General features: G+C 43.7%; 2 protein-coding genes and 1 long non-coding RNA gene across 8 annotated transcripts; 2 read left to right on the forward strand and 1 right to left on the reverse strand.

The window, feature by feature from the left end:
- The first annotated feature begins 1943 nt into the window (after positions 1 to 1943).
- Ndufv2 (NADH:ubiquinone oxidoreductase core subunit V2) lies at positions 1944 to 23719 on the forward strand. Its single transcript, XM_040752921.1, has 8 exons — positions 1944 to 2092; positions 13721 to 13786; positions 15196 to 15258; positions 15339 to 15455; positions 17286 to 17454; positions 19597 to 19706; positions 22076 to 22152; positions 23569 to 23719. The coding sequence occupies exons 1-8, from the start codon at positions 2042 to 2044 to the stop codon at positions 23660 to 23662; spliced, it is 747 nt and encodes a 248-aa protein (XP_040608855.1). The 5' UTR covers positions 1944 to 2041; the 3' UTR covers positions 23663 to 23719.
- LOC121142715 lies at positions 16401 to 25840 on the reverse strand. Its single transcript, XR_005879756.1, has 2 exons — positions 25257 to 25840; positions 16401 to 16649 (listed from the first exon to the last, which is right to left on the reverse strand). It is a non-coding gene; the product is annotated as an uncharacterized LOC121142715 (long non-coding RNA).
- Positions 25841 to 25995: 155 nt separating this feature from the next.
- On the forward strand, positions 25996 to 117124 carry Ankrd12 (ankyrin repeat domain 12). 6 transcript variants are annotated; one of them, XM_040752915.1, is made up of 13 exons: positions 25996 to 26126; positions 45002 to 45139; positions 46813 to 46960; positions 49601 to 49669; positions 54620 to 54766; positions 56579 to 56779; positions 60820 to 60962; positions 66180 to 66327; positions 96343 to 100997; positions 104761 to 104859; positions 108416 to 108559; positions 111169 to 111264; positions 112702 to 117124. In XM_040752915.1, the coding sequence occupies exons 2-13, from the start codon at positions 45053 to 45055 to the stop codon at positions 112885 to 112887; spliced, it is 6123 nt and encodes a 2040-aa protein (XP_040608849.1). In that variant the 5' UTR covers positions 25996 to 26126; positions 45002 to 45052; the 3' UTR covers positions 112888 to 117124. The 6 variants fall into 6 exon arrangements, with proteins under 6 accessions (XP_040608849.1, XP_040608848.1, XP_040608852.1 ...); XM_040752914.1 differs by lacking the exon at positions 25996 to 26126 and adding an exon at positions 26137 to 26270; XM_040752916.1 differs by lacking the exon at positions 25996 to 26126 and adding an exon at positions 38769 to 39282.
- Positions 117125 to 125823: the final 8699 nt, after the last annotated feature.

Consider the following 125823-nt stretch of genomic DNA (forward strand, 5'->3'; position numbering starts at 1 on the left):
ATACTGTGTTGTCAAAATTCCAGAAACTATTCCCGATTTTATTCCAGCAGAAGGACAGGGATGGGCTCAGGAGACACACGAGAAAACAGTGTGGGGAAGAGGCAAGGATCGGCTGAGAGCGTCAAGAGGTGAGGTGGGCCCCTGTAGCCGGAGCACTCTGGGGCGGGCCCCTGTAGCCGGAGCACTCTGGGGCGGGCCCCTGTAGCCGGAGCACTCTGGGGTGGGCACCTGTAGCCGGAGCACTCTGGGGTGGGCACTTGTAACTGGAGCACTCTGGGGCGGGCGCCTGTAGCCCGAGCACTCTGGGGCGGGCGCCTGTAGCCGGAGCACTCTGGGGCGGGCGCCTGTAGCCGGAGCACTCTGGGGTTGAGGGGGCTCACACAGACCCTGTCTAGTGTCTATAGCTGGAAGCAGCATGGTGTGTGTTACAGCTGCTACTGAGCAGACACAGGAGCTTCCAGAGATGATGAAACAAACATCAAGAAGGCAGTGGTTTCTGCCCTCCACTGGTTTCATTACGAAAATGTCTAAACATACAAAAGCACAAAGAATACTTGTTCAATCCGACTGGCCATGCAGCCTCAGCGCTCATCATGTCTCCCTCCCACCTGCTAGCACTCTGAAGTCAATGCCAGCTGGCCTGTCACTTTATACTCTAGGCAAAGGCTCGGGAACCAAGGCATCTGATGTCTCAATTCACTGTGCGGCAGCCCTTTGTCCTAAACCCTTGCATTTGCATGGCCCGTCTTTCTTTGGACTGCCACTTTCTAAATAATGACACAGAGACATTTTTTAAAAAAGATTACTTTTATATGCATTCGTGCAAAGGTGTTGGATCCCCTAGAACTAGAGTAACAGACAGTTGTGAGCTGCCATGTAGGTGCTGGGAATTGAACCTGGGTCCTCTAGAAGATCAATCAGTGCTCTTAACTGCTGAGCCATCTCTCCAGCCCAAGGCTTTATTAATTAATTAATAAATCCCCAAAGTGTATAAAGTAGGTCAAACTTTAGCTTAGGCTTGTTCCCGACTAGCTCTGAAAAACCTAAATGAACCCTTTTATATTAATCTCCACTCTGCTACGTAGCTCGGTATTTCTCCTCAGTACCATAATGACTTCCTCTATGTCTGACTCCGAATCCTCCCACCTGATTCTTTTCCTGTCTCTCCCCGGAAGTCCCACCTATCCTCTACTGCCTAGCTATTGGCCATCCAGCTCTTTATTAAACCAACCAGCACTGGGGAGGCAGAGGCAGGCGGATCTCTGTGAGTTCCAGGACAGCCTCCAAAATAATACAGAGAAACTCTGTCTCAGAAAAAAAGAAAACTTGCTTCCTGCTGTCTGGGGGTGACGACCTCTTGAGGGGGGCTGGGAAAGCTGGAATAACGGCCAGGGCCTGGGAGAGCCAGCTGTGGTCTAGTCTCTGCGACGGGATCGTGCAGAGTTAACCACGCCCTTGGCTGGAGCGGTCTGCGGCGGGACCGTTTCAGCGGGCCACTCTGAAGTTGCCCGGGATGCAGGTTCTCGAGGACGCCGCAGCTGAGCCATCCGGTGAGGCTGGATAACATGGGCCGCTGCGATTACAGGCAACACCCCTTAAAGGGCCAGGCCACCCCAGCCGACCAGACCGGCCTGACGGCGAGGCTGAGGCTGCTGGGAAGCCGCTTCCCCCAGCTTCCTCAGGCCCTGTGCCGGGACGCGCGCCCCGCTAAGGCCTCGAACTCCTCTCCACGCCGCCACTCCGCTTCCCCGGCCGCCAGGGGCCTTTAAGGGACCGGACTCTTCCGGCCCCGCCCCCCCGCCCCTGTCCCGGCAGCTCCCGCGCGCCCCCCCCACCGCTTCCGGAGTCGAGGGAGGCTCCCGGCATCCGGGTCGCGCAGGCCCGGGTTCGTGAGCGCGCGCGCGCGAGCGTGCCGTGCGTCCCGGGCTCGGGGGCGCGCGCGCCGGGGTCGGCCGCCACCCCCCGCCTCCCCCTCCCCCGTCTCGTTCGTCCGGAGTCAGCCTAGAGCGGCCGCCGCGATCGGAGCGCCGCGCGGCCAGCCATGTTCTCCTTGGCGCTGCGAGCCCGGGCGGCCGGCCTGACGGCGCAGTGGGTAAGAGGCTCGGGGTGACCCCGGGGCGCTGTCGCCGCCCGGGATGTGTCCGCGGCGGGCGGCGGGCGGCGGGCGGCGGGCGGCGGGCGGACCCCTCCGGGCAGCGAGAGTCCCCCTGGCGTTAGGCGAGGCCGGGGAGGCGGGCGGTCATCGCTTGCACCGAGTCCGGCCCCGCGTGCGCCCGCTGCTTCCGGGACGCCTGCCGCGAGTTAGAAGCCGGCTGGGGAGAAGCTTGACGGGCCCCGGGGGAGGCCGGCCCGGTAGAGGTGACCCGGGTTCCCTCCATCACGGGGCGTGCTCGGCAGAGAGCCGTACCCGCCGACTCCCGCGAGCCGCGGGCGCCTCTCCCAGGCAGGCAGGGCAGCTGAGGAAAACCCTAGACTCCGGGGCCCGCCGGGTGACGGCTGAGCGAGGAGGGCGCTCGCCTCCTGCCGTGAGCACCGCAGCGGGGGCGCCCAGAGCCGCTCCGCCCAAGCTGCCTGCGCTTTGACCTTCACAGGCCCGGCCTGTGTCCCCGAGAGCTCAGGTTCACGGTGAGCCGGCGTGGCAGGCTGCTGCCAACGGGCTACGCGACAGCTGCCGCGTAGAAAGCGGCTTTCTTTGGTTGCTTGGGTTTTATTTCCTTAGCAGTTGAAACCAAAGTTAAGTCGCTTCTCAGTAATTATAGACGAGCGTAGAGTCCGCCCAGGGCTTTAGAGTTAGACCTGCCTTTTTGAAGGGCAGCGAGGTCACCGGTGACCTTTTGTAGTTAATGCGACCTAGAGCACTTCGCCTGTTTGCTTCCGCAGCTCTGAAACGGGAATGTCCCCATTTGCAGTTTTGAGTCTGTCAGTAATCATTTGTGGTCTCACTGTGGGCAGTGTACAGTGTGGATTGGATTGTAGTGTTGTTTTGTGTTTTGTTTTGGTTTTTTTTGTCGTTTTTGTTGTTCTCGAGACAGTTTCTCTGTGTAGGTCTGGCTGTCCTGGAGCCCGCTCTGTAGATCAGGCTGGCCTCAAACCCAGAGATCTGGAGCGCTGGAATTAAAGGCATGAGCCAGCACCCCCCCCCCCCTTGAAAAGTAGGTCTCACAGGCAGCCCTGGCTGGCCTGGAGCCTGCTAGGTGTCCTATGCTGGCTTTGAACTTTTGGTGGTCCTCCTGCCTCTTCTCCTGAGTGCTGAGATTACAGATGTGAGCCCACGTCCTGCTGGAGTACGATAATGACCAAAGTGGTGTTCGGTGGCTCTTTCCCCGTGGGTTGAATGTCTGCATTTTACATCTTATTTTTGGGGTTGTGCAGTGTTTTCGTCAGTAAAATCAGAAACAGAACTCCTGTTCTTGTGGGGTTATTTCGTGAAAGAACATCAATAGGCACACATGAATATGGTTGCTCACATCTGCAATTCCAGCACTCAGAGGCCCGAGGATCAGAGTCTCGGTTATCTTGAGCTACGTAGTAAGTTCAGGGTTGGCCTGAGCTGTGTAAATTCCTGTCTGTAAAATCCAGGTCCTAGAACAGCAGAAGATGATCGTGGTTGAATAATACAGCAAGGAGTCAGTGAAAGGTTTGCAGTGGGGTAAGGGCTCTGCTTTCCGGGGATGACTATAGGATGAGAGCAGACTAGGTCCCACTGAGTCACACGGGTAAGAGGGGCTTCTGCTGACCATGAAAATGAGGAGGAGGAGGCAGCCCTCTGCTGAGAAGTACCATAGAGAGCTTTTGTTCCTTTCCTCTGTGAGGCAAAGGGCAGCAAGAGCTTATTTATACATTGAGAAGCAGGGTTTTTTGTTTTGTTTTGTTTTTGTTTCTGTAGCCCTAACTGGCCTAGAAACTCAGGCCAGGTTGGCCTCAAACTCTCAATACCCACCTGCCTCTGCCTCTCGAGTGCTGGGATTAAAGGCGGCATAGGCCACAACACCTGGCCTGAAAAGCAGTTGGAACAATGAAAAAAAAAGGACCTGTAATAAATTGAAAGTAATACGTTTCTGCAATTGAAAAAAATAGTACACAGTACAGTTTCAATACGTGTATTATGGAATCATCGTAAGAAAAATGGGGTATTGGGAGCATTAAATAAAATAGCCTTAGGAAATATGAATTTCTTACATTATCATTTTCATATCTGTTTCTTCAGACCACGTAATACACACATAAGTGTGTGTGTGGGGGAGGATGAGTGTAAGTGTGGGGGAGGCATACTGTGTGTGGGGGAGGCATACTGTGTGTGTGGGGGAGGCATACTGTGTGTGTGGGAGGCATACTGTGTGTGGGGGGGAGGGGGAGTGTGGGAGGCATACTGTGTGTGTGGGGGGAGGATGAGTGTGAGTGTGTGGGAGGCATACTGTGTGTGGGGGGAGGCATACTGTGTGAGTGTGTGGGAGGCATACTGTGTGGGGGGGGAGGCATACTGTGTGTGGGGGGGAGGCATACTGTGTGTGTGGGAGGCATACTGTGCACGGGAGTGGGAGAGCCCGTGCCTACACATTCAAGGGGAAGATCTCAGTTGTCCAGTGCTGTTTCTCTTTGTTTTACTGCCTTGATTCAGAGTCTCTCGCTGAAACAGGCTCTTTGGCCGTGTTGTCTGATTGTAGAGCTCTTGGGATCCTGTGTTTCTGCTCAGCAGTGCTAGGTTTACAAGCACATGCACTCATGTCCATTTTTATGTGAGTTCTGGGGGATTCAACTCAGGTCCTCATTTTGGGCAGGAAATAGTTTTGTCCACTAAGCCATCTGCCCATTCCTAACTTTAATATATTTTAACAAAATTTGGGAGGATCTGTTCATGGTTTTGTAACTTTTTCCTTTCTATAATTTCCAGACATCGTTTTGGATGGGGTGGGGAGAGGGTCTACATAACCCAGGCTAGCGTCAAGCTTTCTGTGTAGCCAGTGATGGCTTTGAACTCCTCATTCTCTTGCCTTCACCGTCCAGGTGCTGGGATTACAGGTCTGTGTTATGCCCATTTTCTGTTTGCTTTTCTTTTTAAAGATAAAAACCTCTGAATTGTGTGTGTGTGTGTGTAAGATAAAAACCTCTGAATTGTGTGTGTGTGTGTGTGTGTGTGTGTGTGTGTGTGTGTGTGTGTGTTTGAACTGGTACAGGCTCTGACCTCTTTGGAGCCGAAGGCATAGGTGGTTGTGAGCCATCCTGCATGGTACTCAGGGCCTCTACAAAAACAGATGCCCCTGCCTGCTAGCCTTCTCTCTAGTTCTTGTTTGGGTTGTAAGGCAGGGTCTCACTGTACTCCAAGCTGCTATGGAATTTACTAATTAGCCGGGACTGACCTCATGCTCCCAGGTACTGTTTTTTTGTTTGTTTTGTTTTTTGTTTTTTTGAGACACGGTTTCTCTTTATTGCTTTGGAGGCTGTCCTGGAACTCACTGTGTAGACCAGGCTGACCTGGAACTCACAGAGATCCGCCTGCCTCTGCCTCCCGAGTGCCAGGATTAAAGGTGTGTGCCACCAAGGCCCAGCTTTTTTTTTTTTTATCCTCCCAGGTACTTAACACATTTAAATCAGCTTATTAGTATGCATTTCTGTACTGTCATTGTTTTCTTTTAATTTATTTGTGTGCATGTTTGTATGTGTGTGGACATGCCATGTTGGATGTGGAGGTCAGAGGGACAGTCATTCTGTGACCACCTGCATCCCAGGGATCAAGGCTTGGCCTTTGCTGGTTTCGTAATCGTGCTGGCTCTGCTATGCTAGATAGCCTTGCATTAGTGGATGTTGTACACCTTGTGTGACCAGGCCCCTTTACTTTCACAGAGAGTGGGACATCAGAATGAACTTACCAAAAATCAAAATAGGAGTAAGGTCTAATTAAGAAAATTCTTTTCGCCTCCAAAACAATACAGAGAAACCCTGTCTTGAAAAATGAAAAAAAAAATCATAAAAAAACAAAATTCTGGGCTGGAGAGATGGCTCAGAGTTAAGAGCAGCTGCTCTTCCAGAGGTCCTGAGTTTAATTCCTAGCAACCACATGGTGGATCACAGCCATCTGTAATGAGATCTGGTGTCCTCTTCTGGCATGCAGACATACATGGAGGCAAGATGTTGTGTTCATAATAAACAAATCTTTTTTTTAAAAAAAGAAAATTCTTGAGAGGAACTCTTGAGCACACATATTTTCTTTGCTCTATTTTTAGGTTATGCGTCTGTGGATAGGTATTTGCAAGTGAGCCAGTTGCCTGCTGAGATCAGAAATGGGCATTGGGTTCCTGAGCTTGAGCTATGCACAGTCGTGAGTTGCCTGGTGTGGGTGCTGGGAGTCATATTCCCCTCTGGAAGAGAACCTCTGAGCCATCTCTCTAGCCTCCTCCCATTACATTTTCCTAGAAAGTAGCTGTTCTGTTAGTTTCCGTGTGTGTGTGTGTGTGTGTGTGTGTGTGTGTGTGTGTGTGTGTGTGTGTGTTTCGAGCCCCGCCGTGCAGATGAACATGAACACAGAAGTTAGTGCTGGCTGTGACTCAGGCTCCGCATGGGCTTCTGTTTTCGCTTGGTGATGCCCAGTTTCCTGTAGTGCTGACACTGTTCAAATCAGTACAGTCCCAAGCTACTGCTTTCAGTTTTGAGGTGCTGTCACCCCCACACCTTCCCCCAGCGAATAATTTTGAATTGTATCCTAGCCATTGTGAATGCGTAAGTTACATAGAGATTGTAATTTACTTCCTTAAGGAATGTCCTCCTTCCTTGTCCTGAGTGTAGACCAGATACTGGTTTTATTCTTTAGCTGGGCTGCTTAGAGTCTCATTACACAGGGCTCAACCGAAGAGCTGTCTGTACAGAACACGACTCTTCTCCGTTTTGGCACTTCCTTTCCTGGGATTTCCCACTTTTCCATGCCTGAGGTTATCAGGTCCTTTGGTGGGTCAAGCCATTTAAGACTGCTTGCCCACCCTTAGAGTTTCAGCTGCCTAGCACAGGGCAGATTAGGGTTACCTTCAGGCTAAAAGGAAAGGACCAAAATGGTGGTGTCTACCTGGTTTTTTTGGATGGTTGTTTCTTAGTATCTTCACCAAATCTTTTTTCTTGTGAATTTATAGTTACTCCTTGGTGGTTTGGCTTAACAGTATCCCTCTCTCCCCCACCTCCAATCTCTCTCAACAGGTTTCTCTGTGTAGCTTTGGAGCCTGTCCTGGAACTCTGTAGACCAGGCTGGCCTTGAACTCACAGAGATCCACCTGCCTCTGCCTCCCTCCCAAGTGCTAGGATTTAAGGCTTTAGGATATTGTCTACAAAGACTAATGCTAACTGCTTGTGATGGTCTGTACCTGTAACCCTGGCACTTGGGAGGCTGAGGTTGGAGCATAGAGAGTTTAGGCCAGTCTGAGCTATAGTGAGACTCAGTCTCACGACAGCAAAATAAAAGACTAATGTTGAGTTACCATGACTCTTGTTATACCCTTGTTTAATTGAGGTAACACATAAGGGTACATATTTGTAGAAGTACTTGACAGATGTACAAATTATTTCTGGTAGAGAAGCAACTGGCATCAAACTCCAGAATTATGTAATTATAATTATGAATGAAAAAAATTTATCAGTAAAATCATACATCACATATTTTGGGGGATTAGGAAATGTTGGTTATGTATAGTCAAAGTTTTGGCCATGATTTACAGCTCAGAAAGGGTATCTTGTTGATGATATCAACATCAGCTTAATGTGCTATAATAGTATATTAAATATTAGAATACTTACAGGTGCACAATACCCCATTGGAAATTGTTTTAGTTATTTTTGCATGGCTGATCAAAAAAGAGACAGGGCCTCATATATAGCTCTGGCTAGCCTGGGACTTACTCTGTAGACCAAACGGGCCTCAAACTCACTGAGATCTACCTCCCAAGTCTGGAATTAAAGGCATGTGCCACCATGCCCTGCTTGGCCTAGAATGCTTTTTTTTTTTTTAAGATCTATTTATTATGCACCAGATTTCATTACAGGTGGTTGTGAGCCACTATGTGGTTGCTGGGGATTGAACTCAGGACCTCTGGAAGGCTAGCCAGTGCTCTTAACCTCTGAGCCATCTCTCTAGCCCCTTGGCCTGGCCTAGAATTCTTTTTTGTTGTTGTTGTTTGTTTTTTGTTTTTTGTTTTTCGAGACAGGGTTTCTCTGTAGCTTTGGAGGCTGTCCTGGAACTCACTTTGTAGACCAGGCTGGCCTCGAACTCACAGAGATCCGCCTGCCTCTGCCTCCCGAGTGCTGGGATTAAAGGCGTGTGCCACCAACGCCCGGCTTGGCCTAGAATTCTTTATCCTTCTGTCACACCTGACTTTGTGTGGTGCAGGGGATGGAACCCAGAGCCTTGTGCATATTAGGCGAGCACTCTGCAGCTGAGCTGCACCCCAGCCCTCTCCACTTCCCGTGTGTGTCTACTGTGGACATTGGCTTTAGGAGGGGCTTTCTGTTTTCTTGCTTGAGCTAGTATACTGGAGTGTTTGTGATCAAAGCTTGGGCCCTGGAAACCATAACAAGCTACTGTCTTCAGTGTGCCAGTTCAACAGTGAAAAGCAGAGAAAGGAGCTGTGTTCAAGTGTGACCACACTGGGAAGAGAACAGGTAAGGGGGTCTGGTGACACCCTACCCCTGAAGTCCCTTTCAGGGTATTGGTCTGAGGTATGAGTTAAATAGGGCATGAGGTATGTATAACTAAGTAGTCTTTATCTAAATGTGATCCTGCCTGTTATTGACACATCTCTTGTCCAGGCTCCAGGTCTGTCCTGCAAGGACCTGTGACAAGTTGTTAGAACTACAAGTCCCTTCCTCTCGGTAGCACCAAGACTTCACTCTCCCTCTCTCCCAGCATGAGATTCCAGGGGAAACTAATTCTTTGAGGGTCCATTGTTTTATTGGACTGATAGCAAAGGGGAGAGCACAACACATGTGTCCCTAAGAAAGCGTCTCTCCTGCCAGGACAGTTACACTGCAGCCATGAGGCTGTCAATGACAAGTTAGCAGGTGTTAAATACTCAAATCAGCCCTCACACATTGTTTGTAGGGTAAAGATGCTAAGGATTTTAAAAGGCATTTAAAGAATCTGCACGGAGCCTGAAGAGAAAGTCAGTGCAAGTATAAGGAGCCACCGAATGATGGAGCCCCGGGGTAGCAATCTGGAGTTGCTGAGAGGAGTTGGACAGAGGTGTGTCTATCTCTTGGGGTAGCCGGAGAGTCTGACCTAACACGGAATGATAAACTCACTTAAAATAGGAGGCTTTGTGCTGCCCTGTAATTTGACCACATGGTTCTTGAGTGATCTCTAGATGTCAGCATCCAATGTTGTGCTGCAATGCCAAAACATTGCATCTGGTAGATGGATGGCTTGTGTGTATGAAAGAGGCATCAAAGGCTGTCTTAAAGTGTCTCCAGCAGAACAGTTGGAGAGCTGGGACTAGTGTACCCAGGAGGGACTTGTGGAAAATGATGGCTGGCTTCACTGTGCTCTCCTTTTTTTTTCCACTTGATTTATCTATTTATTTTATATCCGGGACGCAGCCTCCCCCTATCTTCCCCTCCTCTTCCATCCATCTCCAGGAAAGGACAGACAGGTCTTCCATGAGTATCAATAGACATGGCATATCAAGTTGCAGTAAGACTAAGCAACCTCCCATGTATTGAGCTGGGCAAGGTGCCCCAGTATGAGGAGTAGAGTCCCAAAAGGCAGTAAGAGTCAGAGAGTCTCTTCCCACTGTTGTCAGTCCCGTGCAGGCTCCCCGGTTGTCAGTTCAGTCTCTGTGAGCATTTTGAACCCAGGTTATTGATTGTGGGAGCCCTCCTGTGGTGTCCTTCACACCCCTCCCCCTCCTCTTCCTCAGCAGGATTCCTGACCTCCACTTAACATTTGACTGTGGGTCTCTGCATCTGCCTCTACCAGTTGCTGGATGACACCTCTCTGGTGACAACTGGGCCAGGCACCAATCTGGTCACAGAAGAAGGCCAGTTTAGGCTACGTATCCACTATTGCTAGGAGTCAAAGCTGGGGTCCTCCCTGTAGACTCCTGGGAGATTCCCCTGCATCAGGTTTCTACCTGACCTGAAGTGCCCCCCAAGTCTCTCGCACTTTCTCCCTCCGTGCTCCCCCCAACCTGATGGCTCATGTTCCCATCCCCACCTGCCCTCAGTCCACTCACAGAATCTCTTCTATTTCCCCTTCCAGGGAGATCTGCCCCCCCCCCCCCCATGAACCCTTCTTGTTACCTAGTCTCTCTGCGTCTGTGGATTGTTGTGCCGTTCTTTCTGTGTCTTGAATGAAAGGTTGTTCATGGCCTGGTGCGTCGGAAAAGCTCAGGAGTGTAATACATTATTAGCATGGATAGATTAGGAACATAAAGTTTCTCATGGGAATACTAGTGTTCCTCCTACCTTTCCCATTTCCTTTAAGTAAAAGGGAAATTTATATGTTAACTTCAACAGAGAGAAATAGATGGTTTTAAGCTATATAAAATGTAATTTTATCAGAAAAATTCACAGCCTAATTAAAATATAAAAACAGTTACTTGCAAATGCAAGAAACACTAATCTGTTCTGTTTTGACAATGGCTCTTTGTTACCGTTATAAACAAGAGACAATTATCTGTCATGCTTTAAAAATTTACCTTAAATCTGTCTTTCAGTTACTGTGTCTGCTAAGTAGATGATAATGCTTTAGCATATTAGTTCTTCCCAAATAACGCCACTATCTTAAAACAACCCAGTAAAAAGATAGGAGAGAGAGATCGTGCCTTTAATCCCAGCACTCAGGAGATGCAGGCAGGCAGGCAGGCAGGCAGGTCGGTCTCTGAGTTCAAGGTCAGCCTGGTCCACATAGTGAGTTCCAGGACAACCAGGGCTATGTACAAAGATCTGTGTCAAAATAAACAAACAAAAACCCAACTAAGCTGTAAAAATAGTAAATGAGGGGCTGGGGAGGTAGTTCAGTGGTTAAAAACATTGGCTGCTATTTCAGAGGACAGGAATTACATTCCCAGCACCTACATGGTGTCTCACAACTATCTGTGACTCTAGTTCTAAAGGATCCAATGCTCTCTTTTGTCTTCCACAGACACAAGTCTTGTATATAGCGCACAGACATACATTCAGGCAGAATACCTATACACATGAAATTTAAATAATAAAATACAGCCACACTGAGAGATGGCTCAGCGGATAAGAGCCCTTGCTCTGAGGACCAGTGTTTGGATCCCAGTACACATTGGGATGCTCACAGCTCACTGTAATGTCAGATCCTCTTCTGGTGTTCGTGGGTGCACACAGACAGACAGACAGACAGACAGACAGACAGACAGACACACACAGCCCCCCCCCAACCAGGTCTTAATATATAGGCGTAGTTTCATATCCTATCAACCTTGCTAGTGCTAGGATTATGGGCAGGGCACTATCACCTTGACTACAGTAATGTTCTTTAAAAGTAAATTCCCAGAAGTGTTATTGTGTTAAAAGATGAAATTCTTTGAGGTTTTTCATAAATCATACTAGTTTGCTTCCCTAAAAGGCTTGTATGAGTGTTTGCCTAATGCATTAGCAAGCCCATTTCTCCCATGCTCTCAACAAAATGGAATGTTATCTTAAAAAAAAAACCCAAGCCAAAACCTTTTCCTAATTTAAGCTGGTGATATTTTAAATGGCATGCATTTAATTGCTAGTAAGTTTTTAAGTGCTTGTGATCTTTATTAATTTTCCTCATTGACTTTATGCATTTATAATCTCTCAGTGTTATTCCTATGTCACTAGATGTGTGTAAGACTTAATGTAGTTGTCAGTATAGTCAGTAGATGATGCCAGAAGGAAAAGATACGTGAGGACCAAACTCAGCCCTGGGAGATAGTAACCTTCAAGTGGTAGCTGGTCTAGTGTCGATGAAATGAGCCTGTAAGGCTCAGAATGTGAAAAGAGGGGTTAGGTACTTTCCCTACTTTAAAATGAAGCATTTCTTACATTACTATACAGTAATAGTTTTTTTTTTTTTTTAAGCATTTACTTGAGCAACGTTCGAATTGTTTTATATTTTACTGTGTTCTCAGCTAGAGCAACTGCACTGGCTGTTTTCTACTTTAGTTTCATTTTTGTGTTTTGGAGGGTGTTTGTTTGTTTGGTTTGAGACAGGGTTTCTCTGTGTAGTTATAACTGTCCTGTAACTCACTCTGCAGAACCTGCTGGCCTAGAACCCACTACCTGGCTTATTTCTTTTTTCACAATCTGACTGTGTTGCACTCTTTAAAAAGTATATATTTAAAGCAAGAGAAAAGCATGAAGCAACACCTGTCTATCCACCTGCTGCCTAAGGGGCCGCACCGGAGAGCACAGGCTAAGCAAAGCCCCTCTGTGCTCTGTCTACTTAAAGTTGATGATTTCCGCCACTGTACGTTTCACAGTCAGTTACAGGGTTTTTCTAATTCAAACAAGATGTGCTGTGGAGATGGATTTCATCTGAACTACTACTTTGGTCTCTGACAAAGTGAAGGGTGCTGTCACTTCATGTCACTTCACGCTGTCTTCTCTGGTAGCCAGTTCTGTGCTTGCTGCAATTCCGTGTCCCGCCCTTTGTGCCTCACAGAATTCAGAAATGGTAGGATTTAGAATAATAGTGTAATTGTTTATGATGGGGATGGCAGTGCAGTAGAGGAACAAGAGAACAGAACAGAACAGTCAGATTCGTGCCCAAGCAGTGCACCGCAAGTCTGCACAGCACTAGAAGCAGTGAGTGTTATAATAAAGCTCGTGGGGGACTTTGGGGGGACTCTCCGGCAAGGGACAAACACGCCAGGCAGACAGAGCGTAGTGAGAAGTTTTATTAGAAATGGGAGGGAGGGGAAGGGAAGAGAAAAGAGGTAAAGAGACAGGGAGGACAGAAGAGAGGAGGGAGACAGGAAAAGTCCTGTCTGCCCCAGGGGAACACAGGAAAGAGGGCGAAGTGGGTGGGTGGGGGTCTTTCTTTTAAGAGGCCAGGGCACATATACCTGCTATGCTCAGGTGGGTGAGAGGCGGGGCCAGATTTCCTGGATTACACCAGCAAGAGGCGTGGCTGGAGTTGCAGGAGTTCACCAGGGAGACTAAGGCAAAGAGAAAAAAATTAAAGGCCAACCTGGGCTATTTCGGAGCCCTATCAAGAAAATCTTTAGAAGAGTATAATGTGATCATTGTGCACAGCTGTGACTCAGGTGACCATGTGCATTTACCGTATTTACTATTGGGGCCACGTGCAAACCTTTCATCCCCACTTGGGAGGCAGGGCCGGTGGATCTCTGTAAGGTCAGCCTGGGCTACAGAGCGAGTTCCAGGGCAACAGGAGTGCATAGTGATACTGTGTCTCAAAACAGACCAACTTTACCATCTCATCCATTCAGACAAGGGGAAACACAGCCAGTTAACTGGTATTGCATGCCAGCCAAGAGTGAGCTGAGTGTGAACATGACAGCTGTGTTCAGCTCTTGTTTGAGGTCGGTCACTCTTGCAGGGATCCCATAAGTGGGTTAATAGGGTACCTTTATGCAGCCATTTCCCGGGCCTTCTGAAGGAGACGGGCAAGGACACAGGTGCAGAGCCTCTTAAGATAATCCTCTTGTTTTAAATTGTGACTCTTCAAGTAGTTCATGAAAATGTCTTAAAAATTTTCAGTAAGTGTTCTTAAAATTTTTAACTTTAGGGAAGACATGCAAGAAATTTGCATAAGACAGCTGTGCAGAATGGTGCTGGAGGAGCCTTATTTGTGGTGAGTAATCAAAACCCTTAATGGAAAGACTTGGGGATTTGAGTGAGTCTACTGTATTGTCTTAAATTGTGGGATTTGTTACTACTTGGTGGTAGAATACTTGCTTAGAGTTTGCAGTGTCGAATCCAAAAACTTTGAAGTATTTGTTTTAATTAGATGTGTGTGACTGAGCACAGACATGTGCACCATGTCCATGCAGAGCTGGAGAAGGTCAGAAGTGCTGTTAGATCCCTAGGAACTGGTGTTATAGACAACTAGCTGTGAGCTGCTGCGTGGGTGCTGGGAACCAAGCCTGAGTCCTTTGCAAGACCACTAAGTACTCTTAACCTCTGAGCTGTTTCTCCCATCCAGAAGCACAAAACCTTAATATCTGTGTCTTTGGCAGATATTGACCTTTGTAGGGATTTAAATATAGCTTGTTAAATTCACTATAATTGATGTTTGGTTCCAGCTGACCCTCACAAATAGAAACTAACACCTGGTAACCTAGGAGGCTGTAGGAATAAGAATTTGGGTTATTGTTTGGTAAAGTTACTATGAGCCCTAACCTGTTCATCAGACTCCATGGTCTTAAAAGCCAGTCTGTTGGTTGGCTGGCTGAAGGTAAGGCCGTAACTTGAGAAATTGCTAAAGGGTATTCGAAACTCAAGAGCTTATAGTAGTCAGGACATTACTACATAATAAGTTGGCCTCTGTATTTTTGGTTTCACAGTTTTATCTCTAGGAGGTATCTATAAATGCCTCAACTTTGTTGTACAAGTCTGAAAGCTTTAGATGCTGTGTCTGTTTATCTGATATGAGCAGTTTCAATTCCTAGCAATCGACGGTGGCCTTTTCTGGCCAGCAGGCATGCATGTAGGCAGAACACTGTATACATAATAGATAAATAAACATAAACAAGCAAACAAAAAAATTTTTAAAAATAAAAATTTATATTGATGTGTCTACATGTATATATGTTTGTGTGGTGCAGGTGCCCTTAGATAGCAGAAGAAACCATTGAATACCCTGAAACTAGAGTTTGGAGGAGTTAAAAGTTGCCCGTTGTGACTTCTAGGAATTGAACTCTGGCTCTCTGTATTAGCAGTAAGGGTTTCTAACCTCTAAGCCATCTATCTCCGGCCCATATGTGCAATTTTTTGTTTTAATTACATAAAGCTGCCAATTTGTCTTTGATGTCCCATTCCTAATGAAGCTGGATAACTAAATTTTGGAACTTCTTAATTTTTAAGGATATTTTGAAACTGTTCTAAAAATACATATTTTTAGTCATTCTTGCTACAAAGATAAACTGGTAGAATGATGGAATTAAAATAGAGATAATATGTACAGTAATACATTTTTACATTTCAGGGGAAATATTGATAATTTTGGGAAAAAATTTCTTTTTTTTTCTTTTTTTGGCATAGCATAGAGATACTCCTGAGAATAACCCAGATACTCCATTTGATTTCACACCGGAAAACTATAAGGTATGATTACATAAGCAGTGTGATTGATTTATCAAGTGTTCCATGCCCTCCTGTGTAAAGCAGGCATGTTCCTTTTACAGAGGATAGAGGCAATAGTGAAGAACTACCCAGAAGGACATAAAGCCGCAGCTCTGCTTCCAGTCCTGGATCTGGCCCAGAGGCAGAATGGATGGCTGCCCATATCCGCGATGAACAAGGTACTGAACTCAGTTTTGACTCAGGAAAGAGGAGAAATTGTATAGATGACTTTATATAGAAGTCATCATGGTAATCATTAATATCAGAGTTGAGGAGTTTGAAGCCCTTTAGTCTCTCTCTCAAAGGATGGATAGACAGACAGACAGACAGACAGACCCTCCTTAGTGTGTTTTTGTCAGTTCCCATTCTTACAGGAAAATAGGCGTTAATGTGAAATAGGTGTCCGTCCATCCCGTCATCATCCTGTGTCTGTGTGTCGTTGTCCCCCCTTTTGAGGGAAATGATCTTAATGAAAAAAATCTCAAATATGTATAGTTTAGTACGAAGGTATTTTGAAAATTAATGCAGTGTTTAAACTGTAAAATTACAGGGGGATATCCCTTACCAAATGCAGTCTCTCAATGTGTTTATGTCTTTGGTTCTAGTCTTTAGCAAAAGCCAATCACCTCACTTCAGCCTATTAAAAAGCACTGTAGGATTCATCCTCTCTTCTTCCAAGACAGGGTTTGCCTGACACACCTAGCCCAGACTGGTCACTCTTGTTGTCTTAGTTTGGTCTTTCCAGACAGGGTTTCTCTGTAGTTTTGGAACCTGTCCTGGAACTCACAGAGACCTGCCTGCCTATGCCTCCCCAGTGGTGGGATTAAAGGCATTTACCACCTCTGCCCAGCTTGGCCCAGACTAGCCTTAAACCTTTACTAATCCTCCTGCCGATTTGAAAAGGTGAAGATTAATTGCATTCAAATGGTATCCGGAATAATCTAGATTTCAAGTTTACTTAATATGGTGATTACGTTCGTGTGCCAATAGAGCATTTCATTTACACAGTGCCGTATAACAACAGCTCATCTGTCAGGTATTCTCCTGTAGTTCACTCACTCTTGTCATTTTCTAAACTTTATGTGGCTTAACACAAAAAGGAACAAATGACAAAAAGGCTACCATTCAGAGAATAGGATAGACTTTATCTAATACCCACAAATGCAAATTTTAGATTGTGTTAGTTGTTCTGTTTGCGTCATATATTCCCCTAATAGTGAAGTGCGTTACAAAGCTTTCTTGAACTAAGCACTGTTCTGTCCTTAGTAAACACAGCTGGTTAGTTTTTTCAGAAACCTTGATGTGAGATGGAGCTGTAGTTAGCAGAAGAGCATTGGCCATCAACTCCAAAACCCTGGGCTCAGTCTCAGGCACTAAGAAAGAAAGAAGAAACAAAAATAGTGTGATATATAGGGCTTGTGAAAAGTGTTTTGTGTTTCATCAAATTATACCTTAGTTTTTAAACTCTTTAAAAATATTGAAAGCCCTGAAGTCATGGCTCATGCCCTTAATCCCAGCATTCAGGAGGCAGAGGCAGGAGATTATCTGTGAGTTTAAAGCCAACCTAGTCTACAGAGTGAGTTCCAGGACAGCCAGGGCTGTATAGAGAAACCAAAAGGAAAAAAAAAAAAAAAGAAAGAAACGTGTGTGTGATGTATGCGTGCCATAGCACGTGTGGAGGTCAGAGGACAGTGGTAGAGACAAATAAAATACAGAGTGGGTTCTGTGTGTGTTCAGCTCCGGTTCAGTCTGTGTGAGTTCCAAGGATCAATCAGGTCATCAGGCTTCTGTGGCAGGCAAGGTCTTTTATTTGCTCAGCCATCTTGGCAGCCCATAGCATTTTTTTTTTTGAAAAATGTTTTTAATAATGAGAAGTCTCTTCTAAGTCTTGTAAGCCTACAGAGAAGGATAAAACATTGACAGTGTAAGAGCACTTAGAATATAGTGCGGGTTACATTACCCTTCAGGTAATAAACGCTGTAATCATCTTTAATGTTTTAATATTTTAGGTGGCAGAAGTTTTACAAGTACCTCCCATGAGAGTCTATGAAGTAGCAACTTTTTACACAATGTATAACCGAAAGCCAGTTGGAAAGTACCACATTCAGGTCTGCACTACTACACCTTGTATGCTACGCGACTCTGACAGCATACTGGAAACCCTTCAGAGAAAGCTTGGTATGGGCACTTCATTTCTTTTGTTAACAAGACCAAGGTCAGTTAGGGTGTGATGAGGGTCGTAACCCCAACATTTGGGAGGCAGAGGCGGGCAGATCTACAAAGTGAGTTCCAGGACAGCCAGGGCTACATAGAGAAACCCTGTCTTGAAACACCTCTCCTACCTCCCCATTGTCCCCCCAAAAAACCAACACCAAGATTGTCTAACAGGCTATGGTGGTACATACCTATAATCTCACATTCAGGGTGCCAAGGCAGGAGGATGGTTGAGTTCTAGGTCAGTCTAGGCTATATAGTGAGCTCTGGGTCAGCCTGGGCTGCACATTAAGAACCTAGCTCAATGGCTTCTTCTACACTCCCTGCCACCCAAATATAAGTATCTTTCTGGAGTTGACTTTTTCACTTAAAATTTTCAGCTTCAGTGTTTCTTACTTGGTTTGTACTTTCTTGGTACTTAAAAAAATATTATTTACTTTTAATTCTTTCTACTTTGTGTTCTTCTGATTCTCAGCTTCAAGTCTAGCTTTTAAAATCCATGTTACATTAAGTATGTTTGTAAAGCTTCTAGGAAGATTGTCTCTGGTGTTACATATGTCACAAAACAAAAAGTCCGTGCATGGGCTGGAGAGATGGTGCGGGGTGAGAGCGTGTGCTGCTCTTCTGCAGGAAAATGTTAAGGGGTGCAATTATGGCATACTTACAAAACAACTGGGCACTTCCCATGCAAACTGCCATTGTTGCTTTTTTAACTTTCACCTTTTCTTCTGGACTCACACTGACTGCCGTCCTCAGCACTCCCTTCTTTTCTTCTATTTACTTATTTTGAGTTAGGATCTTACTGCGCTGGCCAAGCTGTTCTTGCTAAAGTCCTCTGACCTCAGTTTCTCAAGGAGCTGGTCTTTGCCGATTGTGGCTTTTTTCCCTCTTTAATACAAGTCCTTGCGTGCCACAGATATATTTGGGCAATGTTGAGGTAATACAAGGCAGACTGCTCAAGCTGACCCCTAAGGCCCACCTCTAAGGCTTAGATTCTGATAACTGCCTGGTACATTAGTTATGGCAGATTTGTATCCTGTAGTATTTAGCACATTATCTGTGCTTACACTGAGTGATGCAACTTTGGGCTTTTGTATGGCACACAGTGTTGGCATCATTTTGCTCTTAGAGTTACTCTAGTGTTTTCAGATGAACACCCCCTTGCATGCTCTGCATGTTGTGCATTAAGATTGAGTGTAAGAAAATTGCTGCGTCACGCCATATTTGCCAGTGTATGCGCACTAGCTTTTTCCTTACCTCCTTAATAATCTTGAATCCTCAGTTTTCTCAATCTTTGCCAATGGAATGGCATGTGTTATTAGCAGTCCAGTTTACTTTTTAAATAACTTTACTTTTTGTTTGTGTAGTGCCCACAGTAGCCAATGGCTTGAGACTGGAGTTACAGGCTGTGCACCACATGTGGGTGCCGGGAACTGAACCCTGGTCCTCTGCCTGTGGGCACTGGGAACTGAACCCTGGTCATCTGTAAGGGCAGCTGGCGCTCAAACTACTCAGGAGTCTCTCCAGCTCCTGTTTACTTCTTTGTTTTGAAGCTTGAGGACAATTTTATTAGTTTAAAAGAAAAACCCCAAAGCAGGCAAGCTGTAAATATCTTCAACTGCCTTGCCTGTAGGACTGAGAGAGAGCTGTGCTGTTGGAGGTAGGCATGGAGGTCAGTCCCCTGCCAGACAAGCAGCTAGGTGGTGAGGGAGTAGTTCAGTCTTAGCCACAGTGTGAATGAAAACCCAATAAGCACTGGTCTCCAGGCTTTTGTTGATATTAAAGGAAAAAGCCTACTTAAGAAAGCTAGGCACGGTGGCTTTTGCCTATAGTCCCAGAACTCTACTGAGTCTGTTGTCTCTAGCTCTATTGAGACAGTATCTTAATATATAGTCCAGGTTGGCCTTGAACCTGAGATCTGTCTCTTACTTTGCAATTGCTGATTTACATGTGTGCATTGTCACGCTTGGCTCTCTTTACAGACATCTAATGCACATACATCAGTATTTTTATACCCCCTATAGCATATTATTGATGTCATTTTTCTTAAACCATATTGCTTTTAAGCTGTGATCTATTTCTTATAGTGATCATTTACATTTTTAGGAATAAAGGTTGGAGAGACGACACCTGACAAGCTTTTCACTCTTATAGAAGTGGAATGTTTGGGGGCCTGTGTAAATGCCCCAATGGTTCAAATCAATGACAACTACTATGTGAGTATTCAGCTTCACTAAGCTAATGTTCTATAATATCCTACTTAAAACATTTCATGTCCACATGTGTTGGTTCTTGAGTTACTTGTTTAGAAGAAACCATTTGCATAAGTATCTGGAAGGTTGTAAAAGAATTACCTTTAAATATTTTGTATTTTTGTCCAACTTGAGAGTTTTAAATTATGATGAATTTAATCATTTAAATACACTAGAAACCAAGATGTAATAGCAGCACTTTAGGGCATTTACTTAGATAATATTGTCTACTAATACTATTATTTGCAAAACAAATTACACATACAAGTAGAGCACCTCAACCCTACTTTCTCTTTCCCAATAGATGCTATACAGTTCTTTCTGTATAATCTGCAGTACTGTCATATTGCTCAAGTTTTTAAATAAGTGAAATGTATAACATACCTCTACTACTGTAAATTTTATTTTATAATTTTATGTGCGTTGCTGTTTTGCCATGGATGTCGGGTCCCCTGGAACTGGAGTTCAGGCAGTTGTGAGCTGCTGTGTGGATGCTGGGAACTGAACCTGGGCTTCAGTGCTTTTAACCACTGAGGCATCTCTGCAGCCCCCTCTACTACTTTATACCTTACAGAGTTTGTGATTATTTATCTTTGACCTGTAAAGTTTTCTGGAGGTGCTGCTCTTTTTTTTTTTTTTTTTTTTTTTTTTTTTTTTGGTTTTTTGAGACAACAGGGTTTCTCTGTGGCTTTGGAGGCTGTCCTGGAACTCACTTTGTAGACCAGGCTGGCCTCAAACTCACAGAGATCCGCCTGCCTCTGCCTCCCGAGTGCTGGGATAAAAGGCACAACAACGCCCAGCTGGAGGTGCTTTTATTATCCAAATATTTGTAGTTTTCTAGTTAGCATTTTGAAATTACTTACTGCTCCAATTATATCATGGTTTGCAATTATGGTATTTTGTTAGTTTATTTTCTTTTTTTGTTTGTTTCCAGACAGGGTTTCTCTATGTAGCCCTGACTGTTCCACATCTCTCTGTGTAGACCAGGCTGGCCTTGACTCAGAGATCCACCTGCCTCTGCCTCCTGAGTGCTGGGCTGAAAGGCATGTACCACCACCATCCAGCTTATGTCTTAGAAATCAGTTTATTTAGATTCCTTGAGGTGTCTGTTGAAGACAGCATTTCAGTAATGGATTTACCTTCTCGCCTGCTTCCAGAGATGCTAATGGTGCCTCCAAAGCGACCACTTTATGCCTTTTACTTTGCCCATTCCGCAGTGCCAATGTTTACAGACTAGACATTTTCTTTGCAGTGTACTTTCTAGCTTATCCGTATATCAAATATACAGGCTTGAATGTTAACTCTGTGTGGTTAGGAAGACTTTTTGTGCTCGTCTGGGGTCTTATCTGTTGCCCTTTTGGTTTATGTATTCCTCAAGTAGGAATTAGACAGACTTTGTATGAAGCATAAATCCTGATATAATAGCTTACAGTTTTGTTTTGTTTTTTTCCAGGTAGTAGTTAGAGCTTTTGATTCAGGTCTCTGCTTATCAGTTACAACTATTGGTGATAATTTTTCTTTGTACTACAATGTTTCTTCCAGGATTAGCATTGTTTTCTGTACTGTGGCACTTTTCTACCTTTTTTTTTTCTTTTTTTGTTTTTGGTTTCTCGAGATAGGGTTTCTCTGTGGCTTTTGGAGGCTGTCCTGGAACTCACTCTGTAGATCAGGCTGGTCGCAAACTCACAGAGATCCACCTGCCTCTGCCTCTCAAGTGCTGGGATAAAAGGCGTGCGCCACCACCGCCCGGCTTCTACTTTGTTTTTTATTATCTTATTGTTGTGAAGAGGCACCATGACCAAGGCAACACCTATAAAAAAGGAAAGCATCTGATTGGGGCAGCTAATGGTTTCAGAGAGTCCAGCGTCATGACAGGAAGCGTGGCAGCTGGCACGGGGCTGGAGTGGTGGAGAGCTGCATCCTGATCCACAGGCGGCAGGGACAGACACCGGGCTTGGGGTGCACTCTTGAAACTGCAAGGCCCACCCCCAGTGACATTCCTCGGAATCCTTTCAAAAAGTACCACTCCCTGGTTACTGAGCATTCAAATAGTTAATAAATACTATTATCAATTCTTATTCAAGCCACCACCTAAGTGATCCTCAAGAACAAATTCATATTGAGTTAGCAGTGAAGGAGCTTGGGAGAGGCAGAGATGGTGGTGAGTGGTAAGGCCAGACCTCAGATTCAGAGCTAGAGCTTTTCATGCGTATTCCTTATGTGTTGGAGTTACTCAGGTGTAGCTGTCTTGGTAAAAATAAATGAATTAATTTTAAGGGTTTACAGATTCTTTTACAGAATAATTGATCAGTGACTTCATTTTTTTTCTCTAGGAGGATCTAACACCCAAGGATATTGAAGAGATTATTGATGAACTCAAAGCTGGGAAAGTTCCAAAACCTGGGCCAAGGTATACCCTTATATTATACATATATTATATAATATATATATATATAATGATTATATAATAAACTGATGGTGTAACTTACACTGAAGTAATCATAAGCTTAATTTTAAGAATCTTACACTCATGTTTACAGGAGTAGACTAGAAATTTGTGTACCAAAAGATGTCATCTGAGCAAGATATACTTTTTCTTAAAAACTCATAAGATAGCTAGGCGGTGATTGAATGCGCCTTTAATCCCAGCGCTCGGAAGGCAGAGGTGGGCAGATTTCTGTGGTTCCAGGCCAGCCTGGTCTACACAGAGAAATCCTGTCTCAAAATACTGAAAAAATAAAAATGTGTAAGATAGCCTTGGGAGATGGTTCAGTGTTGATAATGTTATGTCCTTGTAAGCATAAGGGTGTGTTAGAATCGCAGAACACGTGTGGGAGCTGAGTGGGCTCGGTGGCTGGGCTGTAATCCCAGGGTTGGGAAGAGGGGATGGGATCCCGAGCAGGGTGGCTAGCCACCTGGCTACAACACAAGGTGACAGGTGAGCAGGGGACGTTGGCTCCATGTGTAAGGTAGCACGCAATAGAGGTGACACCTAACATTGACCTTGGGTCCCCAGGTGCACACACATGTGCAAACATGCTTACACAGGTTTGATACACATACATGTGTGGAAAAAATGTTGTAACATTACGTGACCTCCCAGCACATTTACACTGAAGGAGACTCTCGTGTAAATAGAATTGAAAAGTACATGTTGCTAGAGGCTGGTCTGCAGCTAGCTTCCCTCCCCCTTATCCCACCTAAAGATCCATTTTCTCCCAGTCTATGCAGGGTGATTTAAAGTATCTTTAAAATGATGATGTTCATGTGTAATGCATACGTGGACTCAGAGGACAGCGGTGTGGAGTTGCTTCTCTCCTTACACTTGTACAGGAGTTCCAGGGTTTGAACTTGGGTTGACCGCCATGTCACCGACCCCAATACAAGATAGTCTTTATTACTGTTTTTCCCTTAGTACAAATTCACTTGAGTATCTCTTCCAAAAAATAATTGTTACTTTTCTTGAAATAGCTGTCTTGTATCCCCTATCTTTTGTCATATTGAATGTCACAGGATATTAGTTTGGTCTCAAACTAATTATAATACAGCCATGTGCCACATAATGACATTTAATCAGCAACAGACCATAATATTACAATAAAGCTGAGAAGTTCCTTTTATTATTTGTGACAGGGTCTTACTATATACTCCTGGGTGACCTGAAACTCGTTATATAGACCAGGTTAGCTTTGAACTCAGAGCTTTGCCTGCCTCTGCCTCAGAGTGCTGGGATTAAAGGCATGTAACACCACACCTGACGGAATATTTTTAAGAAAGAATGTGTAAATGTTAATCACTAATAGTCATTACTTGCTTTTCTTTTCAGGAGCGGGCGATTCTGTTGTGAGCCAGCTGGCGGGCTCACCTCTTTGACTGAACCACCCAAAGGACCTGGCTTTGGTGTACAAGCAGGCCTTTAGCTTGTGCTCAGCTGTAAAAAACTGTCCCTGGAGAAATAAAATATGAACCTATCTGTATATGCTTTATACTATTTATTCCCGCCTGTCCATCTTGGTAGTAACCTAGCAGCTTGCAGCTGTTGACTGTTACGTCAAAACAACAGACAGCACCTTCCTCTACCTGTGAGGACTCAGTCGTTATAATCAAGTACTCTAATGTCACCCATTTTAAACGGTCAGGTCCTTTCTGTCAGTATTAGGTTATTGTGAAGTAAAAGTTCTGCAAAACTTCAAACACATTTTTCTTTCCCATCTCTAGATGTGGCCAAGTTTTATGTTAACATTTTCTTTTTATAAACCTTATGTTGGTATTTCCTCGAAACATTTTAATATTTATGCATAGTGTCGTTGCTGTGTGGGGTAAGAGGGCTTTCTCTGAAAGCATTTATTTGTGTGCATGTTCTTTGAGACAGGTTCCTATTACTGTAGCCCTGGCTGTGTGTAGACCACTGCCTCCCAAGTTTGAGATTACAGTAAAAGCATTACTTGTAAGAAGAAAAGTTAGAACAACTTGATGTTCTTTGACTATAATATGTTTTTAGAAACAGCCTGTCACTATGTAGAAGGACCTGCCCTGCCCCTGCCTCCTGAGTGCTAGGACTAAAGGTGTGCACCAGCCACCACACCTGGTCATTAGCTTTATATTTTTGTTTGTTCTTTTGAGGCAGGGTTTCACCATCTTCGGCTATATTAACACTGAAAGCATACAAGAATTAACTGATGGAGTTGGTTAGTATGATGGATGAATATGGACAACATGTTTGTATGAATGAAACTATTACATTCAATTCAAAAGTAATACAGTACTTTTGAAAAGTCAAAGAAATAGTTTTAGTCAGATCACTTCAGGATTTGTCAATCAGTGGCCTTACAGGTGCCTCATTAGAGTAATAGGCACTCAGGAGCAGAGGCAGGTTGCATCTCTGGGTTGGATCGAGGCCAGCCTGGTCTATGTAGCCAAGTCCATGTTAGACAGCTGCTTAGCGAGACTGTCAGGGACACACACAGACACACCCCCCAAGACCTTTATTTTATCTTACATGCAGAGCCAGAAGAGGGCACTGGATACCCTGGAACTGAAGTTGCAAATGGTTTCGAGTGGTCATGTGGGTGCTGGGGACAACTAAACCCAGGTGCCCCAAATACCAGACTGCTCTTAACCGCTCAGTGATCTCTGCAGCTCTGCCTAGAAGACAGACTAACTGGGTGTAATTACGATTTAGGTGTTATGTCTTTTAAAAGCTTTTGCCGGAAATACAGCTCTGCATATATACCACTGTAGAGTGCTTGCTTGCCACGCCCACGGCCTGGGGTTCAGTCCCCAGTACACAGAGTTGTCCACGAGAACGGTTCCTAGAGTATTTCTGGACGGCAAAGCAACTTTTTGTTTCTTGTCACCCATGTCCTAAATGTTATATTCCAACAGCAGCCGAGTGCTCTCCTACTGTTCATACTGAATCTTACACGAGAGTTACCCAGTGAAGAAGATCCTAGTTTTTTATGCAGGTTTATGTCCCCGTCAAGTCCACAAGGCATGTCAGGACATTCAGCTTACTCTGTCAGTCTTAGGCTGGTCGGTCATCGAGGTACTAGCGGATACCGACGAGGGAGAGGACGGTTTCCTGGAGCTCTAACTCGGGTGGCTAAGGCACAACGGCTGCAGGCTAACCGCTGCAGATAAAAGCCTTCAGAGGAAGTGTGGGTACAAGCAGCTAGTGAGCCGGCGACACTTCCTCACGCACCCCACGATTCCAGGGTCACGGGTGGACAAGTCGGCTGAAACTTCAAAAAGGTCGCAGGCTCGATCGTGTGGCTAGAACCCGGCGTAACGCCGCAGCCAGTGCTCGTCACGGTGCCACCGGCCGGGAAGCAGCTCCAGGCACACAGGCAGGCAAACACTCGCGCAACACAACGCGGCCACCGCTAGCTAGCAAAGCCCTCCCGGTCTCCGGCTGCTGTGCGAAAACACGCGCGTCTCCTTCGCCGAGCGCCTGCACCGACGCCGCTGGCCGGTCGGGGAGGCCCAGGACTTCCGGCCCCCTCCGCTCGGCTCCGTACGAAGGAACGCAAGCGGCCGCCGCCGCCGCCGCGCGCCCCGCTCCTCCCGGGAGCCAGCGGACGGGCGCGTCGGGGGCGGGGCACGGCGGTCACGCCGCCCGTCCCGTGCCTGCAGGAGTCACGTGGGCGGCGCGGTCACGTGCTCGCGCCGCAGCCAATCGCCGCGAACGCTGTCCGGGAGCAAGGAGGCTGTGGTGAGAGACCGACCAAGACCGGAGATGTTTTCAAGCCCGGCCCCGGCGGCGTCAGGGGCTGTTGCAGCGGCGACGGAGACAGCGGCGGCGGCGGAGACGGCGGAGACAGCGGCGGCGGCCACCCGGAGGCCCTCGCTCCGGGGCTGAACCCTCGAGCGCCCGCCGAGCCTCGGGTCCGTGCGGGCCAGGGGGGCGTGGCGACCGAGGGGAGGAAGGAGGGCGCGGTTTCCAGTCCGCCCCGGGCCGGGCCAGCGGGGCCGGACGCCCGGGAGGAGACCCTCCGCCCCGGGCCGCGTCTCCTCCCTCCCCGGAGTCAGGTAGGGGATGCGCCTCCGCCCGCCCGCCGCGCCCGCCGCGCGCCCCGCTCCGGCCCAGCCCGCGGCGCGCCCGCCCGTGCGTCCGTCCGTCCGTGCGGCCCGTGACAGGCCGTTGGCGGCCGCCCCGCCCGGCATCCTGACGGGCGGCGGCGCAGGTGGGGCTGCGGCCCGGCGACGCTCGCTCGTTCGTTCTTTCGCTCCCTCGCTCGGGTCGGGCGGCGGCCAGCGCGAGCGCCCCGGCCGCGGCTTTTCCCGGAACATGGCGCGGCCGCCGGGAGGGCGCCGCCGGCGCACCGGCACGGACGGACGGACGGACGGACGGCATCGCGGGGGCGCGCCCCGCCGCCGCGCGCTCCCGGTGCCAGGCGCGCCCGGGGCTGCGAGCGCGGATGTCGGCCGGGCCGGGCCGGGCCGGGGCGTAGGAGGCGCGGCGGTCCCGGGAGAGGTGCGTGAAAGCGGAAGAGCTGCGGGCGGCGGCTTCGCGGAGCCGGTTCCGTCTGTCGCGAACGCCGGTGCGACCTGCCGCCCTTGCCGGGCCCTCGGGTCCCGGTGTGTGTGTGTGTGCCAGTTCGGGTTGGAACGAGGCGGGGAGACCCTGAGAGCGAGCACGTTGGAATCTTAGGTCTGGTTTGGAGGAGTAAGGTGGGGATGACGCATCCCTCAGGATCCGGAGCGTTGAACAAACGGTTTGTACAAAGAGGTCACCGGAGCCCAGCTGACAGCTGCTTTAGTAATCTCGGTGAGGACCGTGGAGGATGGCAGCGAGCGGGATTGCACTAAGCTGTGAGCACGTAGGAGACATTTGAAGCCGTGCGTGCGGCTGGAGGGACTGTAATTTCCGCCGGACACCCCAACCCACTCCCCCCCTCTTTGAACCGGGGTGAAGTGTGTTGCAAACCCCGCGGTCCGTGACATCACGCCTGGGGATCGCCGCTCATTCTGTGCTTGAGACGAGCCCGCATTCTCGGTCAGGTGTTTTCTCCTTATTTTAAAAGGGGTCTGTCTGAGTCGATGATAAAGGAAGACGAGCTGTTGGAGTGAAAGCCGCGTCTTTATCCACTGAGAACATAATGCCCAAGTAGGCCGTTAAAAATGTTGGTCGTTTTCAGTTTCATCAGCCTTTACACAAAGGCCTTCCCGGAGGTGAACTCACAGCGGGCGCTGTTGGTGCCAAGTGGTTTAAGAGCGGAGCGCGTTACCCTTAAAGAGCATTTCACTGTAACATTTACAATCTTAATGACATTTGTTTACGGGAGTGGGTGCGGAGGTGACAGCACAGCTTCCTGGAGTTGGCTCCTTCCTCTGCGTGGGTCCCAGAGTCCAAGTCAGGCCCTTGTTTTGGTGGCAGGTACCTTTACAGTCTGAGCCAACTTGACTGCCCACTGTGAACCTTTTGAGAGGGCTTTCATCGGGGTTAAAGGCTTCTCCTGGAGTTTATAGAGGGAGAAAGGCTTGGCTAAAGAATCCTTGATGCTTGACAGACCCACTTGTCAAACCCCCAAGGCTGAACCAAACAGCTCGACTCAGGACAAGGCTTTAGCTGGGTGTGACTAGGTGTTCTGTTTGGAGAAAGGAAACCAGAGGGTTAGGTGTATTTGTAGGAGGGATATCAGAATTAAAAGTTGAAAGCCCTTCTTACAGTTTTTGTGTTTTAAAGTTGTTAACATAGTTTATGGACTAAGCAGAGCTGAAAACGGTGGGAGTCTGGGTAGCATCCTTTTGATGAGGTCTGTTTGAGGAGTTAGGAGAGCAATAGTGAAAGAGCTCAGTGGCTGAAAATGTTTTGTAGCCTTGGTATTGGTTTTTCTTTGTTTGGTTTTTGTTTGTTTTTGTGTGTAGCTTTGGCTGGCCTGGGACTCTGTAGACCAAACTGGTCTTGAATTTACAGAGATGAGCCTGCCTCTGCTTTGTAAACGCTGGGGTTAAGGCCTGCTCTGTTGCCGTTACCGACCGCCATTGGTACTGGTTCTCTGATATCCAGGAAAGACTAATGGCTGAACTTTATGTGGAAACGAGGAGTAAACTGGAGGAGAGGGTTCTACCAAGATTATGGTGTTGCTGGGAGACGTAGCTTGGGTGGTAGAGCACTTGCCTACCGTGTTGTAAACCATGGGCTGAATCCCCAGTGGAACGAACCAGGCTTGATAGTCCACATCTACAGTGTCTGTACGCCCGGCACTCAGGAAGTGGAAGCAGGAGCATCAGTTCAAGGTTGGGTTACAGATGTGGCTGTCGTTAAAGAGTAAACATGAGGCCCAGTTCTCCTTGGGGAAGCAGAGGCACGGAGAGCCCATGAGGGGTCCTGCCTCAAAAAAACACGGTGGAGAGCAATGGGAGATGTTGACCGGTAGCCTCCATACATGCATTTTGCACGTGCATCCGTGTGCATATGCATAAATACCTCCACCACTACCACCAAGAAAAGTTTAGCCTACATGCTGAGTTCTAGGCCAGCCTGAGAGCCATCCTGATGCCCTGCTTTCCCCGTTGTGGACACAGGTTATTGGGAAAAGTGACTGACAGTTTATGAAGTTGGCTGGAGAGAAGCTAGTCAGTTGGGATATTTGAAAAAGGTTTTTTTTTTTTTAAAGTAAGAGGTTTTTCTTTAGCTGATTAGTAGTTAAATTTTTCTTTCTTTTCTTTTTTTTTGAGACAGGTTTGCCTGTGTATCCCTGGCTGCTCTGTAGACCTGGCTGGCTGTGAACTCAGAAGTTGCCTGCCTCTGCCTCCTGAGTGCTGGGATTAAAGGGGTACACACCCCACACCCCACAATTAATTTTTCTTAAAAAATTTTTTTGAGACAGAGTCTGGTTTCCAATTGACAGGTGTAATTCAGAATGTCCTTGAAGGATCCTCTTGAAATGTTATTTTTTAGATATGTAAATTATTTTTGTTTCATGTGCATTGGTGTTTTGCCTGTGTGCACGCGCACGCGCGTGGGCGTGTGTTATCAGAACCCTTGGAACTGTAGTTACAGACAGGTGTGAGCTGCCATGTGGGTGCTGGGAATAGAACCCAGGTCCTCTGGAAGAGCAGTCAGTGCTCTTAACTACTGAGCCACCTCTCCAGCCCCTTAAAGGCTTGTTTTTAATTATGTCTGTGTAGGCATGTACAGGAGTGCAAAGTGTCTACAGCGGACAGAGGGTGCCGGGAACCAAACACAATACCTGTGCCTTCCAAGGAGTTCAGAGTGTAGACTTCTCCCACCAGTTGCAGTTTTCAGGAAGAACAGAGAATGGTTAGCTGGGTGTTGGTGGTGCACTCGGGAGGCAGAGGCAGGCGGATCTCTGTGAGTTCGAGCTAGTTCCAGGACAGCCTCCAAAGCCACAGAGAAACCCTGTCTCGGAAAAGAGAAAGAGAGAGAGAGAGAGAGAGAGAGAGAGAGAGAGAGAGAGAGAGAGAGAGAGAGAGAGAGAGAGAGAGAGAGAGAAACGAGAGAGAGAAACGAGAGAGAGAAACGAGAGAGAGAGAGAACGAGAGAGAGAGAGAGAACGAGAGAGAGAGAGAGAGAGAGAGAGAGAGAGAGAGAGAGAGAGAGAGAGAGAGAGAGAGAACGAGAGAATGGTTAGTAAGATTAGTCACCTCTGTCTGTCCTTATAGGAAGTAGCATCAGTTAGGTAGAACTTCCTTTTTACTTGCAGTAGGTTGCTTCAGAATTGTCTTTCTGATTTGGCTGATTGGGAATATATTGCTAACGTATACCCATGGAGAGTTAGTATTAGAACTATACCTGAATTCATGTTTTCTAATCCACGTCCTTAATTTTGAAATGAAAAAGTAAAAGCTTAGTAAGAAGGTACATAGTTACAGTTATCTGCCGTAGTGATTTGTCTGAAGGTTCCTTGCTGTGAGATGCTAATTTGTCCTTTATTTTGGGGTAGTTATGAAGTAGAAGAAAAAAGACCTTGGGCTGTAACTGAGAAGGGTTAGATTTAAGTTCTTTGCCACTTTTATTTTTCCTGACAAATCATGTAACATTCAGAACCTTGCATTTTTCATCTACCAGAAATAATTTCCTGGGTCTGCAGATTGCCTGCTTGGAATATGTGAGGCCCTGTTCAGTCAGCACTGTCACTGTCAATAATAATGATAATAATAATACAGGAAGCACATTGAACACTGGGAACTTTTATATAGACAGAATGTAGTGATGCTACTTTTAAAGAAAATGTAGTTCTCGAGAGTAACGAGGTGCTTCAGTCCCTAGGTTTTTTTGCTTAGCCCCAGCTTTATTATTCTCTGGACCTGCTATTCTGAGGATTATAATTCCTTGTAGATACATTTTTCCCAATCCCCACTTAGTTCTAATCTTGGTAAAGCGGCTTATGAACACTCCAAATATTGCTTTACACCTCCGATTTCTCCTGGAGAATATAAAGTTGCTTCGTACAGCATTTGAAAACATTCTTGTTATACACTCATGCATGCATAATTTGTTTCCTTAGCAGACAATGGCTTTTTAAAAGCAATAGTGAAAGTACCATAGTAGTGGTGTTAATTTGTCTCTTCCTGGTTTCCAGATATGGCAGTAGCAGGAAGTAAATTTCCTTTATAAACTCGGTTTTGAATAGTTCATGTTTTTTGGTCATCCAGTGATTCTAAAGTACTTAAAAACGCTGTGGTGGCTCATGGCTGTAATCCTAGAGCTTAGGAGGCTGAGGTGGAAGGGTCACCCAGATTCTAAGCCAGCCTAGCCACCACATGACTAGAGGTCAGCCTGGGTTAGAGTGAGACTCTGCACAAATATACAGAATATGCCCTACTTTGAACTTGTTTTCTTTTTTTCTCTTTCTCTCTTTTGAGACAAGGGAGTCTTACATAGCCCTGGCTGACCTGGAATTCACAGTGTAGACCAGGATGGCCTTGAATTCACAGAGATCCATGTCTCTGCCTCTCTGGTGTTGTAATTTTTTTTTTAAATTAAAAGTGCACATTTTCTTCTAGTGTTTTCATTTGATATTGAAAAGCAATAAATTGATGTTACAATATTGCCTACATCATCAGATTATTTTTAATCTCGAACATAAAAAGTATTATTATCCAGGAGATGGTGGCACACACTTCTAATCCCAGCAGGGAGGCCAAGGAAGGGAGATTTCTGAGTTGGAGGCCAGCCTGGTCTACATAGTGAGTTCCAGGATAATCACATTTATTGAGTGTTTTGTGGGAGTCTTTGTTCAGAGTCTTTGTTAAGTGTAATATCTCAGATGATTTTCATAAGCCTACTAAAAAAACATTGTTCTAACTTGGCAAATTAAGCTGACGCTATGCATATTTTTGAGATATTAAGTGCTCACAAGCTAAGTGGTAGCAGTTTCCTTGTGTGTCTTAAGAGTTTCTGTCTGGTGTCTCTCTAGCTGTTTTTGAAGAGCTTTCAGGTAATATTTGTTAAATTTTAGACTTCATGAAAAATGCGTGCGGGCCAGTTGTTCCACCATCTGGGTGGTCAGAAAGGAAAATGAAAATAAGTATTGTATAAAATATTGGAGAAGAAGCAGTAGGGTTTTGCTTTGTTTGTGTGAGATGCATATGTGGCTTGTTCTCCATTCCCCCCCCCTTTCATTTCTGGAGATAGACCCCCGTGGCCTCAGACATGCTGCTCAAGCACTGTACCTTGAGCTGCATCTCCAGCCCAAGTTTAGGAGCTTGTCACCAAGCACGCGGGCTTCAGGTGCATCCTGGCTACCACACTGTGGAAGGGCAGAGCTGAGTCGTGAAAGCTGCCCTCTGCCCTCGTTGTACACACTGGTGCACATGTGCCCCCCAGTAATGTCCAAGAGACCAAGGGAAAGAAAGGGCGCCCCGAACTCAGCACTTTATAAAGGTCTAGAGCCATCAGAGGGAAGTTAGAGTTTGTCCAGTTAGAAAGTACCTTCTAAGAGTAGGTTTTCTATTTTTACTAGTGTGAACTTCTAGAAGCCTGCCAATTTAAAACTGAACTTCAGTCCCTAAAAAGTTTAATTGAAACAGAACTTAAGTACATAAGGTAAATTATGAAGTAAATTATAATGTAGAAGTTGTTTTTTAAAATTCATAGAATATAAAAGTTTTGTCTGGAGCTGCTAGAGAGATTGTCCAGAAGTTAAGAGCACTTCTAATTTTTCCAGAGGACCTGAGTTCAGTTCCCAGCATCCACATCAGGTGAGTTAAAAACCACCTGTAACTTCAGCTCCAGGGCAGCACGCACGCACGCGCGCACGCACACGCGCACACACACACACACACACGCACACACACACACACCACACTCCTTACAGTATTTTCAGTAGTTGGTTAAAATGCATACCCCCACCCCTTAGAGTGTTTTAAGTAGCCATGCCCCATAACAGTTGTCTATTGTACTGAAGTTGGTTAAAAATATGTAGTAGTTTGCCTTTCTGGTTATCAGTATGTATTTGGACTACAGTTGAAATACTTGTCACAAATACTTGCAGTAAATACTTTTTCTAACTATTTTTTTGAAACGAACAAGTGCATGTCATAACTTTTCAGATTATTTGCTCTGTGTGGAAATTTGCCCACATTCTGCCTCCAATCTTCACTGTATTTTACTTCATTTTATTTCTTGGTCGTTTGAGATAGGATCCTGCCATGGTCCATCCAGACTGACGGCTCTTGAACTTGGGGTGATCTGGAACGACAGGATTGTACTGCCATGACTAGCTTCTACCTTCTAGTCGAGAACAAAAACCATGTGATTCTCTTCTCTGCCTAGAGCAGCTAGCTATATTGACTCAGGATAAAAGAGTGTATTAAAAGTTACCATGGTTTGCCGGGAAGTAGACACAGGTGGTTTCAGGTCAGCCTCGTTTACTAGTGAACTCCAGGCTAGCCTAGGACACAGTCTCTTCCCCCCAAACCAAAAAAAGTTACAGTGGTTTGAGTTTACAAGGCACATTTTACATCTAAGTTCTTTGATTTTCACCATCATGTGGGGCAAAAAGATTTGTCAGTTAACGTCATGCAACCATGGATTGAATCTAGGTTAAAATTCCTGGGAATCAGTTTATACTGCTTTGAAATTCGCTTAGGAATAAGAAGTATGGATAAACTTAAAAGAACAGAAAAGAAAGACAAGTATTTTAAATAGCTGAGGTGATCATTATAGGGGTTACTTAACCTTCAGAAGCTATCCCCCATCTTCCAGGATTCATTAAATATGTCACAGATGAAAGAATATGCTGTTGAAGATACAGTTGAATAGAACAAAAATAGCTTTTTATAAAGTTTCTGTTTGTCTTCGTGTTATGAAAGGTAAACAAAAGGTTGCCTGGTAGCATCTCTGCTTACTCATTCTGTCCTTTGTTGTGAAGACGTAAACTCTGTGGCTCCTCGTTCTCCTGGCACGTGTCCTCTTGCTCTACAGACTGCTATTCAAAGTAAACATATACTTATATAGGGATTTACATAGACTTATATTTGTGTTAAAATTATATTACCACTTTCATTCTACTTTTTAAAATGCTTGTTTTTTTTTTAATTTTTATTTGCATGCAGTACCTGTGTGGTGGTCAGAGAACAACTCATGGGATTCAGCCCCTTAGATTCCAGGGGTCTGACTCAGACCAGGCAGCAAGTGCCCGTACCCGCTGGCCCTCACTGTGCTTTCTAAGGCTCTAGTCTGTGTTGTTGCAAAAGGCATTTGACTCTAGCTATATGAATTTGGATATTAGCTAATATATGGGGAAATAATACTTATATTTTTGAATTAGCCCTTCATATCCTTTAGATATTTTTCTCTTCATTCCTTCTAATTCAGATTTTTAGAAGTTACAAGAACGTAACTAAGCAAATAATACTCTTAACATGTATATTACAGTTTTTATATTACCAGGTTAACTTGTGCTACTGTTACAGTAAAAAACTATACTAGGAAGTATGTGAGCTGGTTTTTTTTTTTTTGAGTTATACATTTTCCCCACTCCCCTCCTCCCATCTCTCCTGCTACCCCCTCCTACACTCCATGTTCCCAATTTACCCAGGAGGTCTTGTCTTTTTCCCCTTCCTAGGCGGATCCATGCATGTCTCTCTTAGGGTCCTCTTTGTTACCTAGGTTTTCTGGGGTTGTGGGCTGTGGATCGGTTGGTTGTCCTTTGCTCTATGTCTAATATCCACTTGGGAGTCAGTACATACCATGTTTGTCTTTCTGGGTCTGGGTTTACTCACTCAGGACGGCAGTTTCTAGAGCTGTTCATTTGTCTGCAAATTTCAAGATGTCATTATTTTTTACCCATGAGTAGTTCTCCATTGTGTAAATGAACCATATTTTCCTTATCCATCCTTCGGTTGAGGGGCATCTAGATTGTTTCCAGGTTCTGGCTATTATGAATAATGCTGCTATGAACATAGTTGAGCAAATGTCCTTTGTGGTTCCAGTGTGCATCCTTAGGGTGTATGCCCAAGAGTGGTATTGCTGGGTCTTGAGGTAGACTGATTCCCGGTTTTCTGAGAAACTGCCATACTGATTTCCTAAGTGGCTGTACAAGTTTGCACTCCCACCAGCAATGGAGAAGTGTTCCCTTTACTCCACATCCTGTCCAGCATAAGCTGTCATCAGTGTTTTTGATGTCATTCTTACAGTTGTACAATGGTATCTCAGAGTTGTTTTGATTTGCATTTCCCTGATGACTAAAGGATGTTGAGTATTTCCTTAAGTGTCTTTCTGCCATTTGAGATTCCTCTGTTGAGAGTTCTGTTTAGATCTGTACCCCATTTTTTATTGCATTATTTGGTCTTTTGATGCCAAGTTTTTTGAGTTCTTTGTATATTTTGGAGATATTCCTTTGTCATATGTGGCGTTGGTGAACATCTTTTCCCATTCTGTGGGCTGCTGTTTTGCCCGTTGACTGTATTCTTTTCCTTACAGAAGTTTCTCCGTTTCAGGAGGTCCCATTTATTAATTGCTGATCTCAGTGTCTGTACAACTGCTGTTATGTTTAGGAAGTGGTCTCCTGTGCCCGTGCGTTCAAGGTTATTTTCCACTTTCTCTTCTGTCAGGTTCAGTGTGGTTGGTTTTATGTTGAGGTCTTTGATCCCTTTGGACTTGAGATTTGTGCATGGTGATAGACATAGATCTACCTGCAGTTCTGTGTCAGCCTCCAGCATCTTTTTTTCTTACAAGCCTTTTCCTTTATAGTCATGACTTTTGCAGTCTATTTGAAAGCCCCAGAAGAGGGCCAGGTGGTGGTGGCACACGCCTTTAATCCCAGCACTCAGGAGGTAGAGGCAGGAGGATTTCTGTGAGTTCAAGACCAGCCTGGTCTACAGAGTGAGTTCCAGGACAGCCTCCAAAACAATACAGAGAAACCCTGTCTCAAAACAAAAACAAAACAAAAAAGCCCAGGAGAAACTTCAAACTGGATCACTACATGCTTAGTCATCAGGGTGATGACTCTATAGTGGTTTTTGGTTGGTTGTTGTTGTGTAATTTAGGATAGAATGTTCTTACTGTGTACCCCAGGCTGTCCTGAACTTTACATTTCCTTTCCCCTATTGCTTTTCTTTTTAGATTTATTTATGTATTTATGTACAAGAGTGCTGTCTTCATGCACACCAGAAGAGGGAATCAGATCCCATCACAGATGACCGTGAGCCACCATGTGGTTGCTGGGAATTGAACTCAGGACCTCTGGAAGAGCAGCCAGTGCTGTTGACTGCTGAGCCATCTCTTCAGCCCCCCCCCCCATTGCTTTTATATATACTCATGTCAGAAGGTAGAACCCTTTGAGTATTCAAAGGGACACAGTTTCAGACTTGAATGGCGGTTGCTATGAAACACCAGTTGACTGATGGAGCATCATTGCAGGTGTTCTATAGCTAGTAACTCACAGCTTACATGCAAGAGAAGTAGAATGCTTATTTCACATTGTTGTTACCTTCATTATTGCTGTTATTAGTGAAGACAGGGACTCGTGTAGTCATAGTGGCCTGGAACTTGACGTGTGGACCAGATTAGCCTTGAACACAGAGGTCTACCTGCCTTTGCTTCTTGAGTGCTGGGACTATGGGCATGTGCCACCACACCTGTCTTTTTAGTTTTTAAATGTATTTTGTTTTATGTGCATTGGTGTTGTACCTGCATGTGTATCTGTGTACCCTGTGTGCACCTAGTACCCACAGAGGTCAGAAGAGGGCCTCGAGTGCTCATAACTGCTTAGTCATCTCTCCAGCATCTTTTTTTTTTTTTTTTGTCTTTTTGAGGCATAGTCTCTAGTCCAGGCAGACTTTAAGCCATATGAATATATCCAGGGATGACTTGAACTTAAAAATCTTCTTGCCTATACTCAAGTGTACTGGTTGATTTTTGTAAAACTTCATATTTAGCAGATGGTAGAAAAGCACTTAAAAGAAGTATCTAAAACTGTTAAGAGTCTAGAGATACGTGGAGTTGTGCTGATAGGGCCTGTGAGTTTGGTCTTCCTAAAGGATCAAGGAACACTAACTTACTTAAAATGTTGTTGTTTACTTGTTTACACTTTTAGACAAGGTCTCACTCTGTAGCCTTGGCTGACCCAGAACTCACTGTGTAGGAAAGCCTGGCCTTGTGCATGGGTGTGTATGTATTGATTTTCCATGACAGGGTTTCTCTCTGTAGCTCTGACTGTCCTGAAACTCCTTGAACACCAAACTGGCCATGAACCCAGAGATCCTCCTGCCTGTTTCCTGAGTGCTGGGTCAAAGGTATGTGCCTGGCTCAGTGCTGGTCTTTTATAGGAAAAGCTGATCCTCCCCTTTTTGCTGGGTTTATAAACCTGTGTCACTGCCTAGTTTCAGGTCCCCCACCACACACACACACACACACACACACACATACACACACATTGTCTAGCCATGTAACCCTGGTTGTCCTCGAAACAACACATTTTGTGTCGTTATATATTAAGAAAGGGTTCATCTTAAGAATAAAACCAAGCCAGATATAGTGGAGTATCTCTGGAATCCCAGCATTTAGCAGGATGATATAGGAGAATTGTTTGAGGTCAGCTCTGGATCCTTCTGAGCCACACCCTCATTTCTGCTGTGGTGGTGGTGGTGGTGGTGGTGGTGGTGGTGTGTGTGTGTGTGTGTGTGTGTGTGTGAGAGAGAGAGAGAGAGAGAGAGAGAGAGAGAGAGAGAGAGAGAGAGAGAGAGAGAGAGAGAGAGGAGAGTGTATACAGGCCACTAGTACAGAGGCAAGCAATCTCTGTAAATTCAAGGCCAGCCTGATCTACAGGACAGCCAAGGCTGCACAGAGAAACAGTTTACAAAACAAATGAACATGATCAAGGTGGACTTGGGTGCCTCCTTTGCTTGCTACTGTGAGACAGGTTTTCTCATTGAAACTGAAGTCTCTGCTGCTGGACTGGCTGCAGCGGACTACAGTCCCTCAGCCTTCACTGGTGGGATTGTCAGCACAGACCACTGTTGGAGTCTTTCTGGAATAAGCACTCAGACATTGTTGCGAGTGGACAAGAGGAAATGTCAGCAGTGGACCAAAGCCAGGACCGTTCCTGAAAGGCCAGTTCCCATCCTCACTCTATACTCCAGAACTACCAGGTGGGGTGGGCAGCAAGCCAGAACTTGCAGAGGCCTGTGTGCAGCCAGCAGGCTGTTAGGGCGAGGCCTGACTGAGTCAGCTTTCCTCAGGTCACTGTGTCCCAGCTGGCAAGTGAAGCTGTGCTTGGGAAATAGACAGCACAAGCAGTGCTCTGAGGGAGTAAGCCACTCAGTAAGTCGATAAAGCAGCGTCTTTGACTTGCCTCTTACCATACTCTGCTTCATTTCTTCCTTTCTCTTCACAACACCTCGTGAGTCTGTCGTGAAGAAATGGGCTGGTACTCCTGGCACGTTATCTGTGTTGGGCTCCATTGACGCTCGTTTGCTCCTGTAGCCCTAATCCTTCCTAACAATGGAGTTTTTCTTGTTCCATTCCTGAGTCATTGCATAAAAACAGTATTTAATGCCTTGTGCATGTGCGCCGGGTGTGTGTGTGTTTCATCCTCTGGTTTTGGAGGACTCTTGTTGCCAGTGACTGATTTCGAAGAGTGACTATAGAGAGCTTGCTGTGTTGAGCTTGGTGGTGGATGCCTACTGTAGTGTCATCGGTGCTCGTGGACCTTGTCAGAGCCAGTCCTAACAGCACTGGGGAAAAATAAGTACAGGAGTTCTCAGATTTCTCGACTCTGACGGGTGTAAGCATTGTTGGACCTCCCTTCCTGGGAGCACATCTGCGTTGGGGCCCAAGATTGCCAGTTTGCAGCTGTCTCCCGAGGCAGGAGGAGTGTGTCCCAATAGCAGCTACTGCTCTTTTAGATAGTCTGCTACAACCCTTTTAGTTTTTTGTTTTTTGTTTTTTGTTTTTTTTGTTTTTTGAGACAGAGTCTCTCTGTGTAGCCCTGGCTATCCTGCAATTCTGTAGACCAGGCTGGCTTCCAACTCAGAGATCTGCCTGCCTCTGCCAAGTGCTGGGATTAAAGGCGTGCGCCACCACTTCCCAGCTTTAATTCTTTGTACATTGGACTTTTCCTGTTACCTGAACAGGTGGCCCAGTTAAACATGCCCCTGTTGTGTTGGTTATCCATTGCTACTCCAGTATAAATAACCCGGCTGGCAGGTAGGAGTACCCTGCAGTCCTGACCTGGTTAAGGAGCTCGTGGCTGCCATTTCCTAGAGCCAACAGCATGAGTCATGACTTTGTCACATGCTTTTCTATGGCCCATCTCCATAGTGTTCCTTTTTCCCTTGAAGGCTCATACAGCCTAACTCCGTGTCCCTCTGTGGGGACTTCCTTCCAGGTCCCTTTTGTGGCAGAGTTCACACATGACCAATATTTAAGACTACTACCTTTCCCCATAGTCTTTGTTGTTGGTTTTTTTGGTCCTCTAACAACTTGTCCATAGGCTGTCACTATCTGGGGCCATCTGCAAAGAGAATCACAGTTTGTTTTCCTGTGTAGGCTGTTCCCTCACAGCATGATGAACTTTGTGGGATGATCCCTGGCTGGCTGGTTTCCAAGAAGTGTCACCTGTGGGAGGTAAGGCTGGACCCCTCTGGGGAGCAGTTAGCTGTACAGATGGGTGTCCAGGAATTGGAGTTGCCCTGGACAAGGTTGTTCTCCAGACTAATTTATATGACAGAGCAGTAGCACTCGTCCTCCGTGCACTCGGAGGACATCGGGAGGCAGAGTAGGAACTGCGTCGCTGTCCCCATCCTGAGGTCACTTTGACATGGTCGCTTTCAGAGGCTTGTCTGGGTCTGGGACTCTCACGGTTGGCTCCTGGCTGGGGTCCACAGCAGCCTTGGTGTGGGTTCAGTGTCTTCTACAACTGCGGGTGACGCCTGTAAATTAAAGAGCCGAGGGAGAGGTGAGGATTGGGCATTTTTTGTGCAGTTTCAGCCAGGTCTTTCAAGAACTGCTGGAGGCCGGTGTGTACACACGCTTGGAATTCCCTGGGTCCTCTGGGAGCAGCAGAGGGGGCAGCCAAACCTGACCCTGCAAGGAGGATCGCCGCACGTACAGTGTGTGCAGTGCGCCCTGATCACTGCGGTGGCCGAGTCTCGGCAGTGTGTGGCCAGGGCTGTCGTAAAGGCTCTGTTCATTCTCGCGACTCAGCCTGATGATCAGGGGTGGCACCCTGTGTGCAGCACTCATGCTCACCTTCTGTGCAGGCAGGAGAAGCCTCTGCCCACACTGACAAGTGCGCACCGTAAACAGCAGATATCGGTACCCTCTGCCGGGCTGACGTCAGGAAAGTCCTTGTAGAAGTTCTCTGGGTCAGTGTGGGAACCTCGGGTCCCTCCCTGGAATTGTTCCAGCACCTGAGACGTGCCTTGCCAGCTTGTTGGGTCAGTGTTGCAGACCTCAGAACCACCAAGTACCGATGCAACAGTTCTTACAGGGCAGCCAGTCTAGCCGGGCGGCTTCATGAGCTTTGGACTAGGCTGGGAGCCGTCATCTCCGCATCTGTTTTCCGACATGGGGTAACCAGACAGTCCTCCTGGTTTCTAGCAGCTCTTTCGTCGGTTGGGCTTTTCCTTTCTTCCGGTTTCTGTGTGTGAGCCCCGGAAGCACCTGAGTGTGAGCACGCCTTCTGGAGGGTAACAGAGGGGACTGCGGGGCTGTCTTCACAGAGGCGGCCCCTTTGGCTGTCTGGTTTGTCAGTTGGTTTCCCCATCTCACTGACCTTGACTCTGTGCTGCCACAGCGGGGCCCAGGCAGCTTCTAGGAGCTGCAGGATTTGGTCTGTCTTTAATTTCTCTCCCCCTGAGGTAAGAAGTACCTCCCTTTGTTGATGTGTAGCTGCGTTGAGTTTCTGGATGTGAGGGGCTGTTCCCCATTGTAGGCTACAGTAAAAGGTTCTATGTCTGAACTGGAGCCTGTCTTGTCCTTTAAGTCTGGCAATGAGGAGAAAAGCCTCTTACAATTTCTCTGCAGCAGTGGAGAGGATTTCCCTTCTAACATAGCTACCGTCTTCTTGGATGAGGGGAGGGCCTGGCCTTCCCCTCAGTGCCAGGTCACACACCATTGGAAGGATGGGGTCAGGTGGTCTTGATTCTTTGGCACTATGTGGTGATGTTGGCAGTTGGAGCCAGTAGGGAGGCAGCTCATGGACTCCTCTCCCTGGGGAAGCTGATGGGTGCTTCCTTGGTGTCTTCAGGCTTTACAGTCTTTGTGGAACTGTGCAGGACTCACATCAGGACTGTGCAGACCCCATGAACAGAAGAGTTCCCTAACCAGATTTGGGGGATTTTACATGTACCTAGCCCAGTGGGGTGGAGAGGACCAACTTCTCCCTCAAGTTGATGCTTGCTTACCCAGCAGCCTATGGGGGACTCAAGAGATCTTACCTTAGGACGGACCACATGTGTAACCAACCCCATGCTCAATCACCTCCTGCTCAGGAAGTAAGTGCCCATTCAGGTGAAAAGCCTTAAGAGGAACCACAGGTTGGGTCCTGCCAGAGCCCATAGGCCTGGGCCGTGGGGCCATTGCAAGTATTCACACATTTATTCACCAGTCTTTCATTTTAAATTACTAGTCTGTTTCTCTAGAGACCAGTACCAGTGCCTCAATATCCCCTCGGGGCTCTTCTTTATTCTGTTGTGACCAGGTGCAATACACAGAATTATTTTAGTTTCCTTGTATTTCTTAAGACATTCTTGGTGTCCTAATTTATCATCTTTTTTATAGAAAGTTCTGATGGCTGTAAGGAGAAATGTGTATTATTCAGTGTTTGGATGAATTAATTTATTTAATGACATGTGGAGGAGATCAGAAAACTTAGCCTGTGGGAATCACTTGCTTCCTACCTCCAAACTCAGACTATCAAGCTAAGGATGAAATGTTGTGGAGATGTCTATTAAATCCATTTGGTTTATGATGTAATTTAATCTAAAGATTCCTTTTGTTCATTTTTGCTGGGATGACCTGTTAACTGCTTCAAGTCATGTGTTGAAGTCACCTACTGTTACTGTGCTAGGTTAGTCTGACCTTACTTCTTACAGTATTTGTTTTATGAACTGGGAGTACTTGTGCTTGGTTGCATGTGTGCTTAGAATTGAAGTGCCCTTGTCAATGCAGAAAGTACATCTCTCACCTGAAGAGAAGAAGAGATAGTTTTATTCTGGAGCCTTTTTGACTGACCGTGATCCAGGAATACAGATTTAGGTTTCCCCAAATTCCATGTTCCAACAGGGAAGTGGTTTCATGGAGTTTTATAGTTCAAAAGACTAAAGAAAGTCATGAATCCAGGCAAGTTGGAAATACATCGATAGGAACATCAGAGAGATAGTTACAGCAGGGTGGAGGACACTCTTCTATGAGCCTTGGGTGTTACATGATGACAGTCTTAGCTTTTGGGTTTGTGGATGGTGCAGTCTGTCAGGTTCATGAATTTGAAAGGTTTGTATCTGTCACATAACAGGATGTTAGTTCTGACAGACAGGGAGGCGGGTAAGAAGTGGCTATTCAGGGGGCCAAAGCTAGGCCAAAGTAAGGTAATGAGCCTGTAACATTCTGACCTGTCCGCATCGCTGTAGTTCTGTCAGTCAGCCAGCCAGCCTTTGCAGACACAGCGCCTTCCTCCAGGAGTTTTTGCTGGCGTCCTCAATGGGTTGTTGTCTCACTAGTAATAAGGTGACTTTCTTTCCCCTTGTTACCAGCTCTGGTTTGAAGTGTGTTGTCAGACGCTGGAGTGATAGCCCCTCCTCGTTTTGTAGCTCCTCTTTAATGAGTCATGTTTCTTGGGGGACAATAAGAAAGGTTGCCCTTAACCCTTTCTCCTATGGTCTCTTGACTGGGGATTGACCAGGTCTTTCCTGCCCTGAAATGTAAGGCAAAATTGACCCCCTCCCCCTTTACAAAACAACTAAGAAATGAACCATTGTATTTTGTGTAACTATTGCTAAGTTTGGGTTGGATCATTCATTTTATTGGTTATTAGATTTTTTAAAATTTAAAAATCTTTATTGTGTGTATGTATATCGGTGTATGCATGCCACATGTGGAGGTCGAGAATAACTTGGGAGTCGGTTCTTTCTACCTGTGGGTTAGGCTCGGTGGCAAGCATGTTCACCAGTTGGCTTAGTCAGCAGCCCTGCTTTCTTGTCCAACCTCAGTATTGCCTTTTATTGGGTTATTTGTATGTTTGAACTACTCCATTATAATTATTTAGAGTGCTTTTTATATCTCCTTGTATACTTTTCTGGTTACTCTAGTGATTATGATTTGTATTAAAATCTGTATATATAAATTTTAAATATTTTTGGAATGTATGATTTTCATTATGTCTTTGCTAATTTTTTCTAAGTAAAGGTTTTTTAAGATGATGTGTAAGCTTTTCTGACACACATTCCATCTAACATAACAGTTATGCCCTGAAATTGTTTTTCAAAAAATACTCGTAACTGGGTGGTGGTGGCGGCGGCAGCCTTTAATCCCAAGACTCAGGAGGCAGAGGCAGGTGGATCTCTGTGAGTTGGAAGCCAGCCTGGTCTACAGAGGGAGTTCCAGGACAGCCAGGGCTGTTACACAGAGAAACCCTGTCTGGAAAAACCAGAAAAAAACAAAAACAAAAACTCATGACTCTCTTTTATGTCATTAATAACTTGCCTTGATTTCATCCACAAAAGAGATAATGTGTTGTCTTCATAGTCTCACTAGGTTGATGTCTGTTATTAAGTAGCTTAGTTTTGATTGTCTATTCTTCTGTAACTTGTGATTCTAACTCTAAGCATTACTCACGGCCAGCACTGAGGAAAGTAGTTCATTTTGTGTTACTGCTTCTGTTTACATTGCTGCTCTAGGCAGTTGTGTTAACTGTTTACATGGCTGCTCTAGGCAGTTGAATGGCCCAAGACACACTCTGCCTTTTATGTGTAAGGCCAAAGCACCCATGGAAAGTTTATTTCCTCTTCTGTTAAAGGAAAGATTTGAACTGTGATGATTTTTATAGGTGGATTTTTGTTGTTTTGGTTTGATGACACTTAAAAAATAATTGCACGCACACAGTGTGTGTGTGTGTGTGTCCGTGTCCACATGCATGTAGGGGCCTCACTGACAGTATTTCTTGTTTAAATACTCTTAATTATTTAGTATGCTTTTAATTTCTGTTTATAGTTTATGTGATGATTACTCTAGTGATTGTAATTTACATTGGACTAGGCACTATGTTTTAGTTGGGTTCTATGCAGACCTATTTACTGTGGTTTTGTTAGTTCAGTTCATTTAAGGTATTTTTACCCTTTTCCCCTTTTCAAAACCAAAATGAGTCTTCAAGCACCAACAGGACAATTTGGAGTGTGTGGTAGACTTGACTAATAACTATCAAAGTGTCTGAATTTAGTAGTTCACACAGGCACTAGAATGGCACGTTCCCTTAAGACTTGCGATGCTCACTGGAAATTTATTTGCATGAAGCAGTTGAAAGTAAGCCTGCCAGTCACTGTATTTCTCAGTGTTGTGCTGCTCTTCTTGGCAATGAACCTTAATCTAGCCCACTGCTATGCAGTGAAACTTTCCCATGAGAATATAATTGTATACCTGTACTGAATAATATAGCAGCTAATGTAATTTTGCCTACTTTTTATTCATTTAAAGAGCTACTTGTGGCTAGTAGACCATCAGAGAACAAAAGCAGGTTTAGACTCAGCGTCCTCGTTTGTATGTGAAACTTCCTTAGAAATTTTGTTGCATCTCTCATCTCCAAGCTGTTGTAAGTGTAAGCTCTGAGAAGGTTGAAAGACAGTTGTATGTAAGTGATTGTTAGAGCCAGCATAAGTGTATGAGCACACAGTTTGCTAAAGGTACAAGGTGACTGAGTGCTCAGTGAAGGGAAGACTTTATGCAGGTAGAGTGTAATACAGGGAGTTAGGTGTGCATCTCTGATGACACCTATCATGGTTTGCTTGAGTCTGAGCGGAAGCCTGTTTGAAGTTCCCACCTGGATCTGTGTTAGAATGAGAAACCTTTGCCACTGCTCTCCGTGGCTGCTGTTTGTGGATGTCTAGAAAGCTGGAAACGGTGACTGAGAGGTGGAACTTAAGTCCTTCTCCTTCTTTCCATGGACAAGCTGAACAGACTTCAGCAAGGGAACTTTAATCAAAATTCAAATTGATAAGTGAAAATGTAGGATGTCTTTTCTGGAAACATTATAGAAACAGAAAACTAAGTTGTATTGACTCTGGCACATAAGCATGAAGTGGATCGCATTGTATGCACATAAAATAACACATTGTACACCTGTTCTTTACAGACCCAGGATGAGAAGACTGACAGAAGAAGCAACTAGCTGAAGAGCCGTAAAATGCCCAAACCTGGGCTCCCAAAGCCAGCTCAGAGTGAGAGTTCTGACAGTGACAGCAATATGGTAGAGAGACCATGTGGAAGAAAGGTACCAGACAGCTAAAGACTCTTTACTCTTTGGAATCTGGATAAAAGACTCCCAGTTTGGTATTTTTAGTAATTACAGGTCTCCAGCCTCAGTCACAAACACATTTGCTGTCAAAGGGTCGTGTCAGCCCATATATGCCTATGTAAACGAATCAATCTTTGACCATAGGTTTATTGTCTTGTGTGGTCAAGATATATTCCAGCTTGCTTTTCCTTTTCATTATCCCCTTTTTTGTTTTGTTTTTTTCCCCTCCCTCCATCCCTCCCTCCCTCCCTCCCTCCCTCCCTCCCTTCCTCCCTCCCTCCCTCCCTCCCTCCTCTTTGAGATAGGATCTCTATGTAGAACTGGCTCTGGCCTGGAACTCAGAAATCCACCTGCCAAGTACCAGGATTTAAGGCATATTCCACTAGGTTTCATTGCCCAGTTTTTAGTGATGCCTATTTTCTAGGAACATTATACATTATTCTAGCCTTTAAGGTTTTTATTGATGTAAATTAGAAATAATAGTCTTTTGTAATTTTATTATCCTCTTGACTTACATTTCAGCTCAGTTCTAATGATTATCATTTTCTTTTCCGTCTTTGTCTCTGGTTCTTCTCTCCTCCCCTCCCCTCCCCTCCCTTCCTCTCCCCTCCCCCTCCCCTCCCATTCCTCTTCTTTACATGTTTTTTCATTGTAACACATCTAGATTATATTAAGATATATTATTTTGTTATAGTCAAGATATTTTAGTGTTACTTAAATTTTCTATTGCTATGAAATATCTTGGGAAAATGTTATAATTAATTAAGGTATGGTGGTTCACACCTATAATCTTAGTTCTTGGGAAGGGAAGCTGCAGTAGGAAGGTTGCTGTGAGTTTGAGGCCAGCCTGGCTTACATAGTGAGATCTTGTCTCCAAAAAGTAGTGGGTTGAGGGATGCCTTAATTAGGGTCACTATTGATGACATGAAATATCATGACCAAAGGCAACTTGGGAGGAAAAGAGGCATAATTCACTCACAGTTCTATATAACAGTTCATCAAAAACACTGAGGGCTGGAGCCTGGAGGTAGGAGCTGACGCAGAGGCCATGAAGGGAGCTGCTTACTGGCTTGCCCAGCCTGCTTTCTTATAGAACCCAGGGATAGCGCCACCCACAACGGGCTGGACCCTCCCCCATCAATCACTCATTAAGAAAATGCCCCATGCATCTTATGGAGGCGTTTTCTCCATTGAGGTTCCCTCCTTTCAGATAACTCTAGCTTTTTTAAGTTGATATAAAACTCGTCAGCACAAGGGGCATTTAATTGGTGAAGCTCTGTATTAAGTCATTAAATACATTAACCCATTAAATACATGGCTTATAATATATTTTATATTTTAAAAATTCCTTAATAGAGGATTTAAAAAGTGTAGTGTGTGTGTGTGTGTGTGTGTGTGTGTGTGTGTGTGTGTGTGTGTGTGTGCAGTGCCCATGGAGGTCAGAAGAGGACATTGGGTCCCTGGAAACTGGAGATTCAGACATATGTGAGCTGGGAACTGAACCCAGGTGCTCTGTATAAGAGCAACAAGTGCTCTTGATTTCTGAGCCATCAGCCCAGCCCAAATAATAGAGAATTCAATTTAAAGTTCCATGTTATTTAGCTAATATTGTTATAATTTTATTTGTCTTTGACTTTTTTAAAAAATAGAGTAAAGACAAGATTGCATCTTACAGCAAAACTTCAAAAATTGACCGAAGTGATACGGGCAAGGAGATGAAAGAGAGGCCATCCATGAAACGGAAACTGCCCTTCACCATTAGCCCGTCAAGAAACGAAGAGCGAGGTTCAGACACAGGTACAATAATTTAGTTTCTGGTAACTCACCATATTCGTAACTGACTTCTTTTTGCTTTTCTGTGTACATTCCTCTTGACGCTTTTTGGTTCATAGAGAAATACTAAATATTTTAGATTTATCATGGGAGCAGAAGTGTATCCAAACTATGGTTTCTAATAGATTTATATTTTCTATATTCTTTACTCTGAATGTTTACTGCAACTCTTTTAGCATGTTCAGAACTTAGCTTTGGAGGTTCATTTCACTAATGAAAATTGTCCAGTAAGACAAACATTATTAAGGTTTTGTGTAAATGAGAAAAAGATGTTGGATACAGGAAAGAAGTTAGGCATTTTTGATTCACAAATGAAGTAGAAATATGTAGTAGCTTCCAAATGAGGCTAATGGCTTTATTCATAGTTCTTTTATTTCTCAAAACACTACTCAAAACACTAACACGTCAGGGGCCACCAGATGTCCATAAGGCTGCTAATTACCAAGCCCATGACCTAGATTCAATCCCAGGGACCTGCATAGCAGAGGAGAGAACCAGGTCTCAAAGCTGTCCTTCGACCCCACATATGTAGCCTGGGATGCAGGACGGATGTCCCAGTGCTCTGTTGCTGTGAGAGGCACCATGGACAGCAACTCTCATAAAAGACAGCATTTGATTGGAGCTTTAGAGGTCAGTGCAAGCATGGAAGCATGCGGGCAGACACAGTGCTGGAGAAGTAGCCGAGAATTCTACAGCTGGGCCCTCAGGCAGCAGGAAGAGAGAGACTCTGGGCTTGTAATGGGCTTTTATCACCTCAAAGCCATCCCCGGTGACACACTTCCTCCAACAAGGCCACATCTCCTAATCCTTTCAAATAGTGCCACTCCCTGGTGATCAAATTTGTGAACTGGTGGGGTCATTTTCATTCAGACCACCACAGGGTATGGGTACTCGTGCATGCTTATGTTTGTGTGTGCCCACACACAAATGTGTGTGTGTGTGTGTGTGAGTGTGAGTTTGTGTGAGTGAGCATCTGAGTGTGTGTGTGTGTGTGTATACTTACATGCCCACAAGTACCAGTGCTTGTGGAGGCACAGTATGGCCCCAGCATCTATGGTCCCAAAGTTGTAGAGGGTGTTAAATTTTGTGAATGAAGCCGGCTCTGTCTGCCAGTCTTAGAAATTCGTCTTTCCTTAAGCTGTGGGTATTATTAAAGGACTTACCTTCAAGTGACTCAGACAATGTGGAAAGATAACATGTTTTACAAGATAACGGTGTGTGTGCATGTGTGTGTCAGGAAAGCAGAACAATTTTGGGAGAAGAAAGGAGGAACAAGGATAAAGGAGAAGATGAGCATCATACTTCTTTCATCTACAGAATATACATTTCAATACAGACACGTGTTTCTGTGACATGGAAGTGATAAAGGGGGTCCTAGGGTCACGGAGAAGAAAGAAAGGGAGGGACGGGAAGGGCTGGAGGAAGATGGTGGGGGAAACGAGCAGAGCATGCCTTTGTGTGGGAGGAGAGGAGAGGCAGGCGAGTCTCTCAGTGCAGAGTGAGCTCCAGACATCCAGGACTGCATGTGACACCTTATCTCAAAAATTATTAAACACATAATGAAGCCAAATAGTCTATGGAAGGCATTTAAAGCTCTGCTTATTTTTATGTGAAATGTCAGATAATTTTTATGTAATTCTTATACATGTTCAGTTTAATGTATTTAGTTTTGAAATTTGCATGTTCATTGAAAGTCTTGACATTGAATCAGCTCTACTTGCTTTACATTTGGTTAAAAGTTATTTTACTAATTATCTCCTTTGCTCAAATGAATCTCTCCTTACTAAACTTGAAAGTTTAAAGTTTCCATATATTATATTTTGTGGTCAATTGTTCTCTAGTTTTTTCCCTAACCACTCGATTTGTTATACTTATCTAAACTTGCTAATACTGTTGATAATGATGATTCTGGAAAGATACATAGGTGCCAGTACACCGAGGCTGTGACTATAAGAATAGTAACTTGTGAGTAAATGGCTCATTGTTTAAAGGTAAAAACAGCTCTGGTTGTATCATCAGAGTTCTCAATGGCCGTCAGAAATTGGTAGGCAGGAATCCGTGCTCTTAACCTAGATTGCAGGCTGATGGTTTTGGATGATCTCTGTCTTCAGTAGTAAATGTGGCAGTGACTCCTGGCGCTGGGAATGAGGACCGTCTGCAGACAGTCTGTGGTCTAGGACGATACTCAAGTCCTAGATGTTCTTTTGTTTTGTGAGTAATTCTGGCCCTCATAGAAAATGAGTTTGATTCAACTCAATCAAAGACAAATTCTAAACAGAAAACCAGTGATAAGAACATTGTTTCATATTGGCAGAGTTAAAAAAAACAGCATCAAAAGAGCTATGCTTAAATAAGCAATATCATGGTATTATTGATTACGTTTCTAAACTTTAAGGTGCTCTACCTAGGAAGCTGAAATATTACATGTTGGACAAACCTGTATTTTAAATGTCCTTTGTTCTTCCATAATATTATTGTTGAGATAAAGCCAGTGATAAATCATTGCCTAATTAACTGGTGGTGTTTTTAAAATGTTGCTATGTTGGATTCTGCATTTCCTTTCGTATGCTTTTTTCTTTTCTCCTGTCTCTTTTCATTCTATAGATTCAGACCCAGGACATACAAGTGAGAACTGGGGGGAGAGACTTGTCTCTTCTTACAGGACGTACGCAGGTAATTAGATCATCAGGGTTCCTCTTCAGCCAGTGGCTCTGTCGTGTCTATTTGAGTAGTGTACTATAAGTAACTCTTTTCAAACCAGTTTATAGATATCTTTATTAAACTAAACGAGTTAAATGAATCCAGCAAAATTTTCAGCTTCAGACTCCTTCCTGAGAGAGGGTACCCAAGCTGTTGTAAAGCCTCCCCAAGTGTACTAGTTTTGATAAGCAGTGTTATCATACTTGTTTAGTCATATGATTTCTTTTTTAAAACATATTTAAAGTATTATTCACTGAGTTCTGCAGTGTTTATTGATTTTTGCTTCACAAGTAGATTTTAACCCTAAGTGTGGGTCACCCAGACAAATCCCCAGCATTAACTGTCAGAACTTCTCTCGTTAGTTGTAGTTCCAGTTGTTTGGGATCCATAATTACTCTAAATAAGTAATACAGGAGAAATTCCCTCATTTTAAATTAAAGAAGAGGGCTGGAGAGAGGGCTCTCAGAGGTTAAGAGCACTGCTCCAAAGGTCCTGAGTTCAATTCCCATCAACCACATGGTGGCTCACAACCATCTGCAATGAGATCTGGTACCCTCTTCTGGCCTGCAGGCGTACATGCCGGCAGAACAGTATATACATAAATTAAAAAAAATAAATAAAACTAGTTGTTTGTTTTGGAGATAGGTCTCACTGTGTTGCTTTGGCTAGCCTAGAACTCTTTGTAGACCAAGCTGGCCTCAAACTCACAGAGATATGCCTGCTTCTGCCTCCCAAGTGCTGGGATTATAACGTATGCTCCATCATGCCCAGCAAGACTAGCTGTTTTGGTTGATCTTTTCTTCTTAAAAGTAGGCTGACGTAGCCGGGCGGTGGTGGCTCACGCCTTTAATCCCAGCACTCGGGAGGCAGAGGCAGGCGGATCTCTGTGAGTTCGAGGCTGGGCAGGACTGACAGCCTCCAAAACAATACAGAGAAACCCTGTCTCGTAAAACCAAAAAAAAAAAAAAAGTAGGCTGACGTGACTAAGATGAAAGTCTTGTGTAGTCTCTGAGTATTTCTTTGTAGTTTAGTGTATGATACTTAGCTATAGAAATTGAATATTAACCTTGTGTGTTTCTAATATGCATCTTATTTATCTTATAAATTTGGGGGCCTATCTGGAGGTGCCGAAGAACTAATTTCATCCTTAAAGTTACGCTGCAATCATTGGGTTGATAAGTTCCTGGTGACAGGGTTTCCTGTGGCATTGTGTGCCTTTCTAAAAGGGGACTGCTGAGCACTGAGACAAGCCAGACATGATGGCTTAGACTACGGTCTGCCTGTCATTCACCTGCATTCACACTGCAAATGTGATTGAGTTAATTAATTATGCTCACTGGCCTCCATTGTCTCTCTTGGAAAATACTTCATTGGGAAATGTTTTATCCTCTAATTTTCGAGACAGCAATAGGTTTATGAACCAAGTTTCCCCCAAAAAAGTTTTGTCCTTTCTCTATGCTAACACTGTACACTTACTTGAAAAGTGACAATGTTGAGTGTTCTGTTTATTCTGACAGGAAGAGGGGAAAAAAACACTAGTTTTCTAGAATATGAGAGGGACATCTCTGTCTCTGAAAGTGAATGTTAAAGAAGACACGAGAGAAAGATGGATTTGATGGAAAGACTAATTCAGTTTTTAATTTTATTATTATTAGGTAAATTTCTTAGGTTTTTTTTCCTTAAAAATCTCAAAATAGACTCAGTGGAATTTCAGTTCTGTGGTAGACAGTGCTAAATGATCGTATTTGGTTGTGCCTGTGTTTAAAGTTCTGTCACGTTAGAACAAATGAGTATGTGTTTTAGTTACTGAAACTGGAGTGCTTGGCTGAGACACAGCATGAGTGAAATTCCTGGATTGGTATCCAGCTCTCCCCCAACCCCCACAAGCAAGCACAAAGCCCCGAGAGCTGTCTAGCTCCTTTCAGATAGACACCATTGTTTTCTAGTTTTTGACCAGTCAAATGAGGGATTCATAGGATAGATCCCACATAGTCTTTTTGATGGTTTCAAATTTTACAAACAGGTAAAAACACTGTTGCATGCTTTAGACCCAGGTACTCAGTGGACGAAGTCAAAAAGGTTGCAATTTGGAAATTGCTTAAACCCGACCATATAGTATGGTCCTGTCTCCAAAACAAACAAGTAAAACCACACACACACACACACACACACACACACACACACACACACACACACACACACAAAGAATAAATTTTAAATACAAACTTTGATAGTAGTTTAATACTTAGCAATTTAAAAAAATAATGTAATTGTCTCAATTTAGCTACTTACACCAGTCACTATTTAGTTCACTTTCTTTTCCTAGTTCATGTAAAATGTAAATTCAGTGTGGGGACACCAGACCTTGAGCAGAAATCAGGAAAATGATTATGGTAATTTAGAGTATTGAATGCAACTGTAAAATTTTTGTTAAAATATTTGGAATACATCCGACTTGTCTTCTTCTGACATAATTACATATTTGATCATTTGACAATATGTCTTCTCTGTAACCCAGGTATACACTGTAGAATGCCATCTTTTTGTGTGTGGTGGGGGAGAGACAGGGTCTCACTATGTAGCTCTGACTGATCTAGAACTCTGTAGACCTGGCTGGCCTTTAATTCAGAGAAATCTACTTGTCTCTGCTTCCCTAGTGCTGGGGTTAAAAGCGTGCACCATGTCCAGCTTGGAGTGTCTCTGTTATTTTGTTTTTTTTTTATTATATTAAGATGCCCAGTTTTTCAAGTAGTAAGCAAAGTGTCCAGGTGTGGTGATCCGCACCTGTAATCCCAGCACTCCAGAGGCTCAGGTGGGCAATCACAGGTTTGAGGTCAGCCTAAACTACAAAGCAAGACCCTGTCTCAGAAGCCACAGGAGGTAAGCGCTGGCTGGTGGCTCCTAGGCTTGTTGCCAGTTCTGCTCCTTCCCTTAGAAACACTGTCAACTTGGTGTTACATGTTCCTCTCTTACATACTTTGATTCTAGGAGAAAAATCAATTGGCTATATTTAAAAATTGTTATCAGATGAAAAGCCATCAAAAGCAACAATAATTGTTCCTCCCTAAACATTAGAAAACAAAGATCTGTGGAGATTTAGTAAGACAAAGAGTCTTTATTTCAGGGAAGAAAGTGCTCTCCAAAGACATCTTTAGGATTTATAATAGCTTTAGTGATGGGTTAAATGCTGTGTTAGATTGGATTTATATGAAATCAGTTCATTACCGATGATCATGCAGGAATGATGAAAATGAAAGCTAGAAGACATAGTAACAAAGTTGATTTTCTTTTTTAGTAAGTATGGAAATATTTAGTTTTGTTTGGAAAAATCAGTCATTCAACCTATGGACATGTTAGGGTTCACAGAATGACTGGAATCATCTATGAGCAACACAGTTTAAATTATTCCGACCTCATTTTTCTAGACCATTAATTACAATACCAGTTTTTTCTGATTAACTGGAGATAGCACACTGGACCAATCATTAACTTGTGACTATTGATAATATTAAATTTCAATTGATTTCTTGAAACTTGCTAGATTTACAACTATTTAATTTTTTGCTAATTTCAAATTTTATTAATTTTGCAACTCCTTTTTTTTAGGTACCTCCAAATCTGAATTTTAAATTCCAGAAATAGATATCTAATAGGTAACAACCAGGCATTTGATTCACTTATACCTGGTGCCTGAGTTAATTCAGGTGAATTCCTAAAAGAAAAAGACATGTGTATCTTGCATCTGTACCACCCAGTGCAGCCTGAGCCCATTACACAAAAGTGGACACACTTGCTTCATGGCTGGAGGGTTCCTAAATGGCTACAACTGACCTTCGTGGTTTTGGGATCTCTTTGAGAAGGACTTTGGAAATTTCTGGATCTTTGCAGGATACCTATTAACTCCCAGCCACACAGAATCTTTAGTTTGCTCATATTAGCTTTGATTGGTATCATTCCATGTTCAGCTTTCCAGTCACTGCAGTGACATGATTTGGTGGCTTTTCTTCAGTGATTGTTTTGTGTGTTGAGACATGTCTTAAATGCTTGGCCTTTTGCAAGATTGTACAAGTCATTGCTAGAGTTAGGTTGACAATTGTAAGGCTCATTGGTATGTAGGCTTAGCAGCAGTACTAGATATTGTGTGAAAGAGAAGTTTCAAAGATGTAATAACTTGGGCTTTTTGTCCACAGAGTCAACTGATCACAGATAAAAATACTTAGAAAAAAAACCCTACAGAATGTTTTGTTATTATTCCCTAAACAATCCAGCATAACAACTATTTCATAGCATTTATGTAGTATTTCATGTTATAAGTAATTTAGACATAGTTCAAAAAACATATGGGAGGAGTCACACGGGTTACATACAAACCCTGAACCATTTTATCCGAGAGACTTGAGCACTTGCAGGTTTATTACCCATAGGAAGTCCTAGAAACAATTCTAGAGGTATCAAGGGACAACTCTAATAAGGACTATTTGAATTGTTGTTAAAGATGTTATACTTTAATAGAACAAATGTCAAAATTAAAATGTTCCCAGTAGTAAAATTTCCTAACAGAACAATCAAGAATTGTTTTTATCTAGAGCTTTCAGAAAAATATTGCTTACGTAAGCCTAGCAGGCTTACGTATGCACTAGCATGCACTCATGTCTGTATGCACACATAGATCTACCAAAGAAGCTGTCTTGAGTACTTACGTTTGTTTCAGATTCTTTTTTGTTTTTGTTTTTTTGTTTTGTTTTGTTTTTTGAGACAGGGTTTCTCTGTATTGTTTTGGAGACTGTCCTGGAACTCGCTTGGTAGACCAGGCTGGCCTCGAACTCTCAGAGATCCACCTGCCTCTGCCTCCCAAGTGCTGGGAATAAAGGCGTGCGTCACCAACGTTGTTTCAGATTCTTATATGTTTATTAATCATTACAGAGAAAGAAGGTCCAGAAAAGAAGAAAACCAAAAAAGAAACTGGAAGTAAGAAATCCACCCCTGTTAGCATCCTTTTTGGTTACCCACTCTCTGAACGGAAGCAGATGGCACTTGTAATGCAGATGACAGCGAGGGACAACAGTCCAGGTGATTGACATCTGCAGCCACTGAGTTAATGTCTTCTTAGTTGGCCTAGAGCCAGGGTAACCTTGTCTTTAACATTTTTTGAGTTCCAATGTGTACCAGAAATCTTGTAAGTAGTTGAGAAATGGTGCTGAGTAAGGTAAGAGTCTTACTCTTGACAAGTCTATGTTCTAGAATGACTAACTGAAAAAGTTGTTGGTGAGACACTTTACTTGAAGTCCCAAAATGAACCTTTGCTTTTTCTGTGTCGAAAAGGGTACTGATGCTTTAGAGCTCTGGTTGTGCTGTCTCCTGAGACAGACGAGAAATTACATTCTGAATAGACTGTTCCCTCTTAGAGCAGGTGTTTAATGTTGTATGTTTTCAAAAGTAATTGCTTAAAAACCCTTTTTTTTCACCTAGTGATTCTGAAATTGGTGGGTGAGGGTAGAGGACTTTGTTTTTTGATGTGCAAACTAAATCAAGAATAAAAAGACATGAATCCATTAAGGAAGCATACATATATTTGATATCCATTATCACTTTAAACCTATTTTATGAATTGATAGAAAGGAAAAACATTTCTTACATTGACTTGTTACTAACATATCTGGCTCATTTTTGTTGTTGTTGTGTTGCTGTTGTTTTAGTTTTTGAGACAGGGTTTCTGCGTGTAACAGTTCTGGCTGTCCTGGAACTCACTTTGTAGACCAGACTGGCCTTGAAATCACAGAGATCCACCTGTCTCTGCCTCCTGAGTGCTGGGATCAAAGGTGTGCACCACCATTGTCCAGCCCTCTAATTGATTTTTTTCTTTTGTTTTGTTTTTTGAGACAAAGGTGCACCTCTAGCTGTCCTGGAACTTGCTTTGTAGACCAGACTGCCCTCACTGGTCTTTGCCTACTGAGTACAGGGATTAAGGCCCACTGCCTCACAATTTGTAGATTAAGAAGGTATTCTTCTTCAGCAGCTCTTTCTTCAGCAGCTATTGCATGTCTGTCTTTGTATGTGCATATATATGTATATGTGTATGTGTGTATATATATTCCCAAATATACCCATTGAGTCTACATAGTGTTACTTGTATATATGTTTTCAAAGCCGACCCTTTGGCACTGGACAACCAATCGGAATACTCTTTCCCTGGAGAACCCCCTGTCCTGCTCCTCACGACTCAGTTGCCTGTAGTTCTTTGTGTAGGGCTGAGACCTTGTGTGCTCATCTCCATCCAGTTGGGCGTGTTCCTGGTGACCTTGTTCAGCTCGTAGTTGGTGAGACTTTGTGGGTGTATAGCATCTGATGTTACCAGGAAGCACTGTCTCACAGCAGAGTCCCTGCCTCTCTGACTCTTAGAATCATTCTGTCTCTCCCTCAGTGTTCCCTGAGCCTTAGGTGTGAGTGTGTTTTGTGATTGTGTCCACTGGGACTGCAATCCCCAACTCTTTATTTTGATTGGTTGTGGTTTCCTGTGGTGGTCTCCATCTGTTGCAAAGAGAAGTTTTCTTGATAGGAGTTAGAAACTATAGTTACCTGTAGATATAAGGACAGATGTTTATAGATTGTTATGAGGGTTATGCTGGCTTACTAAATAAGTAGTTGTAGATTCTTCTCCAGTGACCATGGTTTCGCTAGTACTAATTAGTTAGGTAGGTTTCCAGTACCAGGTATGGCTTCCTTCTTGTTAAATGGGTCTGTCTTAAGTCCAGTTAGAGAGCTGCTGGTTACTGCCAAGGTATGTGTGCCTCTACTGCGCCTGCAGAGGTACTGTGCCATGCCGGTGGTTGTTGTGACTCATGGGTGATTGGGAACTTGTCTGAACTGTCTTCTTTCTGACAGACTCCACACCAAGTCATCCCTCACAAGCAACCCCAGCCCAGAAGAGGACGCCCAGTTCTTCATCTCGACAAAAAGATAAAATCAATAAAAGAAATGAGCGTGGTGAAACTCCTTTACACATGGCTGCTATTCGAGGAGACGTGAAGCAAGTCAAAGAATTAATAAGTTTAGGGGCGGATGTGAATGTGAAAGACTTTGCAGGTGAGGCCTCAGAGACACTAGTGTCCAGGGACTAAGATCAGAACACCCTGGCTGCAGTCTTAAAAGTACATTCTATTCAGAACTTGATGTATATACAAAACCTTGATTTCTGTTATGTTTCTTTTTATTATTTATTTAACTTTATTTTATGTACATTGGTATTAAAGTGTCAGATCCCCTGGAACCAGAGTTACAGACAGTAGTCAGCTGCCATGTGGGTGCTGGGAATTGGACCCAGGTCCCCTGGAAGAGCAGCCAGTGCTCTTAACCACTGAGCCATCTCTCCAGCCCCCCTGTGTTACATTTCTGTGTCAACAATTACTCAGATTTTTATGTATACAACTTATATATACTACTGTGTAACTATGTAAATTAGTTTTTATTTTAGGTATATTTGAGCATATGATACTCTAATATGGTTAATTCATACATGATTATTTAAAAAATATTTATTAACTTGAAACACGAACATCATAAGAGAGTGGTAATTATCTTTTTTTTTTTTCTTTCGAGACAGGGTTTCTCTGTGTCTTTGGAGCCTGTCCTGTAACTCACTCTGTAGACCAGGCTGGCCTTGAACTCATAGAGATCCGCCTGCCTGTGCCTCCCGAGTTAATATGTTAAAAGACATATTAACATTATTAGTGTGTTTGGGAAAATGGGACACGTGCCATACCATGTGCGTGGGAATCAAAGGACAGGGGTCCTCTCATTCCACCTTATGTAGGTTCCTCTGGTCTCCAGGCTTTTCCTGGTGAAGCCCCTCGGCTAGCCTCTGTTGGTTGTAATCACCCAGGTAGCATAATTCTTAGCACTCTTAAGAATGTAGGCAGTCAGAGTCTGTGACAATAAAGATTTCTCCTTAACTGCACATCTCTCTCTGCCGTTGGCTGCAGTCAGATGTGATTTCATGTAATATGCTCTTATTTCCTTCCCATACACTTCTCTTCCACAAAATTACTGGCAACTTGGAAAGATACCCTTTCAGTTTATTTTCATGATGATACATAAAAATTAACATTCACATGATTATTCATAGACCTTTTTTTTTGTTTAGTTTTTCTGAGGCAGTTTTCTGAGGCTTTGGAGCCTGTCCTAGAACTCCCTCTGTAGACCAGGCTGTCATCAAACTCACAAAGATCCATCTGTCTCTGCCTCCCAAGTGCTGGGATTAAAGGTGTGCGCTACCACTGCCTAGCTATATGTAGACTTAAAAAAAAAAAACTGAAATCATTCTTTCTGTGTCTGTAATTCTGCAATTTACCTATAATGTTTGGCAGGTATATATGTGTGTGTTTCATTTTTAATAGCTTCCTATTTTATAGAGTAGCCTTTCTGGTTTTTTTGTTTTGTTTTGTTTTGTTTGAGACACGGTCTCTATGTAGCCATGGCTGTTCTTGAATATGCTATGTAGACCAGGATGGCCTCAAACTCACAGAGATACACTTGCTTCTGCCTCCTGGGTTAAAGATGTGCCACCATGCCTGGCTTTTCTTCAGCAATACCATAGTGAACACTCTTTTTTTTTGTTTTGTTTTGTTTTTACGAGACAGGGTTTCTCTGTATTGTTTTGGAGGCTATCGGTCCAGCCCAGTCTCGAACTCACAGAGATCCGCCTACCTCTGCCTCTCGAGTGCTGGGATTAAAGGTGTGCGCCACCACCGCCCTGCAGTGAACACTCTTTTAGAAATGTATTTGTACATAGTCATAAAGTATTTTAGTAAAATTGAAATTACTATATTAAAGGAGATGCATATTATATATTATTTTAAATAATGGCAGCTTATCTACCAAAAGTTGGGTATCTGTCAGTTTATGTTTCCAAGAGTATATGAAAGCCAAGCAAAAGTCAATCCCAGCAATTTGGGAGGCCAAGACAGCTTTGCAAACGTGAGGCTAGTCTGGCTACAAAGAGAATTCAACATCAGACCCTGTCTCAACAACCAAAAAGTATATGAAGCAGTGCTTTTCTTCATGTTTTCACTAGAATTGGATATTATCACACCTATAATTTCAACACTTTGGACGAAGAGGCAGAAGGATCTTTATAGGAGAGGAGACAGGGAGGGGAGAGAGGGAGGGAGGGAGAGAATGAATGGTGAGGAGGGAAGGGGAGAACAGGGCAAGAGACACTGCTCCATTCTAGGGGAATGATCCTTTTTTTTTATCTACCTAAAACATTCTTTTACTGTTTGTCTGAAATTCCCCATTTACAAAATTTATTTTAAAACAATCTGAGACATGTATAAAAATTGAGTAAGGGATAATGTTGAAGCATTTTTTTTTTCTAAACTAAAAACTAGCAGTAAGCCAGTGTCCTAGGATGGGAACTTATAAAAATAAATAACAGGGTTTTTTTTGTTTGTTTATTTTTTTGTTGTTGTTTTTGGTTTTTCGAGACAGGGTTTCTCTGTATTGTTTTGGAGGCTGTCCTGGAACTCGCTTGGTAGATCAGGCTGGTCTCGAACTCACAGAGATCCACCTACTTCTGCCTCCCGAGTGCTGGGATTAAAGGCGTGTGCCGCCAATGCCTGGCTATAAATAACAGTTTATTCAGTCAGTTGATACTGTGTCCTGGCCAGGTATGGTAGTACACACTTGTGACTCCAGGGCTCAGGAAGATCCTAAGAGGACTGAAGCCATAGTATGTTCTAGAAAAACAGTAAAAGGAAATACAGAGCCTGGCAGAGAGGCAGTGGGGACACAGGCCTTTAATCCCATCACCCGGGATGCAGAGGCAGGTGGAGCTCTGTGAGTTTGAGGCCAGCCTGGTCCACAGAGTGAGTTCCAGGACATCCAGGCTACACAGTAAATAATACCATGCATGTGGGTGTGCATGTGCAGGGGGATGCAAGCTTTCTTGTGATACTATCTTTGGACCACCAACCTGCAAATAATGATCTGGAGACACATTATTAATTATGAAAATTTGACCTTAGCTTAGGCTTTTTCCCAACTAGCTTTTATAACTGAATTAATTCATATTTTTAAAATCTACATTCTGCCATGTGTCTTGGTTACCTCTTTTTAGTGCAGCATACATATCCAACTTGCTCCAAGTCTGCTGGTGAAATCACCAGGTTCCTCCTCCCAGTCTCTCTCTGTCTCTCTCTCTCTCTGTGTGTGTCTCTCTCTCTCCCTCTCCCCTCCCCTTCCCTCTCCTCTCTCCCCCCCCTCTTTTCTCTCCTCTCTCTCTCCCCCTCCCTCCCCCCTCTCCTGTCTCTCTCTTCTCTCCTGCCTAGCTGTTAGCCATTTAGCTCTTTATTAAACCATCAGAAGGTGCCTTAGGTGGAGACACAGCTTTACAGTGTAAAACTTTCCACAATAAACATCCATCCTTGTTTATGCATATGAGGGAAGCTGGTAAGAATTACATGAACTATTGGATACTGGAAAGATGGCTCAGAGCACTGACTGCTTTCCAGAGGTCCTGAGTTCAATTGCCAGCAGCCAGCTGGTGTTTCACAACCATCTGTAATGAGATCTGATGCCCTCTTCTGGTGTGCTCACAGACATGCAGGCAGAGCCATTATATACATAGTAAGTAAATTAATCTTAAAAAATTACATGAAATTGTAAAAATTATTATACTTGGGTGATAGGATTACAGTGATGTTTATGTTTTTTAATGCTTCTGATATTTCATTTGTGGAAACGTTTAATCATGAAAGCAAAGTGACAAATGTATTTTTCTTAGAAGTAGTATTATCTAGAAAATATACCAACATAAGACCATATAAAACATAAAGGTTTTAAATGACTCTTAACCAAAGTTACTCATATTTTGCCTCATTTTTCTGGGATTAAAGGCGTGCGTGATTATACTGAATACAGTTAGTATTTTACCAAATAATTTAGTTCCATTAAAACTGATACTCCCCCCAAGTGAACCTCCTTAAAATTGATGGTTGATTTTAGTTTCTTACTCGTTCCCTTTTATTTCTGTATCATGTTTGATTTAGACTCGATATGCTACATATAGATATGAATATGGAAAGTATATATCTTAAACTCTTGTTAAATTCATATCCTAACTTTAGGTTGGACACCTTTACATGAAGCGTGCAATGTTGGATATTATGATGTTGCTAAAATACTGATAGCAGCAGGAGCAGATGTTAACACACAAGGATTAGATGATGACACCCCCCTCCATGACTCTGCCAGCAGTGGGCATAGAGACGTGAGTATGGTGAACCAGTCACTGGTGTGTGCTCACACAGCAGAGGCCACCGGGAAGAGTTGAGCGTGCTTTTTAGTGGTCCAACCGTGAATTGCAATCATTGCTTCATCACTTTATCTTTGTTTTATTTTCTTTTTCCCATTTTCTGATCTCTAATCTGTACTTAATTTATTAGCACTGTTTTTTTCATAAAATAAGCAATGTTCAGCCAGGCATGGCATACACATTTTTAATCCTAGAGCTTAAGGGCAGAGACTGGCAGATCTCTTGGAGTTTGAGATCATCCTGGTCTGCAGAGTGAGTAGACCAGTGAGGGTTACACAGTGAGTCTCAAAAGAACTAACTCCCTGAAAATAAATAAAATATGTTATTTAATTGATATTAAGTTAACCGATTTGTCAGACATTTTATTACAATACTTTCATCTGTCAGATAGATGGAGTATGGTTGGAACACACACACGCATGCACGCACGCACGGCAGAAGTCATAGTGCTGTGTTGCTCATCTTTTTAAAAGTGGTTTTATAATTGACATAGGTTGAATTTGAAGTGAAAAGATGTGTTCCCTTTTGCTTGGTCAGTGTACTGTGCTCCCGCTTAAATAAGTTAGGTCTCTCTTTTTTTTGTTTGTTTGTTTTTTTTTTGTTTTTTTTTTTCGAGACAGGGTTTCTCTGTAGCTTTGGAGGCTGCCCTGGAACTCACTTTGTAGACCAGGCTGGCCTCGAACTCATAGAGATCTGCCTGCCTCTGCCTCCCGAGTGCTGGGATTAAAGGCGTGCGCCACCAACACCCGGCTCGTTAGGTCTCTCTTGTGAGCATCCATTTCCATATTTTAAAATTATAATACTTTTAAAAAGAGGTTTCTTTTATTTTATTATTATTATTTTTTAAAGGTTTATTTATTACAAGTACAAAACCCTGCCTCCATGTACGTCCACACATCAGAAGAGGTCACTCACCAGATCTCATTACAGATGGTTGTGAGCCACCATGTGGTTGCTGGGAATTGAACTCAGGACCTCTGGAAGAGCAGAGCCATCTCTCCAGCCCTGTTTTATTATTTTTTAAAAAAGCATTTTAGCCAGGCCATGGTAGCTCATGCCTTTAATCCCATTGTTTGGAAGGCAGAGACCAGTGGATCTCTGAATTCAAGGCCAGCCTCATCTATAGAGTGAGTCCCAGGATAGCCAGGGCTACACACACAGAAAAAGCCTGTCTCAACACCCCACCCTCCCACCCACCGGAATAACTTTAAAAGACAGGTGTGGGTAGTTTGTCTGTTTGCATGTCTGTACACCATGTGTGTGCAATGCCTGTGAGAGCCAGGAGAGGGCGTTGCAGCCCTTGGAACTGAATGTCAGATGGTTGTTAGATGCCTTGTGGGTGCTGAAGCCCAACCCAGATTCTCTGCCAAAGGGGTTTTAACTGTTGAGTCATCTCTCTATCCTCTAAAAGAGAAGCCAAAATAGTACAATGGAGAAAAGAAAGCATCTTCAACAAATGGTGCTGGCTTAACTGGATGTACACATGTAGAAGATTGCAGATAGATCCATATCTGTCACCATGCACAAAACTCAAGTCTATATGGATCAAAGACCTCAACATAAATCCAGTTATACTGAACCTCATAAAAAAAAAAAAGTGGGAAGTACCCTTAAACACATGGGCACAGGAGACCACTTCCTAAATATAACACCAGTAGCACAGACACCAAGGTCAACAATTAATAAATGGGACCTCCTGAAACTGAGAAGCTTCTGTAAAGCAGAGAACACGGTCAACAAAACAAACCAGCAGCCAACTACACATCTGACAGAGAGCTGAATTCCAAATATATAAAGAACTCAAGAACCTAGTCACCAAAACAACAAATAATTCAATTTAAAATGGAGTACAGATTTAAACAGAGAATTCTCAATATATAAAACCCAAATGGCCGAAAAGACATTTAAGAAAGTCCTCAATATCCTTAGCCATCAGGGAAATGCAAATCAAAATGACTTTGAGATACCATCTTTCACCTGTCAGAATGGCTAACATCAAAAACACTGATGACAGCTTATGCTGGACAGGATGTGGAGTAAAGGGAATACGTCTCCATTGCTGGTGGGAGTGCAAACTTGTACAGCCGCTTTGGAAACTAGTATGGCAGTTTCTCAGAAAACCGGGAATCAGTCTACCTCAAGACCCAGCAATACCACTCTTGGGCATACACCCTAAGGATGCACACTGGAACCACAAAGGACATTTGCTCAACTATGTTCATAGCAGCATTATTCATAATAACCAGAACCTGGAAACAATCTAGATGCCCCTCAACTGAAGGATGGATAAGGAAAATATGGTTCATTTACATAATGAGTATTACTCACCGGGGGGGGGTGAAACAATGAAATCTTGAAATTTGCAGGCAAATGGATGGAAATATAAAAAACCATTCTGAGTGAGGAAACCCAGACCCAGAAAGACAAACATGGTATGCACTCACTCACAAGTGAATATTAGATGTAGAGCAAAGGACAACCACACCGACAGAGAAGCTAGGTAAAAAGGAGGAGTCTACACATGGAGGGCCCCAGGAAGGGAAAGTAGTTAAGATCTCCTGGGTAAACTGGGGGAGGGGTGAGAAGGGATAGGACAAGGGATGAACATGAGGGATCAAGAGCACGATGGGAAAACCACAGACACCTGACCTGAGTTAGTGGGAGCTCGCAGAGTACAGACTGACAGCTGGGGAACGTCCCTCCATGGGACTGAACTAGGCCTTCTGAATGTGGGTGACAGTTATGTGGCCTGATCTGTTGGGGGGGTCCCTGGCAGTGGGACTAGGACTTATCACAGGTGCATGAACTGGCTTTTTGGAACCCATTTTCTATGGTGGGATACCTTGCTCAACCTTGATATGGGGGTGAGGGGCTTGGTCCTGCCTTAACTTGGTATGCCAAGCTTTGCTGGCATCCCAGAGGAAGCCTTACCCCCTCTGAGAAGTGGATGGGGTGGGAAGGGGGGCGGTAGGAGAGGGGAACTGGGGGTGGTATGTAAAATGAAAAATTTTTTCTTTAAATAGGAAAATAATAATAAAAAGATACCTTTTAAAGGGAGAATATTATGAAGAAATAGAAGACATTTTACATGCAGGAAAACTTTGAAATGCTATGGAAACATCAGGGTGGGAAACTCTGAAAGTTCCTTCTGTATTGCTATACTTCATATATACCAAAGTAATTCACAGAAAGAAAAGTACTGTTCAATATTTTCTGTAAGGTATTTTCCTGTTTTTTTCGTTAGAGACATTGTAATGTTGACTGGTAAAATAGCTCAATGGGTAGACACTCGCTACATAAGTGGAATTATACCTTGTGACTAAGATATATTTCTATGACTCTAAGTTTCTAAACATGCTCATAGGTGCACAGTATTTCCAAAAGCTGCCATTTGAGCACATATGCTGTACAAAATATTGTTTGCAGCTCTTCTAGAAGGACTCTGCTGTGTGTAGTTGGAAATTACTTGTCCCACCCGCCAATTCCGAAATAACCTCTCCAAGACTTATATGTACAATTGTTTGGCCAATGGCTCAGGCTTCTTACAGGCTAGCTCTACATATAAATTAACCCATTTGTAATATTCTGTATTTTACCACAGAGGCTCATGGCTTTTATCTCACCTCTTGCTTCCGGTGGCTACATGGCGTCTCCGTACTCTGCCTTCTTTCTCTCCATGTCTTTGGATTTTCTGTCTGGCTCTATTCTGCTTTATTCATCAACAAATAAAAGAACACATATTCGCGGCATACAAAAGGACATCCCCCATCAGCTGTGCTCTGTTCAAAACTAAGAGTTTAAAATATATATACTTATATACTTAATTTCCATGTGTGTGCAGAACCCTGCAAAGACAGACGAGGGTATCCATGTGCAGGCAGCAGGGAGCTTCCATCTGGGTGCTGGGAACTGTATCCAGAGCCATCAGAGCTCTTAACCACTGAGTCATCTTGCCATAACGGTTTAAGAAGTTTTGAGTACTGTTTTCTGCTTGCTCTTCTGTTTGTGCTTAAGAGGGAAGAAAAGAAAAGCTGCTAAACATTCTCATCCCTATATATCTATACCATGTCCTATGAACTAAAGTTTTTCATTCGGTAAAAACCATAATAACTTAAAGAAACATAAAACACCTTCTAGGGAGGGGAAGTTGAAAGAGCAGCTATATGAACAGGTCTAAGTGGTAAGGGTTGAAGGGTGTTGACATAGGTTACCGGTAACCTCATCTGTTTCCTGCCGTTCACAAGTGTATTGTACACATCTTTATGCTGCTTTACTCCTAGTTCAGGGTTAGGTGTCTATTACTTATTTTCGGGGTGGGGTTTTTCTCTGTGTATCCCTGGCTATCCTAGACCTCACTGTTTACCAGGCTGACCTCAGAGATCTGCCTGCCTCCTGATGCTAGGATTACAGGCATATGCCAACACCACCCAACTGTATTTATTTATTTTTCTCAACTTCTCATTTGTTGCCTGTTACATTTTAAGCAAGTTTAAGTTAATGCAACTACTCACTAGAGTGTTTGTATGATGTTTTTTCTATAAAATGTTGCTGTTGGAAATTTTGTGCCATGTTTTTCAAACCCTCTATACTTACATTGATTGCTTCCAAATGATCATAGAAAGCTTTTCAACAGACTCAAGAGTCCTTGTTTGTTTGTTTGTTTGTTTTCAGACAGGGCCTCTCTGTGTACCTCTGACTGTCCTGAACTCTATGTGGACTAGTCTGTGAAACCATCTCTCCAGCTCCCCTACCCCATCATTTAAAGGAGACCGTTTCTTTATAGTAGATGAGGTCATTGTGTGGGGTAAGGTTTAACGAAAGTGGAATTAGTGAATAATTATAATGATTTTGAGTAACTACTGTGTCATGGATGTAGAATAGACAAAGTAACACTCAAATGGGTGTTGTGTTATCAAGAGAATGGCTTGAGAGACTGAGAGATGGCTCAGCAGTTAAGATCACGTACTACTCTTCCAGGTGCCTGGTTCAGTCCCTAACACAGCTCACAACCTGTGTCACGCCAGCCCATCCCAGGTGATCCAGGGCCCTTTTCTGACCTCTTTGGGCACTAGGCAAGCTAGTGGTGCACAGACACTCAGACACATGAAAAAGAGAGGATAATGGTTTGAAATAAATGACAGGACTAAACTTTCCTGCTGTTGGATGTTGCAGATAGTGAAGCTGTTGCTTCGTCATGGTGGGAACCCATTCCAAGCTAACAAGCATGGAGAGCGCCCCGTGGACGTGGCAGAGACAGAGGAGTTGGAGTTGCTGCTAAAAAGAGAGGTGCCTTTGTCTGGCGACGATGAAAGTTACACAGGTTTGTGTCTTTCTTGTTTTGAGACTGGGTTTTACTCTTTAGCCCAGGCCAGCCTCAAACTTGAAATCTTCCTGCCCCATCCTGCTGAGTTCTGAGATTACAGGTTCAGCTGCTGTATATTCAGTTGTGTGATGTGGTGTCCCATAGAACATTCTGCACTGGTGTGTAATCCACAAGATGAGTACCTTAGTGCCAGCTAGTTACCGAGTGCTTATGTAGTGAGTTACCCATTTCTGTTGTAACTGCATAAGCTGCTAGGCTAACTTTTACTCCACCCGGTCTTACTGCACAGCCCCGTCAACACTGCTGCTGTCATTCTCCCCTTCTAACAATGTATAGTTATGTCTTCTTGATATTAAGAAGTCATCTTTATAGTTTGCGCCTTTGTAAATTGGGTGATTGAACCCTAATAAGCAATTTCTTTAAAACATTCATTTATTATTACTAGTTTTTTGTTTTGTCTTTCTGATCAGGGTCTTACTTTGTGTTTCGGCCTGACCTTGAACTCAGAGCTCTGCCCCTCTCTCTCCCTCTCCCTCTTCCTCTCCCTCTCCCTCTCTTCCTCTCTCCCTCTCTGTCTCCTGACTGCTAGGATTAAAGGCATCTACCACCATGCCTGGCTTCAAATATAATTTTTAGAAAAAAAGTGATGCAAAAGATTTGTTTTTGAGCTGGGAATGGGACCCGTGGCCCTGTGCTTGTTAGGGAAGCATTTTACTGCTGAACTAACCCCTGGCTCCTCAAGGGACATGCTAGAAGACACTTGTCGTGCTTACGTTAAAAATGCAGCTCACGACCCCACTCTTAGGCATGTACACAAAAGATGCCCATTCATACAACAAGGATGTCTGTTCCACTATGTTCATAGCAGCATTATTTGTAATAGCCAGAACTTGGAAGCAACCTAGATGCCCCTCAACTGAAGAGTGGATAGAGAAAATGTGGTACATTTACACAATGGAGTACTATTCAGCAGAAAAAAACAATGGAATCCTGAGATTTGCAGGCAAATGGATGACACTAGAAGAAACCATCCTGAGTGAGGTAACACAGTCACAAAAAGAGAAACATGGCATGTACTTTCTCATATACGGATTTTAGACATAGATCTGGGGAGTGCCAGCTTACAATCCCATGGCCAGAGAGTCTGGGAAACAGAACCTTCATTCAGTGGCTGATGGAAGAAGAGGCAGACTCCCATGGCTAAGCACTGAGCTGAACTCAAGAAAGCCAGTAACAGAGAGGGAGGACTGATGACCAAAGGGATTAAGATTGGGCTGGTTTAACCCCCAGAAACAGCTGACCTGACAAGGGTTAGTTCTTGAATCTCAGATTGATGCCTGGGAATCCAGCATGGGACTGATCAAGACCCCCTGAATGTGAGTGTCAGTGAGGAGGCCTAGGTAATCTATTGAGCCTTGGGCAGCAGATCAGTACCCATCCCAAGTATACACATGGACTTTGGACTCCCATCCAACAATGTGAGGTGCACTCTCACCCTGAACTCTTGGGGGGAGGGTCTAGGCCCTGCCCTGGATGAAATGACAGACTATGGACACCCCCATGGAGGGCCTCACCCTCCCTGGGGAAATGAGGGGATAATGGGGGGGTTGGGGGAAGGGCACGGGAGGAGGGGAGGGAAAGGGAGAGGGACCTGGAACTGACTTGTGAAGCAACCTTGTTTTTAATCTAAATTTAAACTTAAAAATAAAAGAAAAAAATGCAACTGTCAGGTCCCAAAGTAGCTCGGTGAAAGAAGCAATTTCCATATCCAATAGATGAGGGTTGGGAAGGAAGGCACCCACTAGATTAAAAAAAAAAATGCAGCTCACGGATATTACAAGAAACATTCTCCTATGGGTTCAAATTGAGCCCCTCAGGGACATGGTAAAAAACACTTGGCATACTTGGAGTAAGTAGACATGTGACTCTTCTATTAAATTTTATATATGGGATTAAATACCAAAGTGTACTTTTCGTCATTTACAAGAAGTAATAGTTTGCAAACAGTTTTTAAGAAGGGATTTTTACCTCTTACTTTTGTGATAGTTAATCATCTTCCGTGTGGAAGGCCGACTGCAAGGGTGTGGCTTCTGAGTGTGGCACTGGTGGCCTTGCACGTAGGTTGTGGTATGTGTGCGGCACTGTCAAGAAGTGCTGCCTCATTGTGGATAGAGTAGTAAAGGAGCCATGGAGTAAAGACCAGCAGTGATCACTGACTACTTACGACCTCTAAATGACTTGTACATGTCATCACTTTATATCAGAGAGGTTGTGCTTACAAAGAAAAGCACAGTCTAAACATCAAACAAATACAAACATTTGTGAAGAATAGTAAGTATAGTAAACTCAAAAAGGGCATGTACAGAGCTGGAGAGATGGCTCAGAGGTTAAGAGCATTGGCTGCTCTTCCTGAGTTCAATTCCCAGCACACACATGGCAGCTCACAACTGTCTGTAATTCCAGTTCCAGGGGACCTGATACCCTCATGAGGACACATATGCAGGCAGAACACGGGTGTACATAAAAATAAATAAATTATTTTAAAAAAGAATTGTAAAACAAGAAAAATGTCTTCTGGTCTGCTTGAATAAATAAACTACAAAGGATATATATTAAAAAGACATCTACTTAAAGTATGCATTAGTCCAAGTCACATATGTACTATATACTACCTGTATATATTCAAGTACATCTATACTACTGTAAAAAAAAATACTGTTTTGGGTGGCGGTCTTTGGAAATGGTGTCTCTGTGGGTAAAGTGCTTGTTACTTGAAGACCTGAGTCTGGATCTCTAGCTCCTACAGAAAATGCCAGGAGAATGTCATAGACTGGCTGTAATCCAGGGCTTGGGAGGCAAAAAGAAGGTATTTGTGAGGTAGACTGCCTAGCTAGACTATCCAGGTTGTCAAGCACACAGTCAGTATACAAGGTGGGGAGTGATGAAGGGAGACATTGAGCAGCAGCCCTGGCACAGACATGCATACACATACATCATCATACACATATGAGACTTAATAGGGCTCAGCAAGTGGGTGAAGGTGCCTGCTGCCACGCCTGCAATCTGAGTTTAATTCCTGCAACCCAGATGGTGAAAAGAGAGAACCAGCTCTGTAAAGTTGTCCTCTGACCTCTCTGACCTCTGTGACCTCTGTCCATGCACTGTAGCGGTCGCATAACCAAATACATAAGATTTCTTTTCCTTTTTTTAAGAGAAGGGCTATAGAGACGACCCAGCCGCTAAAGGCTCACAATCAAAGTGTCGTTCTTCTCCACAGTGCTGGAATGGAACTGAGGACCCAAGGCACACAGGACAGTCTGAGCACACCTCCATCCCGTGCTCACATAGGTGTGACACTGAAGTTCATCACTTCATAGTCACCTGGTAGTCATTTAAATGTTCTCTTTCTCATTGGCAGGATTAGATAATACCACACTTGAAGCCCTTGGTGTGGGGATCCTTACCAACCATAACCTTATGCCTTCTTTGTAAGCTAGCCTCCTACTGTATGTTTTTAAAATTCTCACCCCCCCCCTTTTGGGCAGAATATTCTGTAGCCTGGGCAGACCTCAGACTCACTATGTAGTCAAACTGGCCTTGAATTTGCGCCCCACCTCCCAAGTACCGTGATTGCAGGCATGTGCCACCATGAGCAGGCCCCAGGGCCTGACGAGAGTAAGCACGCACTCCACCAACTGAGAATACATCCTTAGCCCTCAAATTCACAGCATTTTATTATGGAAAATACTCAAATATATTCATTTTCAAGGAATTCTACATTGTAAGTACATATGTATATTTATGACAAGTATTATACATAGTAAAATCCCTCTACCCATTAACTATATTTCCCCATTGGTAACTTGTACTCTGTCTCCCTTTTACATTGTCATATTCTCATCCATCATGTCTTCTAGCCTTGACTGGACCTGGAACTCACTACATAGACCAGACTGACCTCAAACTCAGATATCCTCCTGCCTATGTTCCCAAGTGCTGGCACTAAAGGTGTCACCACTATGTCCAGGGACCTCTTAGGTTTTGACAGTTCGTGATAAGATGCAGACATCCCTAGATACTTGAGCACGCATTTCATTAACTGAAGTTTAATATTTGCTTATGATTTCATATGGTAATAATTGTGTTGGATGATACGTAAGTCTATTGTTGTTTGAGTGTTGAGAAATGCCTAGACCTGCATCATCATGAAGAGGGGGTAAAGAACATGTAGGTAAATACATCAGATAAATAGAGTGATCCCTTGACTGGGTAACCCAGATGAGAATCCTCAAAGTAAGGAGACACTCACAGCGTGTGCTTCCAGATGTTAATGTAGACCCATAGTGTGTGCCTCCAGGTGTGATAAGTGTAGACCCACAGTGTGTGCCTCCAGGTGTGATAAGTGTAGACCCACAGCGTGTGCCTCCAGGTGTGATAAGTGTAGACCCACAGTGTGTGCCTCCAGGTGTGATAAGTGTAGACCCACAGCGTGTGCCTCCAGGTGTGATAAGTGTAGACCCACAGCGTGTGCCTCCAGATGTGATGTGTAGATCATCACCATCTGCACTTGTATTATCATGAAGAATGTTCTGCGTTTTTAAAAATAAAACCAACTTAATGTCATAAAGATTAAAAATTGATAGTGTATGGGGCTAAATAGATGATGGCTCAGTGGTCAAGAGCCCTGGCTGCTCTTGTAAAGAATCCAGGTTCAATTCCCAGCACCCACATGGCAGCTCACAGCAGTCTGTAACTCCAGTTCCAGGGGGATCTAATGCACTATGCTAGCTCCTGAGGGCACTACTGTACCCTGTATCTCTCATACAGACATACTTAAAAATGAAAAAAAGTTATTTTAAAAAGGAATTCACAGTGTTGAGAGAGACCAGCAAGCTAGTTTAGAATGTGAAAAGTGTAATTGAGGCGGTGCGTGCTGCAGACTAGACCCTCTGCTGAAGGAGAAAAGCGAGTGTGAAGACATGGTTAGATCATTAGGCCTTGGATGTGTGTGTGGGCAGGCTATGCGTGTCAGTCAGTCCTGCAGACAGCAGAAGGAATCTGATCCCGAGGAGCTGGAGTTACAGACAGTTGGGAGGTGCCCAGCATGGCTGCCGGAATGCAAACGTTAGTACTCCTCAAAAATAGTAGGTGCATTTAATGGCTAAGCCATTTCTCCCTGGATGTCCTGGAACTCACTCTGTAGACCAGGCTGGCCTCAACCTCACAGATTCTGCCTCCCAAGTGCTGGGTTAAAGGTGTACGCCACCACTTCCAGCTACGTGGATTCTTTTCATTATTTTTTAAATTAGTTTTCAAGAAAGGGTTTCACTCTGTAGCCCTGGCTGTCCTGGAACTCATTCTGCAGACCACAGTGGCCTTGAACTCATAGAGCCACTGCCACCTGGCTAAGATCTATTCTTAAAAATACTGAAGTCAGCCAGGCTGTGGTAGCGCACGCCTTTAGTCCCAGCACTCAGGAGGCACAGGCAGGTGGATCTCTGAGTTCAACGCTAGCCTGGTCTACAAGAGTGAGTTTCAGAACAGCCAAGACTGTACAGAGAAACCTTGTTTCAAAAAAAGAAAAGGAAATACTGAAGTATATACTAATGAAGTATATAATGATAAAGGATTCCAGTGTCTGAAATTACTTTAACCTATCCTTCAAGTATAAAAGTAGATGGATAGATAGCCAAAAAATAGTGTTATGAAGCAGTGGTGTAAAACAATAATAGGCAAATCTGGTTAAAAGATATGTAGTATTCAGTAATTTTGATTTCTTTTGAAATCTGTAATTCTTTCCAAATAAAGTGTAAAATATATGCCAGTGCAGGGTGAAAGCTGGCCCAGTGGTCAAGAGCACACACTGCTCTAGCAGAGGCTCTGAGCTCAGGGCGGCGTCAGGTGGCTCAGAAGACCCGTAGCTCCAGCTCCAGGGAGGACCCGATGCCTCTGGCCTCCACAGTCACCTGCCCCGACTCACACAGACATAGCTATCAGAGTGTCCTTGCTGTGTTAGAAGCCCTAAGAGCAATGAGTACAATAATAGCAAGGGTTCCTAGATTCTATGTGATCTTAAGATATTTTCTACCAGAAAAAAAATTAAGGCTTTCTAAGAGAAAGGTTATTTCCCATCAGAGCATATACATAGATGAGTTTGGAACTTTGTCTCACTTCAGATTTAAGGCGTTCTCAGAGACTAATGCAATCTTGTTAAAAGACCTCAAGAGACTACTTGAAGCAATTCCCCACTGATCAATGATGGCATCATGTCCTATCCAGTGAGGTTTATTGCAAAGTTTGAGAACTCATACATTTAAATCCATGAGTTTATAATAGTTAAATTAATGCATAGTAATCAGAGAATGCTGGAGAACCAGTTCATTTTTTAATTAAGCAAGGAAACAGGAAAATCATTGTTTTGCTTAATCTGTAGGAATCCTAAAACCGGGAAACTTATTTGTGTTAAGAAATGTCTTTAGCTGCGCTGGAGAGATGGCTCAGAGGTTAAGGGCACTGGCTGCTCTTCCAGAGGTCCCGAGTTCAATTTCCAGCAACCACATGGTGGCTCACAACCATCTGTAGTGAGATCTGGCGAGTAGGCATACATGCAGACAGAACAGTATCTACAACATAAATAAAACTTTAAAAAGAGCCGGGCGGTGGTGGCGCACACCTTTAATCCCAGCACTCGGGAGGCAGAGGCAGGCGGATCTCTGTGAGTTCGAGGCCAGGCTGGACCGACAGCCTCCAAAACAATACCAGAGAAACCCTGTCTTGTTAAAAAAAAAAAAAAAAACTTTAAAAAGAAAGCAAATATCTTTAGAAATTAATCCAGGTAAAATACGTGGGGAAATGTGACCATGTTTGTAACCCTGAGTGTTAATCTGTGTAAGCATAGGACATCAGCATTTACTACCATTCAACAAAAAGCAAGAATAGAAATGCCTCGTGTCTCTGAGGAAAGAAGTCTGTCAGAGGAACGGACTTCCCTGTCTTCATTGCTCAGGACCCAGGCACACTCTAAGAGGAACGTGCTGAACTGCAGCAAGAGTTAAAGTAAATAGCACATGTGAGATTCAGCATGTTGAAAAAATAAGTTTTTAGACGTTTATTTATTCATTATATGTAGAGGGCACAGGGCATGTATGCCATGGCATGAATGTGGAGTTCAGAAGGCAGCTTTCAGAAGTCAGTTCTCTTCTAGACGGACTCTAGAGATTCAACTCAAATCATCAGACTTGGTGGGAAGCCCCTTTCCCGGTTGAGCCATTCACCAGCTTGACGTGTGCACGTGCGTATCACATATATATTCTCATTCTTGGGTCAAGGGACGTTATATAGTTATGCACTACGCAATAGGTATTAGACGGTTTTTGAGAAAGTGACAAGCAGTTGCATCAATTCTTTTGCTTTGTTTAGGAAGTAGGACTTTCACTCTTTTTGTTTGTTTGTCGAGACAGGGTTTCTCTGTATTGTTTTGGAGGCTGTCCTGGAACTCCCTCTGTAGACCAGGCTGGCCTCGAACTCACAGAGATCCACCTGCCTCTGCCTCCCAAGTGCTGGGATTAAAGGCATGTGCCACCACCACCCAGCCGGACTCTTGAGTAAGTTTTCCAGTGTTTTCACCTACTTCGCAGACTAGTTAATTACAGGAGGAGAGTGGAGGTAAATAAAGAGAAAATATAACATTAGTGAATGATTGGTATCAATCAGTATTTGAAAGCAGTGATGTTAATGGAGCTAAACTATAGGTAGAATTATAAAGGTGGCAACTTTTATCTCTTTACCCTATAGTGAAAAATGTAACTTTAATATGTAAAGGATATGGACACTGCTCAGTGAGCAGAGACTGATCCTGGGAGGCTGTGTGAAGGCTCTCGCTCATGAATCCAAGGACTGAAACCTGCTAGGGAGCAAACAAGCTTCTTCCCAGAGCTTCAGCCACTCACTGGGAAAGGCTACCATACGTCCTGCTCCTTACACCATGAGCTGCCCCTTGGACTACTTCTGTGTTAGGGTGCCGTGCACTGAGAAAGAAGGTAACCACCCTCCAAGGTCACCTGGAGATACAAGAGAGTAGTCAGCTTATGGGAATGCAATTTTAACCCTACTAAAAAAGAAATGAGAGGAAATCTAAGTTCAGCACCAAAAATGGGTCCTTATAGAAGTTCTGGCACTACACAGACAGTCTTGGCAATGGCGTGTGGTCCCAGCATGCAAGAGGACAGAAAGCTTACTAGAATGCAGGTCCAGCCTGGACCACAGGGCAAGATGGGACTACAAATGAAAGTTTGGGGCTAGGGCTGTGACTTAGTTGGTAAAGTGTTTCTTAGCATGTGTGACACTCAATTTCAGTCTCCAGGAAAACACAGAAAACGCCTCAGAAAATGAAGTACTTGTAGACGCTAACAAGACATGGTAATTCAGTAGATAAGTGAACTAAACAAATTATTATTTTAAAAAATAAAGTAAAACAAGTCATATTTGGTATGGCATAACAAAAAGCACAGAATGATTATAGTAAAGTGAACATAAGTAATAGATCCAGTGAACGTAAAGAACTTGGAAATTAAATTTATAGAAATTTAAAATACTTGGCAAAGATAGACTTACCTGTGAGATTAAAACAAAAAAAGAGCTGCAAGTGTTTAGAAGACTTAGCAGTTGGGTATAGTGGTGCACCCTTTAATTCTGGCACTCAAGGGACAGGCAGGCAGATCTCCCTGAGTTCATGGCCAGCTGGGGCTACATGGTGAGCCCCTGTCTAAAAGAGGGGAGGGGACTTAGAAAGCATAGTGGAACTTACTTTTCTTGCTTAGAAGAATAAACCAACTTACAAGAGTGGTCACCTGACTGAAGGATAGCATGAAAAGGCAGGGGAGTGAATTGTGACTGTGCTTCTGAAATGTATGTCAGCAGCTTAGGAGTACAAGAAAGAAGCCTTAATTTAGAAGTGAACCCTGACATGTGTGGTGAGGTGATGGGGTGGGCTGTGTGTGGTGAGAGTGCTGCAGCCATGTGCTGAATGCAGGTGGCACAGCCAGAGACCAGTGGTTACGACTGAAGCTGAGCAGGGGGAATATCATGGGAAGGTGAAGATCATAGAATTTGCAGCACAAAAACTTTTTAATTTTTACATTTTATTTGTTACTTATGAGAGAGCATGAATATGAGAAAGTGTGTGTGTCCATGACACACATGTGGAGGGCATAGGACAACATGCTAGAGAAGGAGTTGGTCCTCTCCTTCCACCATGTGGGTCCCAGGGGTTAACTCAAGCCGTCAGGCTTGGTGGCGAGTGCCGTTAGTGTTAGCAGCTGAGCCATCTTACTGACCCTCCTCACACAAATACTCTTAAAATACTCAGCCCTGTTTGTTAGTCAGGCACACTCCTGGGGTACCATGGCTATCCAATATTCTTTTTAAAGTATGCAAGTGTCATTAGGAGGTTGGTTTAAAAACTCAAATGTGTTGAAGGTGTGCTATGAGTTGCAACTGCTTGGAAAGATTTTCATGTGTGTTAGGCTGGAAAAGTTAAGATGACTAATTAATTTCATTAAGTGACCAGCATTATTTGGTGTTTGGGTTGATTTGATTTGGTTTGGTTTTGCAGTTCTGGGTATCAAACCCAGACCCTCACACATGGTAGGGAAGTACTTTATCCCTAAACTATATCCCTAGTCATGAGCATTGCTTTTGAGCCTGTGTATATGCTTACATATGTACATAAAACATTTCTGTGTGCAGTATTATAAGGAATCAAAATCTAGAAAGGAATGTTCTAGTGTGCTAATGAAACTAAAGTATAGAGACAGGTGGCAGAAATAAGCCTGGATTGTTTTTTTTCCTTTTAATTCTTACGTGTGTGGGTGTTTTGCCTGCATGTATGTCTGTGCATCACATGTATGTACACTACTTTGGTGCCCAAGGAAGCCAGAGGTAGGGTTGGATTCCCTTGGACTGGGATTACAGATGGTTGTGAGCTATCATGTGGGTTCTGGGAATTGAACACAGGTCCTCTGGAAGAGCACCAGTGCCCTAACTGAGCCATCTCTCCAGAAGCTTTTTTATTTTTAATAGTCTGTTGTCTTTACACCTGCACTCCAAGTATAATATGGACTAACTGCATTTCCTGTAATCTGTTTTTAATAAGATTACAAGTGATTTTCACTGCTAGCTCCTTTAGAAGTATTTTAGTCATTTTCCGTTCAAAGTAGAAGTTGAAAATGCTGACTGACTGTTTACTTTTCTAATGCCCTGATGTCTGGGACATAAATCCCTTTGAGTTGCTATCAGCTTCCTAGACTGCTTTATTCCAAGTTCATTATAGACGGTCATCTTTTTTTCTTTCTCAAATGTTTCACTTACAGATCCTCTTCTCTTTACAGTCTTCTAAATAAATTCAGTAGACATCATCGTTTTTAACTACCACTTACATATTAAAAACTTCCAAATATATCTTTCGATCCTAGACTTTTCCCTTAAACTTGAAAACTTAGTTTAGTTGCCTATGGATGTTTTCACTTGTATTCATTCCCTTAGTGAAACCTCAGAGATGACCACACACAGATGAAACTTACTTTCCCCCTTTTATGCCACTATGGTTTTTCCTTTCTTAATGACATCACTCACCTGCACTTGGAAGTCACCTTAACCACCGTCTCCCTTTTCCTTCCATCTAAGTTACTCTACCACTGTCTCTGAGTGCCTTCTGGTGTTAGGCGTTGTTGAGTAAGTGCTGTAAGTAGAGCTGATTAAGAAAACAGGTAATAATAGTTCCACTGTTTCCAGCCAGTTTTTAAATCCAACCTGTTTGCAGACCTGTCTGTTATATGAAAGCTGCAAGTCCCCTACACACCCTTCCCGCTGCATAGAAAGAAGCAGGGTTTATCAAGTGACATTCACTGTCTTTCATGAGAAAGTAAGAAAATTTTTTGAAAAGTAGAACGTTTTATATGCTATGTTCTATTGTTGCTGTGAACTCTTTAATTTTGTTTCTTCAAGAAACAGTAATTTTAAAAGACAGCTTTTATTAATAAACCTTCCAAAGAACAAAGTGCTGTGACAAATTTTTCAAATAATTAGAGTAGGAAAAATCTTCTAGAACCTTTTTTATTTTTCACTAGTGCTATTTCGTGTGTTCATCAGCTATGTATTGATTTTTCAGAATATTTATTTTCCACATGGTGAATGTGCCTGAATTATTGCTTGATCAAAGTGCTTCAAGGAATGATGCAAAAATTGTCAGTAAGTATCATACAAAGATTTTGGAGTTGCTGAAGACTGGTGAAAATAACCCAAGTTTTATTCTTTAACTTACACGAGGTCCTTGTTAAACTTACCATTATCAATCTTCAACCAATCAAAATCCAGAATGCATTATTTAATGAAGAATTAATTTAACTGCCCATAGATGTTTGTATGTGAAAGTCCCACAGCATCGTTATCCCTCAGAAATGCCATCCCTGTAACAGATCCACTTCTAGTGTTACAAAATTAAAGTACAAACAAGCCTGCGAATTTCACACCTTAATAAACTTGGAGTAGCAGTGTCATATATGTAGCATTTCAAATGCAATTTATTCCACAAAATACTGTGTTTTATGTCAGTTCTGCTCAAAGTAGCTGTCCTATAAACTATTTGCTGTTAATACCAGTCGACCAGCCCTCAGATAAGGAGCCCATGCCAAAATGTCATTTAATGTACTGTTTCTTCCATCACAAGAGAAAATGCTATGAAGAATGTCAGCCGACAGAAACAGTGTCTGTTTAGTGATGTAATTGTGTCATTAACTGATTTCCACTTGGTGCAAGATCCTATTTTATAATGAGCAATATAACCAGCAGACTGGTCTCTGTGTAAACTACTATACTTTGGCAGTTTTAAATCATATTGATCAGGTATTTATGGTAACACTGCAGGAGTACATGTCTTGGTTAACACAACTTATTTGGATATAAGTGTGTGATACTTAAATTTGCATAATTTTTAGTTGTGTAACCCCATCCTCATATCTACCTTTTCTGGTTTGTTTTGTTTTGTTTCTAGATAGGATCTCCTGGCTGACTCCGAATTTGCTTTGTAGACCAGGCTGGGCCTGAACTCACAGAAACCTACCTGCCTCTCTCCCAATGCTAGGATTAAAGGTGTGGCCACCACTCCTGGCCTATTTCCTAATCTTACTCATTGTTATCTTAAGTGCAAAAATCCTTTCTCCCCTTTCAAGATACTATCCAATAATAATACTTGCTATAAATAATTTTCTTCTCATCATGCTGAGAATTCAGTCATACTCAGCCAGACCTTGCTCTTGAATTGTAATTAGAATAATGGGGAAGTGAATCACATAGTGCCCACTCCATTCTCTCCAACACTCACTAGTTCCTGACTAGACATTTTGCTAATAGCCTCGCTGTACTCCAGCCTTTTCATTTAAGGAGTGCCCGTCACTGTTAAAAGAGCTATCCACCTTCCCATGTCTCCCTCTGGCCTTTTTAAAGTAGGTGCTCCAAACATAACTATCTGTACTTTTGAGTTTAACCAGAGAAGTGCACTGTCCTCGTAAACTACTTTTAGAGTCATCTGCGAGGTCATAAGCCCTTTGAAAGGAGAGTGATGCATTGTTTTCCCTAGTGATTACTGGATGCATTTGTGTCATGAAACACAAAAAATGTCCAGTATTTGTAATAATCTCTCAGTGTTAAAATAGTACATTTTACTATTGTGCTTAAAATGTTGTCATAATTTATGAGACTATTTTCCTTAGTTCTATATTTTAGTAGCTATTTAAAAATATTGGTGCATACTTATAGATTTATAATAGCTAATCAACAGATCAAAATAAGTCAATATTTAAGTCAAAATATACCAGAATTTTTTATGAAATGGGCTATATGATGTTAACATATATAGAATCATGTAGAAACATGATTTTGGGAAATCTCAGAGCTAGATTAGGAATGTAACAGCTATAGAAAGAAGTTCTTTATGTTGTTTTTAGAGTGTCCAGATATTATACAACATATTTGATCATTAGCATTAGACTTGATATGGACCACATTTTATAGAATAAAGGTATTTGGGACCTGGAGGATTGCTCATCGGTTAAGAGTGCGGCTGTCTTCCACAGAACCCGAGTTTGATTCCCAGCACCAGATGAAGGCCCAAAACTTCGTGTGGCTCCAGCCCCAGGTGCCCGGTGCCGCTGTCCGGCCTCTGGGTACCCGGTGGGTGCACACACTGCACAGACGTGTAGGCGAGACAGCCATAGACATAAGATAACGTGTAAAAATTAAAGGCATTTTCCTGTTGATAATACTAGAATTAAAGATTTTCCTAACATGAAGTTAAAATGTAAATAGTATTTTTGTTCTTTCCAAGTAGCATGTTGTAATAGCTTCAGTATATTTAAGATGCAGAAAGGGTTAGACCTTTTATAAAAGAGGAAATCCATTTGTTCCCCCTGATAACTTGATTTTATGAAGCCAAGACTGTTAGTATTCTTGACCTCATTTACTTCAAGGATGTTGAGCAGGCAAGCACCGTGTTAGTGTTTGTTTTTGACATATCTTTGTAACACTGGTGCTTAGTGAAAATAGCTACTTAGGAATCTCATGTACAGAAAGAAGGCTGAGTGAGCACACATCACTATAGATAACATCATTTCATGACAAGTTAGTAACCAATTTTTGTTTGTTTGTTTGTTTTTGGTTTTATGAAACAGGATTTCTCTGTATTGTTTTGGAGGCTGTCAGTCCAGCCTGGCCTCGAACTCACAGAGATCCGCCTGCTTCTGCCTCCCGAGTGCTGGGATTAAAGGTGTGCGCCACCACTGCCCGGCTAGTAACCAAAATTTAAGATATCCCTTGATGGTATTTTCCATTTTGTGTCATCTCCTTTTTTTAACATGTGTGATATAAACATACTTGAACTGTAACTTTTATATGAACTGTAACTTTCTTATATGAAGATCAGTTTGCTCTTACCAATGTTTTAAACAATATCTATTTAGTTCTTTTTAAAGTCAGTACTTCAAATCATTACACATTCTGTTATGTATTTATATAGGTGAAGTATGCATCAGCCCAGGCTCAAAGCCTAAGAATTTTTAGTTCTAGGTGAAATACTTGTTAATGGAAAAAATACATATGAGGTTTTAAGTAAGGGGTCAACAAAGAATGAATGCCTAAATTACCTAACATTGCAAAATTTCATTCTTTAGTACTAGATGAATAACATGTTAGAGTAGCCAGTTACCCAATGGACCAAGGCTACATAATGAAGCCCCATCTCAAAAAAAAGAAAGAAAAGAAAAATTAGGATGGTTTCAGGCTTGTGAAATGATTCAGCAGGTAAGACATTGATGGCCAACCCTGATAACCTGAGTTCAGTCCCTGGAGCCCACAAGATGGAAGGAACAACTAATTCCCTCAAGTTGTCCTCAGACCTCCGGAAGCGTGCTCCTCCAATAATTTAGTTATTTATTTTAAAAGAGAAACTCTTAAAACAAATAACATTCTATCTTTAATTTGCTTATCACACATAAATGAGAAATTCTAGTTGTAGTTTCAATGTGCTTTGGATAGCTTGCAACTTAGTATCGTGTAAGTCCTTAAAGTGAGTCTGTCACATAATTATAGCAGTGAGCTGGTACTGAATATTTGAAATTAAAACTCTCAACATAGCTTTGAGCAGAACCCTTAATAAAGACCATTCATTTAAAAATATTGATTATTTGTACACACACTTAAATAAACTCAAGTTAATCAATTTCATCTCATCCAAAGAAAAATGGCTTTCTCAGTCATGGTAGAAGGACCTCCATGTAATGTATGTATTCATAATGGAGTATCTGACCGGGGTGATTTTTGTCAATTTCCTTTAGTGACACCAGATTTTTTGTTGCAATATTTGTCCTATTTTCAGATACAGAAAGGTAGCGTTTTTAATAGAGTCAGTTTTTCTGTTAGCGTCTGGCAGAAAGGAGTTGGTGATGATTAGCAGAGGGGTATGGGCCGGGCTGTGGCCCTCTTTTGTGGACCTGGCAAGGACAGGCTGTGCTCGGTCTTCATCAACTTCCCGTGCACACTGTGCTTTTAGACAGCTCTCAGGGTCACTCCCTTAGCAGAACTTTTATTACAGAAATAAAGTGAGAAAGTAAATTACCATCTGATAAGCACGTTTCCAAATACATGTGACTTCTTTTCTCCTACGTAGTAATAAACAGTATTTGTTTTGGAGAATTGAGATTTTGAAATACAAATTTAAAAGAGAGCACATGAAGGCCTGGCATGTAGCTGAGTTTCTGGGGTGCTTGTCTAGAATGCATGAAGCCTGAGTGGGATTCTTAGCAATGTATAAAAGCAGGTATGGTGCATACCTGTAAGCCCAGCTTCAAGAGCTGGACGGAGAAGGGAAATTGGAGGCTAACCTGGAATACACCACATGTCCGAGGCTACCCTGGAATATGTCTATGGGGAGAGTGGGGCACACTGACTTTCTGTTTCTAAGCTACAGTTCTCATTGGATGTGAAAGATATCAGGAATTGTTTTCTAAAATGTAGCCTGTTTTTCTTAAAAATATTAATTTTGGTGCGTGCGTGCGTGTGTGTGTGTGTGTGTGTGTGTGTGTGTGTGTGTGTGTGTGTGTGAGAACAAGGTCCTGTAGCACAGGGTGGCCCTGAACCTACTGACCTGCCTCACAAGTGCTAGGATTACAGAGACATGCTTTCTGTGATCATTCATTCGTTCATCCCATCCTTACTTTTCCTCCCCTCTTCCTCCTCAATTTTCTTTCTGATTGGTTTTTTTTTTTTTTTTTGAGACGCTTGCCCAGGCTAGCCTTGAACTTGTTAACAATTCTCTGCCCTGTCTACTAAGTGCTAAAATTGGATGTCCAAGCCACCACATCCAGCTTGGGGTTCTTTTTATAGAAAAGGTTAGTTGAAACGCACAGAGAGAACCAATCAAGCACATCACAGTTTTAAGGATAGAACAAGAAAACCTACTACATAACAGACTAAAAATAAAACTTTCATGAAAATTTCTAGAACAATAGCAATGATTTGGCAAATTATTGGAATTTTGTGTAAAATGTTATCAAGAACTTGTATGTTCGGGCTACAGAGATGGCTAGGCGGTTAAGAGTGTGCACTGCTCTTCCCAAGAACCTTAATTCAGTTCCCAGCACCCACACCAGGCAGCTCACAACTGCCTGTGTTCAGATCCAACACCTCTGGCACCTGCAGGCATCTGCACTCATAACGTACACCCACATGCAGACGTGGTATGTCAGTTGTGATGATTGACAGCTCTAGTCCTAGCTCTTGGGAGGCTGAGCAGAGTCAGGTTCAAAGCCAGTCTGGGTTTTATAGTGAGACTACCTCAAAAAACTAGGTCTCACCGGGTGGTGGTAGCGTACCCTTTTACTCCCAGCACTCAGGAGGCAGAGGCAGGAGGATCTCTGTGAGTTTGAAGCCAGCCTGGTCTACAGAGAGAGTTCCAGGACAGGCTCCAAAAGAATACAGAGAAACCCTGTCTCGAAAAACCAACAACAAAAACAAGGTGTACCCCCTCCTGTACTTACAATAAGCTGTGTACTTAGTCACACTGTCCATGAGGAGAAGACTTCTTTTCCTGATAAACAAAGGGTATACACAGAACTAGGGGGAATGCCTCGGGCTGGATGTACAGAAAGTTCTGAGTGTATGGGTTTTCCAGAGTGACAGAAATAAGTCAGTCATTTAGAAGGGCTAGTAGGTGGGCACAACTGAGGGTTATAGATTCACTCTACTTAATTAAATGGAAATAAAACCAAGTCTAATTTAAGTTACAAATGTTGTCCTCTTGGACGGTAGCATTATTGACAATAAGTATTTTAAAGTGAATGAAACTACTCAGTCACTGAAGTATAGCTTAGGACTTTTAAAAAGATTTATTTATTGTGTCTATGCTCCTGAGTGCGTGTATGCGTGCCACGTAACACAGGCAGTAAGGGTCATCTGATGCCGTGGGACTGGAGTTTCAAGCATTTGTAAACCATCCAGTGTTGGTGTTGGGGACCTATCTTGAGTCTTCTGCAAGGATCAGTAAGTGTTCTTAAACCTGTAAGCTGTCTTCTCCAGCCCCAAGCTTCGGTCTTGTTAGTATACAACGTCATTTCCAGAAGGCTTACCAAATGTAAAGACTTTTTATTAGAAGTATTCCTAATGTTAACAAAATTCTTAATTTCAGTTAAATATTTATGCAGAAAAAAAAGAGACCGTGGAAAGCAGGAGTAGGAGGTGCTGGGTGAGATGGGATGGGATGAGAGAGGCCCCTCACAAACCTGGTGGTGTAGGGCTTGACATTGGGGTAACTCAAACAAGTCTTCCCTGCCCCTCTTAAAGCAGCTACGTTACCACATGCTCATACTTACCGCGCTCAGACTGTCTAGATGTAAGCCTGGGTTCCTTGTCGTTTGTGCTCAAGTTCCACACCTGAGAGTCAACAACTCCTCACCTCAGGGAAGTGTTGGGGAAGGTGAGTCAGCACATGAATACTCACTTGTTCAAGAAACAGACTCACAGAATTGGCATTTGATAAACAGTTTCACAAGTTAAAAAAAGTAATGATGATGTACCCTGTAATCCTAGTACTTGAGGGGCTGGGGCAGAGGGAATCCCGGACTTTAGGTCGGCCTTGGTTTCATGGCAAATCCTTAGCTCAAAATCAAAGCAGTAAAAACCTCGATGTTACCACAGTAGATGTTCACGTGAGATATTCACAGCCATGCTTTATATGTAGCATTACAGTCTTTTTAGTTGTGATTACCATTGCAAGATCAAAACTAAAATTCACCTACTCACTTAACTAGTTTGTAGTCACTTGAGCTAGTCAGGTGTGGCTTTCCTAAAGCCCTAAGTCAGTTATTTATCAATTTTATGTGATATTTAGATATTTGTACCCAAGCTCCTTGCTTTTTAGATGTGTTCTTATGGCTGTATCACTTTTGAAAAATTCATTGTTGAATGATGCAGGTGTCAACATGTGACTAAGACACTAATTTTTGTAATGCTTATTGTTTTGATCACGTGTATTACAAAGTGATCATGTTCAAATTTGACACCTTGAGCAAAAAAAAAACATAGTGAAAACTCAGTGAATTGTGTTACCTTTCCCTGTGCTTGGTTCTACTGTTGTTGAGCCTACTACTAGGTAGAACTCTTCAGTGAAGAGCTGGGGTGACAGGTTAGTGGTAAGTGCTTCCTTTGCAGACATGAGGACCTGAGTTTAATCTCCAGCACCCACTTTTTTAAAATCCCCGGCCTCTGCAGGGAGGCACATGTTTGTGTGCAACCTATAATGTCAGTGCTGGGGTGACAGACAGGAAGGTTGTGTTGTCTGAGCAGTGCAGCCGAGTCAGCTCCAGCTTCATTAGGAGACCTTACCTCAGAAAGTGAGGTGGAAGGGCGGGTGGGAAAGCCTAACGGGTAAGAGCACTGCTCTTCTCTGGGGACTCAGTGTGATTCCAGCACCTACATGGCTGCTCACAGCCACTGTGACTCCAGTCCCAGTGGCCTGATGCCCGCTCCTGTCCTCTCTAGCACTATGTGCATGCCATGCACAAAAATGCATGCAGGCAGGCACCATGACGTAAACAAACCCATCTTTTAAAATGTGTGTGTGTCTGTATCTCTGTAAGCCATGTGCATTCCTGGTGCCCTTGGAGGCCACGTGAAGGCATCAGTGCCTTGGAATTGGAGTTACAGAAAATTATGAACCACCATGTGGATGCTGGGAATTGTCCTCCAGACACCCCTCCCCCACTATTTTTTAATTAAAAAAATAAGGTGTTGAGTATAAGAGACACTTCAGTGTTGATCTCTGACATATAGATACCCAGACAAAACCATCCTTAGTGGAAGACTACATACTTTTTTATTTTTGGTTTTTTGAAAGTGTTTCTCTGTAGCTTTGGAGCCTGTCCTGGAACTTGCTCTAGAGTGCTGGTATTAAAGGCATGTGACACCACCACCCAGCAATGACACATTTTTAAAGTATATTCTCATGCACACCATAGCCCATAATATAGATTTGTGTGTTACCTGGGCTTTGACTTTTCCCAGAGTCTGTTTTACTGCATCTTCATGATTTCAGTTACATTAAAAAAATTAAAGTTTACTATCTCAAATTCAAATTTTATCTACTTCTGTATACACAGTGATTTCAGTGTTGAAGAAAATTTGTTGAAGGAGAATTTTCAAGAGGGTTTTAGTTGGAATTGAGTAGGAAATAACATTATCTTTAGTGTGGGGTTTTTCACGTTAAACTTGGGGAATAAATCTCTAGCACTTAGTGTGTACCTTGACTCTCTGTGTAGCACTAAAACCACTTACAGTCTCATCTGCAGTTTCTCTGTGGAAGCAGCTCTCTGTCCCTCGCTCTCTCCCTCCCTCCCTTTCTCTCTCCCCTCTCTCTCCTCTCTCCTGTCTTCTCTCTCTTTCTCTTTCTCTCTCCCCCTCTCTCTGTCCTTCTCCCTCTCTCCCTTACCTTCCCCCAATAAACTTTCCACATAAAAGAAAATTGTTTACATGCTTTTTTTGTCCAAAATCTCCTTTTAAAAATGTATTATGTGGTGTGTTAGGGTGTTCTGCCTGTACACATGTCTGTGCCCAGATGAATGTTTGGTGTCAGTGGAGGCCAGAAGGGGCTGTCATATCATCTGGAACTGGAGCTACAGGCAGCTGTGAGCCACCACGTGGGTGCTGGGAATTGAACCTGGGTTTTCTGGAAGACCAGCCACGGCATCTAACCACTGAGCCAGCTCTCCAGCCCTTTGCCCATGTTTTTCAAATAACTACCTCCACAATTTATCTTAACACTTATTTACTGAGAGGGGTACACGTGTATCATTGCATGCCTGCAGAGGTCAGCGGACAACCTATGATAATTGATTTTTCTCCTTTCACCATGGCTCAAACTTTTATTAGCCTTCTTGATGGCAAGTGACTTTAGCCTCTGAGCTCTTTCCTATGTCTTGATGCAGTTCTAAAATTTACAATTTGTACATTTGTTCAGTGTCTTCATGCTAAGCAGAGAATTCTGTTATAAATGTCTTATACAAAACATTCTCAAACATTTTCCTAATTTTTATCTTTTACACTTATTTATGTGTATGACTGCACGCATGATTGTCTGTATGTACACCAAGTTCATGTAGGTGCTCACGGAGACTGGAAGAGTATGACAGATCCCCAAGCACTGGAGTTAACAGGTGGCTGTGGGTGCTAGGAAATTAACCCTGGTCCTCTGGTAACTGCTCAGCCATCTGCCCAACCTTGATATATGCTTTTTATATGTTTATAGGAAGTTGCATACTGTGTGGGCTCGCACATATGCTTAAGGATACATTAGAATATACACAGAACATTAGAGGTGTTGTGGAATGGATACTACTCTATCCACCCCTTGCCCTTCTTGAAAATGGACAGTCATCCTAGATAGCTGGTATTCAAATGCACTTTTAGGAATGGTGACAACCACGTGTTCAAGGATAACTGGCAGTTAATATCACTTTCCAGACCACTCCAGTAAACTTACACAGTGAACACTGATAACATATATTTTGAGGACAGGTGACCTCTTCTTCCTCCCAGTAGATTAATATATGTTTGTCTGTGTATCCGTACATGTATGTATGTGTGTATACACACGCATGTGCGCATACACACAAATATACGTATATGTCTTCCTATATATAAATGTTGACCCTGCACTTAATCATGAATCTAAAATAGGTTCTAGTGAAGTGTTTATGGAAAATAATGAGTAAATAATTAGAATCTTCAGAAGTATGCATGGACATTGTAGGGAAACAAAATAGCATCCTAGTATGTGTGGTGATATTTTGTTTATGATCTAACAAAACTTGCGAAAAGATGAGCGTGCAAAGCTAGCCACACTAGTCACCCATCCAGGCCAGGTAGTGGTGGGTAGCACACACCTTTAATTCCCAGCAGCCATGCTAGTTAGCCATAAAAACTGGGTGGTGGTGACACCTGCCTTCAATCCCAGCTCTAGAGAGGAATATAAGGTGAGTGGAGACAGGAGTGCAGGGTATTCAGTCTGCAGTCACGCCCAGCCTTGGTAGAGATGAGAACTCTAATTCTTTCTGATCTTCAGCTTGAACCCACTGTCTGTCTCTGGGCTTTTATTATTCATGCTACAAGCGTGGCCAATAGATACAGCAAGAAGGAATGAAAGGTGAGACTTACTAGAATACACTGAAGTCAGAGAAAGCACCCGAGTCTAGTTAGTGTGTAGCTGTAAGCTGATTTTCAATTGTTCTGCTCCCTTGTACCTCCTTGGTTTTGTAAGAGTTGTTCCAAAGGTTAGGGTTAGGGTTAGGGTGAGGGTTAGGTCGGTAGTAAATTGTGGGAGTGAGATGATGCTTCAAGAGTTTGAAAAATATTTTTTGCCATCTTTGGGAAACCCTGAGATGAGAAGATGTGCATTCTAGCCTATAATTCTGACGGTAATGTAGCTTGGTCTAGGCAAGACCCTGGGCTGCGGTAGTGCCTGTGGAAATAGAGAAAGGATGGATTAAGCATATCCTGCTGAACAAAACGTGAATATTGAAATGGAAACTTGACGGTTGGAGGGTTGCAAATGACTCATAGGGATTTTTATTACAATTAATATTGTGTGTATGAATGTAGACATGTGCCTCAGCAGATTTGTGGAGGTCAGAGGACAAAGTGTATGTGTGAATCAGTTCTCTCCCTGTCACGGGTTTCAGGGATTAAGGGCCAGTTGTCAGACTTGGGCAGCAGCCTGGTAAGGAGGTTTACACCAGAGATGGAGAATGCTGGCTCCACGCCAGCAGTTGTGGAAGGGAAAGTAGTGAGTTGAATCCTTTTAGTCCTGCTTTTTAAGACCGTGGAAAAGAACCCAGGATGTTGATCCAGTTAAACTTCAGGAGAAAGAAGAGAGATTGACTGCAGATTCTTTTAAGTACAGAGTCATCATCATTCCTACAATATATGATGTTGACAGAATAACTTTTTAATGTATAATACATAAGTCAATCTGTTCAAACATCAAAACATTCTAGCTTGTTTTATTTTATATTTTGTTTTACTGTTTTTATATTAGATTTTGAGGTATCATATGCCTTCATCTCTTAATTTGTCACAACTGCTCTGGTTGCTTGACCATTTCTATAGCATTCAAGAAAACGTGCAGTTGGGTGTGATGGCACACGCCTTTAATCCTAGGAGGCAGGGACACGAAGATCTCTTGAGTTCAAGGCTATCCTGGTCTACAGAGCGAGTTCCAGGACAGACAGCTACACAAACCCTGTTTTGAAAAACCAAAGAAAAAGAAAAGGTGCAATTTATGGTTAGCTCAGTAGACAGTAGAGAACCTAGATAACACTTAACCACTCTGCTCTCTGTTGGTACTCAAATTACTTTGACATATGCAAGAACAACTCTCAAATGCCTTTAAGAGTATTAGCTAAAAATAAAATGCAGATTATTTTTCATGGACTAACATTTTAATGAAATATTTGACATTTGAATGTTTTCCTTAATAAAATGTTGAAAATAAGCTGAGTGAAAAAACGTTGCAAGAATTTTTTTGTCAAACAATTTCATAAAACCTGTTTTAAATACAAGCTCAAATTGGATGATTAAGGAGACTCTAAACATTAAAAAGTTTGGAACAAGCCGGGCATTGGTGGCACACGCCTTTAATCCCAGCACTCGGGAGGCAAAGGCAGGCGGATCTCTGTGAGTTCGAGGCCAACCTGGCCTACAGAGCAAGTTCCAGGACAGCCTCCAAAACAATACAGAGAAACCCTGTCTCGAAAAACCAAAAAAAAAAAAAAAAAAAAAGCCAAAAAAAGGAACAAAATGGCAGAACAACTTAATATATTGACAACCAGTGACATTTAAATGTTTTTTTATTTAAAACTTTTTCACATACAAACAAGAAAAAAAAAAAAAACACCTGGCAGTGGTGGCACATACCTTTAAACCCAGCATTTAGGAGGTAGAGGCAGGCAAATCTCTGTAAGTTTGAGACCAGCCCGGTCTACAAAGTGATTTCTAGGACAGCCAAGCTGCATCAAGAAACCCTGTCTCAAAAGACAAAAAAAAATTTCATATATTTATTTTGATAATGTTATTTTCCCTCTTGCAACTCCTCCTAGGTCTTCCCTGATTCCCTACCAACCCAACTTCATGTTCTCCTTGCTTCAAAAAAACCACCAATAAGGTAAAATTTCTAAGACAAAACAAAAAGGCCACAAGAACGACAAAAACAACATGGAGTGCATTTTGTGTCTGCCAACTGTCCCTGGGCATGGTACCCTGGAATGTGGTTGACATACCCATTGGCGCTGACTGGAGAAACCGGTTTTCCTTTTGCCAGAGAGCATCAGTCACAATAACTTGTTAGTGAGGGTGGCGCCCTGTGTGGCTCGAGCCTGTGCCGCCCCGTGCATGCTGCCACAGTCCCTGTGAGTGCACACGTGCACAAGTTCCGCTGTCTCGGGAAGACGGTTTCTTTGCTGTCATCATTTCCTCTGACTCTTAACCGTATTTCTGCTGCTGCTTGCGCGTAGATCCTTGAGCCTTGAGGAAACAAGTTTGATGAAGACGTACCATTTAGTACGAAGTGCTCCAGAGTTGCTCACTCTGCATGGTGTTTACGTGTGGGTCTCTGAATTCTCATACTGGCAGAAGCTTTTCTGACAAAGGTTGAGTTAGACCCTGGTTTGTGGTGTTAGCAGAATGGTAGTAGAGGTTTTTTCGCCTTAGGCCCATGGCCTATCTCATCTCTGGTTCTTTATCTGTGTCGGGTATGACTTGGTCACGTCTCCTGGTGTGGGGCATGAGTTGGTCACGTCTCCTGGTGTGGGGCATGAGTTGGTCACGTCTCCTGGTGTGGGGTATGACTTGGTCACGTCTCCTGGTGTCAGGTTTGAGTTGGTCACGTCTCCTGGTGTGGGGTATGACTTGGTCACGTCTCCTGGTGTGGGGCATGAGTTGGTCACGTCTCCTGGTGTCAGGTTTGAGTTGGTCACGTCTCCTGGTGTGGGGTATGACTTGGTCACGTCTCCTGGTGTGGGGCATGACTTGGTCACGTCTCCTGGTGTGGGGCATGACTTGGTCACGTCTCCTGGTGTCAGGTTTGAGTTGGTCACGTCTCCTGGTGTGGGGTATGACTTGGTCACGTCTCCTGGTGTGGGGCATGACTTGATCACGTCTCCTGGTGTGGGGTATGACTTGGTCACGTCTCCTGGTGTGGGGCATGACTTGGTCACGTCTCCTGGTGTGGGGCATGACTTGGTCACGTCTCCTGGTGTCAGGTTTGAGTTGGTCACGTCTCCTGGTGTCGGGTATGACTTGGTCACGTCTCCTGGTGTGGGGCATGAGTTGGTCACGTCTCCTGGTGTGGGGCATGAGTTGGTCACGTCTCCTGCTGTCGGGTATGACTTGGTCACGTCTCCTGGTGTGGGGTATGACTTGGTCACGTCTCCTGGTGTCGGGTTTGAGTTGGTCACGTCTCCTGGTGTCAGGCATGAGTTGGTCACGTCTCCTGGTGTGGGGCATGAGTTGGTCACGTCTCCTGCTGTCGGGTATGACTTGGTCACGTCTCCTGGTGTGGGGTATGACTTGGTCACGTCTCCTGGTGTCGGGTTTGAGTTGGTCACGTCTCCTGGTGTGGGGCATGAGTTGGTCACGTCTCCTGGTGTCAGGCATGAGTTGGTCACGTCTCCTGGTGTCGGGTATGACTTGGTCAAGTCTCCTGGTGTGGGGCATGACTTGGTCACGTCTCCTGGTGTGGGGTATGACTTGGTCACGTCTCCTGGTGTGGGGCATGAGTTGGTCACGTCTCCTGGTGTCAGGCATGAGTTGGTCACGTCTCCTGGTGTCGGGTATGACTTGGTCAAGTCTCCTGGTGTGGGGCATGACTTGGTCACGTCTCCTGGTGTGGGGTATGACTTGGTCACGTCTCCTGGTGTGGGGCATGAGTTGGTCACGTCTCCTGGTGTGGGGCATGAGTTGGTCACGTCTCCTGGTGTCAGGCATGAGTTGGTCACGTCTCCTGGTGTCGGGTATGACTTGGTCAAGTCTCCTGGTGTGGGGCATGACTTGGTCACGCCTCCTGGTGTGGGGTATGACTTGGTCACGTCTCCTGGTGTGGGGCATGAGTTGGTCACGTCTCCTGGTGTGGGGCATGAGTTGGTCAAGTCTCCTGGTGTCAGGCATGAGTTGGTCACCTCTACATCTGTGCCCCCGTTGCACAGCAAATGTTTCAGGCAGGTGAGTGCTGTAGGTCTCATGGTTTATGACTGGGTGATAGTTGACTGTGACCTTTCACCTCTGACTGTGCAGAGTACCTTCCAGCACTATGGATGGTAGTCAGTAGGGTGAAGCTTCTAGGTGAGCACCAGCTCAACCCTGTATCCTTGATGACTTATTAAGTGCTGTCTACCTCAATAGAGACTTCCATATGGTCATAGAGAGCAACTAGTAGCCTCAGTAAGAGCCTGTGGTGTTGGGGAGTACTCGTCATAGGACCCTAACCATGGCCATTTTGACAACAGAAGTTTGAGGATTTGGAGATTTTAGATGGTTTGCTTAATACAGTAAACATCTACCTAAAACAAAAACAAAAAAAAAAAGGAAAGATTATTTCACTGGTGTCTAGGACCAGTTGGTCTGCATTCCTGAGTAAAGTCTGTGTAACGTTGGAAAGGTTTTGTCGGCTTGGTCTACACACACTCTAGACACACAGTAACACTGTGAGGGAAGTGGTCTTGGCTGAGGACCACAGATAACACCAAAAATATGAGTAGCGTTTTCCTGATAGGTGTGTGACTCAGAGCCAGAAGCAGATGGATTCTCAGGGATATTTCATTATCATGTGGATACTAGTTAACATCAGGCTAAATTGTTTACATTGGAATTTATAGGTTTCGTTTTTCAAAATAGCATGCATATTAAAAATATAAGGAAACAAAAACATGTTTGCATTGGAAACTATTCCTTCAGCTCATGTAAATGGCAGCCTCATAGCTCTTAAGTGCGTCTGTGTGTGTGTGTGTGTGTGTGTGTGTGTGTGTGTGTGTGTGTGAGTGAGTGCGCTAGTGCACTATTGTGGGAGGCATAGCATCAGAAGAAATTATGTCATATCTGACATTAAAGAGAAAGAAGTAACATACATGAAAAATAAGCTCATGAGTGCTCGTAAAAACCAGCATTGCTGTTTTGCATGTGTTAGTGAACTGAGCACGACTGGTGACAACAGCAGTGATGTCTATTGTGCTAGGGACCTGAAAAAGTTTTAAAGTTTTAAAAAGTCATGTTCACCTAACTAGCTTCTTACAGATACCATTTTGGTGAGTGTCCCTGTCTTTTTCTCTACTCACGTATTGACACGCTGCTATTCCAAAGAGCAGTGTATACATTTTATCTGTATACTGTCGAGTAGGGAAAGCACCTGAACGCCCTTGCAGTAAAGGGATTATATTAGACGTTTACATATTAAATGTAATAAGCTTATTACAGTAGTCATAATGGGTGAAGTGCTTGCTGCGCGCAGGCCCGTGTAAAGCTGTGCATGGCAGTTTGTGGCTGTAATTGCAGTGCGGAGCTGAGGAGTGGAGACAGGACGCTCTGGAGAGCTTGAAGGCAGCCAGGCTTCCTGAAGGGTGAGCTCCAGAGTTAGTGAGTGTGACACTGTCTGCAAGAGGAAGGTGGGGAGGAAGTAGAGGAAAAGTGGAAGAGGTCATCACAGTGTCTGTCTCTGGCCGAACACGCCCACACAGATAGCTACACTTCCACACGTTTGAAAATCTCTCCCACCTTTAAATGAAAAGGAAGGCATGCTCTAGATGCTGTGGTCCAGCTGCTCACTCTGTGTAAACATTGTCAGTCCCTACCTGAAATTCTTACTCTTCGTGACTTCATTTTGCGACTCTTCTCCGAAGAGTACTCCTTAAGTCTGTGCCCTCCTAAGCCAGCATCTTGAGTGTGCCTGTGGGAGTGGTTTCTCCTCGACAGCAACTGTGCAGTGTTTGCTGCTTGAGGAGGAGCTGAGTGCTTTTCAGTATGCTTCCCCCACTCTACCTGTGTGTAGGAAATGATTGCAGTTTTATGGGGCAAAAAGGTGTGTTTCCAGTGAAGCAATCATCCAGTGAGACTAGCGAGAAGCAATAAAGAAGTGAAGTTTTTGAAAAACACCAGGGCAGGAAAGTCCTTGGGTTTGAAATGAAAGCACAGGGGCTGGAGAGATGGCTCAGCCTTCAGAGACCTGCATGACAGCTCACAGCCATCTGTAACTCCAGGATCCTACACCCTCACACAGACACACATGCAGGCAAAACCCAGGGCACATAACATAAGAAGACATTAGTTAGAAAGGAAGAAATGATAATGATAAAGGTCATGTATTCTCTGATTCATTCAGTCAGGTACCAAGTCAGATATTGGCCCCTAGTGATGATTGTTTTGATGGTATTAACATTCCATGTTTGATGCTTTTCAGCAGGCTTGTACCTGTAAGTAGGACTTTGAAGTATATTTATAAGCTTTGTAAAATACCACGTATATGAAACTATTACTCAGTGCAGCTTTATATTATTTATATTGTCTTCAGACATTGCCATATTTTCTTTGAAAACAATGATTGTGACCTGCCTGTACATAGGTATGAATGTTTCTGGGATTTAAGTTTGTATGAAGAGTATTTGAGAGCCAGATAAAATGAAACTTAATGTATTTGAGTAAGTGTACATTCTTGTTTTGTTTTGTTTGTTTGTTTTGCTTTTTTCAAGACAGGGTTTCTCTGTGGCTTTGGAGGCTGTCCTGGAACTAGCTCTTGTAGACCAGGCTGGTCTCGAACTCACAGAGATTCACCTGCCTCTGTCTCTGCCTCCCGAGTGCTGGGATGAAAGGTGTGCGTCACCACTGCCCGGTTAAGTGTACAATCTCAATATAGTTGAATATTAAGGGAAGTGTTTGATTGCTCCTGCAATTGATTTGTTTTTATCCCCCTGGGTCAGTGCCTCCGTTACCATTTTTATTTTTATTTTGAAACAGGTTTCTCTTTGCAGCCCTGGCTGTTCTGGAACTAGACCAGACTGGCCTTAGAGATCTGCCTGCCCCTGCCCTCTGCCTTCTGCCCTCTGCCCTGTGTTCCTGCACAGTGGGGTCAAAGGTGTGTGCCACTACTCCTGGCAGGTCTCTTATAGTCTTGAGTAATCCTTTCAGTTAAAGGCGCTAGGTGTAAAACATCCACTTAGAAAAAAGATGTCAACCTGGGGGCTAGGGAGGTGAGCTTGCTGTAACAGCAAGAGGAGCTGAGCTAAATCACAAGCACCACACAAAAGCCACACAGGCACCATGCCTGTTGTCCTTTTAAGTAATGTAGAGCCTGGCATTAGTGGTGCACGCCTTTAATCCCAGCACTCATGAGGCAGAGACAGGAGGATCTCTGTGAATTGGAGGCTAGCCTGGTCTACAAAGCGAGTTCTAGGACAACCAGAGCTGTTACACAGAGAAACCCTGTCTTGAAAAACCAAGTAAATAAGCAAACAAGTGGATTCAATCAAGGCTTTGATTATATCTCTACAACAGCTTGGCTGTAATAATTTTGTTTTGTCTTGTTTCGAGGACAGGGTCTCACTGTGTAATCTTGGCTGGCCTTGCACTCATGGAGATGGAGATCCACCTGCCTCTGCTTCTACTAAAGGAGGTCCATGGGTCCCGGGAGCTCATCAGTCTGCCAGTCTAGCAAACATGGCGCTTCTCTCACTCTGGGAGAGACCCTGCTGCAAAACTGAAGTGGAGAGTGGTGTAGGAAGCAGCTGACGGCCTCCCCTGGCCTCTGCGAGCTTGTGCTTGGACGCTTGTGCTCACACACAGTATCAGCTGGGGAACATGAGTTAGGTTTGTTTTGGCTTTGTTGGGGAGGGGTGTTACTTTGTTTTTAGATGGAGTCTTGCTGGTACTGATCTTTCTCATCTCCAAATATGGTCTTACAGGCATGAGCTAAAAACCACTCTTGGCTAAAAAACTTTATTTTGATTTAAAAAAAAAAGGATTCAGTGAAGTACATTCTACCAAGACTTTGATTGTGTTTATATAATAGCATGACTGTAATTTGATATGAATTTTGAGACAAGATCTCAGTGTGTGGCCTTTCCTGGCCTAGAACTCACTCTGTAGACCTGGCTGGCCTGGAACTCACAGAGATCTGCCTGTTTCTGCCTTTTAAGTGCTGGGATGAAAGGAGAATGCCACCATGCCTGGTACTTAGCTATAATTTAATAAAAATATTTGTGTATTGAATAATACATAGGAAATGAAACTATTTCTCCCAGTGTTCTAAGTCTAAACTGTAGATAAAAATAACCTAAGGAACAAAGTAGTGGTTTTTGTGAATTACGTATCTATTAAAATCTTGGTTGTGTAATTAGAGTGTTGTTTAATTTTTTTCTCATTTTCTCCTAAATAGTCATGTTTCTAGTATAGTTAACACCTTTCCATTATCCAAATTCTTGGTCTTTTTGATATGCATAAAGTTCTGCTAATATATATTTGAAATAAATAAAACAAAATCTTTTTAGTTTAGTGGTTCTTAATCTTTTTTAGGGAGAAGAGTCAAAGAACCTTACCTAAGCCATTCTCTTGCCAGCACAAAAATGTTCATATATAGAGAATTTTTGTAATTTTTTACAGTGGATGTTTCCCCTGAATCCAGGTGCCTCAGCTGTATGCTCTCTCTCTGTATGTGTGTGTATGTTCACATCATACATTCTAATAAACATACTGTGTTTAACATATGCTTTTAAAAGGAGTCAAGAATCTCATCATAAAGGAGGCTCTGAGAGTTTGTTCTACAAAACTGTAGAACTCTAACATGTTGCTTGGCCTTGCTTACATGTGTAAGCAGGTTTTGCTGGAATTCTCTGATGTGTGTATGGTGTAAACTGTATTTTTCTTTTCTTATTCTAGATTCAGAAGAAGCTCATTCTGTAAATCCTTCTAGTGTTGATGAAAATATTGACTCAGAACCAGAGAAAGACCCTTTCGTCTGTGAAAGTAAAGTTCTCCCAAGTAAAGCCCCACTCCCATCTGCTCTGGATGAGTACGAGTTCAAAGACGATGACGAAGAAGACATAAGTCAGATGATGGATGACAGGCATATTCTTAGAAGAGAACAACGAAAAGAGAATGAGTCAGAAGCAGAAAAAAGTGGTTTGTTTGCAAAACAGGAGAAAGCCTTCTATTCTAAGTCATTTAAAACTAAGAAGCAGAAGCCATCGAGGGTTCTGTATTCCAGCACAGACAGTTCTGATGAAGACCTTCTTCAGGGCAGCAAAAGGACTTCTGCTGCATGCTCTGTCCCCGAACCATCAAATACTGACACGCAAGCCAGAAGAGAATATGAATATAAACAGAAAGGCAAAGTGAAAAGGAAATTAAAAAATCAGAATAAAAACAAGGAGAACCAAGAGCTGAAACAAGAGAAAGAGGGGAAGGAAAACAGCAGAGTAACAAACTTGACAGTTAATACTGCACTGGATTGTTCAGAGAAAACCAGAGATGAGGGCAGTTTTAGGAAATCTTTTAGCCCAAAAGATGATACTTCCTTACACTTATTCCATATTTCCACTGGCAAATCTCCCAAGCACTCTTGTGGGTTAAGTGAAAAGCAGTCCACACCACTAAAGCAAGAACATATGAAAGCGTGCATATCTCCAGGGAGCTCTGAACTGTCGCTGCAGCCTGATCTTGCTCGGTACGATAGTATGGAGCCTGAATTCTTGCCAGAAAGCTCAAACGTAAAATCCTATAAGCATAAGGAAAAAAACAAACATCAGAAAGATTTCCACCTAGAATTTGGTGAAAAATCAAATGCCAAAATGAAAGATGAGGATCACAATCCAACATTTGAAAACTCAGAGTGCACACTGAAAAAGATGGATAAGGAGGGCAAGACCCTGAAAAAACACAAACTGAAGCATAAAGAGAGGGAGAAAGAAAAGCACAGGAAGGAAGCTGACGGCGAGAAGGAGAAGCACAAAGGCAAGGACAGCGCCCGAGAGCTTCAGAGGAGTGTCGAGTTCGACAGAGAGTTCTGGAAAGAGAATTTTTTCAAAAGCGATGAAACTGAAGATCTCTTTTTAAATATGGAACATGAGTCCCTAACAGAAAAAAAGTCAAAGCTGGAAAAAAGCATGAAAGATGACAAATCAAGTAAGGAAAAGCACGCCTCAAAAGAGAGGGGCTTTAAGGAAGAGCGGGAGAAGACTAAAAAGGAAAATGAAAAATCTCTTAGGGAAGAGAAGTTGAAAGAAGAAAGGGACAGTGTGTCCACAGAGAGAGAAGCCGAGTGTAGTTCTGTGGGTGTCACTGTAAACCAGGAGTCTGCCGGGCCACATTCAGCGGAAAAGGAAATGGACATTGAGAAACAAGAAAAGCATACGAAAGAAAGGGAAAAATCTGACAGACGATTCCAAACTAAGGAAAAAGAGGTTGACAAGATGGAAAGAAAACTTTCAGAAAAAGAAAAGAAGATAAGACATGACCATAAGTCAGAAAAGGAGAAATGGGACTTTAGTGAATGTGTTGACAGAATAAAAGAAAAGGAGAAGCTGTGTTTATACCAGACAGAAAGGTGTCAGAAAGAGGGGGAGAGGATGAAAAGCACGATTAAAAAAGCTGATGACAGAGAGAGGAACAGAGAAAAGATGGATAGAAAGCATGACAAAGAAAGGCCCGAAAAAGAGAGATGTTTAGCAGAAAGCAAAGAAAAGCACTTGGAGAAAAAAAAGTCTGATAATAGTGAGTATGCTAAGTCAGAAAAGGCCAGAAACAAAGACAGGGAAGGAGAGAAGAAGGAGAAATTCAGAGATAAAGAAAGTATAAACGTAACTAACTCCAGACACTTACAAGAAGAGAAAAGGTCAAGTATAGGAGACAGTAAAATCCAGCATGAGAAAACTGTGTGTCTTAAAGAAAAGGCAAGGGATGAACCTTTGAAGACTCCTGATGGCAAAGAGAAAGATAAAAAAGATATAGACAGATACAAAGAACGAGACAAACGTAAAGAAAAAATCCAACTAAACACTCTAATCAAACTAAAGTCTGAGACAGATAAGCCTAAACCTAAATCATCACCAGCCTCAAAAGACACTCGCCCTAAAGAAAAGCGGTTAGTAAATGATGACTTAATGCAGACAAGCTTTGAACGAATGCTCAGCCTTAAAGACCTAGAGATAGAACAGTGGCACAAAAAACATAAGGAAAAAATTAAACAAAAAGAAAAGGAACGATTAAGAAATCGTACTTGTTTAGAGCTTAAAGTAAAAGATAAAGACAAAACAAAGCATACAACTAATGAATCAAAAAATAAAGAATTTAGTAGGTCAAGAAGTTCAGAATTGACTGATGTTTTTAACAAGGAGAAACACTCTAAAGATGTTGGAAGTAATAGATCACAATCTGTTGACACCAAGAACGTACTGAATTTAGGGAAGTCATCCTTTATTTCAGAGAACACCTCGAACCGCTCTCCTAGGTCCGAAAGTGAGAGGCTGGGCCTGAGCTCTAGATCTGTGTCCATGATTTCTGTTGCTAGTTCAGAAGACTCTTGCCACACGGTGACAACCCCCCGGCCTCCTGTTGAATATGACTCTGACTTTATGTTGGAGGGCTCAGAATCTCAATTGTCATTTTCCCAGTCACCTTTTCTGCCAAATGCCAAATCTCCAGCCCTTTATGAAAGGGAGCTGGAGAGCCTTGCTGACCTGCCGGAACGACTTAAACCACCATGTACAAATAGAGTTCCAGTGTGCCATCTCAGGTCGTCTTCTGTGGAAGATGTTAAACTAATTCCTAATGAGGTACGGCCTGCTGTAGAGATCAGAAGATGTAGCATGCCCTCAGTCATTTGTGAACCCACGAAACATTTCCAGATACCAGAAGAAAACACCCAAGGTAGCATAGCTGTGCCACGAGAGACCTGCCCTTCTCCTAACTCTGCAGTGTCTTCAGCAGTGCCGGAGAGAGGGCTGCCACCTGGGTCTGACTTCCACCCCAACTTGACAGGCTCTCCAGCTATGTCTGTAAGCAACAGGCACATTGCATCTGATACAAACGTCATCAAGAGTGTCGGTCTTGCGGGCACTTTAATGGACAGTCCGGTGCACTTAGAACCATCTAATCAGGTTGGAGTGATCCAGAACAAATCATGGGAGATGCCTGCTGATAAACTGGAGTCTTTAAGCACCAATGACTTTATCTGCCCAGACCCTAGTACATCTGATCAAGATTCCTCTGCTCAAAGTTTCTGTAACTCGGAAAACAAAAGGTTAAGAGAACAAAATACTGATTGCCTATCCTCACACCAGACTGAAATGCCAGGAAACTCGTGCACTCAGGATCCAGCATCCTTTCTGTCCTCACTGCAACCCTGCTCCTTTTCCAACGAGGCACATTCAGATGCTGAGTCTGCTTCTAAATCTGTGTCTTTGTCATATGGTGCCAGTCAAGACACAGGTATTTTACAAGAGAGAAATGCAGGTCCTGTGATTAGCTCTGTTTTAGATAGCGATAATAACTTTACAAAGGATGTGGAAAATACGTTTGTCCTAGCAGATATTCAGAAGACGAATTCTTTTGTACCTGTTTACTCTGAAAACCCTGTTGAAGAAACACTCCCAAGCTTTGAGAAGGCAAGCACTGTGCTTGTATTGCCCTCGGGAAAGGACCTCAGTGGAAGCGACACTGCTGCTCAGGTCAGCACGCAGTATGCCTTTAGCAAGCTCACTCACAAGTCTTCCAGTAGCCATGAAGTCGAGAAGAGCATGGATGATACTCAAGTTGTCTCACATGAGAAAGAAAGCAAACTGCAGGGTTTGGTCTTGACTCAGTTGAGTAAATGTGACTCCGATTTGTACGGAATGAATGCAGGGGTGTCCAAAGGAAGCCTAAGTGACCAGGACGCTGCAAAACATGGCCATAGTGGTGAAAAGTACTTGTTCCCCGTTGAAGACGAGGAATCCCAGCAGAGCCCTTTGTCAAGTGTGGACAGCCATTCGCAGCCCTCAGCTCAGCCGGAGATGCACAAATACGACCAGCTCACTAAAGGAGAGTTAGAAGAAAGTGCTGAAGATGATAAAACTGAGAACCAGCTCCCCCAAAGACTGACTAGAAACAAAGTGAGCACAGTGGTCGGTCAGAGTAAGCAGATTCTTGCTGGCTGTACACTCTTGCCAGAAAAAGACAGTGACTCCTCCCCAAGGGGAAGAATAAGGCTCACTGAAGATGACGACCCTCAGATTCACCATCCACGGAAGAGGAAAGTGTCCCGGGTCCCTCAGCCTGTGCAAGTGAGCCCCTCTTTACTTCAGGCAAAGGAGAAAACTCAGCAATCTCTTGCAGCCATCGTAGATTCTCTGAAACTAGATGAGATTCAACCGTACAGTTCTGAGAGAGCAAATCCATATTTTGAATATCTGCACATCAGGAAAAAAATTGAAGAGAAGCGCAAGTTACTATGTAGCGTTATCCCTCAAGCTCCTCAGTATTATGACGAGTATGTAACATTTAATGGATCATATCTCCTGGATGGAAACCCCTTAAGCAAGATTTGTATTCCTACAGTAAGTAAACTATCACTTGATACACATCTGCAACACTCCTGGGCTCGGTGGTAGTGGTCTTGTCTTACTTGGTCTGCAGTCTTCGTACTGGGCGGGGGGTTGGGGGGGCTGTGCATATGCAAGCTGTAGATATCATTTCAAGTTTTCTAGTAAATGTTTTAAAAGTAAAAACAGCCTGGTAGCAGTATATAATCAAAATACAGTTATTTAAGCTATTTTCCTCCTCCTTTCTGCTGACTCTTTGAAGTCTGACATGTTTACTGTCCATGTCGCCCTGAATGACCACATGTCACAAAGCAGCCTCCTTACCAGGTGTCGTGGGTAGCTTTTCCTCACCTGCTCATCCTTCTGTTTCAAAGGAGAGACAGGTTTGATTTCTTTGAAGGCGAGTGCCTCTATATGGACGTGATTGCATTATTTCATCTTCTCTAGAACCTTCCTCTACTAAATACTTCTCACTAGTATTTTTTTCCAGTCTTCTTTCTTGATTGGCCTGTGTTTCTCATTCAGAATATATATGGGTTACTTCTGCCTTAGGGAAAAAAATCTCCCTTGACTTTTCAGCTCATCAACCTTACACTGCCTGTCACCTTCACTGTCGTGATTGTGCAGAGTCCTTTGTGCACAGTGACGTTTTCCAGCTTCCTCTTGAGCCGTTGTGACGTGACACGGGTCACCACTGGGCTGTGACGGCCGCTGGCTGCATCATGTTTGTCGTCTTGGGTCTGACTTGACATCATAGCCGTCTGTTCTTACTAAATTCCCCCGTCATGGGCTTAAGCACTGCTTCTTCTTCTGGGTCCTCTGCCTTAACGACTGAGTTTTCTGTCCCAGCAACTAAATGAGCACTAATTGTGGTGATTGCCTCTCTCCCCCAAGGGTCTGCATTGCCGCTATGGTGTGCTGACTTCATCGCCACCTTAGCTGCTCAGATCCATGAACACTGCATAGTCAAGTATTTATCATGCTACATATACAAATCATATGTGTGTGCTGAGCATTGTGCTGGCACATTCCAAATGGCTGCCATAGTTGCCTTGTTTTCTCGGTCCGGCTTTATGAGAGTCTGTGTCGCATTGCTGCTGCACGCAGGGCGCTTCCTTCCAGCAACCCCAGTGTACAAGAAGGCTACACTGCATCTCCTGACGTAGTACTTACTGTTTGCCGCTTGTCTGTACATGCTCTATCTTTTAATCTGGTACCTTTTAAATGGATGAGAACAAGTACTCTACTAACATTATCAGAGAAGTGATGTTGGTGCATTTCAAGTCTTAACAGATTAGGGTTAAATACCAATAGTAGTAGACTAAGTAATGAGAAGTAAATTTGTTATTGATACAGTCTTTCAGCAAAATCCATTGTTAATAATTAAAAATTCATCTAATAGTTTTTGGTTTGTCCAATTTCTATTTCATCTTAAAAGGTGAAACATTTTAATCAAAATTATGTAGGCTCAGATTCTAACATAAAGAACACGTTATGTTAAAACTTTGTAAGCTAAACCGGGTGGTGGTGGCAAACACCTTTAATCCCAGCACTCAGGAGGCAGAGGCAGGGGGATCTCTGTGAGTTCGAGGCCAGCCTGGTCTCCAGAGTGAGTTCCAGGACAGCCTCCAAAACAATACAGAGAAACCCTGTCTCGGGGGGAAAAAAAAAAAACTTTGTAAGCTAGCTAGAAGTACTTAGAAGTAAACTTTTGGTCACCTCACTCCTGAAAAATGGTGTAATACAAGTGTATTCCCTTGGAGCAGTGCAGAAAGACTCTTTGTTAAATTAGAACTCATTGTTCAAATACTGCTTTAAAAGAGAGTGGTAGAAATTGGATGTAGTGTGGGTTTTGTCTTTAATGAGAATATCAGTGAAGGAGCATGGAGCCATGAAGTAAAGCATTGAAATACCCAAGTGTTGCTGCACACCAGTAGTTTGTGTGGTTTCAATTGAGTGGCTCTGCTTGTCTTCTGATTATCTCTCTCCTTCCGCTTTTCCTCTGATGCACTTGGCTCTTCTTCACAATGCTCACATTGGACTCTCTTAGAGTCTCCTCTACCAGCCCAGGTCTTGAGTGGTGCTCCTCTGTGTTCCTTGAGACAACTGCATACCTACAGGCGGTGCTAGTTTTAAAACAATAGCACCAGACTCATTCTTCTAGTGAGTTTTCAATTCACAAGACACAAAAAAAAAATCAGAGGCCTGAGCACTGATCCCAAATAAGCTGTTGTAGATGTCTGCGCTGTTCTGTGGAGCCCTGTGGGGACTTCTTCTCTGTTTGGGTCTTCAGCACTCCTGTGTCTCATGATCATTGTGACACCACCACAGAGATTGGATGTCCTGCTTTCTGATGGGGTCAGGAAACTCACATGTGAGGAGATAACTTACTTTACCCTAGTAGGCCAGTAGTAGCCATAAACAAGGATATGAAAAGGAAATGACAGAGGCCTCAAGGAGAAGAGAGAATATTCAGGGTCATGATGGCTGCCAGACTTGCCTGTCTGCATTAACAGTAAATTGCAACTCCCTCTGGAATTAATCAGAAAGAGTAGACCAGTGTAATACCAAGTTAGAAATGAGCTCATATCACACACATAAGGTTCGTTACATAGTTCTGTCTACTTTACATGAAAGAGTCGGCTAACACCGAGGCTCTTGTGTTTTACTCTTACCGTCTACAAAGAGGCTTTGCTTATTAAGCTGGAGCACTGCTGTTGTCTCCTGGAACGTCTCTATCTCATGCCGGCCTTTCTGTCTCACTGGCTCCTCCGTCTCTTCGTGTCTGGGAGCTGTAATTAACATTTTAGTCCTAATAGTTTGCTCTTTGAAAAATTTGCTGTGGCCTAAGAATCAAAACATCTAAGTATAATGGAATGTCCTGCTAGGTTCTAGGCAGTTGGAACTGACTGAAAATTCTCACTCAGTGGTGTAATGGCCGCTTTCATCAGACAGACTCACTATGGCAAATAAGCTGACAGTGTTAAGTTTGCCTCCAAGTTTCTGTGATTCATTTCAGTGTTTTCTGAGTCTGTTGTTGTAGGCAGGGTATCATGCTAGTGGGGGCATGTGGTGAGGCTCATCACCTCACGGCAGCCATGAAGGGAACTGGAAGATAAAACCATACCTCTGCCAGGTCTCTCTCTGCAGTCTCACCAACTTCCAGAAGTTTATTCAGATTTTGGGTTGAACAAACTTGGTTTTGACGGAACTGTTGATGAGGGCGCTGCGCCCTCATGACCTATTTGTCTCAGGAAGCTTCTGTTGTCAGGTTCATAACCCCTGGGGAGAAGAGTCTCCTCCCTAAGACTGGCTTGTAGGCATGCCTATGGGGCATTTTTTGATTGGTAATGAATGGAGGAGGGCCCAGCCCACTGCATGGTACCACCCCTAGACACAGGGATCTTGTCTGGGTAAGAAAAGTGACTAAGCAAGTCAGTAAGCAGCATGCCTCCATGGGTTTCTGCTCCTGTCTTTGCTTCCCTTGGTGATGAGCTGCAACCCATAAGCCAAAAAACCTACCCCTCCCTAGGTTGCTTTTGGTCAGGGTTTTAACACAGCAATAGAGAAGAGAATTAAGCAATTCCTTCTATGCATTTCTAATTGGCACTCGAAAGCATTCCTTATTAATCTTCTCAGCGTCTCAGTCTAATCAAGTTGACAAGATTAACCATCACAGAACTGTATTGTTTAATTCGTGGAATGTCAGGGTTTAAGTTACGCACTAAAGTTTAATTATAGATAAAAACTTAATAATTTGTGTGTGCTTTCTAATTAGATTACACCACCACCTTCGCTGTCAGATCCACTTAAAGAGCTCTTTCGGCAACAGGAAGTAGTAAGAATGAAACTACGTTTGCAGCATAGTATCGAAAGGGTAAGGTACCCTCAAATATAAATGCTTGCAAAAAATAACCGTTTACAATATGTAAAAATGGCATATGGCATTTCATTAGTGGATATTGCCTATTTACTATCATTTGGGGAAATGCTGTGATTTTGTTACCTTGTACTCATTCAATTAAAGGGAGATTTACACCTATCTTAAGATATAGCTGCTTCCTTATTACAATTCATGCTGAAGTATATTTTTATGTTTAAAATCTCGGTGATGTATCATTATCAAACAGTGTCTAGTAGAACATTCAGAGTTGTAAGTTTTTGACTGCTTTCTTGGCATAGCAGCCACTTGAGAGCCAATGGCAAAGCCCGTGTTTACTCATCCTTTTGGTATGCCTTACTGTCCAGTTCCAATAGTTTCCTTGTTTTGGTTTTTTGAGACAGGGTTTCTATGTATTGGACTGACTGTCCTGAAACTCACTCTGTAGACCAGGCTGGCGTAGAGGACATGGGTTTGGGCCCAAATGTCCATATAGTTGCTCACAACCATCTGACTGAGTTCCAGAGGATCTGAAGCCCTCTTCCAGTCCTCCATAGGCAGCAGGCACACATGTGCTGTGCACACAGCATGCAGGCAAGACATTTACATGAAGTTAACTCTGTTCCTAGAGGTCATAAACGTCATTCTACATGGGTTTGCAAAGCACATCCCCTCAAGTTGGATGTGGCAGCACATGCCTTTAATCCCAGCACTCCAGAGGCAGAGACAGGCAGATGGATCATTGTGAGCTCAAAGCCAGCCTGGTCTACATAACAAGATCCAGAACAGCCAGATCTACAGAGGAGGGACCCTATCTCAAAGCAGAACATAAGCATATCCATGGTCTCTAAAAGAATGCAAGCGATGATATTTCACAGAAATACCCAAATACTTGTCTTTGATTTATATACAGTGGGTTCCCCATGGCAGAGGCTCTTAAACTTTTTTGTACTTTGGACCAATTGGGACACTTGGAGCCAGTTGTCAGACTGTTTAAGTGAGCAAAGCCGATGTGACCGCAGGAGAAGCAGGAAGGGAGGGTGAAACCCTAGCACAGGCTGGACTCCCTGACACTTGCTCACCGTCGCCCAGCACAGGAAGCAAGAGCGTACGTGCTCCCAGCCTGTCCTCACAAGGCACTGTTTGCAAGTCTCTGTTCTTGATGTTCTCAGAGGTACCCTTGTTGACACTGAAGGCAAAAGTTTAGGGTAACCAAGTAATACAAGCCTATAGCCAGGCTAGCTGGGTTACAGTCTGCAGATGGACATCTGTAGTTCCATGTAATAAGTGCAAAAGATGCACTTTAGGACTCATCCCGTTACATAAGTGGAAGTCTGGGACACTTAACTCATTAAAAAGGAGTATGTTTATTTCTTTTCTTTTTTTTTTTTTTTTTTTTTTTTGGTTTTTCGAGACAGGGTTTCTCTGTGGCTTTGGAGGCTGTCCTGGAACTCACTTTGTAGACCAGGTTGGCCTCGAACTCACAGAGATCCGCCTGCCTCTGCCTCCCGAGTGCTGGGATTAAAGGTGTGCGCCACTAACGCCCGGCTGAGTATGTTTATTTCTGTAAATAACACTGTTGTCTCCATGGCTGGAGAGACGGCTCAACAGTTAAGAGCACTCCCTGCCCTTGCAGAGGACCTGGGTTTGTTTTCCAACACACACATTGCAGCTCAGTCCCCTGTGAGTGCAAGTTCAAGAGATTCAGGCCCCCCCCTTCTAGCCTCTGCAAGCACAGGCACACAGGTGTGTACACAGACACACTGTGCATGAGGACAAACATCACATACATAGAAATAAATCTTCAACCAAGACAGAGAGCAGACGTCCCAAGGAAATACATCTGGGATACATACACAAAGGAATGACCATAATAAATGGAATAATAGAATACACCAAGAGATACATAAGGAAAATGGAACCATCATGCATTATTGTTCAGGATATAAAATTGTTATCAGCTGCTATAGCAACAGTTTGGCTGTTCTTCAACAGTTAACAGACTTGTGACCCAGCAATTTCACTCCTAGTTTGTCTCAAAAAATAAACAGAAGCTTAAGCATAAATGTTCATAACAGCTTTTCATAGTAACCCCAAAGAATAATAACTTTGGGGAAGGCAAAATATTATCTCAGACCTGTTACACCATTTCTGTCTGGACCTGAGAGTCAAAGGGACATAAGGCATCACAACAGAAAGCATATAAATTATGATGAGGAAATGAAGACCCAAAGAAATGCTGAACCCTAATGCGTGTATGTCAGGTTAGGTAAAGAGAGCTGCGAAGGCAAAGGGAAGTGCACTGTTGCCTTGTTTGCGACAAACTAAGCTCGCCTGAGAGCAGAGTGCAAAGCCAGCACTAGTCAGCCACAGGGGTCAGGTAGTGAGGGAGCACACCTTTAATCCCAGCCTCAGGAGGCAGGCAGAGTTCCAGGTCAGCCAGGGCTTTGTTATACAGAGACCCTGTCTTGAACCACCCCACCCATCCCCCAAAAAAGACTTGTCCCCTTCCTCCTGCTGTGTAGGGGGCATCTGTTACTTGGGAATTTCATTTCCTCGGAGTGCCCTTGCTCTAGTTGTCTTTAAAATGATTTCAGCTCAAAATAATCATGTTGCCAAATTAGCATGTGTTGAAGTGGCTTAGTCTGCCCCCCTTCAAATCCAAATGGTCAGCTAATGAAGGCAGACATGAAATAAATGGGTGTAGAAGAGCATGGTTTGGCTATAGCAAAGAAGTAGACGCCTACTACACACTGTGGTGTGGGTGGACCTTGAAAATACTAGACACTGAGTAAGGAAAAGTGGTCGCAGTGTATGATTTTTTTTGTTTTTTGTTTTTTACGAGCAGGGTTTCTCTGTATTGTTTTGGAGGCTGTCGGTCCAGCCCGGCCTCGAACTCACAGAGATCCGCCTGCCTCTGCCTCTGCCTCCCGAGTGCTGGGATTAAAGGCGTGCACCACCACTGCCCGGCGCAGTGTATGACTTTATTTGCAAATAATTGCACTTTCTTTCAAAACAAGTAAACTCATAGGGACAAAAAGTAGATTACTGATAGCCAGGAGACAACAAAGCGAGTGACTGCTGATAATGATATTTCTTTCTGGTTTGATAAACAGACTGGGGGAATGGAAAGTGGGTTTATTTATTATTTTATATGCATGAGGGTTTTGCTGGCATGTATGTCTGTGTATCACATCTGTGCCTGATGACTGGGGAAGTTAGAAAAGTGTTCAGTCCCTTGGAACTGCAGTTAGAGTTGTGAGCCTCCATGTAGGTACTGGGTGCTAACCCCAGGTACTCTTGACCACTGACACATCTCTCCAGCCACATCCATACACTTTAAAAACGAATTTAAGAAAGAAACTGCCAGTTTTGGAGAGAGAAGATTTTTCTAGAATACTTAGGAATTTTTTAATTTCTCAAGCCTCCTGTGAAGAAAATGGTACTCCATATATGGTTAAGATTATTTAGTGTCGCTTAAGTGACGTTAAGTGACTTTATCTAATTTCACAAATAACTTTGTGAATATTTTTTAATTACTCTGTTCATCTAGGAAAAACTTATTGTATCCAATGAACAAGAAGTTCTGCGAGTTCATTACAGAGCTGCAAGAACACTGGCAAATCAAACGCTGCCGTTCAGTGCTTGCACCGTCTTACTGGACGCAGAAGTGTACAATGTGCCCTTGGACTCCCAGGTAAAGTGCCAGCTGACACAGAGTGCTTTCAAGAATTGTAGCATGCCTATCCTTACAAAGGTCTGCCTTGGAGGAAGACAGTTGAATTAAAGTCAAAGAAGAAATGCTAGTCTTAAAAGTATCCTTGGAGCAGCTGGTCCTCTGTATTGTCAGTTGTTAGAACACCAGGTAGCCATCAGGGCATGACAGCACAGGCCTCATCACAGAACTCCATCTCCTTAACAAAAACTAAGGGCTAAGAAGATGACTTGGTGAGTAAAATGCTTACCATGCAAGTATGAGGTCCTGAGTTCAAATCCTGGAACCCATGTAATAGCAGATGGTAGCACATGTCTAGACTCCCGGTTGTCTAGCAAGATGAGAGCACATACATCAGCTCACAGAGACTTTGTCTCACGGAGTGTGAGCCACACAAGCCCTGCAAGTTGTCTGCTGACCTCCACGCACACTCTGGCATGCTGAGGAGTGCCGAGCCTCTAGGCAGCCCCTTGGGCAAGAGTGTCACATTTGAAGCTAGGCTAGACTACATAACACTAGCTAGTCTCAAAACACAAGCAATTTTTGTATATTTTTATTAGTACAGTTATTTATTTCCCATGTGTGTGCACACCTGCATGCCACAGTATGTGTGTGAAGGTCAGAGCCAACTTACAGGAATTGATCCTTTCCTACCACATGGGGAGTCCTGTGGCCTGGACTGGGGTTACTAAGCTCGGCAGCAAGCAACTTTGCTTACCCAAGAATTAAAAAAAAAATAAGTGAATTCTTCAGTAAACTGAAAATGATCTCAGAATTAGAGATGCAACAAAACTGAGCCAGTATCTCTAATAGTTAAATTTAGACTAGAAGACACAGACATCTTGTAGAAGGTGGGTGTTTTCATATTTCAATGCTGCTCCTGACTCTCCTAAACCCTTTGCTTAGATAGCTGCCCACCTGTCTTTAATCTCTCCTAAACAGAGATGCGCTGTTGACAGACAGGGCTTTGGGAATTTAAGTAATTTTATTATACCTTGCCCTAAGTTTTCCTAGTGAACCAGACCACCAGATTTTAAATTAAAATTTTAAGCTTGGTGAAATTCCAGGACTCACTTATTCTCTAGACATGGTTACTCATCCATAGCAGTTTTCAGTTTTAAGAACTGATGGCTTTAGGTAAGTCATCATAGCAGACTGATTTCCCATCAGATGGCCTCTGGAGAACCAAGGAAAGGGTAAATCATGCCTGTCCTTGTTCTACCTTGCCAAAGCTTCTCCTAGCTTATCCTTTTCTCAATAAACTTGGAATATTAAGCAATAAAATTGAAAGTGGCCAAACTGTCCCTGAGACCATGGAGAAAATGAAGTTGATAGGAATATGAGTAGGGGGCTGGAGAGATGGCTCAGAGGGGCTGGAGAGATGGCTCAGAGGTTAAGAGCACTGACTGCTCTTCCAGAGGTCCTGAGTTCAATTCCCAGCAACCACATGGTGGCTCTCAACCATCTGTAATGAGATCTGGCGCCCTCTTCTGGCATATGGGCATGCATGCAGACAGAATGCTGTATACATAGTAAATAAATCTTGAAAAAAAAAAGGAAGAATGTGAGTTGGTGAGTATGAACTTGTCCAATGTCCAGATGTTATCTTGACTATGTTTGTAGAATGGCAGCTACATTGAATACTTTGTGTGTGCACAAACATTGTGATAAGAGCCTTGAACCTCTTTTAATTCTTAAAATACACTTGAGAAGGGCTGGAGAGATGGCTCAAAGATTAAGAGGTCTTCAAGAGGTCCCGAGTTCAATTCCCAGCAGCCATATGATGTCTCATAACCATCCATAATGAGATCTGATGCTCTCTTCTGACAGGCAAACATTCAGACAGAACACTAGATACATAGTAAATCTTTATATATGAGTACATACATACATATTTGAGAGGTACTTTTCAATATATACCATAGAAAGCTGAAAATGTATAATTAGTTCATAGTCACACATAAAGGTACAGAGTTGAAATTGAAATGTATCTTAATTCCAAAACTGATACTGAGAATTTTTTACTTCAATTTTTTGTGCACCTGATGCGTATTTGAGCATGTGTGTGTGGAGGTCAGAGGACGTGTGTGTGTGTGTGTGTGTGTGTGTGTGTGTGTGTGTGTGTGTGTGTAAACGTGGAGTTCTCATTTTCTCCTCAGTGAGTCGTCCTGAGTCATCCTGGGAATCAGGCCCTCGTCATCAGGCTGTGCAGCAGTTGCCTTTGCCTGCCGAGCCAGCTCTCAGGTCTGAGTTTAGAACCTTGAATGATTGGTTCTGGAAGAAGTAGTGCTCTAATGGCAGGTGTCTCCTCAGGGTCACCTCTTGTCCATCTGTCTGATAAACTTTAAGATGCGGTAGGCTCAGCCCTCCCCACACCATGCCTTTCTGAGAAAGCAGGAGGCCTCTGCTTCATAGCTAAATACCGTGTCTTCAGAATTCTAGGAGCACACTAGTAGATATGGGAATAATGGCGTCATTACATTTTCTCTTTAGAAATACATTCCTATCGATAAAATCGGAGCATACACAATAAATGGGATATTATAGGTTTTCTTAGAAAGAGTTTTACTACATGTAATGTTCTTTTTTAGTCTGATGACAGTAAAACTTCTGTGAGAGATCGATTTAATGCAAGACAGTTCATGTCCTGGTTACAAGATGTGGATGATAAATTTGACAAACTGAAGGTGGGTATGTTTACATGGCCGTTGTTATTTGTTCTCGTGTCTCCCAGACCAGCTTTCATCTTGGGAGTTCAGCTTCTTCTGCCTCCTCTTGAGTCTGGATTATAGGCGTGCACCACCATGCTGGATGGATTGGTGCTAGAGACTGACCTCTCAAGTGTTCGCCAAGCCAGTGCTCTACCAGCTGAGCTGCCTGCCTGCCTGCCTGCCTCCCTTTAGGTCAGGCTAGGTGGATGCTTCCCTCGGGACTGCAGCAGTGGCTCAGCAGTTAGGAGCATTGAACTGCTCTTACAGGGGACTCAGGGTCTAGTTCACACACACACACGCACACACACACACACACACCACCATGCATAACACATGCGCATGCTCACGTACACACACTCGCATACACACACCGGTAGCTCACAAGACCTGTAACTCCAGGGGATCCAATGCCTTCTTTGGGCTTCTGGCCTCCACAGGCACTAGGCACATATGTGGTACACATACACAGATGCCTCTGGCCTCCACAGGCACCTTTACTCATCTGCAGGTACCCACACAGAGACACCGTACAGAATTAAAAATAAATCTTGAAGAAAAGAACTACTGGGCTGGAAAGACGACTCAGACATCCTAAGTTCAATTCCCAGCAATCACAACCACCTATAATGAGATCTGGTGCCCTCTTCTGGTGTGCAGAAGAACACTGTGTACACAATAAATCTTTAAAAAGAAAAGAACTACTGGGCTGGAGAGATATCTCAGTGGTTTTGCTCTTCCAGAGGACACGGGTTCAATTCCCAGCACCTATGTGGCAGCTCACAACTGTCTGTAACTCTAGTTCCAGTGGATCTGATTCCCTCACACAGACATGCATGCAAGCCAAATGCCAACATGCATAAAAATTAAATGAATGAGTAAAATTACCTTAAGAAGAGCTACTGTGATATAAAAATATCGAAGTGCCACAGAAACAGTTTTGTGTATCTTTGTACTCATTATCCAATATACCTGTCTGGTTATAGCGCTAACATAAGAAGAATAGAATGATAAAACAAGTACATTTTGCATAGTGATACACACTTACCCTTATCCTAACCATTTGGGATACTGAGGTAGGAAGGTTTCTACAAATTTGAAACCAGCCTGGACTACATTGCAATACCCTGAGCGCCCCCCGCCCCCATTGACTTGAAATTTTCAAGCATTTTGTGTCTAGATTTTACAATTGTTTCAGTAATTTGAAATCTTATGTTTTAAAGAGTATTAGCAAGCCCGATTACAAAGACGACTGTGAAATGGCAGAGCCAGGAGTAGGGCCCTTGGTGTGACGGGACAGAGGTGGCTTTGTGCCTCTTACCCTCGTGTGTCTGTTGGTCCCAACAGCACTGTGGATGAGGTTAATTTGAAACATGAAACACAACAGATTAATGACTCTTCTCTGTTTTTAAATAGACCTGTCTTTTAATGCGGCAGCAACACGAAGCTGCAGCTTTAAACGCCGTCCAGAGACTCGAATGGCAGCTCAAACTCCAGGAGCTCGACCCTGCCACCTACAAGTCCATCAGTATTTATGAGATCCAGGAATTCTATGTTCCCCTTGTTGATGTTAATGACGACTTTGAACTCACTCCTATATAGCATTGGTATTTGTGTTGGTATCGTCTTACACTAACGATACAAGCGTTAAACTGTGGAATACTGCCTTTTAAGAAAAAAACTGATAATACGCCTTTACAGTTGTTAGTGAAGTTAGCTAAAGTTGGTTGTGTAGTGAACACTGTCATTTTATAAAAATAAAGAAAAATATTTTGGATCTTAGGTCCAAGTACAGTTTCTAGCAGAAAACTATTATTTATATTGATCAAAGGTAACTATTACATTAGAACTCGTTGGCAAACTGAGTAGAACTTTAAAAAGTTAAGAAAAATCTGTTAACAGCGCTGGAAGTTGTTAGCACTCTAACAAGATAACCAACCACAAATACTCAGATCTCTTGCGGGTTTTATTAAAAGTACATGAGTAAACTCAAAGATTCAATTCCTACCAAATAGTTTCTAATGTGGAAGAAAACCTTGGCACAAAATTCTTCAGTTTATCTTATCTGTAAATTAATTGTACAGTTTTCTTTTTTGAAAGTTTTAATATTGTCTTCCTTTTTAATAACTTATTTTATATATATTGTACATCTTGTAATTAATGGTCAATGTATACAAGGGAACTGCCCTCAACCGTGTACAGAGATGACTGTAAAACTGTTTGTTCTGTGGACCAAAGTTGTAGTTTTGGAGTGTACTAGCAGGTGTTCAGGTCGTGGAGCTTTAGTGGGCATGCATGTGTTTGGGTTAGCTTGCGTCCATCCCATAACTGTCAGATTGGTGGCTTGGTTGTGTCGCATGCTTTCTATAATTTAACTTTCTGTAACTGACGCCTGAGACAGTGAGACTTCTCATCCCAGTTTCCTGCAAGAGAACCGGGCATTTTTTAATCTCTGTGGGACACACTGACAGAATCAATCATCAGAGAAGCACTCGCTCTCTTTATCTCCCTGGAGACGCCTGCTTCCCTCAGAACAGCAAACAATGCCTTTGGATGGAAATTGTGAAATTGTAAATGTCTATTTTAATACTCAGCTATGAAAGGATCTGTGAATATGTGTAAATATGTTTAATAAATTTTATTGGTTATGTTAAATCATTGTAAACTTTCTTACATTGCTTAAATTTAATCTTTTAAGCTTAATAGCCTTTGCACTTTTAAAATAAAAATTGAATGCTCAAATCAAAATAAGATACTTGGTAGTCAGAAAGTAAAAGTCTTAGGAATATTCCAGTCCCTGAAATGTTCATGAAGATTTTATTAATATGTTGTATTTTTCCTTGTATCGAGATGCAAAATGTGTAATTTGTAAAATACCATAATTGAAATAAGATTTGGTATGCTTTTTATAGTAAAATAAGGAGCAATATACGTAAAACAATTTCTCCTATGACACGATGTAGATTGGATGAGATGCAGACAAAACGTGCTGCTCAACCTGTGAAACATTCAGAAAGGGAAATTAGATTAATCTATATAGATTAAACATTTATGAACCCTGCCACAACACTAATACTAGATATTTCCTATTTGGATAAGGAAAGATAAAAAATGTGAATTACATGGTTGAAATTCAGCTCACAAGTTGGAAATCCCAACTAGCAAAAGAAAATATTTGGTTTTTCAGTGCAAAGGTACATATTAAGCTTAGAGATTTTTGAATTGTTACATCAGTTTATATATTCACTCTTACTGTACTGGCATGCGCAATACGGCAGCAGCACGTGAGAAATATCCAGTGCAAGGAGTTAATGGAGGTGGATGTCGTGTCCTTAGAAATTTAGGGGAAAGACTTTGGCCTTTTCATTTAATTAAATGGGGCCAGAAAGGCAGGGTAGACTTTGAAGCACTGGTTTTTGTTGAAGTTATGTTTATTAAGGCTGGGAACATTGGAAGCTAATTTATAAAAGCAATACTTTTTACTACAAAAACAACTTAACGCAAAGTTTGTTTATTCTTTATCCTAGAAAGGAAATTTGATGAGCTCATGTGACAAATTACAAAAATGGAACAGGATGATTAAACGTTCAAGAGCAGGAGAAAAGTAATCTGTGAAGCGTTTTGTTGTGACTGTTCAGCCAGGGGGAGGTTTGGGAAGTGGGGGGGGAGCGCTTCATGGAAGCAGGGGACAGCAGGTACAGCCCTCAGTCAGCCCAGCTTTCTAGTCCTAGCCCCAGTGCTCATTCTTTCAGGGTAGCTCAAACAGCGGGAGCCTCTGCCACAATTCTGCTACCACACACTTCCTCTGCAGCCGAGTCACTGAGCTTCATAGGAAGTGTGCGTTAGTACATCGTTAGCACTCTTGATGTCAGACTTTCTGAAGGTCTGAAATACTAGAGGGAAAATCTCAGAATGGTTCTATGCCTAAAACGATTTGGGTTCTCAAAGAAAAATAAGGATGCTGAATTTAATCAGTGATTCTTTTTAAACTATTGAACATCATGAACAAGATATTAAATTGTACCTAAGGATTTGTATTTCTTTGTCTTGTTCTAAATCATATCTGTTTAATAAATGACTAGTTAATATTTGTGCATGTTATTTAATAAAGAGTTATATTTTTATAGAAAAAATAAGAGTGAAATGTGTGCTAAGTGTTTTTTACATAATGTTCCACTCCTGTATAATTAAGTGAAACAGTGTTTACTTGGGCCTCCAGCAAGATTGCAGAAATACTCATCTTGTGAAAACAATCCCATTCCAATCAACTGAGTAAGGAGAGGTCTCACAAATGCATTGTAAGTAGGAGGCACGCTGCACAACCCCCAAAGCCCATGCACCTCATTTGAGTGACACATGGCATCTAGTGGTCCAAGAAACCCAGTGAAACCGTTTCCTTTTTCAGAAGGTTAGCAACGTCGTAAACTCTACCTCTACTGGTCTTACGTGCGACTCCCAAGACTTTACACAAAGGCTATTGACTAGTTAAGGGAAACATTTCACCACTAAAGAGAAACACAAACTGTTTTTTCACCAGGCAGACAATTCATGCCAGCATTTGGGAGACTGAGTCAAAGCCTCATTGATTGAACTGTTATGAGACCGTCTCAAAACAATAAAGTCAGTAAATGTTCCAGACACTTAAAGGAGGAAGGCAAAAAATAATAATCTTAGGAGATGTATGTGAGGTTTAATGGTTAAAATTCCATTTTGTTTGTTTTTGTTTTGTTTTTGAGATAGGGTCTCAATATGTAGCCTTGGCGACCTGGTACTTGCTATGTAGACCATGCTAACCTCAAACACAGAGATCCACTTTCCCTCTGCCTCCCAAGTGCCAGGATTGAAGGTGTGCACCACCATGCCCAGCTAAAGTTTCTTGTAACCCATTATCTTGGTGGCTTCTTTGAAGTCTTGTGTGTGCTTAAGAGGGAGTTTAAGACCCCACAGAAATAGTCCTAGAAGCTGCTTATGAAAACTAGGGTTCATCAGAGAAACTGGGCAACATAAAGTAAACAATCCCATTAACTCAAACTGCTCTAACTACAGAATTTCAAGTATTGGCACAAAAGTAGCCACTACATCTGGAAGGTCAGCCAGTTTCTCCCGTGAGTAAAAGTACACAGTATCCACAGTAATACAGGTTCGATCCTGGTGCATACCTCTGCCAGAGCAAAGTCTGCTCACACTGGGGCCAGTGTTAGTACATGCAAACCTAAGAAAGCACATTGGTCGTGTTTTTTAAAAAATACATTTTTTAAAAAGTGGTTACTCTATCCACATCTTCAACTAGTACCAGACAAAAAGCCTTTATGTAGCTAACTTCTCCCTGGATTTTTAGAGTGATGTTACACACCTAGGATAGGTTCACAGATTGATAGTCACTATTTGTCACCCACATTCAGCTTTACATTTGTCAGTAGTTTTTTTTAATGCGTATGAGTTAGATCTAATTTTTTAAACAACCCAGACCTAAGTAAGCAGTCTGATAGCTCCTTGTTACAAGTACCCAAATGAACACAGAAAGTCTTCATCACCCCAGAAAGCCCCCATCCTCTCAGTCCATGCTGTGTCCCCCAGAGGCAGGCAGTGGGCTGTTAGCCTTCACTCTGTGTTAGTCCTACCTAGTCCCAAACTTTGTGGAAGTGAGCTCATGTGACATATACCTTGTGTCTGCCCTCCTTCTTAAGCAGATTTTGGAATTCATATGTGTTTCGTATATCAGTAACAAGTAATTTTTAACAAATAGTGTGATTGTACAAATGTGTTCTCTTTGTTCTTAGTGTTTGGATTGTTTACAGTTGGGATATTGTGAATAAACATACAGACATGGAAACCTTAACTGTGGGTCTGCTTTTTTATTTCCCTTAGGTATTTACTGTCACAGCTTAGGTTAGTGTCTGTCCGTGGTAGACAGTGACAGCCCTCCAACATAGTGCACCGTCTGTACCACTACAGCCGTGCATGGCAGATGAGCTGCTTGGAAGCCTGTCTGGAGCTTGGTGACACTGGGGTCAGCATCCGTGATACCCTGGGCTTGCTTCCAGCACTACAGAGGTGAGGAATGGGACTAAAGACATCGTCAGTCAGTTTTAGCCAGTTCCGTGGATGGAGAAAGCCTTGTGTAGTGATTGCTTGTCCTTTTAACTTGTATGCTTCCAGCAGCTATCTGTACAAGTCAGTTTGGCTTTCTTTGATGTTGTTGTTTTGTTTTGAGACAGGGTCTCTTGTGTAGCTGTCCTGGAACTCATTATGTAGACCAGGTTTGACCTCAGAGTCACAGAGACCCACCCGCCCCTGCCTCCTAAGTGCTGGGATTAAAGGTGTGCTCTGCCACGTCTGATCTCATTTTGTTTACGTCCTGAAGCACTTTTCTCACTTCCTTCTAAGCTGTCTCTTGGTATGTTGGTGGTCTTTCCTGTGCTATGCATAACAGTCCTTTGTCAGATACGGACTCTGTGGATGTTTTTATCCAGTGTATGACTTCCCTGTTTCCTTAGGGACTAGTAGCCTTGTTCCTCCTCCTCCTCCTCCTCCTCCTCCTCCTCCTCCTCCTCCTCCTCCTCCTCCTCCTCCTCCATGTTAGTGCTGTCTTTCAGTGGCCACACTGTCATTACAGGCGGAGCTTTAGTTGGCCTTCCGTGCTGTACACCCCCCACGTATGTAGCGTGTGTGTCACCTGGCACAGCGCGTGCTCTTGTGCTGGCGATTTCTTGGAGAGGTGGGGGCATCAGTGAAGACAGCTGGCAACCATGCTGGGACCAAAAGCTGATGGTCATTCAAGCACCCCAGGCCTGGAGGACTGCCTTCCTAGGGCTTTTGGGGGGGCTGCCGGGAGTGGGGAGGTGGTGTTTGCCCTTTTACCATTGTGTGACTTTCTAACAGTCACTTCCTGATCATCTGAAGACTACCAGTTCGATGATGTAGATAGAAGTTCCGATGTTGACACATTACACTCTATAACATCAAAAGTTCACGCTTGAGGCCAGTGACATGGGGTTCGGGTAAGGGTGCCTGCCACCAAGCCTGGCGACCTGAGCTCAGTTCCTGGAACGCACAACGTGGAAAGAGAGACTAGACTCCCCTTAGTCCTCTGGCTTCCACAGGTGTGCCCCGGCACTTTGAGGCCTACACAGAAATCCACACTTGGTATTGTCAACGTAAACAGCTTTCACTCCAGAGTAGAGAGGTCTCCAAATACGACTGACTCTGGCCTGTAGATTCAAGAGCCCAAATGCCTTGTTTCGCTGGAGAAACGGTTAAGGTCAGCTCTTCATAGTCGCAGAATGCATACTCACAGTCATGAGACAATGCATCCACCAAACGTTGAGGACGACAGGTAGGTGGGTTGAAGTTAAGTAGGGAAGCCTCTGCAGTAGGTTGGCCTCTAAGTACTCAGAAGGGTGCTAGGTCGGGTACTTAGATGGCAGTGACCGGCTATCACAGTGACTTGGGACTGCCCCTGAAAACTTCAACTCTCCGAGTGAAGCGTTGCATGGCCACACGCGTACTTGTCTGCAGAGTCCTCGGCAGAAGTTTTCTCATTTGTGTCTGAAACATCCTAAGTGTTGGAATCTCTGTCCAGGGACACATCTTCCACAGTCTGACTTTCACCTTCAAGGATTTCCTGCAGCAGTGTTCACTGCTGACACGGTTTCTTAAAGGGACAGGTGCCCACAGGCATGTCCAACCACCCTGGCATGTAACATGCCATCTACAAAGATCTCACTTGAAAACCATACAGTCGAGGCTATTGAGTTTTGGTTTGCTTAATCACATAAAGGTATCTTGAATATTTAGTTTTATGATTATATGCATGTGCTGGAGCGTGTGTCTGCCGAAGAGCCAAGATGTGACAACAGTTCTCCTGACACTCATCCAGGGGCGTTTCTCCGGCGTATACAACAAAAGTATCTTATGCTCTTCTCTGTTTTGTTAGGTAAAACGTGTAAGAAGGGGAGGTTGGGGACTGAGATGTGCAGGTGTGTGCCTGCATGTGTGTCTGTCAGAAGAGCGCACTAGCTACTTGGAACTGAAGTTACAGATGGCATGAAATGCCTGCCGTGTGCGCGGGAAATTGAGTCCTCTGGGAGAGCGTCTCTTGGCTGCTGGAGGAGCTGTCTAACCCTGTAGTTGGCTTTTGTTTTAAACTGAGAGCTTGGTGGAAGGAGCTTTAAGAACACAGTTGGACGTGTCTTCCTTTGTGTTAGACCTGGGGACAGTTTGAACCCTGCTTTCCCTGGCAGACCATCTCGGGGGCCCCAGATGGAGACTGTCAGGGTCCACATTTCGCTGGCCTAGATTGGGACCTCCGAAATGTAACAGCTCAAAGCCGGAAGTTTTTGAAGGAGGTGATAGAGAGCATGTCTGCAGTCCTGTCACTCAGGGCAGCCTCAGACAGTACACCCCGTCCTCACAGCAACAAGGACAGTAAAGCAGCGAGGAGGCTGACGAGGTGTAGAAGGGGTGAAGAGCGGTAAGGGCTGTCGCCTGCGGCTCGTCACAAAGACGTGCTGTCGCCTGTGGCAGGTGTGGGTGCCCGTGCCCGGCTTGCTTTGTATCCGGGTGTGATGTAAGCATTATTTTATTAGACGTGCCTTGGAGGGATGGGGAGATAGGTGGGTGAGTTAAGCCCGTTACCGGTGAGCGTGAGCACTGGTGTTCCGATCCCCGGTGGGTGTGGTGGCCTGCCCGCAGTCCATGTGACTAGTCAGATGAGCAGAGGCCCAGAGTTGTGGCCCATTGGTCATTGGTTTGGGCAACATGAAAGTTAATCATCCACATTATCAGCAGCAAACCTCCCCCACTACCCCCACTCCCCACATACATGCTCACACACACAGATAAACACACACACACACACACACCACATGGCTTCAAGAGGCTGGAAACTTGCAGACCTAATACCACAAATGGACATGCTTTTGTAAAGTGCACACAGCTTTGACTGTTAGAAAACTTCCTCTAGAAAGCTTAAGCCCCACCCCTGGGATACCATCGCCCCTGGAGTAATAATTTAGAGACCCGCAATAATTGTATTAACTACACTATGACGGTCATTTAGCCTGCCCTGCACAAACTGGGTCAAACAGTGAGAACCTTAGGGCCCCTTTCCTATACTTTGTGCTTCTGAGGTCCTCTCCGCTCACGTGACTACCAGGGCAAGAGGACATGCCTAGTGAGTCCTGGTGTGTCCCCGCGTCCTTGCACAGGCCCCCAGCCACCCACCCTCTCATTCTCAAGCTGCAGAGCCTGCGCAAGCCTCCACACTTGCAAACACCGGACAATGGCCAGCAGGCTGAAGTTTTGAAGGGTGTGGACACACATTTTTTAAATTAATTTATGTATTATTTATACAGTGTTCTGCCTGCATTTTTGACTGCAGGCCAGGAAAGGACACCAGATCTTATTACAGATGGTTGTGAGCCACCATGTGGTTGCTGGGAATTGAATTCAGGACGCTTGGAAGAGCAGACAGTGCTCTTAACCCTTGAGCCATCTCTCCAAATGTCTGAGGGAGACTGTCCTAGGTAGAGGCTGAGCTAGTTAGGGACCTTGCAGCTGGCAGCTGAATCACCTTTGCAAGGCTTCTCAAAAGCACTATTGTTAGCCGGGCATCACAGCTGAGAAACGCAGAGGCAGCCCAAAGCTGACGCTGTCCCCAGGGCACTCATCAGAGTTTCCCGAGAGAAAAGCACTTCAGGCAGTGTTTCCAGTGCTGCTGTGGCATCAGATTGCTTCCTCTCAAATTAGCGGTGACGAACAAATGATCGACTGCAATCTAGCAACTTAAAAGAATACCCAGTTTGGCTCAATACGACTTCGCCTCAGAGATCATGAGTCTAAAACAAAGGCTTTCCCTTCAGCCTGCAGACCTTAGGGAGGACTCCATTTCCAAGGTCATTGTCGTATCAGAACTCAGTCCCTTGTGTTACCTGACTGGCTGTCAGCCAGCAGCTCCTCTAAGCTTCTAAAGGTCATCCTCCTCTATGCCGTGAGGTGCGGTCCACCTACAGGTCTCTAATGATACCTGGATCTTTCCCATGCATCGAATCTGATTTCTGCTGGTGGTAACTGGTCAAGTCTGGATTCAAACTTGAGAAACTTTTGTCTGGGCACCTCCAAGCCTCCAGTCATCTCACTGGAAACAACAAAGGGCTTGGAGACTAAGGAGTAAGAGGCCGGGCCAGGGATGGAGAGGGTGAGGGAGACCCAGTAAGAGAAGTCCTTGCAAAAAGGAAAAAAAAAAAAGTAGATTGTGTTTACATAGGGAGACCCTGTCTCAAAACAAATAATTAGCCATACCATATTGAAGTAGAATAAGGTAAAAAAAATTACGTATATATTAATTACATACAGTAGATTTCACTGTGAGGTTTTCATACACATATGTATACACGTACTCATACACAGTCTGTTACCCTCTCTCGTCCCCACCCCACCCCCCTTTGTCCCCTTCCCAACCAGCCAGTCATGGCTGTGTGTCCCAGGGTGGCTGTGTGTCCCAGTGAGTTCCATTACGAGTGTTTACAAGAGTATGGGAGTCTTACCAATGGCCGCACAACTAAAGATGCTTCCCCTGCCCCCTTAACTGGGTAAATCTTCAGGGAGGAGTGACATAGCAGGTTTTTTTTTTCTTTTGGGCCACCAACCAGCTCCCACATCATGACATTGGGATGTGGGCAGACTTTTCTTTCCCACCCGCCAGTTCCCAAATAGCCAATGCAGAGACTCAGTATTAATTATAAATGATCGGCCAATAGCTCAGGCTTGTCACTAGCTAACTGTTACATCTAAATTTACCCATGTTTCTTACCGGTGCTTTGCCACATGGCTTGGCACCTTTTCTCAGTACTCTGTGCCCATCTTGTTTCTCCCTGCATCTGCTTGAGACGCCTCAGACTCTGCCCATCTTCCTCCCAGCATTCTCAGTTTGGCTCTCCCAGCTAACCTTATCCTGTCCAGCTACTGGCCAGTCAGCCGCTTTATCAAACCACTCACAGAGACATATATTCACATGCCACACCGAGACTTACTAGTTATGAATGCTGGGCCTAGATTAGGCTCATTTCTGGCTAGCTCTTTTACCTTAAATTAACCTGTTTCTCTTTATCTACCTTCGCCTTGGCACTTTTTTGTTTTGTTTTGTTTTTTCAAGACAGGGTTCTCTTGTTTTGGAGCCTGTCCTGGAATTCTCTCTGTAGACCAGGCTGTCCTCGAACTCACAGAGATCCGCCTGCCTCTGCCACCCGAGTGCTGGGATTAAAGGCGTGCACCACCAACACCCGGCAGCCTTGGGACTTTTTTGTTTTGTTTTGTTTTACTTTTCTTTCCTTCTGTACATCCTGCTTTCGCTGCTTCTTGTGTCTGGCTGGCAGCATCCTGGCTTCTGGCCCTGGCTGTGTTCCTCTCTTTCTCCCTCGTTCTCTCCTCCTCCTCATTCCCCGCCTCAGCCTAAATGTCTCTCCTATTTATTCTCTCTCCCTGCCAGCCCCGCCTATCCTTTCTCCTGCCTAGTTATTGGCCATGCAGCTCTTTATTAGACCAATCAGGTGCCTTAGGCAGGCAAGGGTGAAACAGATGCAACTCATCTTTACATAATTAAACACGCATCCTTACATGGTTAAACAAATGCAGCATAAGCAAAAGTAACACACCTTTACACAGTCAAAGTAATATTCTGCAGCATAAACAAATGTAGCAGTTCTTTACATAGTTAGATATTCCACAACAACTAATAGCCAGAGTGTGTATAGGACTTAGGCCCAAGGAAGTTTTCTGGGGTGATTTTGAAAGGTGGACTGGATGCTGCTTGGCCAGAGACTCAGGGGTACTTATTTAAATTCTGTTGTTTTCTTTGGCGTCAGCTCTGTCACCAGGCTATTGTCTTTCTGTTATCGTTTTGTTTTTAATTAGCTTAAACTGTTTTCCACATGTGGGCAAGCTTCATACATCTGTTTGTGGAGGTACACCTGTCTCGTGCCAGTCACGGGGCTCTGGAGTTCATGGATGGTCAGGTTCCCAGCAGAGAATACAACCCCATGCTCTTAACTCTGCTCCACATCAGGACCTGGGATCTTAGGCACAAATAAACACGGAGAGACCGCTTGCTGTAGACTGGAGGACAGTACAGCTTACTCAGGTTTGGTCCAGGTTGCAATGTGAGACACCGGTTTGTGGTGAGGAAGGCTGAGAACCAGTGTGATGGATGCTTAAGAACCGAGTTAGGCCGGGCGGTGGTGGCGCACACCTTTAATCCCAGCACTCGGGAGGCAGAGGCAGGCAGATCTCTGTGAGTTCGAGGACAGCCTGGTCTACAGAGCAAGATCCAGGACAGCCTGGGCTACATGGTGAAACCCTGTCTCAGAAAAAAAAAATCAAGTTAGAGCCAGCCCTCCTCTTGTTTTACCATAGAGTGGTGGTCTTTGTTGGAGGCTTGGCCACATCCTCCTATTTCTGGTTTCTTCACAGCTATTTTCTTGTAGCTGTCTCCCTGATAGCCTAACCATTGGGTCTAGCCTCCTCCCCGCCTCTGGAAATGAGCGCTCGTGAGTACATCCATGCTGGGCCCCGAACTCTCTCGGCATTCCTCACTCCCCTTAAGCAGCTACCCCTTGAAGAAGTCGGGCTGCATGGCCCCTGCATGCTCTCTTCCAGGCTTGGGCGCTCTCTGGGGAGTGCCTGGGTTGGGTTTTGGGAGGCCCCTCCCGACCCTCCCACTGATGTAAGCTGGCTCCGTTTGTGCTGTTGTTGGACTGGCATCAAAGCCGCTCCTCTTCCTGGTTCAGATTCAGCTGGGTCTGTTGTCTGCCGCTACCCTCCGGCCTCTGCTTCAAAGCCAAGCAATTATGTTCCTGCTCCTGGCGAGAAGTGCCAGGGATTACATTTCAGTCATCAGTCCCCAAGTGAACTATCAGAGGCTTCAGCACACGGCAGTTGAACGCCCCCTGGGCCGCAGAACGCCCATCACAGAGGCAACAGATGATGCATCGGTGCAGCTGTCTCCAGTGGAATTCATTCCATTTTTTTTCCCTCCTGGTGTAGGCCTGACCTTAAAAGAGCAATTTGTGGAGCTGAGATGACTCCATTTTTAAAGCCAACTTTCTGTGCAAGAGAGAAGACCCACATTCAAAATCATCAGAAACCCTCCTGGGTTGGCGCAGTGGCCTGCCTGTAACACCAGCCTCAGACAGCACAGACAGGGGTGTCCCTCTCACCCCCAGCAAAACGCCAAGGGAAATGAGCCCTAATATAGGGGGATTCTGGGCTTGACTGAGAGATCCTTAAGAAGGGTGGGGATTAGCTTAGTGGTGGAGTGCTGGTCTAGCCTGCCCAAGGCCCTGGGTTGGTCCTCAGCTACGGGGGTGGGAGTGGGGGTGGGAAGGAATATGTCAGACCTCCACTTTGGGTGTTGTGGCGCCCGCCTTTAATCCCAGCACTTGGGACACAGAGGCAGAAGGATCTCTGTGAGTTCGAGGCCAGCCTGGTCTATAGAGCAAGTTCCAAGGCAGCCTCCAAAACAATACAGAGAAACCCTGTCTCGAACCCTACCCCCCCCAAAAAAGGAATATCACCGGGTGGGTGTTGGTGGTGCTTGGTAGATAGAATCAGGAGGAACTCCGTGAGTTCGAGGTCTGCCTGGTCTACAGAGTGAGCTCCAGGACAGCCAGGCTACACAGAGAAACCTTAATAATAGTAATGATAATAATAATTTCAAATGTTGATAGGCACAATACATATAATCTCTTTGGAACACTCCATGTTTTTCAACACTGTGGAATCCTGTGACCAACAGGTCCGAGACTCACTCATTTACAATATCATTTTAAGTGGTTGAACTAGCGCGTTGATCCAGTGTATCACAATTCCTGTAACCCACAAAGAAGGCTGAGAATTAAATGTGTGTAGACCCTCATTTTCTTAGGCTAGTTTTCAGGGCTGCTCTATTTACTGTGTGGGGTGTATTGCTGCCTGTGAGTGTGTGCACAGGCGTACCGATGATAGGTGAGGTACTCCTCTACTGCTCCTCGATTTTTAAAACAGTGTGTGCACAGGCGCACCGATGATAGGTGAGGTACTCCTCTACCTCTCCTCTATTTTTAAAACAGTGTGTGCACAGGCGTACCGATGATAGGTGAGGTACTCCTCTACCTCTCCTCTATTTTTAAAACAGTGTGTGCATGCAGATGCACGTGCATCCGTGTGTGTGTGTGAACCCGAGCACATGTGTGTGTGCTTGTGTATGTATGAGTGCATGCGTGCATGCCCGTGTGTGTGCACTCGAGCACATGTGTGTGTGCTTGTGTATGTATGAGTGCATGCGTGCATGCCCGTGTGTGTGCACTCGAGCACATGTGTGTGTGCTTGTGTATGTATGAGTGCATGCGTGCATGCCCGTGTGTGTGTGAACCTGAGCACATGTGTGTGTGCTTGTGTATTTATGAGTGCATGCCCGTGTGTGTCTGGGCTCCTGTCGTGGCACCTGTGTGGAGACCAGAGGAAGACTTGCAGGAATCGGTTCTCTACTTGTGGATCTTGAGG

Source organism: Mesocricetus auratus, unplaced genomic scaffold (assembly GCF_017639785.1).
Source record: "Mesocricetus auratus isolate SY011 unplaced genomic scaffold, BCM_Maur_2.0 Super-Scaffold_100010, whole genome shotgun sequence".
Taxonomy (NCBI): Eukaryota; Metazoa; Chordata; class Mammalia; order Rodentia; family Cricetidae; genus Mesocricetus; species Mesocricetus auratus.

Excerpts from the sequence above, each read along its gene's own strand:
- Ndufv2 (XM_040752921.1), top strand. The coding sequence starts at position 2,042 with ATGTTCTCCTTGGCGCTGCGAGCCCGGGCGGCCGGCCTGACGGCGCAG. Across the intron at positions 17,455-19,596 it reads AACCCTTCAGAGAAAGCTTG|GAATAAAGGTTGGAGAGACG; the intron begins GTATGGGCACTT and ends TTACATTTTTAG. Across the intron at positions 19,707-22,075 it reads AAATCAATGACAACTACTAT|GAGGATCTAACACCCAAGGA; the intron begins GTGAGTATTCAG and ends TTTTTTCTCTAG.
- Ankrd12 (XM_040752915.1), top strand. The coding sequence starts at position 45,053 with ATGCCCAAACCTGGGCTCCCAAAGCCAGCTCAGAGTGAGAGTTCTGAC. Across the intron at positions 46,961-49,600 it reads AGAGCGAGGTTCAGACACAG|ATTCAGACCCAGGACATACA; the intron begins GTACAATAATTT and ends TTCATTCTATAG. Across the intron at positions 100,998-104,760 it reads GCAAGATTTGTATTCCTACA|ATTACACCACCACCTTCGCT; the intron begins GTAAGTAAACTA and ends CTTTCTAATTAG.